The sequence below is a fragment of the Castanea sativa genome, chromosome 6, assembly GCF_040712315.1.
Source record: "Castanea sativa cultivar Marrone di Chiusa Pesio chromosome 6, ASM4071231v1".
In the NCBI taxonomy this organism is placed as follows: domain Eukaryota; kingdom Viridiplantae; phylum Streptophyta; class Magnoliopsida; order Fagales; family Fagaceae; genus Castanea; species Castanea sativa.
In genome coordinates, this window is record NC_134018.1 from 56,888,549 (window position 1) to 56,997,089 (window position 108,541).

The 108,541-nt window shown below is 35.4% G+C and overlaps 4 protein-coding genes, 1 long non-coding RNA gene and 1 pseudogene across 8 annotated transcripts; 2 read left to right on the forward strand and 4 right to left on the reverse strand.

The window, feature by feature from the left end:
* Nucleotides 1–4,603: 4,603 nt before the first annotated feature.
* Nucleotides 4,604–20,606, reverse strand: LOC142641648 (mediator of RNA polymerase II transcription subunit 12). 2 transcript variants are annotated; one of them, XM_075816125.1, is made up of 13 exons: nt 20,469–20,606; nt 18,604–18,798; nt 17,346–17,405; nt 16,941–17,046; nt 16,142–16,210; nt 15,923–15,976; nt 15,637–15,744; nt 14,630–14,779; nt 14,186–14,533; nt 11,686–14,036; nt 7,952–10,543; nt 6,710–7,043; nt 4,604–5,442 (listed from the first exon to the last, which is right to left on the reverse strand). In XM_075816125.1, exons 2-13 carry the CDS (start codon nt 18,729–18,731, stop codon nt 4,987–4,989), a joined length of 6,756 nt encoding a protein of 2,251 aa, XP_075672240.1. In that variant the 5' UTR covers nt 18,732–18,798; nt 20,469–20,606; the 3' UTR covers nt 4,604–4,986. The 2 variants fall into 2 exon arrangements, with proteins under 2 accessions (XP_075672240.1, XP_075672239.1); XM_075816124.1 differs by lacking the exon at nt 20,469–20,606 and adding an exon at nt 20,194–20,426.
* A 19,691-nt stretch (nt 20,607–40,297) lies between these two features.
* LOC142640239 (uncharacterized) lies at nt 40,298–43,422 on the reverse strand (annotated as a pseudogene).
* Nucleotides 43,423–51,311: 7,889 nt separating this feature from the next.
* LOC142638837 (uncharacterized) lies at nt 51,312–55,420 on the forward strand. Of its 2 annotated transcripts, none has more exons than XM_075812897.1 (4): nt 51,312–51,657; nt 52,173–52,288; nt 54,808–54,887; nt 54,985–55,420. In XM_075812897.1, the coding sequence occupies exons 2-4, from the start codon at nt 52,217–52,219 to the stop codon at nt 55,250–55,252; spliced, it is 420 nt and encodes a 139-aa protein (XP_075669012.1). In that variant the 5' UTR covers nt 51,312–51,657; nt 52,173–52,216; the 3' UTR covers nt 55,253–55,420. The 2 variants fall into 2 exon arrangements, with proteins under 2 accessions (XP_075669012.1, XP_075669013.1); XM_075812898.1 differs by having other exon boundaries at nt 51,312–51,653; nt 52,170–52,288.
* A 2,451-nt stretch (nt 55,421–57,871) lies between these two features.
* LOC142639087 (uncharacterized) lies at nt 57,872–65,655 on the reverse strand. The gene is made up of 7 exons (XM_075813188.1): nt 64,316–65,655; nt 63,812–64,037; nt 63,365–63,432; nt 61,577–63,239; nt 61,308–61,477; nt 59,314–59,503; nt 57,872–59,222 (listed from the first exon to the last, which is right to left on the reverse strand). Exons 2-7 carry the CDS (start codon nt 63,960–63,962, stop codon nt 58,576–58,578), a joined length of 2,889 nt encoding a protein of 962 aa, XP_075669303.1. The 5' UTR covers nt 63,963–64,037; nt 64,316–65,655; the 3' UTR covers nt 57,872–58,575.
* A 14,896-nt stretch (nt 65,656–80,551) lies between these two features.
* On the reverse strand, nt 80,552–87,006 carry LOC142641529 (putative recombination initiation defects 3). 2 transcript variants are annotated; one of them, XM_075815966.1, is made up of 12 exons: nt 86,813–87,006; nt 86,101–86,257; nt 85,155–85,308; nt 84,851–84,985; nt 84,382–84,434; nt 84,091–84,285; nt 83,755–83,820; nt 83,604–83,653; nt 82,656–82,809; nt 82,336–82,414; nt 81,630–81,738; nt 80,552–80,931 (listed from the first exon to the last, which is right to left on the reverse strand). In XM_075815966.1, exons 1-11 carry the CDS (start codon nt 86,875–86,877, stop codon nt 81,632–81,634), a joined length of 1,215 nt encoding a protein of 404 aa, XP_075672081.1. In that variant the 5' UTR covers nt 86,878–87,006; the 3' UTR covers nt 80,552–80,931; nt 81,630–81,631. The 2 variants fall into 2 exon arrangements, with proteins under 2 accessions (XP_075672081.1, XP_075672080.1); XM_075815965.1 differs by having other exon boundaries at nt 85,155–85,317.
* Nucleotides 87,007–90,075: 3,069 nt separating this feature from the next.
* LOC142638157 (uncharacterized) lies at nt 90,076–90,492 on the forward strand. Its single transcript, XR_012844983.1, has 2 exons — nt 90,076–90,148; nt 90,235–90,492. It is a non-coding gene; the product is annotated as an uncharacterized LOC142638157 (long non-coding RNA).
* The last annotated feature ends 18,049 nt before the right edge of the window (nt 90,493–108,541 follow it).

The window sequence follows — 108,541 nt, forward strand, 5'->3', positions numbered from 1 at the left end:
ATAATGAAAACTCAAGTATTTTTTTAGAGAGTATCAACTTATGATATCAGCTTTTGGTGTAAGCAGAGATTAAAACCCAAAATGAAAACTCAAGTAAATTGTTCATTTGAAACCTATTTTATAACCCTTCAAGAGAACACCAAGTGGTATTTTAGCATTAAAATTATATATATTATGGATTTTTGGTGCCCGAATAGGTGGAAGTACAATTTACAGGAATTTTTATCATTATTGGTTAACAAAGACTCAACAAGGGTTCAGATTTTAACAATATTAAAAATATGAGATTGAAATTGACGCAATTAAAACTCCAGGACTTAATATAAGGACAGAAATCTGGGTTTTATTACGTAATTACCTCTTCTTCTTTTCTTTTTCTTTTTTTTTTAATTTTCATTTTTTTTCAACCTTATTTTCACATCAGGTTCATCTACATCCAAAGCAAACATATCTAAATCCTGATGCTCTAAAGGGAGCTCAGAAATTTTGTAAAAAATCTAATCGTGAAATGATAAGATATCTCCGAACTTCACTGAAAATTGCATGATAGATTGATTTATTCCCAAGCTTCTCAAGTAGGACATTACATTGAAATATCCTGCTAATCCAGAGTATATGATAACCAGAAGCATATAATAAAATAGAAATATTGAAAATTCTCTGCTAATCCACCTGTTGTCAAAACAAAGGCAAACAGCACCAATTAAGTTTAAGCACTTTGTATATTAGCAATCCATGACAACTAATTAAGGCTTCTCAACTCTTCCACGTTCACTCATTTTTTTGGAGAGATCTTCACGATCAAATTTGACATTTCTAAAGGAAAAACAGTAACTGGAAGTCAACTTTTGCAATATAGTATCTTGTAATAGCTAATAGAATATTACACCTTATCTTCACATTACACACAGCAATATGGAAGTGTGTTACCACTACTTTTCTCAAACATCAATCAATGAATCACTACAGAGTCCAGAGCTTACGGACGCCGAACCCATCTTTTGAAGTCTCACTAAGAAAGTTCAAGGACATCATACGATGCGTACTTAAATAAATGTTACATTTAGGATTATGCAGACTGGATGTAATTAGAATGAACACAATACCATCATTTAGAAAATCTGCCAATGGATTCAATAATTGAAGTATTGAACATTTGATTTTTATGGAATCACGAGTGAATAATTCACATCAAGTAGAGAATTCTGTCCTCCGGCCTTGTCTCACCCAACCTGGTTGGGAAAATGGTATTGAAAAAAAATACCATACTATTTCTATCACTCGTATTTAGCTTACCCTGCTAAAATAACCAAGTATAAAAATTATGGGGCGAGCATTCACATCTTACATATTTTACGATAAATGAATCATGTAGTACAAGGCTCTTGTTATACTTCAGTTCCTACTGATCAGATCACTACAGATAAAACTCTGCCTAGTTACCAATTTGAAATACTTTCTGCTTGCTTGCACTAGAAAGCACCTTATATAGTTTGCATCCAAATGAACTGTGATCATCAGATTTTACTCCACATCCAGTTGAAGGCATATTACATACGAAAGATACAATGCTACCAATGTAAAGAATACCTTTTGCGAAATGCAAGTCAATCCAAAGGACTTTTAAGAGTACTAGACTAGAGTGAGAAGTGACTCTTCTACATGGACGTATCAAGAAGAATTGGATAGGTCTTACCCCTCTCTATAACTCACACGTAGGTTAATCTTAAGATACATATGAGACAAAGGGCTGCACATGCCCACAGAGAGGGAGAGGGGAAGAAGGATATATATCTCACATAATTGGTTGTATCCTGCAAAGCTATTTTCCAATTCTTTTCACAATTCTAATTTTCGACTATGCAACGTTAAAAAGAATTAAGTGCCTCAACAGGATTGAATGCCTCAACACTGGAGCACAGCGCACACATTTGTGATCAGGCAAGCAAATATTCTCATCGTCATATGACAAATCAAACAAACAAACAAACCATAAGTAGTCTAAGGAGCAAAAAGACTGCTGAAAAAAATAGGAGTATGGAAAGCTTGCTTAAGTAATTTACTCTACATACAAAATTTTTACAATGTTCTCAGTTCTTTCTGATAAGATTACTTATTCAACAAGGCATGCAAAACTTTCAAAATCATACACACTATTCATTTGCCAGTGTCAACCAACTGCAATGACAGTGAACAATGGTCACAAGAACATTCTTTAAAAAAAGGCTAAAAAATTTCAAATGCAATACAATCTATTGCTCTTTCCTGTACAATCAACAATGCATAGCATCCTGATCAAAAAAAAAAAAAAACCAAAAAAAAAAAAACAATGCATAGCATCATACTACAATAATAAAAATGAAACTACCACAGCATATTTCCACCTTTAAACCCAGAAGAAATCAACCCACCCGATTACATATGTCTTAAGCACTTCAATTGGACTCAAATATAGTTTTTTTCCCTATTAAGTGAAGCATTTTCCTATAAAAAGAAAGGCAACAGATTCTTCGCTGTGGATTCATGTGCAAGAATAGAAATCCATAAAAAAAACACTAAAATACCCAACAACAATCTCGAAGCAAAAACACTGGTTTAATTATGTACTCCACTACAGAATTATAGACTAGATAACTGCACGTAACATCAGAACCTGGTCAGACTGAAGTTCAGAGAAGAAACAGCTCCCAAGTTTCAGGGAAGAAAGTTTAGAGCAGTATGGCTGTGGAGCCATGAGTTCTATCATTCTATGCACTACATTAACATAGATATATTGCTCCAAAAACAAACAAAATCAAATAGACAAGACATTACATACCAAAGATGAGGAATAAAGAGAATTTCACCTCAGGAACTTTATTACAAAAGAATTTCTTGGTAAGTATTGCCAAAAAATTGAATCCAAAATAAATGACAACTAATACCTTGCCAGTAGCATTTCAAGATTATTCACTTCAGACGACTGGAGAAGTTCAACATACCTGGAATCTCTAAAATAATTATATAATGCAGCATTTTGAGCTCTTTATTTAAATTAAAGCCTAAAACTGACTTCCAGCCCAACCCAACCCTCCACAGACCCTTATAGTTGAGAAGCAGAAATTGAACAAGTCTATAGATGCCTGATAATACTGGACAGTAAATAACAATGATATTGTCTTACCACAAGTCATTCTTACAGAAGAAATTGACAGCACACAGTGCATTCCTCTACAAAGTGATTCATTGCTTCATCAGAAACTATACATACACAGTAACAACATGCGCATCATTTACCAAAGTTGATACTCTGTAGATTCAATTATGAATTTGAACTATAGCTAGTTCAAAAACACATCACAGCACTCAAGTTCTAGGATATGTTAAATACACCTAACCCACAGGCACACACCACTTTCCCCTCCAACCACCACCACCACCACCACCACCGAGGAGAAATAATGCTAAAAAAAATAAATAAAAGTTATTTTACATGATTGTTTTATGAAGGCCAAAAGAAATATAAAGCTCAGCCCAACCCTGCACAGACCCTTATAGTTGAAAAGCAGAATTGAACAACTCTACAGATACCTGATAATACCGGACAGTAAATGACAATGATATTGTCTTACCACAAGTCATTCTTAATGAAGAAATTTACTACAGTGATTCCTCTACAAAGTGATTCATTACTTCCATCAAAACTATCCATACACAGTCACAACATGTGCATCATCCACCAAAGTTGATACTCCGTAGATTCAATTATGAATTCGAAGTTTCAAACTATAGCCAGTTCAAAAGAACATCACAGCACACAAGTTCTAGGATATGATAAATACAACTAACCCACAGGCACACACCACTTTCCCCTCCAACCACCACCACCAAGGAGAAATAATGCTTAAAACAAATAATAAAAGTAATTTTACATGATTGCTTTAGGAAGGCCAAAATAAATGTAAAGCCCAGACAATAGCCTGAGACAACAGCAATAACGAGGTCACATCAAGAACTACTGGAACAATGAAATCAAGTTCAAATCCTGATGTCAGAAACAGCAATACATGTCCCTAAAAAGAAAATTCAGCAAGTTCATCCTTAGTGTTTTCCATTCTCCTAGATGCATCCACAGATTGGCATTTCACTTCTTTGAATACTCCATCAAGATTTGTTTTGAACAAAAGCAAGCATATGAAGAATTTGTCCCATAAATATTATCCACTTTGAAAAAGCCCAAATATTAAGAAACAAGCATCTACTTTTTTTTGTTAACATATATTCGATGCTTTCATTACCTCAACATAATTAATGTGAAGTTGGGGCACTTTGAGGGAGTAAACAAATTAACTTCAATTTCGACAATAGGAAAAACATTTTGGGGTGTCCATAGAAAGAAAGGGGGGACCATCCTTTTGGGAAGGAAAGAAAATGCAAACCCAAGCATATGCACACCAGCATGCATGCATTCACACAATATTTGTTTATAATAGGTTTGCATGGTTCATGTGTGTGAATATGTAATAAGCATATGTACGTACATATACATAACATGTGTGGCTGTACATGACCATGTACATACATATATTTTAGAGAGAGAGAGAGAGAGAGCGGCAACCAGAAATTGATAAGCATGGAACAGCTACAAATCATTCTTGCGATATTTTACTCAGATCAATTGGTAATGTGAACAATTATCTCTATATATACAACAACCCTCCGAACTGCATCCGGAAGTGCACAGTCCAGATAGGGGTGACAAAAGGGTTAGTAGTCAAGCGAGCCCGAGACTCGGTCGGATGGGCCGCATGAGAACATTATCTTCACATTTCTGTAACAAGGACCCCACCAACCCCAAAAAAATATCCCTCTCAACAGCTCCCTTCACCATTAAGGCAAGAAGGGCAACAGTAATCTTGATGCCCATTATGAATAATAAATGAGAACCTCAAATTACCTGCGGAGGGGTCCACTCAGGAGCCAAATCAAGAATGAAGTTAACTTATATCAGCTATCCTCATCCACTGCACCAATGTAGGTGAGGTCGGTCCGCCTCACTCTTACAGCACCCTTAAGCCAGCTGGATGCTCGAAGATTAGCATGGTCACCGCTGCCTATCACAGCAGTATTACTTGAAGATGGCCCAGATCCTGCGCCATCTTCCAGGAGAGTCCATGGGTCAATTTCCATATCATGATCCAGCTGTGATGGCAATAACTTGGACTTCGCTGATGCATTAGTTGCAGTTCGTGTCAAAGGAACCGTATTCCTCTGAGGTGGGCTTAAATGTCCCGAGTAAACCCCAGGAATGGAGATGCTGGGTTGAAGAGAAGCAAGAGCAGCAACTGGAACAGATGGTAGCTGACAAGAAACAAAGCATCGGACAGAAGGAAGAAGTATGGGCATCGCAGTTTGGATTCGCAACCGAATTGTGTCAGGCAGTTGCATCCGACATAAGTCATTCTGCATAAGTTGATAATAATTACACAGTAAGGCAACCATTTCTCCATTAACAATTTCATCATTATAATATATGAGCATTAAGGTCTGAGAAATTAAGTGTAAGAAATTTGAAGATAAGGAGAGAAAGAAAAGGAAAAAAGGAAAGAAAGAAAGAATTGAACTTCTAAACATATTTACCCACAATTTCTAGCTCGACCTCCCAATTAGGCATTAAGGATTCCTTTTTGAGTAAATTAGAGATTTTATTAATAGGTGCAATATATAATATTCATTATCATGTTAAAGTGTGACAGATGATCCATGGGCTTTTAGAGCTTTAATTTTTTGTAACAATGAATTTGTAACTTACACAGGATTACAAGTACTTAAGTATATATAAAAATATTTATTAATACATTTTGGCATTTTATTACTTTTCTTTTACATTTTATTCATTTTACGTTTATATATTTAATTTGGAGGGATCAATCTTTAGATGTTACTAGGTTAGCATCGAGATAGATTTCAAACCCCGGCTGCTAGTACTGCAAGCAGAACCAGGAATTTTCACTCTTTTGTGTGTGTGTGTGTTTGGGGGGCTGGGGGGGGTATTTTAATATGAAAAATACAATTACATATGCACACACACACACGCATTGATGTACACATATAGGCATGCTTAAATGTAAGTGAAAAAAATATCAATACATAAATGTGTAAATATATATTGAACTTCTTTATTGTACATTCTCCTTTTGGTAAAATGCACTAAAAGATAGAACTTTTATGTTGTTGCAATAAGACACCCTTAACCTTTTTTCCCCCCTCCAATTTGGCACAAAGATTTGATACTGTAACAGATAGAACCCCTTCTGTTGAAAATCAGTCAATTTGCTAACAATGAATTGTGGTGTTATTGCAATGGTAAATTATGGTGTTAAAAATCCTTCAATTTACTAACAGTAAATTATGGTTTTAGAAGTATGTCAATTTGCTTCATATAAGATTGTATGAAGTTCAATAGGAAATTGTCATAAAAATTATAACTTAAAAGGAATCGCAAGTGAGTTTCCTATTACTATACGCATGCATCAAGGATCAGCATTAAGTCCATATCTCTTTGCACTAGTGATGGATGAGCTCACAAAATTGAACCAAAAGCTCCTTTGGTGTATGATTTTTGCAAATGATATAGTTTTAGTGGATGAAACTAGAAGTAGGGTTAATGCAAAGTTATACATTAAGGCAAGCACATTAAAATTGAATAGTGAGCAGATAGAGATCAAACCTGCAGACTCTCTGCTACTTCTCGATCAAATCCAGAAGATTCTTTGGTAAATTCGCTGCTTGACTTGGAAGCAGGCTTTGACCTAAGCCAAGTCGGCCGGCAACTACTCAACAACCCATGCAAAACCAGCAATAAACGATCAAAGAGACTTTCGCCTGACAAATCAGCAAAGGCAGAAAAAGAAGCTTCTGCAGGAGACTCCATCTCTCTCATAGATGGATAACCCTGAAGGGGATATAGCGAAAGGTCGGCATCTTCATACACAACCCGATTTCCAAGGAGACGAAGTATTATGGAGGCAAGCAACTGCCTATTACCCCGCCCAGAAGGTTCCCTGAGAAGTCCAATATATGAAACTTAGCTTAAATTATGTATGTGCTCTTTCATTCTCTTATGATACTATACAGATTGGATCATGCAACCTCATCATTTTAGCAAGCAGTGTACTAAACTAAAATAAAATAAGTATCAGAAACTCTACTCTTGAAGACAAACACATCTTTCCTTCTTTCTTCTGGGTTATGAAATTTGAAAGGGTGGCATTTGTTTGACAACAAACACACAACATTAAGAAAAGAAGAGTTTCAAAAACACACATAATTGCCCACTGCTTTTTCTTCTATTGGTGAAAGTTACACAAAGCCCAATGGGTCTTAATCCCACAACCTCATCCTCCACCCCATTCTTTATGGAGGAAGGAAGTGCCTACTTGAGCTAGGCCTCATTGGCATAATTTCCAACATCACAAAAATGAAACTCACTTGGAAATCAGGACATAATGAAACTATAACCATCAACATTTACAATAGGTCCTATATTAGAAATGAGGGAACATAATAATTACTCCTGCAATTTAAAGGAAAAAATCAACCTCATTGGATCACTAAATGAATGAGAATAGGAACATGAAGAAGGAGGTTAGATGTACATAAGGAAAAACAGAATTGTTTGAAGGAATACAAGGATAACAAAGAAAAATGGCCATTTGGTAGAGATCAATAAATGGGATTGGCTAGATTCTCTTTCTAAGTGAGACAAAATACATGGGTAAATAGAAAATTAACTTAAAAGTACCTAGCCAAATGGAATAATCCGAACACAACTGATGAGAGAAGAATGATAAAAAACAAGTGAGGTTTATGTGAACAAGTTATACTAAAAAAGATTAGGGGTAGCAACAAACTACACAGGCAATGCAATAAGTTTCTATAAAAAAAGATTAAGAAGTCCTTGTATAATTACCCATCTCCACAAATTATAGGAAGAAATCTGAGGAGTAACTGCAAGCGCAACGTCATAGAAGCTCGCAGAGCTGCAGGAGAGGGCGGAGCAGAATCAGCTGTGCTTGTAGAACGTCTAGCTAATCCAGGACTGCCACCTCTCACAGCTTTGCGATTATTTCCTTTGTTTGATGGTCCTTCAATTCCTGAAGTTGTTCCTGCCTGCTTACTTGCCCCACGAGTAACTGCATTTATCTGTTGTTCAATAGTATTCAACTGCTTGATCATCTCACTTGCAAAGGAATTCCGTGATTCATCAGAGCTTCGATCTATGCAAGGAAGAAGCAATTCGATGAGAGCCCTCTCAGTAACTTGTTGCTGACTGAGATTGGAACTTTCAGTGTCCAATGTTTGAGTTGACCCTTTCACATACTTTTTCGAGTCCATCCCCTCTTCAACAACTTCCCCTTCTTCAAGAGAGGTGACATCAGATTTCTTCTTATCCCCTCCCCTCTTTGGTACTGGATCAGAACCAAAATTACACCAGCCCCAAGGCTTCCAAAACTGGGCCTTTGTTGAAAGACCTTTACTCTCAGCAAAATTAAAAAGCCTTTGTCTGATTGTTTTGCGACCAAAAAGAACATCCGAGCCTTTCAGGAACCATTTAGCCTGTAGCAACATTGAATCATCCAGTGATTGTCCAAAAAGATGAACAACCTCTGAATAAAGGGGCGCAGCATCAGGTCTGACCAGTAATCTTGTGAGGATGATTTGAATAAAATTGTTCTCATTATCAGAAGCATTAGCTTTTTCAGAAGTAGGCCAGGACAACCGTATAGCATCCACTAAGGACTTATCATGGTTCTCAAGATTTTCAATGAGGGCCTGTTCTTTCAAGAGAAGCCTGAGCTCCACCCATTGCCAATGAAATTTTGCTGGTTGCAGGGTATCTAAAACATGTACAAGCTTATCCATAAGCTTTTCATTCTCCAGATATTGGACCCTAGCTTCACCCTGCCCAGAAATTCGACTCCCATCATCCACTGTAAATAAAGATTGTGGCATTTTACAGTCAATAATGGCATTTAGAAAAAGCCTTGCACGGAGAGGAACAAAGGCCATTGATTTCAAATGCATATCTGAACCATTCAACTCCAGCATGGCTGCAAATTCAGCATCACAAACATCCGCAGCTACAAGATCATAGAAACCCTGACTATCTCTGAAACATATATCTCGAAAAGGCAAGTGTTTTACGGCATCACCTATGGCCATTGTTAAAGATTGATATAATTGGTTAATTTCTTCACGGGCTGCAAGGTTTGTGTTCAGAATGAATGGTCGCCACAAAACAAAGGCGAATATTGAATAGGCAGGTGGAAAGACCAAACTAAGAGGGAGCATTCGCTGCATCCTTGAAAGTGCCACTATGGATGGTTCACCCAAGAGTTCCACAATCAATCCGTCAGAAACAGTTCTACAGTTTCCGACAAGCAGCCTAAACCAATGCACATAAACTTCAACCAAGTTATCCACCTTCAAAGCGCCCATTGAACGGGCATTTCCATTTGAATTGGATCTTGTATTCCTTACAAATTGAATTACATCCAATCCTTCCTTTAAACGGAACACAGTAACCATTCTCTCCAGGCTAGTAACCCCATGAATAACCGCCCCAACCACAAGTGCAGAAACAGCAGCTGCAATTTTTGTTGCTCTTCCAATAACGACCTTTGCAGAATTGTTCAAACTGTCATTAGACATATTTGTATTTGATTCAGGAGCTTCAGAAGATAATAACTGAGTGCGAGATGCCTTTCCAGGAACAAAAACTGGAGCAAGAGCAGAAGAAGCTTCTGTTGCAAGAGCAATCTCAAATACACGGCTTTGTCGCTCTCCAAGAGCTTCCTTAAGCAGGCATAGGCAAGTTATATGGATGCGTAAAATGTGTCTAGCAAAATTTGATGAAAATGTTGCAGATGAAAAATTTGTATAATTACTGCCTGTAAAATCTGGCATTTTCGCAATAGTTGGCCCAATATTACCAACAATGGCAGAAACCGCAGAAGAGACCAATGAGGGGTCTCCTTCTTGAGCAGCACCTCCAGTCTGCCTAATGCATTCCATTATTCCCATAATTATTTGTTGAGCCACCTGATTTCCATCATCCCATTTTTCAACAGCAGGAACTTTTCCAGTATTAAAAAGTTTTCTCTCTTTACCAAAAAAATAGTTTAAAGTTTCATCAATATGTCGTTGCACTATATCTCTCATGTTCATACCCACTCGTGAAAATCGGCCACCACCTATCTTCTGACGGAAAAAATCATCAAGATCTTCAACTCCTGCCGGTACACCAAGTGGAAACCCTATATCTCCATCCGCTGATCGTTCAAGTTCAGATATAAGTCTCTTATCATATGTCGTTTTGAAATTTTTATCCCATTCTATGACACTACCCACATTGCAATATTTCTTCAACAGATATCGAGCATACGCCAGGGCTGCTGAACCTGAAACTCTTCCATTTGAGGCCATTACTGCTGCAGCACGATGCATCGCAGCTGACAAGGCTTCAGGAATAAGATCCATTGCAATAAGCACATTCTCATACCTGAACCAAATCTAAGTGTTAGGCATTTAAGACAAGCTAAATTAGAATTGAATCAGCACAGTACCAAGATACTATAGAGAAGCCATGCACAGATGAAAAGGAAAATAATATGCATAGGAGAACCGCATGTTTCTAGAAGAAATGCACAAGTGGCTCAATAAGATCTGGATCATTAATCTCTCTAGGTGTGCCATGTACAACTATAAACTAGAATAGAAGAATTTTTTTTAGATAAATTCATGGAAGACAAACTTTGGAAAACAAGTTCCTCATAAAGCTAAGAACAAAAAAATAGTTTTCTGGATCATGAGAGATGTTTTCCCTGGCAATTTTTTATTATTATTATTGGTAAGCTACATATGCACCTAGTGGGTCTTAAACCCATGACCTCACCCCCAACCAATTATTATGAGAGAAGTACCAGCTTTCCCTGGAAAATAAATAAGTTATTTGAGCCAAATGAGTTGTAGCTGAAGTTTCAAATGCTTTATAACTAATAAAAGAGAGAGTTTGAAAAGCATGACCTGCAGATTGGTGACATATATAACAGGTACATAAACTTTGTCAAAAATGGCACCAAAAATGTCTTCCCAGTGCTGTAAGTTGTAAAATTCAGATGGTTGCAAATAAAAACAAACGGCATCCAATGAGAGGAGGGATTTAAGATATAGTTTAACAGTGACACAAATTGGTAAATTACACAAGCACCAGATTGGTGTTGAACCAACCTTGATCTTACTGCCCTAGAGGAGGGGGGTGAGGTGTCATTTAATCTAGAGTTAGTTGCCCACAAAAAGTTGAGTGCAGACAGACTGGCATATGTAACATTCTGTTTCATCTAGCAGATCTAAAGGGAGGAAAAGGTAACCAAAGACATTGGACATTGATAAGTGTGAAACCAGGAGGCAATGACTGGTACGAAGAAAAGAAAGACAGGAAAAGGCTAACGATACATGACAAATAAATGCTCAGCAGATTGCAGATTTAATCAAATTCACAACAGAAAAGAAACAAAATAGCAACGTAACAATGCTATATAATTTATTAGATAAAAGAATAAATAAATAAATAAAAGAGGAAAAGAAATAAAAATTCCAGAAATGAAAAAGCTATTAGATTTAACTAAAAAATTGAGATTGCACCTTCTGAGGGACGATAACAAAAATGACTCCCCTACTTCACACACTTGGTTGTCCACATTCCTTGTCAGCATCACAACATTCCTCCCAGAACTGATGGTAGAATTGGAGCTACTGAGCACCTTTGGAAACAACCAAAGGAGAAATTTGACTGCCAAAACTAAATCATTAGTAGCATCCATCAAATACAGTAAAGCAGACAGCTCATCCTCGCCAAGCTTCCACCTTATAGAGCTCCTATCATCAACAGGAGTGAAAGGCCTACCAAACTGGCCAGCCTTGCCTACAGTCTTTTCAGTTTCTTCAACAAGCTGCCTCACAACAGTCATCAACCAAACTGTAATGGTCCTCTTCTCTCCAAAACGCAGCTTCTTTAATGTTTTTCCAATAGCAACAATATCCCTGCAATAGTTTGATCTGATTCCATCAATTGACTTAGGAGTCTCTCCTTCCATTCCAGATTTATGGTGAGGGCAATTTACCCTATTATCACATACATGACTTGTAGATGCTCCCTGGCTACCCTCAATCCTAGCAGTTGCTAATTGAGCAAGACTCTGAGTTTTGCGAACAGTCTTCTGCCGGGTCCTGGAGACTGATTTGCTTGACTTAAGTGGAGGTTCAACTTTAAAGGACTCCAAGGATTTAGGCCCCTTCCTCATCCACCAAGTATCTTCATCATCTGAAAGAATCGGTGAATGTACTTGAAGGTAAGAGCTCCTTTCCTCATTTAATTTTTGCCTCTTTGCCCTTCTACATTCTTCACACCCAGGTGTATCTTCCACCAGATCCACTTTGTTGCTAAGCAACCCAAAAGGCCTCTTGACACTCCCTTGAGATTCATCAAGTCCGGTATCTTTGGATGAAGATGAACTGTTTGGGAGCTGCAACAGTACCATGATTGCCATCTTCAGTTCCTCAACATCAAAATCATTTTTGGCATTCTTGACAGGCAATACATAGGACGATGACTGAGCAGTTTTCCACTGATCAATGGAAGCTTGGGAAGCGACATCTTTCCCAGGGATTGGCTTTTGAGTTGATATATTTGCAGCATTTGAATTTTTCTGTTGATCACAGAACAGCCCTCGAAGTACAAGGCGACGTTCGTTTGAATAGACTTGAATGGCCTCCAAGAGATTTGGCCCTTCAGCAATCCTTGCTTCATCCAAAGCATCACGCAAAAAGAGCCCAGGCAACTGCTTCAAGATTTTATAATGTCTCTTCCGTCTCTCAAGCTCAACCACGGGTCCATTCATATCCACAACTCCACTTACAATCAGCTGCCTCACATATGCCAGGGGGTAAAATATGCCAGCACGTATGAGTTCCACTATGAGTAGCTGAAGGCGCTTGCTACCTTCTCCATAGCGTACATCATGCTGATCAATCCAACACACTAAGATATCATGTAATGGACCGGGGCTCTCAAATAGATCTGAATTTACACTTCTTCCATCCAAACTTTTTAAATTATTTTTAGTTTCAAAGCTACCAACTCCAAGGGAGCTCTCACTCTTGCCTCGAGCTGAACTTTGCAAATCTCTTATCTTCAGCTTTAAAATTCGAATTGCAATATATAATTGACAAAAATCTTTTCTGCCTGTGAACTTCAGGTTATGAGGCGGAGCAGTCCGAAAATCCCTGAAATCACATGTTGCCCACTCACAAAGGAAAAATACAGAACAAACAAATGATAAACTCAAATTCCCAATCCACTTCAACGATGATCTCAAGCATGGGCTTACTTCTGCAATCCAACCTTCAGCAATAGCACTGTCAAAATGATCTTCAAACAGAAACTTACAAGCCCCTCTGACATCTCCATGCACAAGAGATTTATCCAGGATCTGTACAGCTTTTGCTAGACTATGAACTGGATAGCCAGGACTTGCAGCTTTTGCAAGAGCATCAGCACGTTTCTGAATTGAGGAAACAACATGATCAAAGGCCAAGGATTGATATTGAGTATCAAGAAATTTACTTTTGAACATAGAAGCAGCTTCTGCAGAACAATTTTTAATCTTTTCTACATCCCCACATATCTTTGATATGAGATTCCCATCATTTACTGCATGAGATTCCACACAGGGTGGCAAGGGAAAGCAGTCCAATGCAACAAATGTATCAGGTACAGCCAGTATTAAATACCGAAGCATCTCAACCAGTGCAGAGGTTGTATATGCCTTCCGCGAATTATCCACTAGATCTGATCCACCAGGAGAAGGCTCATGAATGAAACGAAGAGCTACTCCAGCAAGACTTCGTACATACGTTTGAGATAAAATAACAGTTTCTAAAGCGCCATATATAATAGGCAGCAGCAACTGCAAAATCTCAAGGGTTTCTTTTTCCTGAAGAGCAAAAATATGAAATTAAAACCATAGAGAATGGAACCTCATGTACTTAAAAAGGAAACCAAAAGGTTTTATCAATATTTTTAAGAGCACATTAGTTCTGTTTTAATCTGAAGAAAAAAAAAAGGTAAGAGCAAAAACAGTACCTGTAGTTGATTTAGAACCCAATCAATGATAAGAGAGGGAAGAAGTATCCCTTCTGCATGGTGCCATTGCAATAGACGTGATACATACCACCATTTAAAATGTAGGGAAGGCTCCTCACCATCAAGGACTGCTGATGCTGGATCACTCCTATGCTGTAGAGACCCAGCATAAGACACTTGTGGTGATCGATCTCTGCTGTGCGGATTAGAATGAGATTTATTTCTTGACAAAAAATCATCCAAGAGGTATTGCAAATAATCAATAACATCTTTTGTCCAGAGCTCAGTGCGGGTAAACTGAGCTTTGTCAGGCACCCCAGAAGAGATACCTGTAGGACCAGGCCGAACCTGCAAAATACAACCATAATCTGCTACCTTCCAATATTAAAAATAGCCAAAAAACGATTGATTAACTTGTGGGTACAAGTGTGCACACATTCATACCTGATTAAGATATGTCACTTTAATAAACCAAGTTGCTCTCAGTAACGGAACATTATTTCTAATTAAAATTTCAAAGAGGGATCTCCTCCCATATCCATGAGGGACATGATCAGCCAAAGAACGTAATCGTTTGTGTGGTTGTGATAGACCCTGCAATATATATATTTTTGGAAGGAAAATGAAAAGGAAGTCAGTGTCAAATAATTATTAAGTTAAGATTCTGATATGTGCATTTTTTGTCAATAAAAAATCTAAGCACATTCAGAAATGCTCAACAGAGACAATAAAGTTGAGATGCTTTATCATAGGTAGCCAACTTCACTGATAGTCGCTTTTTTAAGTATATAAATTACCTTCAAGAAAAAAAATTTAAAAAAAAAAAAAAACTACAGCAAATGTCGAATCCTAGCAATCAAGTGAGAAGACTGGGCATCTAAACTTTATGATGCAACCAATTTCCTTAACGTGCCACACACAGATGTCATCTCAACATTTCTGATAGCATTCAACATCCCATATAAGAACTTATAATTCCCATAAAGGCAAGAGTTTCTTAACCATATCACTTATCCAAAAAAAAAAGTTTCTTAACCATATCAAATCAAGAAACATAGCACTACAGTATTTATATTTGTTAGTAATGTCCAAGAGTACTAACATAACAGAGACTACCCTGAATCACCATAAAGCCAAAAACTGACAAGTGCCATATGGTAGCCTTTTCTGCTCCCCTAAAAGCATATCTTATTTACCAAAAAGTTGGCAACTGGGAAAACACATAGGCTTCTAGGCTAGTAAATACAACAAAGGACTATTAGCGTTTCTCTTGGCTATTGGAGTAAAAATTTTACATACATTTTCCAAGTAATGGTAATAAATGTTTCTTTTTTTGGGTAGGTAACTAATGGTAATAAATGTAATTAATCAACCAGGAAAAAAAGAATAAAAAATGTCATCAATCATTATGGTACAGGCACAATGGTATTGAAGAAAAATAGAAGACATACCTCAATCCATTTCTTCTTGAAGTCTTCACCGCATGGTCTTTGTTCAGGAAAGATGCCGGGTTTAGTTAATTGTGAACCAGAAAGAGGCACGTCATAAACCTGACCAGCCTGTCATAGTAAGAAAAAACATACAGCATCAAATTTCATTTCAAAACCTGAAAACCCCTAATAGGCAAGACTGAAGCCACTAAAAAATGCACATGGGTTTAAATGCGCACAAACAGCTAAAAGGTTTAAATCTATTCTTCGCTAATTGCCAATAATAGTTGAGAAAATAGTTCATCACCTTCCGCTTTTGAGCACGAGATTCATTGATAGCCCTAAGGCGTTTCCTGATTGCCTGCAAAGAAAAGTAAACAATCACAAATCATTTAGCATCATGATCATTTTTCCAGAAAGGAATCTCTATTTTTTTCCACTTCTGGGAAAGAATGAGAAAGGAATCAAACATGAAGAGAGTGAAGTTTGAGATAATTTGAAGAATAGTAACAAAACAGACTACTACCTCTTTGCACTTGATGATAATAGGCTTAGTGAAAGTTTGAACCTGAGTCAATGAGATCTCTCTAGATTCCTAACACACTCAACAAGTTAAACCAAGTTAGATAATAACCACCAAAGGAGAATATAGAAGAGTTGAGTTTGTTGCACTGATATCCTTCAATGCAAACTTCTTAAAGGAAGTTTATTCAACACTCAATACCTGCCTATCAATATCAATACTATTCCAAGGCTTTTAACCATACAAAAAATTTTCAAATTTTTTTTTTATAAGTAAAAAAATCTCTATATTCTTTTTTTTTATATATATATAATTCAATAGTTGGGAATCTATACACTTTTTTATTTTTATTTTTTAATAATTCAATAGTTGGAAGTGGAGGGGATCCCAGGATGTCTCCATAGGAAAGTATCTCAAAAACCTTACATCATTATATGTCAACTGACTACTGCATTGATAATGTAACCAAAATTCAAAAATATAAATGCTGGTTGGTTTTCTAAGGGAATGTTTGTTTTAGCTTAAAATCCCAGATTTTTTTTCACTGCCAGCTTATGTACAGCTTTTTAAAGCCTCACTTTCACCAAGTAAAACTATAATATTACACAGCTTATAAAAATAAACTCATAGTGAAATAGGGAAATGAAAATAAACTCATCCAAATACACTCTAAATTCATAATGACCTAATTATTGAAACTTACGTAATGCATTCACAATTCAACATATAGAAATAACCTCCACATGCATACATACTCCCTCTTGGAGAATTAATTGAATGTATTAATCAGATAATAATGTACCTCAATTCCCTCGATGGTCTCCCTGTAACCATGTATCACATTATCTCTGGTGAGAGTCTCCTCAGTACAATTTGGAGTTTGAGGGTGATAGTCAGGAGGCCCAAGTCTGAGATTAAAAGAGTGACAAAATTATAAAACGAGATAAGAACTATAGCACCATTAGAATAGCTCTAGATGCAAAACATCAGAACAACCAGCAGGTTCTACACTTTTTAGTTCACTGTTTCATTTTTTTGATAGGTAATAGTTCACTATTTCAATGAAATGCAAACAAAGGAGACCAAAATGCATAAGAAATTGAAATACAACATTACTCTGTGTACTTTCCAATCCAAAACAGTTTACGAAAAGGGAAAAACAGGTAAAAACAACAAAACGAAGATGCAATTCTGTTGCAAAGATTACCGAGAATTTAAAGGCTCTTTATCACACTTCAACTTGTATGCAGTCAGTTGAGAGGACCGCCTACACAAAATGTCAAATGATAATATCATAACTATTTGTTAAAAGCATAATCTGATAAATACATTACAAAAAATAAAAATAAAAAACCTCTACTTGAACAATTTAGTCTGTGTTAGATCAGGAATTAAAGATATTCTACAAAAGTGTAAAGAATGATTAAAACAATTGGGAGAGGTTTTCCTGATGAGAAAAAAAAGGGCCCTGCATTGTGTCAGACATTAAAGACCTCTTGGGTTAGTCTTTTACTTGTTTGGCTAGTCAGGAAGGAAGGTTTGAAAAGCATAAAGTTTATAGGATATGATGTGCAGAGTCATCATACCTAATGGAGAACCCATGGCGGAGCAGGAATAGTCAAACTTTTGATGGTGTCAAGTTTCTCTTAATAGGATTAAACCCTCTATTCTTGAACCCGCTAGTTGATATGATGGCTACATCTAAGGCTCTTGATTCCTTTCTCTTGTCTTTTTTTCTTTTTTTGGGATAAATAAGGCTCTTGATTCCTTTCTTCATCTATTTTTTTTCCTCTTTTTCTGGTTTTTTCCTATAGGTTCCTCTTGTTTACTTCCAGTCCATTAGAGTTTTTCCCATTTCCACTTTTCAATTAATTTTCTCACTTACAAAAGGAACAGTAGGATACCAAGTGCACAAAATTTGCCAAACAGCTAGTGCATCACCATCAACAAACAAAGCTCTAACTTGCAGAATCTAGGCTCACAAAGATTTCTAAAAAAATAGTCATACAAAGTATTGATAGCATAGAAAGACAAAGATTAGAGAACTAGTTCCTGATTCAAAGTATTCCACTAATTTCCATACTTCATCACTTATGGTGCAGTAAGAAACAAAGGAAATGCATACATGCAATTACCACTACCATATGATATTGCAAAAATGGAAATGAACAACAATAAAGAATGCCATAATTTCTAGAAAAATCAATTGGTAAATTGCATCAAAAGACAATTAATTATGATAACAAAGTGAACAGGCATGGGACACTCAATAACCTACTCTCTGAATCCAACCGGCAGCTATTAATTGGAATCTAATCATAGCATAAACCAGAAAGGGTATGGTCATAATAATGCTAAATCGAAAACTAAATATAAACAATGTGTGGGGTGGAAGTAGACAGTACAGTTGTTCATTATCTGCAAAAAAGAGCATGAGAAGACTGATATTTATGGAACCCATTTACCTAGAATTCAGTGAAAAATTAGATGACAGTGAAGATGAATCAGCTCGGGCAGTCTCCCTAGCTGATGGCCCACCTATTGCACTGTTATTAACTGCACTAGTGCAGCTGGCAGCATGATACCTTTGCATTTCTCCCAACTATCACCGGCATACTGCCCCCAGCATCAAGCCGCTATTAGAAGTTGTGAAAGCTAAACTGCATTCCAAAAACAAGTTCACTAGAATATGTCTAACCAAAGGAATTTACCACATAATTCATATAGTCGAATAATATACCAAAATCATTAACAATTTAGGGAAGAAAGTTAGATGCTAAACAAAGGGGTCCTAACATATGACCTTAAACATATAGTCAATGAATAATGAACTTTATCAACTGCTTCAGAATACAAGTCTAACCACAAAAACTGCATTGATCTTAAGCACTGAATCTATGAAACCCAGTCTGTGTAACACAAATGTGTTAAATTGAATGTGTACCGCCAGACCTACTAGCATTAGTGCTAGAATATGTACGTAAAACATCACACAGCTGGGAGAAAGAATGTATGGGAAAACATTGAGCTAAAACTAGATAGTTGCATAACCAAGATATCCATATATGCAGGAACTTTCTTGTTTGCTATATGTTACTTCAGTTTATTGTTAAAGTTGCCTAAATTTAAGATAGCATGTCAAATGGTGTTTTTGGAGGGAAACTTACAATTTTGAACTCTAAATTGCCGGTGGTTTAATTACCAGGAAAGACATATAAATGAAGCGTTGCACTCTCTTATAAGCATGAACCAGAAATTTTGACTTTGGAGATGCAACACTTAAAAAAATTTATCCATAAACAACAAAGATAATGAACTCCTGGCTTAACCAGTCAAAGTTGCTAACTTCTAGCCTTACCCCCCATCTGGAAAACAAATAAATAAGAAACATAAAAACATAACCCGATATTTGGAGCAGACAAAACTTAAGATTTCAAACATGTAAACGAACGAACATTTTTGAAACCCAAGCAAATCATAAAGAGTAACATTCTCAAAACTAATCACTCCTGCCCAAATGTAAAATCCTTCATCACCCAACAATTTCAAGAAGCTAACTTATAGTAGTTTGGAGTTGCTAATAATAAAATGATAAAACATATAAAACTAAGTAAAATATTCAGTCCTAGTAGTTGCCAATGTCAATAATCATAATTTTATGGTTCAAAACTTTGCACTAAAAATTAAGCACAGCCCTAGAGTTTGGAGCTTCTGTGAATCAAATTTCAAGCTCAATACCAACACAGCAATAGAATTGCGTTAACAGATCAAATCTAAGCACCCATCCACAAAATTACTTTGAATTTTGAACTTTTCTAGCTAAACCTAATCGCCCAAGTAGCTCAAAACAAGTTCAAAATCCCTCCTCCAAAAAAAAAGAAGCAACTCATAACCGTTACAAGAAACCAAAAAATAAAAAATAAAAACCAAAAACCCAACAATCTACTTAAATACCCTAAAATTTTTCAAATTCAATCTAAATTTCTTAATCGAAATTAACCATTAAGAAAATAAAGTTCGCAGCACAAAATATTCAAATCTAATAGAAAACACACCATGATTTTGAAGCAGAGAAACCAGAGCTAGGGTTTTGATAGAATTCCAATTCCTATTCTGGGGAAACACGAAGCGTAGTGAACTACAAGGGGGGGAGAGATTGGGCTTTGTAGAGAGAGAGAAAAAAAAAATGAAAATATAGCAGAGCTAGGGTTTGATGGCAATATCGTAAAAAGAGGGAAAATGTTTGGGACAGAATGGGAATAAAGAAAAACCCAAAAAAATTACACACACACACACGAAAACAAAAATATCGCGATTCGGATAGGCGTACCTCTGAGAGATTTGGGAATCGAAAGAAGAGAGAGAGAATTCGAAGAAAGAAAAAAATTAAACTTTGTAGAGAGAGAAAGAAAGATATAGATTTAGAGAGAGAAACACAGAAAAAGAAGAAGCAGCAGAAGAAGAAGAAGAAGAGTCTCGGGGTTTGAGGGGCTTTGACTCGCTTAAAGCTTTTTTTGTTGGGTTGCTGATGGTGATGACGATGATACGTACGCCTCTGTTTATTGTTGTTGTTGTTGCTTCCTTTGAAGTTTATTAGAATAAATTTTTAGACCCAAGATCGTTGCAATTTTTTCTTTTTTTTTCCTGTTTTGCCCTCGTTAATTATCTAAAAACTTAGGTGTGGACATGATTTTTTTAGGGACTGAATTGTCATTTTGGGTTGGTGCTACGATTGATGATCCTAGTCATTAGTATGGTATGGTGTGTGTATGTGTTTGATGAGCATTAATTGCGATTACGATTTTTTTTTTTTGCTTTATGGACAGGAAAATTTTTAAGAATTGACAGGGATTTTACAATTTTAGTAAGTGAGGTTTTTGATAGATCTAAAGTACACAACGTTAATGGGATCATGGATTCATGCACTTTCTTTCATCCACATGTTGACATGTTGTTGTCTACTTGGTGAGAGAATGCCATTTCTAAACAAAGGAAAAACTTTATCCCACAGTAACCTAAATTGGAAATGCACTATTCCTGATTTTTTTTTTTGGATGGGCTTTTTATTTATTTTTTATTTTTTAGGGAAAGGAAGTGCTTATTTTTATATTGGTTTGTTTTGTTTAAAATAATAATATGTGTAATCATACAATCATTTAAAAATATATATTTTTAAAAGTTGTGCATTAGCTGAAAGTAAAATAAATTACTGTGGGAATTGTTAAAAAAACGTGTTACTTGTCTTTTTCTTTTTTCTTTTTCTTTTTTTGCAAATAATGTATTTTAGCTTCTTTTTTTATATATAAACAAAATGATAAAGTTTGGTTACAAATTTAATTATAACTTAAAGCTATCACTCTACTCGATATCTTTTTATTTGATGTAAATTTTAACAAAAATTTGTTATTGTATTATATTGTCTTTTTATATCCTCGTTAATTGCAAAATTTCTAAAATATCAAAGATCAATAACTATATCATAGGGGCGGCGTTACTAATGCTTCAAGGGATTTCAAATGAACCCCTTGACTTGATAAAAAAAAAATTTATATGTATAAAATATTATTTTATTAGTTTAATTTACCTTTAAAAATATTTTTGCACACCCTAACTTAAATCTTGCACACTTTGACATAGATAAGTTCAACCCAAAACTAAATAACACAAATCAATCCATCCCAAAACCAACCAATAACATAAAATCATAGATCTATCTCTCATGAATCTCTTTTCTCTATCTGGCTATTGGTATCTCTAACTTTAAAAGTAAATAGTGAGTGTATGTGAGTTATAAGTGTATCTTTTTTATTATTATAAATTTATATATTATTTGTGTGAGTGTTTGTCAAATACTGATTGTGTGCTTTATCTTTTCTTTTTCTTTTTTTTTTGCTATAATGTTATTTGTGTAAATGTGTGTGTATAGTATAAATATAATATAACTTCATATAATTTAATAATTAGGAAATATAGAAGGCTTGTTACATGTGTGTTTATTGTTATCATGTTATAATAACATTTTTTTATAAAATTGGTGATTAAAAAATAGTAAAGTTAGTGATTTTTCAAACATTTGATTGGTTAAGTAGATACATATTGTATTATTTGTATATGTATGGATGTGTGTGGCCAAGGACGGAGGCATTAATTGACCAGGGGGGCAACAGCCCCTCCTAAATTTTTAAAAAAAAAATATTAGTCTGTATATATATATATATATATATATGCATTAATTTTAGCAATTTTGTTCTATAAAATTACATTTTGCCCCCTCTTAACAATATCATTGATTTTTTTAGAGTAACGTTACAGTTATGAACTTATTTACAGCATTTTTATAAACTGTTGAGGTACAAATTATTATTAGTTCGCATCTAAGCCTATCATTTACATCACTTTTTTACTTACCAATAATTGCTCACTATATCAGTAATATACTTCTAGCACATTCCTCATTTTAAAGGCCATTAAAAAAAATTTATAGATCTAAAATCTAAAACAACATGTACTAGCCCAAAAACATTTGTGCAACAACATAAATCACCAATAGCAAAGTTTTTAAAAAAAAATTAAGTCCAATTAACCAATTTTACTCAAACAAACAACTGGCCCTTTAAAAATTTTAAACAGAATAATTTTGTCTTTAACCAACAAACGCACACATCAAAAACTATAAAAAAAATATAAAAAAAAATATAAAAAAACTCAACAGCTAAGAAGCCGCCGAGCTAGAGGTCAGAATTGTCCCCCTTAACTCAAAGTCCTGACTTCGTCCCTGTGTGTGGCTCTTTGGGTTGATAATTAATACATTGCACGTGAGTTGAATTTTATCATTCAGTTTAAAATATTTTTATAAAACATTGACAAATAGATAATGAAAATTGCATAAAAATACAAATATTGTATACAAACTTTACAAAATAAAATGGTCACATCTACCCACATTGACAATATATAATGAAAACTCATAATGATGTCAAAATATGAAAACTTGTGGAAGAAAATAGTAAAATGTCATATATTTGTGTGATTTTTTTTTGTCGATAATTCAATATAGTCAAGTTATTTTTTTATTAAATTTTGTTTAATGTAAGTTTCTTAATGACTCCCCAAAAAAGAAATTCTAGATGAGTCACCGCTATGCCCTTAATCAAATGTTTAAATTTCAAGTTTATATGGTATAAAATTTTGCCTAAAAAATAAGTTTATGAATCAAATAGTAAATATCATCCAATTGACGCAAAATTTGATGTGTGTGTTTATTACATAAAAAACACGCAATCCAATAATTAAATTTTCAAATTTTGTAACCATGTTAATTTCTATAGTTGTAGCCTTAGACTACAACTAAATTTATAGCCAAACTTGTTCATATAAAAATTACCAAAAACTATATGTTTTGATAAACACTATGCAAATAAGTTACTAGAAATAAACAATTCATAAATACGTTTAGTCAATAATGTGACCAAGTCAAAGGCCTTGTAACTGAATTAGCACATCTCCATATATAAAGTGTTGGGGAATTTAAAAAAGAAATGGTTCAAACTGCAAACTTAACGGTATATTGTAATTATTTCTCAATGACCAATTTTAGGACTAAGCTCACTTGACATTAAAAGGTTTCGTGTTACAGTGAGTAAATATCTTTCCAAACTAATATTTTGCAAAATTGCACTCCCTGTATTTCTTGCAAGTATGAAAAGTAAAGCAACTGCAGTAAATTTTGTAGGGTCAACATCACGAAACCAACTTTCCACTTTAACTTAACATTGCAATTACTCTACCGTGTTTAGGCTATCAGACATAGCCTCATCTGTTTTTAATTTGTACTATATTCCGTTCTACGGTGAGCACCATCATGAGTTTTCCCCAGATATCATTGTTTTTAACTTAAAGTAGCTATCTTGCTTTTCATTGGCATATAAGTATTGATGTAAGCGTTTCTTAAAAAATGAAGAATTGATGTAAATGTTCCATAACAACCTTACCTATTGTTAATAATCCTCATTTTTGGGATACCAAAAGCTGGCATGCAATTGTGAAACATTACTTGAGTTTAATCCTAGTAGCATCTTCCACAACTTCAAGTGCCAGGGCCAAGTATGAAACGAAAAATTAAAATTATTTTACTATTTAACTTATTTTTGTTACTATTCATGAGTCTCACTGTAATTTTTAGTACTATTCATGAGTTCTACTATACTATTTCAACTAACTTTTACCTTTATTTACAATACTTTCAGTAATAAGTTCAATTTTAGCAAAATAAGCAGTATCCAAACACACCCCAAATAGATACGAGTGGTTTTTTTTTTTTTAATGAAAAAACCGAGAAATCAATTAAAACCAAAAGGAAGCATAGAGAAAAGTTTGTTCAATAAGACAAGAAGTCTTCCAAGAACATTAGCACTGGGCCTAGTTGTTATTTTACACACTAAACCCATAAAAAGGAGCTCCAAGCAAGTGCAAAAACTTACAAAAAAAATTGCAACCTGCTACAGTAAGTATGGGTATATACAACCTACTGTAGAATGAATGGATGAATAAAATATTAATTTTTCTTTCCTCTCTCTTCTCTTTCTTCTCAATCTCTAAGGGTCCGTTCGATTAGAGGAGTGGAAAAGTGGGAGAATAGAAAATTGTGGGAGGATGGAAAATATTTAGTTTTCCCTCTTGTGTGTTTGGTTGGAGGGGTGGAAAAGTGGGAGGGTGGAAAACTCTTTTGTTTGATTTGAGAAGAATGAAAAATGTAATTTATATAAATTGACTATTATACCCTTGTTACATAATATGTAAGAAATAGATTTATTTGTACTCATTACATAATATAAAATTTATCACATCATATATATAAATTTATATTATTATTATTATTATTATTATTATTATTATTATTATGTAAAAATTATAATAATGTACATATAAATTTAATTGGGCAAAGGATTTTGTAACCAGCAAAAAGGTGGTTACAAAATCAGGCCACGTTGAAAAAAAATAGATCAGGTCACGTTGAAAAAAAAAGGAGAAGAGAATGTTGAACAAAAATAAATCAGGTCACATTAAAAAAAAAAACGTTGAAAAAAAATAGGTGAAAAGAGGGCATTTTTGTAAAAGTGCTACTATAACACTTTTCTCCTCAGATTTTCCTCCCGATTTTGAAGGAAAAAAAATGCGGGTCCGGAGAGAAAACTTTCTCCCGAGTTTTCTCTCATTCCTATTTTCCTTCCCCAACCGAACAATGGAAAACAACATTTTCCACCCTATTTTCCATCCTCCCTATTTTTACCCCAAACGAACGGACCCTAACTCTCTCTCTCTCTCTCTCTCTTCTTTTCTTTTTTCAATCACTCTCACTCGCTGCCTCCGATTCTTATCTTTTCTTCTCTCACTCTCTAACTCTTTTCTCTTCTTTGTTCTTTCTTCATCCTTCTCTCTCAATTTGGTGTTATCTTTTTTGTTGGTTGTGGGTCAGGTGGGGTTGTGGTGGAGATGTGGGTTGAGATGGGACTGTGATGGAGACAAGATCTGTGGGTTTCTGGTGGTTGTGGCGATGTGATGGTGGTGGCATGGGGATTATGGGTCAGATGGGCTGAAGGTTGGTGTTTAGGTGGCCGAATCAATGTTGGTATGGTGATTGGGTGGGCGGATTAGTGGTGCTTGGGTGGCCGAATTGGTGGTGGTTTGGTGTTTGGGTGGTGGTTGTGATTGGTGTTTGAGTGTTAGGTTTTTTTTTTTTTTTTCCTGTTTTGCTGGTGGTTTCTACCTTGGTGGGGTGGCGATGGTTGCTGCCTTGTTGGGGTGTGTGTGGTAGTGCGATGGTGGTTGTGGTTGGTGTTTAGGTGCTGGATTTTTTTTTTTTGGTGGTCTTTGCCTTGGTAGGGTGTGTGGTGGTGGTTGCTGCCTTGCTGGGTGTGTGTGGTGGTGCGGCGGTGGTTGTGATTGGTGATTGGTGTTTGGGTGCTGGGGTTTTTTTTTTCCTGTTTTGTTGATGGTTGCTGCCTTGTTAGGGTGTGTATGGTGGTGGAGTGGTGGTGGTTGTGATTGGTTTGCTTGGGAGATAAAGACAGACCGAAGAGATAGAGACAGAGAAAAAAAGGAAAGAGAGGAATGGGAGAGGAGAAAGAAATGAGTTTTTTTATTTATTATATATATATATATATATATATATATATATATATATATATATATATATGGGTTGTGGGTGATGTTGGCGGGTAGTAGTGAGAATATTTATTGGGTAGGACACAAATATAGGAGAGAAATATAATTTTTTATATTTGTGTAGTTTATATTATTTTATATTATTTTAATGAGTTATATGGAAAAATAGAAATTGGGATATTATATGAGTTGTAAAATGGGATGGTAAAATAGATAAAGTAGGTTTTGAGAATGCAAAATATAACTTTTTTGCATCCCCAGATGTGAATGCTCTAACCAAACCCAAAAAAAAAAAAAAAAAAATCATCGATACCTAAAACATGTCTAGCTAACAAATGAATTGATTTATTCCCTTGATGACGAACATGAGATATTTTGACCCTTCTAAGTTCTAACCTCTTGCATGGACCTGCGAATACCCAAAACTATAGTAGAAATTGAAATCTGTGGATTTGAGTCATCTCCAAAAGCCTTAGTGATAGAAAGAGAATCCCCTTCAAGAATAAACTCATGATTAAAAATGGAGGAGTTTGAAAATTGTAACTAAAAGAAAAGGGTAAAGGTTAACAAAAATTGTTTTTTGAAAATGTGGGATTTGCAAATGCATTAACAAACGAGCTAGTTAAAATACACACACATACACACACACACATACACATACACACACCATGCACACCAAGCAAGAGTTACTTTATCGGGCATATTCATATCCCATGTTAGCTTCCCAAAATTTCCTATTAGTATCGAAATTCGAGCCCTCCTGGCCCTTTAGTTTTCCTTAAAAAGACTTTCATTAAGGTTGCATCTGGCAACATGTAAAATATTTTTGGGAAAGGAAAATATTTTCAAGTGTTTGGGTAGATTCTAAAAATTGTTTTGGAAAATATTTTTAGGTGTTTGGTTGCATTTTGAAAATGCTATTTTTCTACTAGTTTCTCACATTTTCTTAGCTTCCAAACAAATTTTATAATAGAAAATTTCAATACATATACTTAAAGAAACAAAAATCAAAACAAAATCATTCATTAAACTAAAAAATTTGGTCAAAGTGAGGGAGGGAGGAAGAGAGAGTGAACGAAAACTGAGGGAAATAGAGAGGTAGATCGAGAACGAGAGAGAGATCGATCATGGGTGGGTCATGGGCAACGAGATCAAGATGATGAGATTAGTCAAGTGGCGGTAGGCTTCAAGCGGCAACAAAATCAAGACTACCAGAGTTCAATCTAGAGGGCGGCGGCGGCGAGCTTCAAGTGGCGGCAGGGTTTAGATCTCAAGTTCAAGCTCTCTCTCTCTCTCTCTCTCTCTCGTAGGCTAAAAATGGATCTAATTGGTTTGAAGGTAAAATGGAAGTGTAAACTATTTTACACTTCAAGGGTTGATATTTTACAGTCAACAGAAGTCATTTTCCGTTTGATAGAATTTTTTAGCCAATCCAAACACGCCCCATGGTGTAAAATATTTTCCGTATTCCTTTTACCGCCGAAACCAACACAGCCTAAACTGAAAAAAGAGAAACATACAACTTCCAAATATCCAAAACTAAATGAATGAGGAAAGAGTTATTGCATACCAAAACAGAGTTATGGATAGTTGTACACTTGACTATGGTGTGTTTACCTCTCTTTTGTTTCTTGGCTTCTTTGGTTTGTATGTACATGTTAAAGTGGCATATTGGATACTTTCAAAGTTAAAATGCAAAGTTTTTCCTCTAAGGGTCCGTTTGGTTAGAGGAGTGGAAAAGTGGAAGGAAGGAAAATTAGTGGAGGGTAGAAAAGTGGGAGAATAGAAAAGATTTGATTTTCCCTCATGTGTGTTTGGTTGGAGGGGTGGAAAAGTTGGAGGGTGAAAAACTTTTTTGTTTGATTAGAGAGAAAAATGGAAGGATGGAAAATGTAGTTTATATAAATTGATTATTATGTCCTTATTATATAATATATAAGAAATAGTGGGAAAATGAAAGGGGTAGGTGAGTGCAATAAAGTGAGGGTATTTGTATAAATTATATCATTCAACATCTTTTCCTCCCCATTTTCCTCCCAAATTGGGAGGATAAAAAAATGTGGGTCTGGAGGGATTATTTTCCTCTCCATTTTCTATCTCTCTTGTTTTTTTTCTTGAACCAAACGGTAAAAAATGTCATTTTCCACCATATTTTCCTCTCTCTATTTTTCATCCTCCCTGTTTTCACCCCAACCAACACATACCCTAACTTTTACCATGATTTATTTCAATCATTTAACTTTGTTTTCGTTTATTCTAGTCTTATAAACTTTAAATTTATTCAATTAAAGTCTCTCCATCAACTTCTATTTAATTTTTTTTCATTAGTTCTAATAATAATAATAATAATAAAAAGTAAATAATAATTAGATAAAATAGAAAACTCTTGCCTAACTTGATAGAATTCCAAAGTAATTAATATCGAATTGGTGATGTGGGGAGTAAAATGACCCAAGTGGGCATATGGGCCTTTGGACTGTAGCATGGAGGGCCGACCTGCTCCAGAGTTAAGAATTTGTTAACTCTGCGAATTGGCCCATACGCCGAGGTTCCGAGGATACAGCCGATGGCGAGCTTCTCCTCGAACAGATCCAAGGGAACTCAGAGCTCCATTATGAAGGTCAATGCACAACTCTGGAAAGACTAATGTTCAAAGGGGGAAACCCTGAATCTTCGAGGTACACCGGTGTTAAAAAAATACCAAAAGAAAAGGCTGTCACCACCACATTAAAGACTCTGCACCTACCTCCCTGGCCGCATTAATGGAGAAGTGACCCCTGAACAGTAGAACTGAAACTTCTGATCACTATTCAAAGGTACTAAGAAAAGAAATATCTAGGGGGGAGGAGGTTGGAGCAACACGTGGATAAATCATAAGAAAAAGAAGTATTTAAGGGGGATGAACGCCAGAGAAAGAGGTCGGTCGGTAACAAAGAAAAAAATTAAGAATTGTAACTTCTAAGAGAGAAAGAGAAATAATACAGAAGTAGTCCTCGGCTTACGTCCGAAGAGGTCTATTTGCAATTATCATTTGTTATTTACAAGTGTTTGTAACTTTTAGCCTGTTATCAAGTTCTCAGTACCTCTAACCTAGATTTGAAGCCCACACTCTATAAATTTTATTGTTTAAGGCTCATTGGGCCTGAGCCCGTAATTGTCTTTGGGTCCAGGTGCAATTGTGCACTTACAATTGGCGCCGTTTGTAGGAAATCTAGTCTAGAAGGAGTTGGGATACTATGGCAGGCCTGGGTTCTCACCATGCAGAGTCACAGGGATCACAACCGGAGGATCTTTTCGAGCGTCTTAAGCGTCGAAGGGATCGTAAGGGAAGTGTCCATACAGAATACCCCAGGGCTAGCCATACTCAAGGTGGGGGTAGTACCACCCATGAGGATGGTGCTAAAGCCATGCAGAAGGAGATTAATCGTTTGAAGAGGAAGTTACGCCGCGCCAGACGTAGGTCTTCGCCGTCCTCATCTAATCCTTCCTCAGAGGAGGTCCGGGGAGGTAGCTACAGCTCAAGGTCATGCTCACCCCCCAGTGCAATGTCCTCTGCTGAGGAGGACGACTAGCTATCTCGCAGACGCAAGAAGCTTCCTTCTAGGGGCTTAGGGAACGATGCTATGAGCCGGGCGTTGCATCAACTCTCCAAATCTCCATTTTCACGGAGGATTGAGAAAGTGAGGCTTCCCAGGAGGTTTACCCAGCCCACCTTTACCATCTACAATGGCCAGACTGATCCGGTGGAGCACGTGAGTCACTTTAACCAGAGGATGGCGGTGCACTCTCACAACGAGACCCTGATGTGTAAAGTTTTCCCCTCTAGCTTGGGACCTGTTGCTATGAGGTGGTTCAACGGCCTTAAATCGGGGTCTATAGGTTCGTTTAGGGAGCTCACTAGAGCATTCGTTTCACGGTTCATTACGTGTAGCAGAGTACCTCGGCCATTGGACTCGCTGCTATCCATGACCATGAGGGAAGGGGAGACGTTGAAAGCATATTCCGACCGGTACTGGGAAATGTTTAATGAAATAGATGGTGACTTTGATGAGGTGGTGCTCAACACCTTTAAGGTAGGCCTTCCTACTGATCATGACTTGAGAAAGTCTTTGACTAAAAAGCCCGTCTGCAGCGTACGCCGCCTCATGGATAGTATTGATGACTACAAAAGGGTAGAGGAAGACCAGCAGCAAGGAAAGGGTAAGGAGAAGGTTATCCCGCAGGAGAGAAGGGATTTCAGGTCGGACAGATACCACAACAACAAGCCGAGGAAAGATTATATCGGTCAATCCGGCTCGGCAGCAACTCAGGCCGTGACACTGTGTTTCGAGAACCAGTACACCAATTACTGGAGAAAGTTCGTAAGGAGCCCTTCTTCAGGTGGCCTAGTAAGATGGCAGGAGACCTTGCGAAGAGGAATCAGAACCTCTTTTGTCAGTACCATCAGGACGTAGGCCACACTACCGAGAATTGTCGGACCCTTTGGAACCACTTGGAGCAGCTGGTTAGTGAAGGAAAACTAAAGTAGCACTTGTGTCAACCTGGTGGACAGGGCAACCAATCTGGCTCAAACAATCAGAAGAATAATCCATCTCGGCCGGCATTGGGAACAATTAACGTTATTTTCGCTGCACCTGGCAGGACTGGCTCAGGTCCCACTAGGGTGATGGCGGTTTCCCATTCTCAGGCCGAGGAGGCAGGCTGCAGGCTGAAGAGGTTGAAGGTGACTTTACCCATCTTGGGATTTTCGGAGGAGGATAAGGTTAGTACTATCCAACCCCATGACGATGCTCTTGTAGTTACTCTTAGGATAGGGAGTTATGATGTGAAGAGAGTGATGATTGATCAGGGCAGCGGTGCAGATATCATGTACCCTGATTTATTTAAGGGGCTAAGGTTGAAGCTAGAAGATCTCACTCCTTATGACTCACCACTCATAAGCTTCGAAGGAAGAACCGTTGTGCCGAAGGAACAGATTCGTTTGCCCGTTCAATCCGGCTCAGAAACAGTTGAGGTGGATTTCATTGTGGTCGACGCTTACTCCCCATATATAGCCATCCTCGCCAGGCCATGGCTGCACGCTTTGGGAGCCGTCTCCTCTACCTTATATGTTAAAGTTAAGTTCCCCTCTGGGGAATATGTTGAGGAAATCCTCGGCAGCCAATCAGTGGCCAGTCAATGCATATCGGCTGTAGTGCTTCATCAGACAGAAGCCGAGTCATCAGCTTTGCCCATCCAAGAGTCATAGCAATTAACAGCTCCGGATGCACCTGGAGCGGTGACAGAAGAGGAGGCTGTTTGTGAGGAGTTAGAGAAGTTTTTGATAGCAGATGACCCAGAGAGGTTCTTCCAAGTTGGCATATGTTTGCCACACCAAGAGAAGATGGAGTTGTTGGAATTTCTGAAGGACAATATTGATGTTTTTGCATGGGACCCTTATGAGGCTCCAGGCGTAGATCCGAGCTTCATTTGTCATCGTTTAAACGTCAATCCTGCCATTGTTCCGAGAAGGCAGCCACCTCGGCGTTCTTCCAAAGAACATTCCGAGGCTGTGAAGGAAGAAGTGCTCAAACTCAAGAGGGCTGAGGCTATTAAAAAAGTTTTCTACCCCGAATGGTTGGCGCATACGGTTGTGGTTAAAAAGAAGAATGGAACGTGGAGAGTGTGTGTGGACTTCACAGATTTGAACAAGGCCTGCCCCAAGGATTCGTTCCCAATGCCGCGTATTGATCAACTGGTGGATGCCACTGTCGGACATCCTCGAATGAGTTTTTTGGATGCCTTCCAGGGTTACCATCAGATTCCATTAGCATTGAAGGATCAGGAGAAGACTGCTTTCATTACCCCAACAGGGAACTACCACTATAAGGTCATGCCATTTGGATTGAAGAATGCTAAGGCTACCTACCAAAGAATGATGACCAGAATATTTGAACAGCAACTAGGGAAGACCATTGAGGTGTATGTAGATGATATGGTGGTGAAGAGCAAAACAATACCTTCACATGTCAAAGATCTAGCCGACACCTTCCAGGTGCTAAGAAAGTACAAGTTGCGCCTTAACGCCTCAAAGTGCTCTTTTGGCGTGGGATCTGGAAAGTTCCTGGGGTATATGATTACTCACAGAGGCATAGAGGTGAACCCAGCGCAGGTCAAGGCTATTCAGGATTTGCAGCCGCCTCGGAACCCAAAAGAGATCCAGAAATTGACCGGAATGATTGCTGCATTGAATAGGTTTATCTCTCGGTCAGCTGACCGATGCCGTCCTTTCTTCCAATTGTTGAATAAGTGGTTAGGGTTTCAATGGACCGAGGACTGCGTGTTAGCTTTCCAACAGCTTAAGTAATATCTTTCTCGGCCACCCATTTTGTCTCGCCCCGAGGCGGACGAGGTCTTGTCTGCTTATCTGGCAGTGGCCGTCCACGCGGTCAGCCTGGTCCTTATGAGGAATGAAAGCGGGGTGCAAAGACCGGTCTACTACGTTAGTAAGTCTTTGAATGAGGTCGAGATGCGCTATCTACTCTTGGAGAAAGCACTTCTGGCCATAGTTCATGCGACGCGCAAGCTTCCTCATTATTTCCAGTCTCACACCGTGGTGGTTCTGACCCAATTGCCTCTCAAGGCGGTGTTACGCAGCGCCGATTACTCTGGTAGGGTGGCAAAGTGGGGAACCATTTTAGGAGCCTTTGACGTTAAATACAGGCCTCGCACCTCAGTGAAGGGGCAGGTCCTCGCTGACTTGGTGGCAGAGTTTACCGAACCATTACTAGAAGAAACTCTGAAAGAGGCGCGCATGGATGAAAAATCAGTTGGTGTGATCACAGCCGCAGTACCTCCGACTTAGAAAGTGTATGTCGATGGGGCAGCTAATCAGAGAGGGTCTGGTGTTGGACTTGTCCTAATGTCCCCTGAAGGGATTGTCTTCGAAAAATCATTGAGATAGGCATTCTCGGCTACTAATAATGAGGCCGAGTATGAAACAGTCTTGGTTGGCATGGAGATGGTACATAGGATGGGTGGAAAGGAAATCCAGATGTTCTCGGACTCTCAGTTAGTGGTCGGCCAAGTCACGGGGACCATGGAGGCTAGAGACCTAAGAATGCAGGAATATTTGGCCCAGGTCAAGCGTCAGCAAGCTGAATTTGACTCATTCGTCTTAGCTCACATCTCTAGGAGTGGAAACACCCATGCAGACTCTTTGGCCACATTGGCAACGTCTTCGGCTCAGGATTTGCCTAGGATTATCCTCGTAGAGGATTTGCTAAAGCCAACTCTTACCCCCGTCAATGCGGCTCGCATCCATCTAATAAGGCTTGGACCTAGTTGGATTGACCCGGTCATATCTTTTTTTAGGAACGATATCCTTCCTGAGGACAAGTCTGAAGCAGATAAGATACTTCGAAAGGCGCCACGTTTCTGGTTGTCCGAGGATTAGAAACTGTACAAACGATCCTTCTCAGGACCGTACTTGTTGTGTGTGCACCCTGAATCAACGGAAGCACTTCTGGAGGAACTGCATGAAGAGATTTGTGGAAGCCACACTGGGGGAAGGTCCTTAGCCCATAGAGCCCTGACTTAGGGTTATTGGTGGCCCAATATGCAGAGAGAGGCTCAGGACTATGCCAGAAAATGTGATCAATGCCAGAGGTTCGCCCCTAATATTCATCAACCTGGAGGGGTTCTTAACCCTCTCTCCAGTCCTTGGCCTTTTGCGCAGTGGTGATTGGACATAGTGGGGCCATTTTCGAGAGCTGCAGAAAACAAAAGATGGCTTCTCGTGGGGACAGACTATTTCACTAAATGGGTTGAGGCCGAGCCCTTAGCAAACATCAGAGATGTTGACTCCAAGAAGTTTGTTTGGAAGAACATCATCACTAGGTTCGGAATACCACATACGCTTATATCAGACAATGGCATTCAATTTGACAGCAAGGCTTTTAGGAAGTATTGCGGTGATATGGGCATCATAAATAGATACTCCACCCCAGCTTATCCTCAGGGAAATGGGCAAGCCGAGGCCGTGAACAAGGTCATAGTCAGTGGGCTGAAGAAAAGGTTAGACGATGCGAAAGGCAGATGGGTAGAAGAACTCCCACATGTCCTGTGGACGTATTGGACTACACCGCGCAGGTCCATGAGAGAAACACCATTCTCTATGACTTATGGAGCCGAGGCGGTGATAGCTCTGGAATCTGGCTTTCCCACCCTGAAGACGAGTTCTTTTAGCCCGAAGAATAACGATGGACTTCTGGAGAAAGGTCTTGACTTACTTGAGGAACGACGCGAGGCAACTATGGTCCAAATGGCTTACTATCAACAGAAGCTTAAACGGGGATATTATGCCCACGTAAAGCTAAGGCCACTCGCACCTGGGGATCTTGTACTAAGAAAAGTTGTGGGCACTTCTAAGAATCCAATTTGGGATAAGCTAGGACCAAACTGGGAAGACCCCTATCGCATTGTTTTAGTAGCAGGCATAGGGTCGTATCGGCTAGCTGACCTAGATGAAAGAATTGTACCACGCCCATGGAATGTAAATAACCTTTGAAGGTATTATTATTAATAAAATATGCTTTTGTTTGTTCTCAGTTCAAAGTTATAAATACCTCAGGGGCTTGAAGTTACTATTCTTAAGAATCAAACAGAAACTTGGTTAAGTGTAGTCCTCGAACCACAAATCTGGTGGAAATTGATATCTTGTCATTTGTTAAACAGAACCTTAGTTATGCCGGGTCTTCGGACCTCCTACTTTGGGGAAATTAACATTTGAAGTTACTATTCTTAAGAATCAAATAGAAACTTGGTTAAGTGTAGTCCTCGGACCACAAACCTGGTGAAAATTGATATCTTGTCATTTGTTAAACAGATCCTTAGTTATGCCGGGTCCTCGGACCTCCTACTTTGGGAAAATTAACATTTGAAGTTACTCTTCTTAAGAATCAAACAGAAACTTGGTTAAGTGTAGTCCTCGGACCACAAACCTGGTGGAAATTGATATCTTGTCATTTGTTAAACAGAACCTTAGTTATGCCGGGTCCTCGGACCTCCTACTTTGGGGAAATTAACATTTGAAGTTACTATTCTTAAGAATCAAACAGAAACTTGGTTAAGTGTAGTCCTCGGACCACAAACCTGGTGGAAATTGATATCTTGTCATTTGTTAAACAGAACCTTAGTTATGCCAAGTCCTCGGACCTCCTACTTTGGGAAAATTAACATTTGAAGTTACTATTCTTAAGAATCAAACAGAAACTTGGTTAAGTGTAGTCCTCGGACCACAAACCTGGTGGAAATTGATATCTTGTCATTTGTTAAACAGAACCTTAGTTATGCCGGGTCCTCGGACCTCCTACTTTGAGGAAATTAACATTTGAAGTTACTATTCTTAAGAATCAAACAGAAACTTGGTTAAGTGTAGTCCGAGGACCACAAACCTGGGGGAAATCGATATCTTGTCATTTGTTAAACAGAACCTTAGTTATGTCGGGTCCTCGAACCTCCTACTTTGGGGAAATTAACATTTGAAGTTACTATTCTTAATATCTTGTCACTGTTCTTATTCTTATCACCCGTTTTGTGGAAATCAGTAACTTACCATTCATTAATTTGGATCTCAAGTTCCACCTCTTTAAGTGTTAAACAAATTTTTGTAAGGAATGGTCTTCGAACCTTACATCCTACTGAAAGCAATACGTCGGATTACAAAGGTTTAACCATCATGTGAGTTGTCTAACTACGACATTGTTTAATATCTAAACTAAGTTATGTGGCTGTTTTGAAGTCATAGTTGTTTGTATGGTGGAGTTAGACTTATTTATTCTGTTTTCCCTTTAACTATTTGTTAATTAAAACTTTCATGGCAAGCACAGAAAGAATAAGGTAAAACAAAGACAACATGAACGAAAGTTGAATAAAAATGTTCTTCATTAATTATATACAAAAAAGGGGAGTATAGAAAGTTCCTATACTAGGCCCTAAACTAGGGAAGGGGGTCTTGGAGGGAGCTGTTGCCAGCCTCAGTGCTCTTCAGTTCCAGCTCAAAGGTGGACAAGGCTTGTTTCCCTTTGTCTGTTGAAGGAATGAGGGGCTCCACGTTTTGAATTTGCTCCTTCTCGGCACCACCACACTCGTCCTTCTCTTTATGGGAACCTTCAGGTTCTGGAGGATCAGGAACAAGTTCTTGCACCACAGGAGGAAGTTCTTGCACCACAGGAGGAAGTTCTTGCAGGAGAGGCAGCAACAGGAGGGTCTTCAATTTCCTGTATGTCTAGGGGAAGCCAAATGTTCTCGGGCTTCCTCAGCTCGGAAGCTTGAGGAACCCCTACTGCATTTATGGCCTCTCCCCAGACCTGCTGACAATACTCTCGGCACAAGGCCGCAAAAGCTTCTGTCAGCTGTTCTTGCGTTCTAGTCACCCCCTCCTGATAGCTGGCCTTCTTCGCGGCCTCCAATGCGTGCTTGTGGGCGCGAGCCTCCTCCTTCGCCCGCGTAAGCTCCTTTTCCAAGTCAGAGTGTGCCTATTGGACTTGGGCAAGCTCGTCATCCTTTTGGCGGAGAAGCTTACGCTGCCCCTCCACTTGGCTCTCCATCGTCTTCAAGCTGGCTTCAGCACCATCCCTCTCTCTTTTTAGATCGGCCAGCCTTGATGTGATCTTCCCATTCTCTGCTAGGGCCTGGCTTAGGGACCTTTCTGCCTCTTGCCTTAGCTTTTGCTCCATCCCAGCGCGCTTCCGAGAATCCTCCACGAACTTCTCGGCCGCGAAAACTTCTTGGATGGACTGCAAAAATGTCAGGAGGTTAAAGATGGTAAAGTGGTTAGAATAAATATAAAGTACGAGTACGAGGTGAAACTTACCAGAGCTAAACCCCTTTTTAATGAAAGGAACAGCTGAGGCTGACCCATCTTCTCCAAGGTTTCCATATCCTTGGGCAGCAGAAAAGGACGCTCCAACACCTCGGCCAGATGGTGGGCGTGGCCTTGTTGGACTGCCCTAATGCTGGAGTGGCAGGGAATTGGTGCGCCGTCCAGTCTCAAGTCAGGAGACCAGGTAGTTGGTGCTCGACGCACCTCGGCCATGTCTCTGATCTCCCCACTTTCAACTGAGCGGGCGCGCCCTTTGCCCTTGTCCAGCTTCTGCTGCTGGGCCGGCGGTGGCTGCTGTTTCAGCTTCTTTGGCTTCTCGCCACCAGCCCCCTCGGTATCCACCTTTCTTTTCTTCTTAAGATCGTCGGTGGGAGGTTTGGGCTCGGCTAGAGGAGGGGGTGGTGGCAAGGCAGAGGGAACTGGGGACCCCTTAGTTCCCTTTTTTGCCACTCTTGCGCCTCTTGCGGTCATGAGGCCCTTAAGCTCGTCCATGTCTTCCTCAATGGAATTGTCGTCTGGACGCGCTATCACTAGACCTTCGATCCCAGAGGCCTCGGCTGCTTCTTCTTCCTCGTCGGAAAGAACAACGAACGGGTTTCCGCGAGGTCGTGGGGAGTCCTTGAACTGAAACTGTTCTATCTCCTCGCCCAACGTATTCGAAGAAGACAGTCGCTCCTCTGGGACAACAATTGCCTGAGAGTGCACAACGAGGGGGACTGCCGCTATGGGCTATGTGTACAATACAGTGTAAGGGGCGTCAGGGATGTTGTGGTCGGCCAAAAAGTGCAGCCTGGCTACGTGAATCCTTCTTCGCCTCCGGTCACCCGCAATTATTGCGTTCTCGATCTCTTGGAAGTCCGAGGAGATAGGGTTGTACCCTAGAATCAGATGAGCCGCCCTCACTTGTAAGTCCTCGCTGACGAACACCTCAGAGCGTAGCACTCGATTCAAATCGGCAACGTTGCAATGGCTTAAACGTGGGCGTACGAGTTGCTTATCTGCAAAGAAAGACATCCAAATAAACAAACATGGTCAGATTCGTAGAACGTGTAATAAATTAAAGTTAGATGCTCAAGTAAATGCAAATGCACATTCCTAGATGATAGAGGGAGTTATAGGGTAGGAAGTTAAATCCTAAGGTGTCACACCTAGATCTCCCCACTCAACTGGGCAGTGGGGGCCGTCATGCCAGTTGCTTGAGACGATGAGGTAGTCATCCTTCATGCCTTTATTAGATTTGGGTAAACAGGAGATTAACCTAACTACGCTAGAACGAGATTTGATGTAATAACCTATATTTTTAAGTTTATGGCATTCGTACATGAAAACAACGTCGTGCCAGGTAAGGTTGAGACCCATCTGCTCGTTTAGAGCGTCGACACTACCTAAGACTCCAAAAACATTGGGAGCGCACTGATTGGGACATAACTGGTGGTTGCAGAGGTACTCCCTGGTTACGGGTTTCATTGGGAGGGTCATTCCACCTTCTACGAAGGCGATCATTGGGATAATGACCTCTCTGGTTTTCCTAGAACCGGCCACGGATTCTGCCGGGCAGTATTTTAAAACTACGTCGCTGGGAATGTTATACTTAGCTCTAAAACCTTCCATCCCAGCGGCGGTATCAACTAGACACATAAACTTTTCCATCAAAAAGGAACGAAAGACTAAATCCTAAGAGGGAAAATGCTTAGAAGGGGAGCCGAGGACAGGATCTGAGGAGAATGGGTTAAGGAAAAGGAATAATCACTTACAAATTTGAAGTTGTGCGAATTTTCACGGATTTGTGCAGACAAAAGGTGATTACTGATGTTTTGATGGGATTAGCCTCTGAAGAAATAAATGAAGGCGCAGGTTCCCAAAGCGTCACGACGTGCGGGAAGCGGCCTTGAAATTACATTTGTCCCGCCCAAATTTTCATGGAGTAATAAGGGCCGTTGTATGCTCATCTCACCGTTGAACGTAGGGGACAAGGCATAACTTGCGGTAATAAATGCGTGCGTTTTTTAAAATAAAACCGCCAAGTGGCATCTTTTGGAACGCAAAACGGTCTCCACACGTGCAATTATTTACAAAACGTGTGGGGTAAGTCCTCGTTGGATCAAAACCCTATTTTTCTCCTCGGATAATGAAAAATAGAGTTTTTAGGGGCTATTGTGGGCAGTAAAAGAACCCAAGTGGGCATATGGGCCTTTGGACTATAGCATGGAGGGCCGACCTGCTCCAGAGTTAAGAATTTGTTAACTCTACGAATTGGCCCATACACCGAGGTTCCGAGGATACAGCCGAGGGCGAGCTTCTCCTCGGACAGATCCAAGGGAACTCAGAGCTCCATTATGAAGGTCAAGGCACAACTTTGGAAAGACTAATGGTTAAAGGGGGAAACCCTGAATCTTCGAGGTACACCGGTGTTAGAAAAATACCAAAAGAAAAGGATGCCACCACCACATTAAAGACTCTGCACCTACCTCCTTGGTCGCATTAATGGGGAAGTGACCCCTGAACAGTAGAACTGAAATTTCTGGTCACTATTCAAAGGTACTAAGAAAAGAAATATCTAGGGGGAGGAAGTTGGAGCAACACGTGGATAAAGTATCAGAAAAAGAAGTATTTAAGTTGGATGAACGCCAGAGAAAGAGGTCGGTCGGTAACAAAGAAAGAAATTAAGAATTGTAACTTCTAAGAGAGAAAGAGAAATAATATAGAAGTAGTCCTCGGTTTACGTCCGAGGAGGTCTATTTGCAATTATCATTTGTTATTTACAAGTGTTTGTAACTTTTAGCCTGTTATCAAGTTCTCAGTACCTCTAACCTAGATTTGAAGCCCACACTCTACAAATTTTATTGTTTAAGGCTCATTGGGCCTGAGCCCAATGGCGACTCTAGGAATTTTTCCTAGGGTGTTCCTTAATAAGTATAAATTACACGATCTAATAAAAAGAAAATTTTATATATTGACAACAACAATCAAAAAACATGTAAATACATAAAATTTACAATTGCCTTCTACGATTTTTCATATTTTGAAATCGTTGCATGATAGTCTCGTTATCAATGCTACAAGCTATATCTTTTTCAATATATACAACCAAGCAATCATTCATCCACTGATCTCCCATTCGATTGTGCAGTTCATTCTTTATATATTTCATTGCTGAAAAACTTCTTTCTACTGTTGCAGTAGCAACAGGAAGGGTCAAAGTTAACTTCACAAGCAAATAGACTAATGGATAAGTCTCATGCTTCCTCGTGCTCACTAACTTTTTAGCAAGTTCACTAACTCCTTGAAGCTCTAAAAACAAGTCATTGTTGCGCATATCAAAAATGAAATTCTGAAGCTGAGAGTCAAGTGCCAAGATATCTGTCCCAGGAAAATCATATGGATAGAACTTTGCTAGATGTATTAACTTTTCCATATCAAAAGCCACAAATGAATTACTTGGATTCAAGCAAGCCATACAAATTAGCAAATCGGTATTCACCTTTGAAAAACGATTGTTTAGCTCTTGAAGTTGCATATCTATGACAGTGTAGAATAGCTCAACACGATAATGATGTAAATTTGTATTTTGTTGGGTATTGCGTCGTGGCCTCCCACTAACTACAAATATTTCATCCATGTTCAAGATAGGAATTTCATGTGTAGCACAAAATGAAGACACTTCAGTCAATAAAGATGTCCATTCATCATCTCTCATCACTTGCAATCGTTGCTTAGACACTTTAACAAGATCCATATCATTTACTATATCTTGATTTTTTTTTTGCAATGCTATTGACAACTCATTTGTGATCCCTAAAATGTTTTTCATCAAGTGTAGAGCAAAAACAAATTCAAAAGATAGAATTGACCTCATAATAGATCGAGCTTCAACTTTTTGGTCGGAGACCCCATCCTCTTCAATAATCTCAAGTACATCAGCAACAGCAGAGAACATCAAAATCAAGTTGAGAATAGTCCCATAATATGATCCCCAACGTGTATCACCAGGACGTTTAAGATTTGTCTCTTGATTCAAACCTTGTCCACTTCTTCGTACACCATTCTCTAAATCTTCTTTAATTTTGGCAAATTGAGCATCTCGAAGAGCATCTCGTCTCTTACAAGAGCCTCCAACAACAGTTACTAAATTACTAACCACATAAAAAAAATCAGCAATGTTAATGTGATTTTTAGCAACGGCAACAAGTGTCAATTGAAGTTGATGAGCAAAATAATGGACATAAAATGCTGATTTATTCTCTTTCAAAATTAAAGTTTTGAGACCATTGATATCACCTTGCATATTACTAGCTCCGTCATAACCTTGCCCACGTAGTCTCGATAAACTCAAATTATGTTCACAAAGTAAACCTTCAATAGCACATTTGAGTGACAAAGCGGTGGTACTTGCTACATGTACAATACCAAGGAACCGCTCTATAATAATTCCTTGTTTGTTCACATAACGAAGAACGAGTGCCATTTGTTCTTTCACTGAGATATCACGTGACTCATCAACTAATATTGAAAAGAACCCATTGCCAAGATCCTCGATGATGGCTTTGGATGTTTCATGTGCAATTGCATTCACCATGTCTTTTTGAATATCAGGATGGGTAAGCTTGCAATTTTTCCAAGTATTTTGCATCACTTCATTGATAGATTCATTGTGATCCCCCAAAAATTATAGAAGCTCAAGGAAATTTCCTTTATCACTTGAATCTTGAGATTCATCGTGACCACGAAAAGCTAATCCTCGGAATAAAAGGAATCTTACGCAATCAACTATTGTGTTTAATTGAATCCGATATTTAGCTTTATCTTGATCTGATTGCTTAACCAACACACTTTGAATGTGTTGCTTTTCCTTCTGTAAATCTTCACTCTTCTTGACAGCTTGGTTATGAGCATTATTAACTCCTTCAACATGGGAATCTAACTTCCCAACCTGATTCCAAAGTCTGAATCCCTTCGTTACAAAAGTGTCACCTCCTCCTTGCTTACCAACATCTTTCCCAAATAGGTAGCAATAAAAAAAAAATGCTGCATCTTTGGCTATACTATATTCCAACCAATTTCTATTTTCATACCATTCGACTCTAAATCGACGGGGCTTTCCAGAAAAATATGATACCGGGTAATCATGAGGAGGTCGACAAGGCCCTTTTCCTAAATAATATCTTCTTATTTTATGATGATTATTAGGATGATAAGATGATATCTTTTGTCGTAGCCCAGGATCTGAAGGAAGATTTTCTAAGTTAAAGTCAACACGACTTCACTTAGAAGATGGAGATGAATCTTGCACAGGAGATGAATCTTGGGTACGTGGTTTTTTTATCAAGTATTTGTCCATAATTCTAGCAAAAGAATAAACAATAAATTATAAGTTTATTTGAAATATCAATAAATTATTAATTATTATTATTTAGTTGTTTTATTAATTTGTTTGTCTTTTATAAATTATAATTTGTTATATTATTGTTTCATTAATTATAAGATTATTAATTGTTGTTTAGTCTAACATAATTTATTTATTTTTGTCTTTTATAATGTATTGATTAATTAAATTATTAACGCTAAAAGACAATCAGAAAATTTCACAAAATCTAGCTACCAATCAGAAAATTTCACAATCACAATTTTACAAATCACAATAACGCTAAAAGACAATTAATGTCTTTGAGTTGAGTCCAATATCAATACACACCAATAGTCCAACACGGCAACACCAACACCAACACATTTCAATTTACACACCAATCAACGGATAAGATTCAATCATAAGATAAAGCCAAAAGCAAAATGTCAAATTAAAAAAGTAAAAAAAAAAAAAAGTTAAAGTGTTACTGTGTTACTGAGTGCTTGTTTCTTTAAAAGCAAACAAACAAAACTGAGTGCTGCTGGAATCAGCAGCCAATCACGGATCACCAGTTGGTCCAGTTCAACAATGAGACAAACAGACAAAGTCATAAATTTAATAATGACTAAAGAGTAAAGAGAGAGAGAGAGAAAGTCATAAATAAAGATTAAAGGCAGGCACACATTTCATTTTCATTCATTTATTCCTATTTCATTTCAGATTTGAGAGAGTATAGAGAGAGTGAGAGACCGAGAGGTGAGAGAGAGACAGAGAGTCAGAGAGAAAAAGAGAGAGAAATACCTGGGATGGTGACGGCGTCGACGATGGCGATGGCGATGGCGACGGCGTGGATGAGCGCGGCGACGATGAGCGCTGCGACTGGATGTTGCGGAGTTGCGGACCGATCTCCATCTCCGATGCGACGAGGGCGACGAGGCCGATCTCCGATGAGCGGCTGGAACCGTGGACGGTGGATCGATCTAGCTTCGAAGGGGAGCGTCGTTGCTCTGTTTCTCCTTTTTAGGTTTGTTTAGCTTTACTAATTTTTTTTTAATTTTTTTGAGAAGAGCTTTAGTGATGATGTACTGAACTCTGATAATTGATTTGAGGTTTCTGATGGGTCTGTAATTTTTTGTTTTTTTTTTTTTGGTTGAGAAACCGTGGGTTTGCTTCCTCTGTCTTTGTTGGGCTTGCCGTGGGCAGTGGGCTTGATGTTGGGCTTGCTGTGATCCGTTTGCTCTTACATTTTGCTATGATCTGTCTCTGTTGGGCTTGTTGTGATCCGTTTGCAGTTTGCTCTTACATTTTTTTTTTCTCTGTTACAAATTTTTTTTTTTTTTTTTTCAAATTTTAGTTGAAATTTTTTTTTGGGTTTTTATTTTTTTGGCTTGAAAGTAGAACAAATATATATTTTTTTAATGTGAGGGTGTTCCTAATTTTAACTGAGGGTGTTCCTATTTTATTTTTTAAGGGTAAAAAAAAAAAAAATTTATATATATAAATTTCAAGTCAGGGTGTTCCTAGGAACACCCTGACCATAACGTGGCGCTGCCACTGCCTGAGCCCGTAATTGTCTTTAGGTCCAGGTGCAATTGTGCACTTACAGGTGATATGCACTATATCAGCCATTAAATTGGTACCAATACTCCTTTAAAATGTAGTGAATAAAATATTGAGGATTTTTCAAGTTTTGGTTGGTATAACAAAAAACATTGAAAATTTTGAAAATATATAATATGTTGTTTAAGCTAATACATTAAGTTATTGAACTTAGACTAATATTCAAACTTTTCAAATATGTGGATTTTAAATTATATGTTTTTAAACATATCTATCTATCTATCTATACTATACATAAGAGGATTATTCTCTTTCAATTGGATTTTTATGAAATTTAAAAAATACACTCGTCAAATAATAAATTTCATTTTGAATTAAAAAAAGGAGCTCATAAAATTTAAGATTTTTTCCCTTCACGTTCAAAAAAAGAAATTACAGTTACTGTTTATTTCTAAAGTTTATCATTTTTATTTGTTTGAAAAATAAATTTTTTTTTATAAATATAATAGATGCAAATTATTAACCTTTACCCAAAATAGATAGAAGAGTCTTCATGCGCATGCTCAGAGGCTAATATATATATATATATAAAGTGAATACATACATTGGAGCATTATCTAGTGGAAACTCTTTTAATATTCGAAATTAGCATGACGTGAATCAAAATGAATATATAGTCATAGGGATGACAATTTTGCCTCGTCCTGCTTGACCCGCCCTTCTCCGGTTCGCCCCACGCGAGTTTTCCTCACCCTGCAAAGATGATGGGGTAGGGATGGGGCGAGATTTTAGCTCCGCACCACAAGGCGGGGCGGGTTGGGTTTAAAAAGTCTAAACCCATCCCTGCTTCACCCCGTGGTGCGGGGATGGATTTTTAAACCCAACCTACCCCATCCCCGCCCTGTACCACCCCGCAATGATAATGGTTAGATTGTAAATTTTTCATACTCTAAAACCCTACTATTTAAACAAACATATTATCAGCTTATTTTGTTATACCCAACAAAACTTTCTGCCTCTTTTTTTTTTTTTTTTCTCTCTCTCTCTAGCAAGGTTGGAAATAAGGTACCAATTTAAAAATTTTATTGTCTTTATTATAAACAAATTTATATACTATTGAATCATTGATTTTGTATTATGAGATTTTTGTTTTTGTTGTTATATTGTCTAATAATATTATTCAATTTTTGCTAAAAATTAGTTCGATTTGATGGGATAAAATTATTTGTAATTTCAAGTATACTTTTATTAACAAAACATATTTTCTTAAAAACAATTATAAAAGTTGTGGGTAAATTAACAAGAACTAGAGTTTTACAGGGTTGGATGGGGCTTTGGAGGATCCCAAGGGGGCGGGGATGGGGCAAGAAAATTTTCTCCATCATGTAGAGCGGGGCGGGGTGGGGGCGAAGACCCCATCCTTCAGACATAACGAAAAAGATTTTATTAAAAACAATTGTAATAGTTACGGGTAAATTAACAAGAAGTAGAGTTTTAGGGGGTGGGGTGGGGCTTCCCAAGATCCCAAGGGGGCAGGGATGGGGCAAAAAAAATTTCTCCATCATGCATGGCAGGCGAGGATGGGGTAAGACAAAATCATGCAGGGTAGGGGCGAAAACCTCATCCTTTGGACCCACCCCATTGCCATCCCTACATATAGATATAGGCTAGAAAGCTAAGCCAAATAGATACGATTTGAAGGCTCACATTTATCTTTCAAATCTATTGAAATTTCACAAACTCCAATTGAAGGAACTACTATTTCACAATAGATTTTTGGAGGTGAAAGCAAGGGCATAAGAATCTTAGAAGTAGGAGAGAAGGCAATTGCAATTGCATTTCTCAAGTTTGGGATTGTTGAGTGAAGTTCTCATGAAGGTCATTCTAAGGCTTATGTGAACGAGTCAAATCTATTACATGAGCCAAAATTTATTGGACTTGAGGATTTGAGTGCAGATGTAAGAGGAGGTTGAGTTTATCCAACAAACGAGTAGATGAGTTTTTGCAGAGCCACTCTTCATATGTAGGATTTGGCTTTGAAACCTTGACACGTCCATTGGCCTACTTTTGACTAGAAATCGAAGTCGTTCTCTAGGATCATGACCTGAGAAACAAACATACAGACAAACATATATAAAACTGATTGTACATATATATATATATATATATATATATATATATTGAATTTCTAAAATTGTACACTAATATTCACCAGTATTGAAATATTTTGTTCTCATATCCCAACCAAAACAACCTCTAATGTGGTCATTGATTCTTAAAACTTAAACTAACAAATCTTCTTTTCATCATTTTGTTCTCTCATCGACCAAATCAAACAATACTCTCATGTACAAATTTCCTAAATGAAACAAGTTTATATGTGGACTGGTTGGAGTTAGCAACCATTTATCACACCTTATTTTTACAATTGTACATTTGTATATTCTCCATTTGGTTCACTTTTGGAAATTATTTGCATTTAAGTGTTAGAATAATAGGGTGTTTTTTTTAATAAATGCTATACTTTATCATGAAATAAAATAATGGAATCCTATAGAAGTGTAAACCATAAATCTTACTCACCCCCTATTTAAAATTAAAGAGTTGCACATGTTGGGCATTACCTAATGGGGGAGAATGTTGAAATATTGGTTAATGATTGAAATTCAATATTTTCTACTAGTTTAAGCTTCAAATCCGCACATAAGATAATTGCATGATGCTTCATGAAAAGAATAACTAGTCTTCCTTCCCCCCCCCCCCCCCCCTTTTTTCTTTTTTAAAACCTTTCATAATTTTTTAAAGAAAAATATATCTCATCTAACCTTCATGGAATATGCAAAAAGGAAAATATTATATCTCCTTGGAAGCATTATGGAGTCATGAATGAATATTGTGCATGAGAGTCTCAAATTTGTTTTGTTACAAGAGCCAACTTAAATGCTTGAATATCATAAAGTCCATGGCACCTTGCAATTTTGACACGCACAGTAGATCCCAACTTTTTTTTTTTTGAAGGCACAGTGGATCCCAACTTAACCAAAGGATTCTTCATCATTTTTCCATTGTCCTTACTATAATTTGCTTATCATAACAGAGTTATTATACCAACCAAAAAAAAAAAGCTCCAAGAAGTTTAGAACAACTTATTACTTGGAATTACTTGAGCCACAACTTTGATAGGAATCTTTCTTGTTGTTGGATATCAATTTCTTTTTCCACTCTTGTAATTTTTATGTTCCAAGATTACCCATTTATTACTATTGTCCCTCCCCCATCCCCCCTTCTTTTCCCTCTATATCTATATATATATATATATATATATATATATATATATATATATATATATATATATATATATATATATATTAATAGGTAAAGTTTAGACTTTAGAGAAAATCCAATTATAATTTTAAATTAGAGTCCAATTTTGCGCAATGTGTCCTAAATTATTTAATTTGAAAAAGAGTTTTATTTCCTAATTTTATAATCAAATGTGAGATCACATCATAAATATTCATCCAAATGAATTATTGAATACAAAAACTAAAAAGTCTAGAATAAATGAATCGTAAAAAAAAAGAGTGCTTCACAATAACAAAATTAAGAAGTAATAAAAAAAACATGGACGGTATATATTTTATACATAATAATATTCTTACAAGACTTTTTAAAGAGTTACAAAATATAAGAATGACTATTAATATTATTTAAATTATATATATAGAAATTATACTTTGCATCTTTTTGTATATTTTTAAATGTATTCATGTATATGCATAGAATTACAAGCTAGTTTGATATAATAGAAAGTCCTGGGTCATTTAACAAGTGTACAAGAAGGGGCTGTTGATTTGATTTGATTTGATTTTTCCAAAGCTAAATGAAAACCTTGGCCAAATGGAGCACTTTCTCCAATCCTCAGGCCTTTAAGTCACTTCCAAACAAACCCCACTCGTCAATTCACAAATCTTTTTTTAATATCAAAACTTTAGAAAGCTAAAGAGATAAGAGCCTAGGTGAGTGAGAGATGATTAGATCTAATTCAGTTTTCTATAGGGATGGCAATGGGGCAAGGCGGGTCCAAAGGATGGGGTCTTCGCCCCCACCCCGCAAGATTTTGTCTTGCCCCATCCCCGCCTCGCCCTGCCTCGCATGATGGGAAAAATCTTCTTACCTCGTCCCCATCCCTTGGGGCCCCGCAAAGCCCTGCCCCACCTCGTAAAACTCTACTACTTTTGTTAATTTGCCCAACAACTAGTACAATTTTTTTTAATGAAACCTATTTCATTAATAAAAATATACTTGAAATTACAACTAAATTTATCCCATAAAATTAAATCAATGTTTAGCAATAATTGAATAATATATTCAAGTGTTTAACAAGACAATCATAAAAAATTAAAAAAAAAAACTCATATTATAACACATGACAAAATAAAGGTAAAGAACTACATTGGGGGAAATAAAATAAGCTAACATTGATATGTTTGTTTAAATAGTAGGATTTTAGAGTATGAAAAATTTATAACTATAACCCTTAACAATGTGAGGCGTGACAGGGACGGGAAGGGGCGGGTAGGGGTGTGCAAAATATTCACTTAACCCGCCAACCTGCTCGACCCGCACCCGACTCGCCAGCCCCGTGCGGGTCATTACGTTAGGCGTTTTGAGTTGGGCGGGTTAGACTCCCCAAAATTGCGGATTAGATTGGGTTATGGATTGAAAAATTGCCAACCCGCTACAACCCGACCCGCCCGCTTAATTATACATACATAAAAAAAATATTAGTTTAGATTGTTAAGTATTTAAAGTTAATCAATTCACCTAATAAATTTTTACAACTAATCAATAATCAATTCCCTAAACATAACTAGCCTTCAAAAAATTCCTTAAACAAAATCTTAAAAGTCAAACATTGAAACCCTAAACACCCCTACCTACCACCCATCCCATTTACTTCAGCCGTATATACAATATACACTTTGTGGCTTTAGGTCTCACTTATTTTTTTCTTACCTTTCACTTTTGGCTTTCACCTTCAGCCACTGTCTTTCCCTTTCTCTTTCTTCTTTAACCTTTTTGTAGGCTATTTCTTATCATTTAAATTCTTCACCGACAATCACAAAGGTATGTAATTGTGTAATTGTCTTCTATTGTTTAAATATTTTTTGTATTTTTTATTTCAGTTTATGTCATTTGATCTGTTTATATATTATAAAATGTGTTATAATATTACAAGTAAAGCCATTTTGGTAAGCAAGTTCATTGTATATTAAAGTAGTTCATTATATATCAAAGTTAAATATGTTATATATTACATAAGAATACAGTTCATCTAATTCTTTGTCTTTGTCTATTTTTTTTTTTTAATCCTTGATGTGACTTTGGAAATGTTAAAACTTTGAGTTTGTTGATTTAATTTTCCTAAGTTGTAAGGTAGAGCCTACTTTTGCTAGAGATGATATATCTCTTTTTCATTGATCCTATGTTTATGTTAGAATTGAGATTATTCAATAAAATCTACCTTTAATTTTATTTTTGTGCATTAGTTATATTTTGAGACTATTCAATAAAAAATTGTAGTTTGTGATAATTTTTTTAAAAAAATGTTGTTAATACCAACCCGCCCAACCCGCCGAGTTGAAACCACCAAAATTTGTAACCAATCTGCCGAATTTAAACTTTGGTGGGTTGGTAGCGGATTTGAATTTTTTCAACTCGTTATTGATGGATTGGATAGAAATATTAGTCTTTATCCGCCCAATCTGACCTGCGCACACCCCTAAGGGTGGGGCGGGGCAGGTGGGTCTAAAAAGTCTAAACCCATCTCCGCCCCGTCCTGTGGTACGTGGCTAAAATCTTGCTCCATCTTCGCCTCACCACCTTTGCGGGGCGGGAAAAACCCGTGCGGGACGAAGCAGGGAGGGGAAAAATTATCATCCCTAGTTTTCTATTATTTTCTAGTTATTTTATTATTTATTTTTAATTTATATAATTTTAAATATTTTTTTAAGCTATTTAAATGATGTGGCATAACTAAAATGATATATTCATTAGATCCTTAGCTCACCTAAGTCTCAAGTGACACTTAACAAATAGCTGCGCACAATACATGGATGAAAGAGAACAAATATAAATGATATCTAACGTTTGGAGTGCGAATTAAAATTTTGAAACTTTAATGGGCAAAATCAAACTACGCTAAACTTTGAGAGAGTAATCTGTAATTTAATCTAATAAATAAAAACCAAATTAGAGAATTCGTAGAAAACTAATAAAAAGAACATTCTTAATTTAAATATAATTTATTTAGATAATATCAAATCTAAATTAATCAAACTTTCGTTTAAAGTTAGATTACTTTACTTTATCCAAAAAGGCAATGAATTCTTAATTAGTGTAATCCAATATTGTTTAGCATTATTTTCAATTATATAAATCTATACTATTAAATGTTTAATTCCTACATGTAATTGTTATCTATTTGAATTCAAATACTTCAATTATTTTCTCCGGTGTTCGTTAAAATACTTAGTATTATAAAAAAAAAAATTTCAATTATCTTTATAAAAAACAAAATTACTCCTCATCCCGAAATTTCTATGATTTTTTTAAATTTTTTAAAACATTTCAATATTTTTTTTTATCCAAATTATGTACAGTTATCACAATTTTCCATCCATTCGCACATTGAGTTTCAACTTTTTATAGTTCTCTATCTCATTTCTAAATATTATTCCACACCTTACCTCATTTACAGTTTTTTATCTCATTATTAAATATTATTTCACGTTACCTTACTTCTTTTTTAAATAAATAAAAAATACACACAGTTATTTATATATCACTTTTAAACATTATAATACTAAAAAAAAATAGTATTATTGCACACGCAAAGCGCGAGTAATTGACCTACTATTTGCATATTAGAATGATGATGTTAAGAAAAATGTGTAAAATGCAAAAAACAACCCAAAAGGTTTTGGCCGATACTCGCATAATTTTTTATAGGCAAAAACTCAAAACTGATGCTCTAACTTTCAACTTTTTTTATTTCAATCCTTTAATTTTCAGTTTTGTTATTTTAATCTTTTAATTTTTAATTGTTGTCAATTTGGTACTCCGTTAAACTCTAATTATATCATACCTTAATTTAGCTAAAACAACGTCGTTTCGGTTTTTTTTTTTGTTTTATAATAAATTTCGGAATTAAAAGAAAAAAAAAACATTTAGGGAACCCACACTGTTCCTAGAATCACTCACCATCAGTATCACCAACACCTCTGCGCAGTCATAGGCGACATCTCCCAAAGACCAATCCCTCCCTTCCACTCCCGCCTCCTACCTCGCAGCCGCTGTTCTCAACAAGGAGCGGCCGCAGTTCTTGTCTCAGCTCTTGTTCCGGCTGCTAAGGTCTTCGCCCCAAGGTACGGTGTTCTAGGCAACCAATGCTAAATAAATAGCAAACACTTTCGAAAGTTTATGACCAAACAGAGTCTGGACAAGCAGCACCACAAAAAAATAGGGAGAGGGGGACACAAGACAAGTACAACGCCCAAACTGTGATTTGATAACAAAAAACAGGTTCTTTTCTTTCCTACGCCTTGACACAATTCAAATATGTAAATTGTGTGTTTATATGTATGTGCATACGTTGTTTTTGTGTTTACGCGCACACCAAGTGTTTGAGAAATTGGCTAGCAGAAAGTTCTGCTGTAATAATGCTTCACTATAAGATATAGTTATTGGGAATAGCATCTTCGTTGATAAATCAATTTAAAGGGGTCTTCTGTACATTTGAAGAAAACTTTGATTCCATAAACCTATATGTAGTGTATGAACAAAGACCCAACTTTGGATTTCACATTTGTTGGAGAAACATCTTGCTTTATTGCACACCCAGGTCAATGTTTCATTCATTTCAGGCGAATTGAATATTGTACTCATTCAGTTAGAATAAGACCCTTGTAACTCAACTGGTTGACAATCCTAGTATTTTCAAAGGAGACATTGAGGGTTCAAATCCCCCCTACCCCAACTATCAAATTATCATTGCTTATGTTTTCGCTACAAGTTGTATAATAGATGACTCTTTGCAGGTGACTTTGAACATTAATTTTGGAGGCTGGCTAAGAAGTTGCCAATGGGCACTAAAGAGACACCACAAAAAACTGGCCTTCCACAAATTGTTAAGCGGGATATGGGATTGAAATTGGTAACTATTCCTTTATTTTTAATTATTTATCCTAACAATGTACAAGTGATGTTATTGATTACATAGTTGATTAATGGATTTGCTTCTTTAAATTGCATACTGTGGTGAATATTCTAATGTGACTGATGCACATTCCAAGTGACTACTGAAGGATACTGGCAATTTGTCTTCCTTCCCTCCTCTCTAGTATAAATCTTAGAGTAGGAATGTGTTTAATTAGCTCATGCAAAATATTTGAAGAAATTTAAAGTAGTTATAGTAAGCACTAAGGAAAGCGCAAAAACCACTACGTGACAACTAAAATGATTATCTATGTGTATTATTAATTACCATACGGTCCATACCTATGTGAAAAATCCTAAACGGATTAATGTTCAGATCTCTTGGTGATTAACAATAATAAGTGATTTAATAGTTAATCACAAAAAATAATAATCTATAACTCAACGAGATATGTATATATATATATTCACAATATACTAAATCAGCAGATTATACATATACACCACAGATAAATAAATACCACATCAATAAGAAATTGGTGACATGCCAATGACCCAATAGGTCTGATGGCGTCTCCCTAGGTAATACCTAGGGGTTGAGGGTGAGGGTAGGGGTTCCAGTAGAAGAGTAGAGATTTCTAACCATTTCAAAAAAAAGAAATTGTTGACACATAGAATGGTCATGAAGTGGAAAACCAAAGGAAAAACTTTCCAATGGAAAAATCACTACGTGGACAAAGACAGTCGCATCGAAAATCACCATAAAAGAATAGTTACATGGCCAATGACTTACGAAACCTTTGCCTAGCCTAGACCTACACAACCTCTGCAAGCTCCCTGCTTGCCTTCCTACTGCAGTACTCCCAAATTCTCCGGAATCCTTGTGTAATTGTCTCTTCTTTAGTTACCAGAACCTCTGTCACTCTAAGAACCTTTTGAAGGTTTTCCTTTGTGAACCCCACTGGATTATAGCTCTGTGGTTTCAACCTCACTTTGCTCACAATGAGATTGAAATATAGGTGGGGTAAATAAATGAGTTCTGTGATATTTGCTTAATTTATTGAGCCTAAAAGAATGCTCAAGATCAAGAATACAATGAGATGAGGGAGAGAAAAATATTTTTTGTTTAGCTCTCAAAAGCTCACTCTCTTTCTTTCTCTCAGCTGGAAAAATGAAATGGCTGAAGCTCTAAAGATTTGGTTTTGCTCTCTTGGTGCTTTCTCCAAATGGCAGCACTCAGCTTGAAGAATCTCCTCTTAGTTTTTCTGCCATCCAACCTCTAGCCCTTTTTCTTTTGTTTTCATGCTAGCCCACAGCACTCAACTACCCCACTGCATGCATTTAATGAACTTCAAATTACTCACTTTGGATCGCTTAAAACAAAAGGCTTCCAGCGGCTTCCTTTGCACACTTCGTGGAATTCAAAAACTTAAGGGCTTGCTTGAGCAAGGGGCCTCAATTGCTTTTAAGCAGGCCAAAAACAGGGTTTTGAGTTGACTCCTAGAGTCCTAGCTAAGGCATTTCGTGGTTTACCAGATGCCTACTTAGTGGGGGTGTGTAGGCATTCGGGGTTTGCCCCTTAGGGTTGGTTCCACTGGACCAATACCTTGAGGGGAGCTTTGATCGAGAAACTTTTGAGGATAAACAAGTTTTACTTTAAGCTGCTTCAGACTTTATTTTATTGAACCAAAAGTAGCAACACTTATTCTAAATACACTCATGGATATTAGCCAACTAAAATTCTAACATTATGTAATGGTCATACTCACTTATTTAAGCTTAATGGGTCATGTGATAAAATAAATGCGGACGGTTGTTTTATCACCACATATATATTTTTTGGATAATTTTTTTGGTCCTAAGGGGAAGGGGTAGGGAAGACTCAAATTAGTGACCTTCACTTCATGAGGTGAGGTCTCCAGCCAATTTTTCTATTCTTGGAATCTATTTATTCATCATGTAACGAGTTGGAGGAGGTTCCTTCAAACTGATTTGGAGGGAATTTTGTGCCAAAGTAGGAATTACTACATTTTCGAAGTCCTAAAATGTTGGGCTTGCAGAACTTTTCTATGCTTTCTGCCTGATCAGGTGGTTTCTTATCGGGTCTTCATTTTTTATTTATTTTTTATAACTTGTGCTTTCTCCCAATGGGTAACCAGAGGGTATCAAATGCACGAGAGACACTAACACAGAGTTAATCAAAGTAATTAGTATCGTTATATCTTATATTTAGAGTTCAGCATGCATTGGGTATCAATAAAGCCATTAGGTTTATGTGGGCTAATATACTGCATATTTTTCTTATCTAGAGAGCCAAGGGTCATATGGAGTATTTGGGTTATTTTTCACGTCCATAGAATAAACATAGAAGTATGGACACAATAGGGCGGGTAATTATGTACACAGGACAGGTCCTAAGTACAATACATTCTCCACTTTGCTGTTATTGTCAATTCTCCAACCTATGTTCAAGATGACTTTTTTTGAGCTTGACAAATACAATCTACTAATATGCAGGCTGAACAATGGGTTAATAATATGAGCAAAGCTGCAGAGAATGAACCGCCAGAAGTAGAATCAGAGGGTCAACCTTATAGGTCAGTATAAGTGTATAACCATCTTTGCTGTCTGTTATAGCTATTAATGTTGATGGGAAATTGTAAGTTCACCACAACCCTTCACATTTTCCTGTAGGCTTGGATTGGGTGCAAAGGTCTCACGCCAGGCCAAATTTAGACCTTCAAACGACCCACTTGAAAAGAAACTACGTGCTAAGTTAAACACTGGAAAAAGAAAAGCTGCTATTATTGCCAAGGAATATACTCCATCTGCTAGAGATGGAGGTGATAATGAGGATGACGACGATGATGATGATTTAGACAGCAGAACAAGTGCATTTGACAAGAAGCGAGCAAGAGCTCCTATGACTGTATGTTCACAGGCAAATAAAAAACATAAGTAACTATTTTTCTGTGTCTATGGAGTCCTTGAGGGTTCTCTCTCTTTTGTTATCTGTCACATATACCTTTTTTTTGGGAATGTCACATATACTCTTCCTGTAAAGATTTGATTCTATTAAATTAATTTTATATAAAATATTCATTAGAGGTGTTAACTTTTGCTTTGCACATGCCTAGTAACATGATTGTGGGAGCTTAAGTTGTACTCCACATTCATCTTCTTAACAATGCTTTGAAATCACGCTGATGGATATGTAGCTTAAAGATTTTGCAGAGCCTTGATGGGTTCCAAGGAGTTTAAGGCCCTGTTTGGAAGATGAGTTCTAACAATCTTTTTCACATTTTAAATAACATTACACACATTTCAACACACTTTTTCACCCACATATATATCAAAAACACCCAAACAACATAACTTAAACTATTTTTCCAAATACCTCCTAAATATTTCTAGGGTAAACTCTATTCTTTAGGAGACTTTCTAGGCTAAACTTGGTCACTCGAAAACATTGTGTAAAAGTTTACATGCTTTCTATAAAATTCTGAAAAAAAAAAAAATTGTCTTTATACTCTGGAGTCTCCACTAGCTGTATATGTCTTAATAGGTTCCTTTTGTAAACATGACATGGTGTTTAAAATCCATTTCTCTGCCTCCAAGCGGTCCAAAAAGCCTAATGGGTTCCCGGAAGTTGCGGCCTTCCAATGTGTTGAAAAATTTTAAACAATGCTAAAGAAGAAACTCACCTCAGTTAACCTTAATCCCAATCAAATTAGGCGTGGATATGGTTTAATAACTAATTGAATGGATCCCATGTATTTTTCTGTCATTTTATCACCATATAAATTATAAAATCATATTATGTGTCCGTTTGACATAGATTATTTTGTCAATTCATTTTATTATTCAGCTTAGTTTTGCTACTATTTATGAGTTCCACTGTACTTTTTGGTACTATTCATGGGTTTCACTGTACTATTCTAGTTAACTTTTACCTTTATTTACAGTACTTTCAGCAAAAAGTTTTCAGTTTCAACAAAATAAGCGGATTTCAAACAGACTTTATATAGCCGAGAGTCTTATAATTCAATTGAAATCTCCTAGCGTTTCTAATGGAGATATTCATGGTTCAAATCCTTCCTCCCCCAACTATCAAAAAAAAAATTAAAAAAAAAAAATCATACTATTTATTCCTTCCCTAATCATACTAGTATTTTAGGCTTTTATTGATCTCTTTTTAATTTAATCAAAATTAATTAATTTACTCTTTCTCAACATTGCATTGATTACTTTCAATTGCATACGCTAAATCATCATAAGTGATTCTTCTCCATCTTTTCCTTAAGAGGAACCACCTTCACCTTGAACTTAGGTTTTCACTCTTGATCTCTTCTTTCCTAGAATACCCATTCATCCATCATAATGTTCTCATTTTGGTTGTGCTTGTTTCAAGAACATGTAGCTTCTTAATAGATCAACAATTTGTACCGTATCATAATAGGTCTTATACAATTTTATAGATTTTTTATGATTACACCATAATCCTGATTAAGTGTGTGCATAGAACTTGATAACTCAGACCCAATCCAATCTTAAGACAATAAATTTGTTTTACTTGAGTTGGCTGGGTTTATATTGAGTTGGTTTTTTGTTAAAACTATTAGTTTAATTTTTATTTATTTCAATATAAGAAAGTAGTATCTTAGCTTTTGGATAGATTATTTCGTTTCCTATTTATGAGATACCTCACAAATTTGATGGATCAATAGTGTGGTGGATAAAATTTGAGACCTTCAGATTTACGACACATCCATTAAATCCATTGAACACACCTCTTGGATGTCCCCAAATGACATGTCAGAGTAATTTAGTTGAGATCCATTAAACTTGAACCAAATCAATGTAATGCTTACATATATATATATATATATATCAAGTTTTAATTGGTGCATTTCATTTCATTCTGTAATCCATATGCCACTTCCCTCCCACAATATTATTTGGTATCTCACATTCTCAAAATCTTGAGCCTTCAGACGTTTTAGTCAAAATAATAGTTCAAAATGTAAGCTGACAAACCCAATCACCTTGGGGTTGATTTGGATAGATTAGTTTAGAACATGTAAATTGGTTTGTGCTGGTGGTTTCTTACTCTGATGGGGTCATGTTAGGTTGTAAAATCCCTTAAAACCAACCCAAGTGCAGCCCTTCTTATGAGTTAATGATCTAAGATTTTTAAGGTAATCACATTTTGATACCTCTTGACAATCAACTTTTACCATCCCTTCACATTCCTATTTCTAGTGTATTATTATTATTATTATTTACCCTATTTCTATGTTTATTGAACTTGCTATCCGTAAACTCAATTTTAGTCCTGCTTAAAGCCCCTTATTCTAAAATATCCATCCAGTCCTACAACTTGGGGTTAACTCTGGTCATAGTCTCATCGAGTAACACAATAACATTAGATTAAGGACTACATTTGTAGTTGTTGCATTTACTTATATATTAAAGACAGTAGTGCATAATAATCTCAAATTACTTCTAGCGAAAAGATCATCTCAAATTACAGATGAGTGACCAGAAATTTTGCTGGTCTTTCAGAACTACCAATAACAGCTGGTACAAGTATATCGTATTTTTCTTGTATTGAAATCAGTAATCCATCGCATAACACTCACTTTGTATAGCAAATCACTCCTATTGTGAAGTTACTTTATTTTCCTTCTATGCTACAGAATTAGTAACAAATCACACCACCTTGGAAAATACAGCAACGAAACAAATAAAATAAAGAAACACGCCCTCAAAACAAAGAAAAGTGAACACAGAGAAGAATAAATGGAATCAAACACACTGAAGAACACACCCTAGACTAAATTATCACATCATATTCTACAAAATATACAACAAAAACACCTCTATCATTATTGGGAAAATGCACACTGACCCAGATTTCCATACTGGTACTCGCTTGAAAGTTGCCATAGAAAACAGGCATTATTTGTATTCTTGCAGGCAGCGCTTGCAAACTGGATTTTCAGATCCCCAATCCAGGAAGGATTCTTTGTTTTGATGATTTTTGCCTATGAGGGCCCAAAAGCCATGGTTCTATAATGTCGAAGAGTGTAAGATATCTACAACATTTCAATACACAAGTTAGAAGAAGCCATGTCAAACCGTCCGTCCAAGGGATGTTCAAAGTCCCTCCGAAATGGTGAATGTCACTTGTTTCCCTGATGAACAAGAAACATTGCGCTTTCCTACCGCCTTAACACTAGGTCGGTCAATGTATGGCATGAACGGAAAGAAGTCAATTTTCTTTTACAAGTTGATGCTACTTGCATTGTCCTCCAACTCAGCTGGAAGGACAGTATGCACACTATCTGGATTTTCATTTATACAGCTTAATATGGCATCTTCCATTAAGTCTTCGAGAATGGCTTCACCCATCTCAACACCAATAGCATCAGCATCAAAACGAAGATCCATCCATGTTCCCATCCTTGACATGTCTTTTCTGACAATTTGGTCCAAAGTACGAGGCAGAGGCAGAGGAAGGAGATGCCAATATATCTCTTCACAAACCTCACGAATAGCATTTTTCATGTTTGGAGCTGGCTTTACGCTAGGCTTTATGAATGACACCCAAGAGAAGAAACTACAATGGTGCCGACAAATGTCCTGGAGAACTTCATCAATACAGTCAAAGAGGAGCTTCTGGTCATAGCAGAGCTGGTTGGGAAAGAACTCACCCTCGTGAAACAATGATGGGTCAAGAAGCTGGTCTGAAGTATGATATTTCACACAGAATTCATCCCAGTTCAAGCCAGATGCTTGCAGGACTGCTTTTACATATTCAAACGTAACTTCATTTTCTTCTAGACAAGTTTTTCCACCGTTAAATTGATTAGCAGCTGAAGAGTCATGTTCTTCAAATTGAATCTGTATCGGTTGCACTGGTAGCCTGTCTGAAGGATTGTGAATAAATTGGCATTAGCCTAATACCCAAAATGAATTGTGAATGTTTCGAGTCATTAAAATTTCAAAATGACTGCCTACCAGGTTGGGATATGGACTTTGTAGGGCTGATGTCGTCCTCTGGGAATAGTGGCTCAAGAACAGATATAGGACTTGGCCGCTCTGGTACATTGACAACACAAATATCCAGATTTTCATTTTTCTTGTTGATTAAGGAGTCAGAAGGGGACTCTAGCAGAGAACATGGCACTTCCTTCTCTTCAAATGATTCCTGGGAGAAGAACAAAAATAGTTGTTAGGATAAAATTATAGATATGGAGGACAAATCCATACAAGAAAAACACAGAGGGATGACAAATTATAGAGTTTTTTTTGTTGTCTTTTGGCTCTGCTTTTGATACATTACAACAACAACAACAACAACAACAACTACAACAAGCCTTAATCCTAAATTTTTGGGGTTGGCTATGGATCCTTAGCAAATTAGTTAGGGTCGGTCACATGAATTCTTTTCTTCCATTATATTCTATTTGAAGTCATATTCTTTATTACTTCCTTAATTGATAAGTCCTTTTTTATTACTTCCACTAATGTTATTTTGGGTCTTCCCTATTACATTTTTTCGTTTCCTCAACTTAGATCAACACACTCTTTCATATCAGTGCATTAATCGCTCTCTTCTAAACATGACCAAACCATTTCAAGTGGATCTCCCTCATCCTTTCACCAATAGGAGCTACCCCTATCTTTAAGCAGATTTCTTCATTTCAGATTTTTTTGTGTATTTCTAATTATCCATCTTAACATTCTCATTTCAACTACACTCATTTTATGAATATTTTGCTTCTTAACAGCCCAATGTTCGATACCATAAAGCATAGATGGTTGTATAGCAGTCTTATAAATTTTCTCTTTAACTCATTAAATATTCTATAACTACACAATACTCCTAATGCACTTCTCCACGTCATCCACCCAATGACCACCCTACTCTTATCCTATGATTCACATCCTCTTCAATCTCTCTCTTATGAATTTTTTATCCAAGATATTAAAAGTTCTCGCTTTTTAGTATCTCTTACCATCAAGTCTTATCACCCCTTCGTTTGTATTTCTAATTACTTTGTTCTTGCAAAATGCATCATTATGTTCCTACATGCTCTTTGGAAAAAGGTCAAAAACTGCAGACAAATCAACCAGCTGCAAGTATAACATCACCCCTGGCCTTTGCCACAATGGCAAAGCACAAATGGACTTTATCATCTCTGAACACGTCTACCATTTATTTTAAAACTAGTTTAAATGTAAGGAATGGAACATGAAATATCCAAAAATATAAAAAAATTACATCACAAAAAAACAATTAAGGTCCTCTTCTTGTGTTTGGAACTCAAAATCACGAGTCACAAGTTTCAGGACTTAAAATTAAAAATAAAATCTCAATTTAAATTAATTCTCTCATTTTTGGAATTTCATGTATGAATCTCTCAATTTGATAAAAGAAATGGCGTGTACTCATCCCCCCCCCCCCCCCCCCCCAACCCAAAAAAAATGTAAAGGTGAGTTAAAGTTAGTATGTGATCAAAGTGGTTGTAACATTAATGGAAGAGGTGGCCATCTGAGGACAATGGCCACATTTTTTGTTCCTACTTTAAAGGTTAACTTGGATAGTTTTAAACTTTTAATAGTTATATATGGGCCAAATTTGATAGCTACACTTAGGATAATGAATTAAAATTTAACACATTATATCCCGAAACAGTACACTAGTATGCAACGTACTGAAATATTTCATTCCAGTGGCATAACCAAAACAGCCACAAGTATGGCATTTATGATATTGAGATGTAGAGCTGTAAACACTGGTGGCAGTGATGAGTTATAGAGCTTGGAATTATGAGTCCCAGTTTTTAATAAGGGCATGTAATCCTCTCATTTATGAAGATTTTGAGTTCTTTAGTAACTAGAGATCCAATAGTTTTAGACAAATGGGCATTGGATTTCAACAATATCATAGGAATTTAAAATCCATGCCTGCAATTCCTAGGAAAAGGATAGTACCTAAGATCTATTACCTGTTTCAAGCTTTCGCTATATCCTCTATCATCACAAATTTCAGACATATCAGCATTTTCGTCATCTCTGGTAATTGAAGAGTCACTTGAATCAGGATGAGCATCCAAGACACTAATCTCTTCCTGTACTACAATTTCAGTCACAGTCACTTCTACAGTCTTGACAACTCCTGCAGAAGTATGAATGAATAAGCACTAAAGAATCCAAAAAGCTAAAAAAATATGAAAATGCTACTCACAATAAATTGGACAGTTGAAAAAAATAATACCTTCAGGACTCATCTCATCATCAGCAGTAACAACAATTTCTTCCACTCCATTGTCATGATAAATATCATCTGATATATTTGGATTTGAGTTAACAGCTTGTACTTTATCATCAGGGCAGTCAGAAATGGACGACTCACTCTCTAAGTTTTGTGCTGCACAACCTAAAGGGCTGGCATTGTTTTCTCTTTTGGGAGACTGTGTATTTGAATTGACCTTCCTAGTTTTTCCACAGGCAGAAAACCTCATCTGTGCAGTTACATATTTATCCTCCCAGTCCCTTGCGGGACTGCCAACAGGAGTCGAGTTATACTCAGGTAGAGAGAGAATTCTCCCTAGGGTTTTAGGAGTTTGTTTGCTCGAACAATCTACACCTTCTTCCCCTATGCTCAGCATCTCAGAGAGATGTTTCTTGGCTTCAATGTAGATATTAGATGCCCTTTGCTTGGGATAACCATCAATTTGATGTTCTTTACTTATTTCAGCATCTTTCAGTTTTCCAGTCTTGTCTCCTTTCTTGACATCAACAGCAGGTCTGACAACTCTTTCCATATAGAAATGATCTTTACCTGGAGAATTTCTTCTTGCATTTTCCTTATCAGTCCGTGACTCACCATCTCTCAAACTTTGAAGCTTATGAGGAAAATTACCGGAAACAGCAGTAGTAGAGATTCCATGCCATTCCTTTCCCATGGCACTTTTCAGCCTTCTCTTAATTTCAGCAAGAAAAAAATGTGCACCAACTCTCTCAGTCAATCCTTTCTCTCCAACAAGTTCTGGTGAAGAGCCAAGACTATTTTCAGTTTTGGAATTTCGCAAGCCTGCTGGTCCAGGCTTCAAAATAACAATTCTATTTGGGGTTTCAGAATTTGCATTCTGTTTCAGTGGGTTTCTTTCCTGAGACTTGACCTTTCTCCTGAAAAAGTTACGCTGCTGCTTATGACTGACAAGTTCCTCAGATTTTCCTAAACCACTGAGCTCCAGTTCTGACATATTGGATCCTGGAAATGACTTGGGTTCTTTGCCTTTCCCTACCTGGGAATCCTGCAAATTTAGAACATGTTTTGCCAAAAGTGAGTTCGGGTCTTGTACTAGTTTCAGAAGCAATTCCTCATCTGAACATAAAATCTCAAGTGCACCAATGAGTTCTTTAGAGTGGAGGTTTTTCCCATTTTCTTTGAGATGTTTTGCATTTATAAACTTCTGATTTATAAATTCCTTGATTGCCTTGCTCAATTTCTCAAAATCAGAATGCTTCTGGTTTGATTGCACTTGAACTTCATCATCCTGGTCATGCTTCACAGTACTTAAACTCTTTTGATGGATCCAATGACAGAACTCTTCCATTATTTCATCTATACCAACATTATCTATTGATTGTTTCTCTGAGTTCTGATTACAAGAACATTCCGTTTCCAAGATTTTATCAGCATCCAAGTCATGCTTGTCCATATCACGGCTTTTCTTGCGACTCTTTTTTGTTTTTTTGTGCTCTGTATTTATGTGGCCTTCATGTCCTGACTTGCTCAGTTTTATTTCTACTTCAACATTGCCATTGCCCTTCTTGAGGTCTTGTTCATTGAACATCTCCTCTTCTATGAGTTTCTTCACACTCGGCTTACCAGCATCAGTTGTCACTAATACTGTTGTACTGTCTTCACCATCCTGAAACATTATAATTTAGTATTATTGAAACAATATCATGATCACTTATTTCCACAAGATAGCACCATATTAAAGTAACCAACTTCACACCAAGTTTGGCCATTGGACTAAATGGCAAGACTTACAAGAGTGCCTTGATTATCTTCATCTAAATCAGCCAACATCTCAAACTTGTTCTTTGAATATCCAGCACCTGCAGAAAGGAATAGAAATTTCAACAAATAAGGATCAATGCCTTTTTAATAAAATTCATGATTTTTTTAACAAAATAGAGTTTCTTGAAATTTACTAGCATGTTAAACTATAATCCTAATTCAGAAAGAAAACACACGTAAATCGACATCTTAAATATTGACTATTGTCTTGCAAAATACCTTAAAGAATCCAAATCCAGAAATCACACATGAATAATAAATGAGGAACAACATTAATTTTTTTTTAACATATAAAAATAGGAAATGCTTGCATGTTACAAGTAGCATTTTGTCCAAACCAGAAACATTCCATATAAAATACATGTTTGCATCTATGTTTTTATTATTGAAAGTCTGAATAACAAACTGAATTCTTACCTACAGCTTGCCTGCTCCCACGCTTCCTATCTGAAAGCAGCCTCCGAGTAGTGCGACCCTGGCGGAAGTCAAAGATACTGATCAAGCCCCACATACAGCCTGACTGGTCTTTTTCATACCGCACAAGGCGTCTCTGGGATCTCTTCCCCATGTTGAATGAGTGACTCTTGAATTTAATTTGGCTTTGTTCAATCAAAATTCCACACCAGTAATACCCACATCAAACCTGATGAACAGAAAAAAAGAGATAATATAGAAGCAGCATAAGTCTATTAACCAGAAGTATCAACGATCTCCTTCTCTCAACACTAGGGTCACAGTTGCTGCAATGTTAACAAAACAGCGGATTTAAATAGGAGTACTATATTGGTCATGCAAATCATGGTAGAACTACAAAAATTTTGGTTTCCACATATGAAATGCAAAAAGACCATACTAATTAGTAGCAAGTTGTTAATTTGATATAATAAAAGCAAACAATTGTGATCATAAAGAAATAAGTACCTCAAATGTAAAGCCCTTAGATGAACAGAAATCTAGCTGGACTAACAGAGAAAAGAAAGATGAACAAATTCCAATTCCAACCCCTCAAGCTTTCAACAGTGTAAAGCTCAAGCTAATGAAGCTTTCTTTGGATGGCAAGGTATCAGAGCCTTCTTTTTTAATCTACAAGCCTTAAACAGCATCTCACATACTTCACAAAGCTCACAATTCCGGTATTCTGGCCTTCCCTTCAAAGAAAAGACCATTTAAGATAACTAATCCTCTCAACTTTAACTGATGCCAAATAGGTCAAACCTCAATAATTCAGCCTCAACTTTCAATGAACAACTCAATTACCAACTCTGTGAAAAAAGGTGATCAAAAGCTTGAGGATCACAAACCCAAATCCCACAACCACTACAGTTGAATCCAACTTTGATGATTTTTCTATACAACTGGATTGATGATTCTGGAAATTGCACAGTCAATCTTTGCCAAAACCAATTGAAAAAATCTTCATCCGATGCAAATGCTTCAGCTACCAAAACAACAACAAATATTTTTGGAAGTCAAACCTGCAAGTCTCTCCAATGTACCATCAAAGGCCCCCCAAAAATAGAACCCACTTGAAACACTCAAAATCACTCACTTCCAAAAATTCCAAACTCTCTGAATCCTCCACCAAGTGTCAAAGCTTGAAGCACCAAGAGAGAAGCCAAGAAAACCAAAGCTTTCTAAAAGTACCCATATGAAAATTCAACAAAATTATACCAAAAACAAAGACTTTTTTCCCTTATGGGTATCTTTGGGACTGCCAAAAAAGAGAGGTTGAAATGCTTATCTAACACCGACCCATCATTTTTATTACGTAAGAATTTTGTTCTGAAATGGGGCAGCCATTAAAGACTGAGAAAAGTGGAGGTGTGGTGAGGTGGTGAAAGAGAAAGGAGACACCTTTACAATGTTGTTGGGTGACAGTGGAGGAATACGTGACAGTTGGGGTAGAGATTGCTAGTGTGGGACCCATTAAGAAAGAGAGCTCTTCTGAGCACTTTGGTGGTGACCTTTGTGTGTAAGAAAAGTTTGGTCTGTCTCCATTTTCTCTGCTTCTTCAGTTTCATCTTCAACCATCGTCAAAGTCACCACCCCACCGTCACCGCCACCCCTTTGGATTCTCTCTCTCTCTCTCTGTGCGTGTGTGAACTGTAAAATCCTGGTATTTATCTGTTTGCACTTTGTTTGTGTTGCATTGCTGCAGGTAGGTACAAACAATTGTACAAAAGGAACTGGTCCAAGAGTTGACGTGTGCTGTTCCTTTCTTTATCAAAGTTTTTGAGCGTTGAGAAAATTGGAAATGAGATAGAGACTTGGGAGGGCTAACTATGTTTTTTTATAACTTATTTTAAATGTGTTTTTTTTTTTAGTTATCATTTATCATAAATTTTTAAAGGGGTTTACTAATGTGTGCTATTAGGTATATACTAATAAACTATTTTAATTTTTTTTTATGAAAAATTACAAAATTTTAAAACAGTTTTTTCAATCCCACATAAAATATTTTCATAAATAAATGATTAATGTGAACTCTAAAAACATGCGTTAACCGAATTCATTTTTAAAATCTAAGTAGAAATAATACACAAAACCAAATATCTAAAATACAAAATTACAAGCTAGTTTTTTTATTATTATTGAAATATATATACACACACAAAGTTACAAACTAGTTAATTCTAACTTTTATAAAAAATACAAACTAGTTGCATTGTCAAAAAAGAAAACCATTAATTTTTTCATTTTTTTTTAAATCTAGAAAAAACCATTATTTTGTTTTCTTTCTATATAATTTAATTTTAAAAAGACTTCAGATTTGTCCAAACGAGGTAACTGTTAATCTATAATTATGTTGACCTTTTATAAACATAAAGGACATGAGAGTATGATGTTAATCCTAATCGGGGGACATTGGTAAATACCTTTAATTTTGAAACTATGCAGCAAAGTACTCATTTTTTTTTAAGTATATAGCAAAATGCACTTGTTTTGAAACTTAGTTTTAACAAAATTGAGTTCTGTGTGATATCGAGTTTTATGTGTATATTTAAGTAGAATTCGACATTAACAAAAGATGCACAAAACTTGACATTGTTAATATTGAGTTTCACCTTAAACTCAATTTTGTTAAAATTGAGTACCAAAAACAAAGACATGTTACTAAATGCTTTAGAAAGGGAGGTAATTTGCTACATAGTTTTAAAATTAAGGGTATTTACCCATTTTGCCCTAATACAAAATATTGATTTGTTAAAATACTCAAGTTAGCATTTGCATTTGGGTATGCAAAAAAATACATATATTACATACTTAAAAGCTTATCTATTTTAATATCTTATTTTATAACTCACTTAACATCTCAGTTCTTATTTTTTAACCCTATTAATTTCTCTCTCTTCCTCCCCAATTCTTTCTCTCTCTCTCCCACTCATTATCTTTCTCTTCCTATGAAACAAACCAAATAAAATAATATATTTTTGTTTGTATATATACAAAATTGTTCATAGTTGCTATAGTTTTTTAGCAATAGCAACCTAGATAAAGCATGTTTTGGGCCTCTGAGAATGTAAAATAGCAATTTGGAGGGTTTTACACCTCTCAATGCTAATGCTCATAATAAGAGATGTAATATGGAAAAAAAAACTGCATTAAGTATAGCTTAAACTTAACATGCCCCATATGTTAAGTTTAAAATGGTTGAAACTTGGTGCAATAACAAGTGCAATAACAAGTGCCCTCCACTCAAGTGATGTGTCCTGTTTTCAAGTTTAAGATTAACCTTCATAGAAATAACAAGTAATGTTGCTTACCAATAATTTCTCTTAAATCTTGTAAAAGTATTAGGATATTTAATGTTGACCAAATTCTGCATGAAAAATTGTAGTTGTAATTGAACGATGTTATTGAGGATCAAGTTTAGATAAAAGCCCTCCAAAGTGCATCACCACAAAATTTGAGCAAGTGAATTGGTACTTCCTGATTGACTTTTTGAGCAAATTGATTATTTTCAAAAAAGTAGTTACATAGAGATTTGTTTAAAACTCGATAAACATTAGGTTGAGCAAGTTTGTTAAGGAAATTCATGTACTATCCTTTTTAGATTATTTTTATAGCCAATCAAGCCTTAATTGTGACACCTATACATATGAATGAAATTAAAAGCCTAAAATCAGCATGAAGGCTAAGACTATATATTTCCCTTGAGAAATCCTTGGTAGCCTCTTTACGTTTACCCTCTCCAAATTGACCATTCTTTGAGAGGAAATTTCACCCAAACACTAAGTTCATCATTGAGTGTTATTGACTTATTGCTGGAAATCACAAAGACAATCACAGATCTTCAAGTGGCCTTGGAATAACAAAGAGATTGCTTTGCAGTTGGTGATTGGTTTGCGACATTGGTTCATTATGAAGAGAGAGTAACTAGTTCAACTTTTTGCAGCAGTAGTGGGGGGCTCATATACAAGTTCAATTACATATATTGGAGGCTTTGTAAGTTGTATTATATTGCAACTATCTTCATAATAGATTGGTGAATTGAACTAGGCCCTAGAGTGATTTTATCATTTGGGTTTTCACTTTGTGAACAATTCATCATGTATTTGTGCGTAAATTGTCGAGAAATGGTTGCTTTATAATTTTATTCACATTGTGCATTGAAACAGTTAATTAACCACTTGGATCTTTAATTATAAATTAGTAGTACGCCGTCTTTAACAGTTTAAACACATAACTTTAAGTTTAAGTTACACATAATATAACTATGTATTGCTAATACTCTTGTACTAAATTGGTTAGCACCTTGTTCTCGTGTTTTCAAATGAGACATTTAGAATTCAAATTCTCATTTTCTATTATAACTATTAAATAAAAAAAAAACTCTTTATTAATAGACAAAACTCTTTTTTTTTGTATTTAGCACTTTTGTAAAATTTCACATTACACGCATGAAGCATAGAAAGAACAATATTACCGAATGGTAAGATTATCATAGTACTTTTTCCAACAAAATAATATTAGAAATATAATACTTATAACAAAAAGTTACGTCATGATTAATTTGAACATAACCTCCTTCCAATATTCAAACAATAAATATCATGTTTTTTTCTTTCATGACATATGGTATGACACACTTCATATATATTTTTTTCGTTGAGAATTGACAAACTTCATTAATTTTTCATTGTTGACCTCTGTATTTTTCGCATGCCATATCATATGTCAACAATTTCATGCCGTATCAGATGTCAACAATGAAAAACATGACATGTCATTTTTGCACTTACTTTCAATGATCTATTATGAAATTATTTCCAGCTCTCTTACAAATCACTTATGCTTTAATTAAATTTTAAGCACAACGGCCAATTTAATTACTTTGGCATAAACTAATTGACACTTTCCATTAAAAAAGTTTGCTAGATAAAAAAAATTTAGATAATTTGTATAAGAATGAAAAGTAGCAATTTGAGAACTTTTACCTAGCATATCCAACAGAGATAAACATATATCATTGATAAATTAAAATTCCCCGATTGTAATCAAATTTTGGGCCATTGAATCTATTCGTTGAAGACTTTTAGCCGACATGATGAACTGACGCAAGGGCTTTAAATGCTTATGGAGTACCATAAAATGTAAATTATAAGGTTCATTTGCAACACACTTTGCTTTTACTCTTTGACCCATGCCATTATGATGCTAATGATGGTTGAGTTTTGAATTCAAATTTTGCCTCCTCTTGATTCTTGATAGGCTCTAAGAGAAGATTTAACTTATGAGGTTTTCTTTTTAAAAGATTGAATCATACTATATAATAAAAAGTTTAGAGAAATGAGATACTAATATATGATTATTTTCCAAACACACACACCCACAAACCTTAGTCCAACGAGGACAGGGTCTAAAATATTATTGCTGGTGATTGACCATTGATCTCATATCCTGTAGTTGTACCAAAAGAATTCTTTGTTGGATTCATTGCATGTGTGATTGACATGTTTGTTAATAAGCTTTATATTATCATATTTTGGATTTGGTGCTGAATTAGATATCAGCGGAATGAATTAGTTATAACCATCAACCTTTAGAAGAATTTTATTTGTTAAGAACATAGATTAAATAATTTAAAGGTAAGAATGAAGTTAAACCAGTTTATTCTTACTTAAAACTTTTTAAATTTCACTTTTTTCTTAACTATAATTTTTATCTTTTAAAGTTTCACTTCTTCTTAACTATAATTTTTAGTCAAACCCCAACTTATTTTATCATTTATGCACATTAAAACAAGCTATACCAAACAGATACTGAACTTGTTTTCTTTTACTGAACCTTAAAACAATTTTATTAATAAGATGGTAACGTGGTTAAACTTTTTTTTTTACTAACATGGCTCGACCTTTGATAAACTGGACCAAAATGCAAAACCTTCCGGGCAGTTGCTGTCGGTACGATTCTAACAGCCTAGCATTTCTTTATTATGTTTTCTTTTATACAAAACTTTTTTTTTTTTAATGAAAAGTAAGACCCTGAATTGGAATTATTTCGAGGCATGAACCACAACCACCCCAATTTTCTCATTTCTTTATTAAGCTTTACATAAAATTATAGTTATTTTGAAGTAATGCTATAGACACCAAAAAAATTCACTATATTTTTCATAATAATTGAATTGGTAAGTTTTTATTAGTTTTTTATGAAACATATTATTGACATTACCTTTTTACTGATTACTAACAATCTGCCATATCAACTAAATATAAATTTTTTTGTTAAATTTTTGTGTCCATAGACTTTATATTTATTTTGACCGAACTTAAACTTTTTTTTTTTTCTGTTTTGTTTTTTTGTACAATGCCATTAGGTAAATAAGACCATTGTATAGTTATTTATTGTCCTAGTCTCAAAGTAGCATACTATACTAGCATTTGATAATAAAAAAATATAAAAAAATGGCTAAAATTTATTTAGTATAAAATAATATCAATTTGGGTCCCACAGTACAAGATAGAATGGGAAATATAATAGTTGGATTAATGTATGGCAGAGGAAGTGAGGCCTACAAATATTTGGATACCAAATTCAGCAAAAAAATAAAAAATAAAAAAGGATATCAATATCAATAAGTTTGTCCCTGTTGCATGTGAGGAGCAGTTGGGCCTAAAAAGTCAGTTCACTTGGAGCCCCACAAATTGAAGGGAGTTGGGTCCACACTTTTTACCAACTCTAAGAGCAACTATTTTTCGATGAGAAAAGCCCATATGAGACAATAGGTCCCCCCTAAAGCCCCCACCACCTCTTCTCTTCTCACTCTTCGGCTTCATCATGCACCATGTCTTATTTGATCCCGACAAAAAGAAGAAGAATAATAATGTCCTGTTGACAAATTAAAGATAATGGATGGGTATGAAATAAAAAAAAATACGGTGGCTAATGAATGCTAATTTATAAATTATAATTGCGTTTTGGACCAAACTGAAAAGTGTTATGCAGTAGTGTGGTAATAATAATAATAAGCTATAAGGTGAGAATAAAAAAAAAAAATTTGTAGGCCTCCTATTATGTCGTATCCAAGTTTTGGAATCCACTAGACTCATCGATATTAATTTTGTTTTAAGCGTACCTATCCTATATGTTAAAAAAAAAGTTTTAAGTGAACATAAATAATTAGGTTCTTTTTCTATGTATATATTAAAAAAAAAGCAATTAGGTTCTATGGACATTTGCTGATAAGTTCAATAGACTCTGAAGTCTTAAGTTTCATCTACTACACTATCAGTCTATGATAAATTTTAAAATGCCTTATAAGAAGAAAGTAAAATAGTGCAGTTAAAGGTTGGGACGTTACTTCCACACACACACATGCACACACACACACACACACACACATATATATGACAAATTTTAGTTACAAAATTGGTTGTAACTTAAGACCACAACCTTAATTTATATCTTTTTATTAGATATGAATTTTGATAAATTTATCGTTGGATTACTTCCTTTTATTATATCCCTCATGCTTGCGAAATTTCTAAAAAATTAAAAATTAAAAATTGTGTTATCAATAAATTATTTCAATTGCAAGTTTTTATAATTTAAAATTATGCATAAAATATAAGGATATAGATCATATAGTAAATAACATTCGATTGACACAAAAGTTGACATGTGTATTAAGAGTGTAAAAAACATGCAACTCAAAGGTGAGATTGTTATAATATGCAGTAATATTTATTTTATTGAGTAGGGTTGTAGTTTTATGCTACAACCAATTTTGGAGCTAAACGTAATTAGGTTATAAAGTTACCAAACCGGGACCACCGTTAATATAAAATGGGGCACCAAATCAATTGCTTAATTACTCACACAAGGAAGCAACTTATTCAGGATAGTGACAAATAGAGAGGTTAATATGCATCTCACACTATTATAATTTCGTTGAACAGTTTAACTAATACAAGAGAGAGAGAGAGAGTTTCTGCATGTCAATTTTGAAGCAGCTTTTTCCCTTGCTTGCACTGAAAGATATTTAAAAAATAGCTTAAAAGGGAACTTGAGAAATGGTGGAATTCGCGGTCCTCATAATAAGGACCCATATCTAATTCAATGATTATATATTATTATTATCCAGCAAATCTCTGTCAACATGCAATTGGAGAGACACACAGTAGGAAGTGGGAACTACTTGCAGTTTTCCTTATATGCAAAGCAAGAATTTTGTAATACTAAAAATTTAACCTCTTTAGAAAATGACCGGGGTTGTTTAAGCTAGGGGCTTAGAGAACAAGCTTCATAATTACACTGTTTGTTGCAACTAATTTAAGTTCACCAAAAAAGTTTTCTTAGAAACAATCAATGACTCGTTAGGGTGCAACATAAGATTTTTCACATAATAATATTTTATGGGCGCATGGTCAATTTGAGGTTAGATTATTCGATTAGGTCATAATTGGGTGGTTATGACTTGTCACAAAAATGTAAGAACAAGTGCTATCAGTCTATCACCCCTCTTACCATGATGTTTATGTTGTACTATTCCCTTGCCGTGTGGGTAATGTGATTAGTTATATATTAATATTAAATATGAGATTCTAATAATAAGAATGTGTTGTTAATATAACATGATTGAATCCGAACTTATTAGTTTAACCTTTTGGGTTAAGCGGTGTTCCTACTTTCTATATGTTATATTAACCCCTCAATTAGAGTCTCTCCAAAGGGTTAAGTGGTGCTCCTACTTTCTATATGTTATATTAACCCTTCAATTAGAGTCTCTCCCAGGTGTTCTTTCCCCAACAGTTTGTTAGATCAAGATATCAATACAGAATCAATGAACTAGTAAAACTTGTTCTATTGTTGTACTAATATGACATTTTATAACTTATTCAATATCATAGGCTTTGGGTCAAGTGGTGTTGTTATTATCGACGTAGAATAAACCCAAGTAGAACTCATATGAATTCTAATATTATATATATATATATATATATATATATAGACTCATAAAATAATCAAATTGTAACGTATATGTATTTGAAATTTCAAAGTCAACTTTAAAATAATATTAAACTTTGAAGTTTATTATGAAATCATTTTTTATTGCTTATATAGAAATTTACATAAAGAAGACTAAATTATTTTATTATTACTTTGTACTTTTTTAATTACATTTGAAAGGTGATAATAATTTTATTTTTTCCCCTTTTAATTAAAAATCTTGTTTTTTTTTTTTATTTCTTTATTTATTTCAACTTTTATTTTCATTATATAAGTTTTGAATTTTTAAAAGACATTTGTGTACATCAAATATAGTGGCCCCGGCCCAAGTTAGATGGTCTTGTACTATATCGTGGCCCAATACAATTAATTTGTAGAAGTAGGTTATCAAGCTCAACCTTTCAAGCCTAAATGATTATGTCAGATGATTAAAAGAAGAATGAACAATTAAGGAAAAACTTCATATTGTAGAAGTAGGTTATCAAGGTCAAACTTTCAAGCTTAGATATTGATGTAAGCTCTTCCTCGGGATGGTCCGCGGGGCAAGGAGCCTTAACTTGTATAATCACACTTTCTCGGTTACAAAGTTCTTGGTTACACTTTAGAATTTTCCCTTTAATTCTTTCGTCCCCCCATTCTAGAGAATTGCCTTTTCCTTATATAGCTACCTAAAGTGCATCTCAGCCCTCCACTTGGACATAGAAATGGCAACGGGCCGGATTTTTGCGTACCTGGATCTGACTCGTGGGCCTGGACACACGACCCGAACCCAGCCCGATTATTAATCGGATTTTTTCCTGGGGCCCAAACCTGCCCCGCAGGCCCTGTTTAGCCGCTTGGGCCCAAATCTGGCCCAACCAAAAAATAAAAAATTGAAGCCCAATCAAATGTTGTATGCTATTTTCGGTTAAGTCTAGGCTCTAATACATTTCCAATTTATTTATTTATTTTTTTTTTTGCGTGTGGCTATATGTGAACTTTCATAATAGCCTATCTCCTAAGACAATAACACAAAAACAAAAGGCCAATAATAATAATAAGTCAAATATGGGATGACCCCTTTTGTTCATGAGTCCAGAAATCACCATTACAAAATGTCTTATCCTCCACAATGACACATATACAGATACAGTTCTCATTTCCCAGTTGATAACTAATAAGATCCTATGGTCTTGGCCTTACTTCAAGACCAAATAAAGATTCATATGAAAATTAAACATGAAGCACAAAACTGGGTCATCCAATAAACAATCAACTGGTCTATAAAAAAAAACCCAGAAGCTGAAAAACCCTAAAAAGTAATAATATGACCAATAGATGAAGAAAGCTAGTCAACATCAACAAGATTTAAAGAGCACCATCAATGATGCACTTTGAAACTCAAAGCTTAAAGAGTTTTATATTTGCAAGACGAGTAGTATTGAAAGGAGTATGAAACTTCGAGAAATTTCGAGAGAGAAACTTCTTTTTATTGGGATCCTTAGCTAAGAAGTATGAAACACCTTGCTTTTTTGTGAGCTTGGCCGAGGAGTGGTTGCCTGCTTGAGAGTGAGTGAGTGATTGTGTGAGTGACAGTCAGAGTGAGGCCGAGGCGTGGCTGTGTGCTCTTGTGTGTGGCTAAGTGCGTGGCTGCGTGCTCTTGTGCGTGATTGCGTGAGTGACAGAGAGATTGAGGGTTAGGGTGAGGCGTGAATTGAAATGGGAATGAGACTATGAGAGGCGGCTAGGGATTGGGTTAGTGACTTAGGGTTTACAATGATATATATAAATATATATATATATATATATATATATATATATATATATATATATATATATATATATATATTTATATATATAAGGGGGGTTTTTAGTAATTTCATGGTAATCGGGTCATATTAGGGTTGGGTTTCAAGTTTTGTTGATAAAACCCAGACCTGACCCGGACCCACTTCGGTTTTTTTTTTTTTTTTTTTTTTTTGTGTAAAAACCCACACCCAACCCTATTTCTAATCGGGTCGGGTAAAATCAGGCCCATTAGGGTCTGGCCGGGTTAGGTATTCACGGGTCGGATCTAAATAGCCATCCCTACTTGGACAGCTACTAATCTTCACTTGGATGTTTGTCTCATTAGGGCCTTGCTGGAGGTGGTAGAATGTGCTGCAAGTTGTGAGGGTATTGTTCAAGGATCATTCCACCATTAATGCGGCCAGCTGAGTTGGTGCAGTATATTGAATGTCGAGGTGTTGGGTACTTTATCTAGAAACTTCCCCCTTTTTTTACTTGTATATCTCTACTTTTTTCCTCGGCCTTTAGTCTTTTGGTCTAGGTGGCTTATCTACAGTCTTTTGAGGAGTGTTTGTTCCTCAGGCTCCTCGCGCAGGCTTTTTCCTTGGTTTCAATATTTGGGTTATCATCATTGTGTTGGGCTGGAGCTGATTAGAAGTCGGGTCTACCTTCTCCTTAGGTCGGATATATTTGGTAATATTCGTTCTTCAAGCCTCCCCTTCCCACAACATTGATAATAAAATAAAAAATATTATGGTTTTCAAAAGAAGTTATATATGTGGGGGGTAAAAACTCTTGAATAAACATTTGAGCTTTGGGCCTGATAGGCTAGTACTAGTTTGTTTTGATCAGGGCCTCTAGACCCATAAATCAGTCTGCACTGTAACGGTCCGAGGAGTTGTCCGAGGAGGAATGTCTCCTCGGACAGGCCCAGTAATGACCCTGGGACTTGCTAAACGGGTTAGAGACAGAATTCTAGGAAAACTGATCGGTAAGAGGATGATCCAAGCACCCTTTAGAAGTAAGGATGTGAGAGAAATATCTAAGGAAAAGGCTGCTACCTCCACATTGAAGACCCTGCATCTACCTCCCTGGCCGCATTAATGGGGAAGTGACCTATGAACAGTAGAATTCAGCTTCCCTGCTATTGTTTGAAGACTTCAAGAAGGTTGTGGATGGGACAAGTATCCAAGGGAAAGATTTGTACGATACGTGGATAAACCGGTGAAGAAGAAGAAGTATATAAGGAGAAGAGAGAGGAAAGAGAGGGGGATCTGCACCTTCTGCTGAGAAAAAAAAAATAGGAATTAAGGATTGTAAACTTTAGCATAGAAAGAGAATATTTATACAATTCGTCCTCGGCTTACTTCCGAGGAGGTCTCTTTGTCATATTCGTTTATCATTTGCACAGATAGTGACACTCTAGCCTGTTAATCAAACTTCCAACATCCCGAACCTAGATTTCAAATTCATACTTTACAAATTTTATTGCATAAGGCTCATTGGGCCTGAGTCCAACACTTGTTTTTGGGTCCGAATACAATTGTGCGCTTACAATATATATACTAGCCTTTGAGCACATGCTCACGTGTATGCGCAGAGACTCTTTTATTTTTTTAGATAAAGGTTAATAATTTTTATTTATTATAATTTAGAAATATATATTTCTATTTTTTAAACAAATAAAACGGACAAACTTTAGAGATAAGCAATAACCGTAATTTATTTCTTGAAAGTGAAGAGAAAAAAAAATCCTAAATTTTAGGAGTTCTTTTTTCAAATTCAAAATGAAATTTGTAATTTGACATTTATGAACCTATTTTTAAATGAAGTTATCTTCGTCTTGGCTAGGTATAGTTTACACTCTATACATATACTATCATTGTCACAAAACAATTTCATATAGTAATGATGTAGCCTCTTAAAGCTTCGTTTTGTGAATGCAAATTGTCAAGTTGATCCACGTTAATCTTTTTTTTTTGGTTAACAGGGAATATCATAAAAACCAACCACCCAGCTGCCAGAGTAGCTGGGTTCGAACAAAGTCTATTTCAAGCAGACCCCGAAGAGTTTCTAATCAAAAGCTGGACAATCTCCATAGGCGGAGTTTCCAGAACAACAAAATCCTACCTACCACTAGAACCTGACTTGGCTAGCCCATTGGTGCAAGCATTTGCTTCTCTAAAGCAATGACTGATCTTCAATGCTGGGATTAACGTCATGAATTGTTTGCAATTATCAAGAATAGGGGCAAATTTAGCAGAAGAGCTATCATTGTTAGAAAGTAAATAAACAACAGCTTTAGAATCAACATCTAATTCAATAGTAAGCAGCCCATGGTCCAAGTAGAGAGCTAAACCACCCTTGATTGCCCAAAGCTTCGCATCCAAACTATTAGCTCGACCAATGGATCTAGTGAACCCTTTAACCCAAGCACTATGGTGATTCCTGATAAGGCCCCCACCTCCCGCTGGCCCTAGGCAACCTAAGGCTTCGTTTGAGAGTTCATAAGGGAATGAAACGGAATGGAATGGAATGATTATAAGGGAATGGAAATGAATGGAATGTATTTAAGTAAGTGAAAGGAATGGAAAATAATAGAATTAAGTATCCTTGATTGGATGTTTTAAAATAAAAGAATGAAAATTAATGGAATGTAAGTAATCTTGTTTGAAAGTAACATGGAGGGAATGAAATGAAATTATTTTATGATAATATTACTATTAGACCCTTATTTTAAAATAAAGAGTTGAATATATAGGGGTATTTTGAGAGTTTTAGTAAAAAATTCATTAAATCTAATTCCATTCCCTCCCATTCCTCCCAATTTTGGGGGAAATAAAAATTTGAGGTTTTAAGGGAATAGAGAGAAATGAGTGTTCCCTCCTACTTATTCCATTCTCTCCTACTCATTCCATTTCCTCCAACTTAAACTCTCAAACAAAGAAATGAACTTTCCATTCCTTCTATTAAAACTCTCAAACAAGCGAAGGGAAGAATATTCTAAAATCATTCTTTCTATTCCTTTTCATTATTTTCTCCCAAACGAGGCATAAAGTTGAGCCGTTAATGTTAAGCAGAGATCCACATTAATCTTTGCTTCCATCTCTATTTCTCTCTCTCATTTTCTCAATCCCAATAACGATTCTATTATAGCATTAGAGCCAGCCAACTACAGTAGCCACTATATTTGCCATCGTTTTTTTTTTATTTTATTGAATATTGCCATCGTATCTATTGCACATATTGCATTCCAAATTCAAGGTATCTTCAAAGTTTCACCTCAAGTTTAAGTGGAAATGTTGGAGATACCAATCTAATTTAATGTTTTTGTACAACTTGTACTCTTGCAGTACTTATAATGTTCATCATAACCCCAATAAACTTATTGTAACAAAATAATTTCATATGATAAACGTACAACCTCTTCAAGGCTTTCTGATATAGACGTATGTTGTCAACTGAATATGTAATATTTTCTTTTTCTACCTATTTCTGACTCTCTTAATCTTGTAAGCAATTCTAATATTCTACTACTACTAAAACTTTTATGGTTGAGATTCTATATAAATAGAGAAGGTTATGCAATGTTCATAGTAAGACGAGTATACATTCTTTTGTTCCTTTTTAAAGCTAATAGTTTATTAAGGTAGTAGGAAAATAATCATTAAACTTGTGATGAAATCAAATCTCATTTCTCTAATCCCAAGTGGGGCTACAAAACTTTTTGACTATGGATGGCGGTTTTAGGCTGTTTCTCCAAGCTTAGGGTATTGCGCGTTGGACATTCCCTATTCCAATCACTCTCTGTAAGCATTGGATGCCCCTTTCTTTTGAAAACTCAATACCTTTAAGAGGACTCCCAACACATACCCCGGCCCCTATCTAGAGAGAAAGAAAAGTAAAAAAGCCCTATTTCTCTCAAAAAAGTAATAAAGATTATGGCTAGTGAAATCTACTTTAATATGTATCATGTTTATGAGTTGGCTAACTAAAGAGGTAGTGAAATGATGAGTCGTCGGTCGAATAATAGGACAATCAATGTCACCTATCATATATCGACAAAATTCGATAATTTTTGCCATATGCTCTGCTTTAGTTATTTTTTCCATGATTTAAATATAAATCCTGTTTAGCTTGTAAATGATCTAGATCTTAACGGACTGCGAGTACTTTGTAGCTAGAGGTTAAAGTTGCAACTTGCAAGAGCCGAGCACTTCGAGAAGAAACTCTTTTGTTTCATCACCAAAAGTAAAATAAATCAAGTACGCTTAAATGATTTGCCTAGGTGCTAATCCATGGCTACCAACCTACCATATAATTGACAACTGAGGTTGAATTATAGCTTTGAAATTAAAGGCCTCAGTATTGTCGTAATCCCTCTAAATAAGACAAGATAGATGCCAATTTCAGAGAAAATAAACAGAGGCATCGATTGATAAGCAATAAAATTCTAGCCATCCAATCATTATAGAAATTATATATATATAAAAAGAGCTTTTGATATATATTAATTGGAGATTTGAAAAAGCAGATGAAAGCTTTTGTTAACGTCGCTTTTAAAATGATAAAAAGGACAACTGAGGAATAGGGTTGTGTTACTCTTACACCTTGGTGGTGCTTTGAGGGTCCAATTCTTTGTTACTGTTACTGGCGGTAGCCGGTAGTAGTTTCTTGGAGAGAAACTCAGATCATATAATTCACAAAAAAGAACATAATGAATTGACGTTACAATGGCGTGCGTTTGGGTTTTACAGATGGAAGGAGTCAAATTGAAGTTTGCAACGATTAATTTTTTTCAGCTCAGAACTTTAAATTCGGCCTCTTGTAAGGGTATCTAGAGTCAAGACCATCCTCATTCTAGACAACTTTGAAAGCGACCGAGTGAATAACGACTACGAATTTTTTTTTTTGTCATCATCGTCATATATTGTTTTTGTTAAGAGCGTTCTGTTTTGTTTGTTTTTATAGAAAATATCTTTTTAGAAAATTATTCGTTTTTCTTAATATCATTTTTTAGAAAACTCTCGTTTCTCAAAAAAAAAGAAAAAAAAACAGAAAAAAAGGAAAAGAAAACTCTCGTTTTAATTGTGACCCTAAGGAAAAAAAGAAGAAGATATTTTGTTGTTTGGCTCAAACCGTTAATTATTAATTAAATATTTATTGTAATTCCAAATATTTGTAGTGACAAAAAATTTCATCCACAAAAAAAATTATTTAAATAGGAAATAGTTTTGAATCTCTCTTATCAAAGGGGAAGTTCAGATGGTTTTCTCTTGTAAAATACATATGAATGATATGATAAACAATAGCATTAAGCACGTTGACAGATTTGAACTATTGAGCCCATGATATATGAACTAACGTGGGCTTTGAATTTTTCTCACGCTTAGAGCATCAGTTATTGGACTACTGTCTAGTGTCTACAGATATTAGTTTGTGGGTTTCGTTTGGCATTGATATTTAGTCTATGGGCTAAAAAAAGCAATAACGAAAAAAAAGTAAAAACCCAAACTGGGTTCAAATTGAATTTCGAGTATTCAAAGTATATGGCAGAAAACACCTGGGAGGCTGAGATATAACCTCATTATTATAGTAATTATACTAACAAAGAAAGAAAGGAAAAAAAAAAACTTTTGTATGTAAATGACCAATAAAACCACTAAATTAATTCATTTTATCATTGAAACGGAAAATTTTTGTATGTAAATGACCAATAAAAATCTTCATTGCCACGCCTCTTTTTTCCTTATAAAGTAGCTTATGTTTAAAATTAGAAAAAAAAAAAAAATTCAAATGCGTGGCATACTTAAAAAATTGATGAACACCACATACTTCAATTGCTAGAGTATAAAGTGGAAAATTTAAGTAGAATAGAGAATTTGTATTAGTAAATGATCATCTTGTTTGGATGGTAGACTACGAAGACCAGTTCTGTTCTCATGTCTTATTTTCTGGTTGGGGTGGGGGGTTGAATAAATTCATACTCATGATTTTTTTATATAAAGATGGTTATCAGAATTATGGATTCATGGGGACGACCATAAATTTTGGGAAAGAATTTTTTTTGGCTGTGCGCCTCATCTAGCAGTGGGCACTTACTCCTCTGTCGCACCCACATTTTTGCCACTAATTTGCTACATCACAATACAAAGTCCTCTAGAAATCTTCACTGAGAAGTCAGTTTATTGATAGAAAATGATCAAGCGGTGCAGAAAGGAAGAAAAAAAATTCCAAGATTACACTGTGCACTGGGGGTTCTTTGAGATATAATTTCTCAAAACATCATTTGTCATTTCATCAAATGTATCTTGCACCTGTCATAAATGATATCAGTACCAAGGGAACTTCTAACATCTTTAGTAGATCTGTAAATGCATTGAATATTTCTAGTCCCAAACTAATAAATTTAATGAGAATTTGATTGTCTAACTATAGTACTAGAATGTGATTATAAAAGCACAAGCACACCAACCCAATAGACTCACTTTTGTTCTAAGCTTTTTAATACCATGGTTGTTCCGAAAAAAGAAGAATGTTATAAAGTAGTTAGTGAACTAATTCACACAGCAAAAGAAAACCTATCTCAAGATGTCATCCCCATTCCCTTAGTCCCACACTCCCACTAGAGCATGGGGCCTAGATTCGGCATGTGAGACCGAAAGTTCTAAAGTGATTATTGGCAAAGTAACCGTGCCAGAAAGATGTTTCCTTTCCCACTTTTGAAACACATCTTTCCAGAAATTTTCATAATATTTATAATCTCATCAACACTACAATCAAAACCTTAAAGGGCATAACCCCCTACCCCATGCCTCCAAACAGTGCATATTAAGGAAGCAACCTATCTCAAATGATATGATCAATCAATTGCACTATCAATTTAAATTTAAATTCAGTGATTCAGTCTAAGGAATTTATCTACAGTTAGTGCCAGAAAAAAAGTTTGGAAATCGATAAAATTCTGCACAGTATGAAGTTTCACAATTTGCAAATATAATAGTAAAAATTTTACCTTCAATTAATAATTATTGGATTACAGCATTTTCTCTTTCGCCTCCTTGCTTTCCTCAGAATCCGATCAGTCTCTTCTTTTACCTCCTTAGTAAAAAACTTTCCCATGCCTTCACCAAGGAAACAATCAGGATGAGAGCAAAGATTGTGAAGTAATTAATGTTTACTGGAAAAATAACAAGGCAAACTAGTGACAATTTCAAAAGTTGACATCTATGTGTACCATGAAAAGAAGAAGAAAAATAGAAATCATACATTTCCTCTACCTCTGCAACTAAACTGTCATCACGTTACTTTTCAATGAAGTAAAACACTTACGTACATTATTCCTAAGTTTAATAAAAAAAAGTATACCGTCAGATTAGTGAATGATTTTTGACACCCGCGAACATGTTTATCTGTATCTGAATAGCAGTCAATAGCTGTCTTAAAATAGCCCTTCGGCACAGCTATAATATCTACGACAATTCCTAGTTCCTAAAATTACAGTGCAATCTTATCTCTCTCCATAATCAGAAAGCTGGCATCTCAAAGATGAAAGATGTCCAGTAAATCACTAGGGGTTTAATGTTTACCTCAAATGGAAAATAAAATCAACGAGAGAGAGACATTAACAATAATATTCAAAGAAATAAATGCTTCCACTAGAAATTTTAGTCAACGAGAGCCACGAAAAATAATAGTCAAGAATAAATGTCATTAACTACCTGTTTCCTCTTCAAGCAAGCAGGAAAAATCTCTATCAATCTCCTCATCTGATTCAATGATAACTCTACAAATCTTTTCCTGCATGATGTATTGCCATCTCAATTGGGCCACAAAAACAGACTTATATTGTTCAAACAAGTAAGTGACAAAATTTTCATACACTACTTGGGGTAAAAGGTCACTTTTTGCTTTCAAGTACATGTTAAGGAACGTGACTCAGTACAATTCACATGATCATGCTAATCACCTTAGCAGATGCTGGATTAAACTAACAAAGAGATGGAAAAAAAAGAAAAGAAAAGAAAACCCAATGAATTACCTGTTCTAGGGGGGAAACTCTGTTTTGTTTCTGCACCTTGTTGGATGCCCTATTAGTGGAAATTGCCTTATCCACTTTTACTGATTTCCAGCCTCCTGTTTCTACCTTCGGAACGATAGTTGCTTTCTTATAGACCTTTGGAGACACTGCCAAACTGGAATCAAGCAAACAATTTTAATCTCTTGAAAGGCTAAAAAAAAAAAAGATTGTTACAAAATCTAAGGACTAAAGGACCAGCTTATATGTCCAAGAAGATGGCATCGAACCAAAAATCATGCACCTTTCTCTCCCAAGAAAAATAATACAAAAAACTTATAAAAAAAAAGGAAAAATAATACAAAAAAGAAGAAATATATATATATATATATATATATATATATATATATTTTATGAAAAAATATTCTTAATTCCTAATCACATTGATGGAAGAAGACTCTAGTTTCAAACTAGGAACACTACAACCAAGCACCAGAAAATTTAAAGCTCTACAAAAACAATAACAGGAGTTATTGATTTGAACACCATCTTTATGCACGTGCTTATAAAATCTATCTTTCTTCCCTTTTGGAAATGATCAAGAGATTTCTTTACCCTCCATTTCAGTCAATGGATGACTTCAAATGAATCTATTTTTAGTCTATCCTTTCTAGACTTCTTTCAATGAGCTCTAGCTCAAATGACACTTCCTTATTTTATAAGAAAGATGAAGAATGAGATCGTGGGTTCAACATTGAGTGTGTGTATGTAGCTTACCAATAAAAAAGAAATCCTTTCTAGTCTTCTCCCTTTACTCAAATTAGATTATATCCTAGAAGCTAGACTTTGAATTTCAGTTGAGACTTGAAACATTTAGGGAGATCACGTTATTTATGAGGATCAGACAGGGGATGTAACTTGTCCAATTAAAGAGGACTATATCCAACAGAAAAAAAAAAGAGTTTTACATACTCCCTAGGAGGCTTTGCATATCTCTGTGAAGTAGCACGTTGGTCAGTACCCTGCAGATTGACAAATGTAAGAGGTTTTCTGAGATCACACCTTCACTATACATGAGTACTTAAAGAAGGTAATGGGTCATTATCCAAGAAGAATAAAGCACCTCTGGGAGGAGGATAGAGGGTGCTATATATTTCTGGTTAGAAGTCTTCAGGCTGCAAGCCATTGCCTGAGAATAATTGATGAAGAAAAAGGCATTCAATATGCTGAAAGGCTTGGTATTATTTAATATTTATAGTAGAAATATTGAGTTGAGAAAATTGAAAAGAAAGAGATTAGGGAAGATTTGAGCATTGTTTGTGTCGGGCAAAGAAATAAAATTCAATAAAACATTTGCTATAGTCAAGGACCACAAAATGAATTATCTTAAAGCCTTGAATCACACACACACACACACACACATATATATCAGCAGTATCGATTAAGACATCGTACATACTTGCACTTCTTTGGAGAGGGTGTTGCCGATCTTATCTTGTAATCTCAATATAGATGCTTCCACCTGCTGCGGTAAGGCTGAGACCACCTTGAAAATCTCCTGTAACTTGTCTTGATATATATCTTTGCTAAGCCGATCAGATGTCAACTTGAATCCCCCAGCAACGCTAGCTTTCAAATCTTCTTGTCCCTTGTTCTAGTTTACCATATCTCAAACGTGTTAGAAGAAACCATATCTCAAACAACACATCACTTGATATTTTAAAACCTAAGCAGGTCAACAAGGCTTTACCATTGACTGCAGAAAGTTATCTTGAACAATCAGTTTCTGCCGTATGCTGTCCACTGAATCAAATTTGAGAAAACATAAGAAAATTATTTTGTTAATTATGTTTCCCAACAATTTACATTGCATACTATATAGATTTGGAAGCACAGTTGTTTGCACTGAACAATTTATTGTGTTCACTGTTCATCAAATCTAACTAAGTCCTACCTAATAGATGAAGATCTTTATATTATTCAAAAATCAAGCAAATTCATCATCAAATACGACCAAACCGTAAGGTAAGCTACACATCAACATCAAATAAGTGAACTTAATTCATCTGAAACTTTATGAAAGTAGTATATATTTCCTGGTTTTTATGTCACAAGTCTCTTATATAAAAAATGACAGTATTACTTTTAAAGATTGAGTTATATAGTTTCTCTTCAGATCCTACTTTTTAATGTATTGACTATTGGAATAGAATACTCACTCTCCAGTGAAACTTCTTTTGTTCCTTTGTTTACTTGCATGACGTCACTCTGAACAGAATCCAGGATCATTCCAAACCTGCTTAATGAAGTTTCCATCAATCCAATTCGATGTTCAAGTTCTTCACTAATCTGACCTGCTCAGGCAAATAAAAATTTCAATATCTGTGGAAATACATACTTATGCATGCAAGAACAAAATCTTATTTGACATGCCTACTTTTGCATAACCGTAAAGAAAGGAAACCACATTTTTACAAAGATACTTAAACAATTTCAAGAAAAAAGACTAAATTTTGAACTTACATCTATGATCTGTAACAGAAGCAGAATTCCATTTCCGCATTAGATTGGCTGAAGATCTTGAGATTTGCATTTGACTCTCTTCTCGTGAACAACTAGGAGGAGGCAAGCAAGAAATCTTCTTTACAGAGTTTTCTCGTTCTTGAGAACCAAATCTCTGCAAGGACTGAAAAACTAAACTATGACGAGTGTACATACTAGTTCATAGAGTTCATTTTCAAGCCACAAAAAAGGAAACAGAATAGGCGACTTAAAATTTCTGTTTTATTTCAGCACAACTTAAGCATTTGCCTCTCAAAATCATTACATGTGAAAACCATTCTATATATTAGGTTTGGTGAAAAGGAATTTTACAAAGAGATCATACCATAGAAAAGAACCAAAAAAGTGTTCTAGAGTTAAAAACTCAATCAAGCTAGTGTCTCCATTCAACAATGAGAACACCACATCTCTATGTATTTATATGCAAACAAGTAGGAAATGTAAATATATACGAAACTACGTGGGAAGTCAACATCTAGAGCCCACAGTTTATATAAATCCTAAGTTGGTGACCTCAGCAATGATCGTAGATAAATATTATGAATCATGATAGCTTCTACCATTTGGAAATTACAAAAAGCCATGCACAAATACTCAAATAGTGGCCATTCTTAAATATAGCTATACTCTTCACAATGAAAATTTTAATCCCTATGCATATGATTATTGCACTCTAAAAAAAAAAGTTTCAGCTATTTAAGAGGTTTAAACTAGCAGCAAGTTCAAGATGACTAACAGAATTTCAAAATAGCAAGATTGTTTGATTATATTTGGTTTCGCTTAAGACTTATCTTTCAACAATTTCCTGCAAGACTAAAGATCCATAAGACTCAATAATTCTTCTCTTGTTCCTGTTCTCAATTTCTTCAGCAAATCAAACAAATTCTCAGTACCAGAAAATTCAAACCTGATCATTAGTCAGAGCCTCATTGAGAGAGTTCTGAGAGAGCTGAGAAAACATGCCATGCTGAGATGAAAGTCCCTGCGAAAATGATTGCTGCGACTGTTGCGATTGGAGTTGTGATGCTTGAGCATTAGGTCCAGTTGGTACCGCACTTGATCTCCTAATTCAGATCGTTTCCAAAATATAAGTTAATGCACAAATAGTGAAGAGTAAATGAAAGCAAAGAACAATCTCATTTGTTGAATATTAAATCAAACTGAGGCAAATAGCTGATTTAGCTTTAGTTGAGCGAAATCTTACTTTTGAAATTCTATAGTATATGATAATTTAAGATTCAAACATTGTGAATTTGTTATTTTCCTATATTCTCGCAGTAACTATAAAAGTCAGATATGGAAACAGATTTGCAGGCAGTTACAAATACTCTTTTGCTCTCTTTGGTTTCTGAGAGAAACGGACGAAAGAAAAAGAATTTGAGATTGAATTTTGATTTTATTCCAGCATTTTCTCAGCAACCAAACGGATCCTTTGTAATGAAATAGAAAAAGCACTTGATCTCATCCAAAGTTTTAAGAATCAAAGTAAACAATCAAAACTGAAACAGAATATGAAGAATCTGTTCATTAGTTTAAACATTTCAAAATTTTGATGCTTAAAATTTTCCTGCATATTCTCTGAAACCAAACAGAACGAGTTTGTGAAGGAAAATTCAAACCTGGCGTGAGGAGGAAAGACGGAGATGGAGCTGATATCGCAAGCTTTGTTGATCTTTAACTTCATTTGCTCGATTCAGAGATTTGAACAAGTCCTTTGAGAGGCCAATTGTGCTGTGACTATTTGGTTGAAACCCTAGGTGATCAGCGAAGAGGTCGATCTGTGAATTGAGGTAATCGGTTTCTGAGTGTTTGAATTTCTTCGAATTCCGGAGAGAGAGAGAGATAGAGAAAGTGAATTTCGAGGGTTATATAATGCTATGTGCAAAGCGTGGGCGGGAAAAGGCTGGTCTTTTTGGATTCGGTTTCTATTATGGGCTGGATCGTGGATCAAAATAGGCCCAATAATTATTTTTGGGTCTGAAACAAGGTCTGTAGAGTAACAGGCCAAATCGGCCCAATACCATCATTTCTAAAAAAATTTAGGCAGAAACCACTGTTTCGGAACTAATTGGGGATGTAGCACTTTTTCCAGTACTCGAGTTTGGAGAACTCGAGTACTGGATGTTTCATCTCCACCGTGGCACGCCAGCGTGGAATATCTATTTTAAAAAAAAATTGACCAAGTACTCGAGTTTGAAAAACTCGAGTACTGGCAAATCTGGTACCCGAGTTTTTCAAACGCGAGTACTAATCTGGATTCCCATCCCTTCTTACCAGACAATCCAGACTGGTACAAAATTGCATATCCAGATTGGTACTCGAGTTTTTAGAACTCGGGTACTTTTCATGGTACTCAATTATTTGAGGCTCGAGTATAAATCTGGATATGGAATTTTGTATATATGCCCATTACTCGAGTTTCATGGGCTCGGGTATTATTTAAGGTACTCGCTTATGTCAAACTCGAGTATGGCGAACTAAAACCAGTCATCTCTCATCTCTCATTTCTCACTCAGTTGCACACTCTCACTCTCCAAACCGAAAACCCATTTCATCGCCGGTGAAACTCGGACTCCCAAACCCGTTTCATCAACACGGCGCCGCCGTAGAAACCCCAAACCCCTTTCATCGCCGGCAACTTCGAACTCCCAAACCCGTTTCTTTGCCGGCGTTCGTTCAAACCCCAAACCCATTTCATCGCCGGCGTTTTCGCAAGATATCCACCCATTTTATCGCCGGCGACGTCGCACTCAAAGGTTAGCAATGTTTGGGGTTTTTTTTTGTTGTTCTTTCCATGAGTTTTTAACTAATTGTGGTAATTTTTGTCTTGTCAGGATCGAGTTTCTTTGCTTCTTACCGGTACATAGTTTGATTGGGATAACACCTAGAACATGTTAAAAGTGAGTTAGATATTTATTGGCCATTCAATTGGTGCTTCCTTGAAAATTGTATGCATTGGTGGACCGTACGGTTTAACCGTTTCAATTGGTAGGTGCTACAAGTACTTTCATGCTATTGATTTTGTGGATATGAGTAATAAAATGTTTGTGTTGCATTTCCACTATTGTGTAGAACATAAAGTTCACACCGGGAAAAATAAAAAAGAACGATAATATATTGTTCAGTTGCATGCTTAGCCTATGCTGCCTATCGTGTTTCCTTAATTGTAATTACCAATACCTTGGTTTTGTGTAGAAATTCTTAATTATTTATAGGTGCACCTATCTTGAGCCGACTATGAGGAATAACACAGGGTCAAAGATCTATTCAGTCCTTTATATTATTTTTTGAAGAAAGTCATAGATGTGTGAAGAGGGAAAGTTATTTGACTATTCTTTGTGAAATCAAGTTGATACACTGGTTAATTGAGAACTAGAAGTATATTGGTAGTATTGCCATAACTGGATTTTCTTATGGATATGAACTGGAGAAATTCATATCATGTTTAAATTCCAACTCCAAAATGTTACATTGCCCACATAGGAAAGAAGCGTCTTGAGGAATTCTTTTGAGTATTATCAAAATAAGACTTATATACTATTATACAGCACAGATTTGAGTTGTTACCGTGTAAACGTTCTTAAATAGCTGTCCTTGCAAGTGAATGACCAAAGCTGCCATGATATGTCATTAAAACAAATCTTAATTTGGTAAGAAAATAAGCATAGTTTTTTTTTTTTTTTTTTGGGTTATGATGTGAAGAGAGAGGACACAATGATGGCAAAGGACTAGAAGGTTTTAGGATGAAGTCAATTGTGGTTATTTTGAATAGTTCCTAATTTGCTCCCTGAACTTGGGTCATGTCACTGTTTCTTACCGGTGCATTAATCGCTCTCCTTTGAAAATGACCAAACCATCTCAAGTGACTCTCTCTTATCTTTTCACAAATAGGGGTTACCCCTACCCATATCTTTGAGCGGATTTCCTTAGATGTAGTTAAAATCTTGAGGAAATATCTTGGAATAATACTAAAGTTGAATCTAAATGGAGTTTAGTTGAATTTTGACTAGATTACCAGTTTTTATCCTCCATAACCAAAGGTCAATTCTTCAATTTTCACCAACTAATATGCTTCCATTAGTGTTTGATTAAGTTATTTGCTGGTTGCTTCTTTTACTTTATGCTTCCAGTTTTTTCATGGCTTAAATAACTCAAAATGATGTAGAATCTTTATTGGGCTACGGTTTATCCTAGTGAGTGTAGGTGGTTGAACTTGATTCAACCATTATCTACTTTTGTTGGTTATCAATGTTGACTGAATCCATTAAGTTGTGGTTTGTGAAAATCCACCATCTTATACATTTAGAGTGTGAGGTGTACATTTCATGTGTTAGGCCTTAGAATCTAGCTTAAACATTTCTGCCTGTGGAACATAAACTTAAAAGTTGAAATGTCTCATCTTTCTTTTTCTTTTGCTTTCTTAATAAAAGCATGATCTTTTTATGTATATCTAATTGTACAAGTTCTTATAATTATTCCAAAACATATATAGTTCTTATAAAAGCTTGATTCGTTGCCCTTTGCATGTTTCATTTGCAGGCAGCCTTTTGTTGATGCTGTTGTAACCAAGTGCAAGCACTATTTCTGTGAGCATTGTGCATTAAAGGTAGGCCATTTCACTTTGCAAGCACTATTTTTGTTATAGCAACTTGAATGTTTGCACTTACAAAATGATTTTTTTTTTGCTTGCTGTAGTTTGAATTTGGTGTCTCTCCTTATTGTTGCTCTTTGGTTGAACCATAATTGGCTCCAAGAACCTCTATGTTTTTACCCTAAGAAATTGAATTTTTCCCTATGTACTGTTGCTATAATATTGCTTGAATTATGGATTATTATGTTAAATGCCGGACTCCGGCCTCGTGATGAATATATATGTTTTTCATATTTAGATGAGCATTGGGAGGAAGTGGAAGGAGATCATTGACATCACCGATAAAATCACTTACAGCTTCCATGTAAGTTTTTTGTTATATGCAAATATGAATGCATTTATGTCCATTGTGTGCGTGTTGGTATCTCTAACCTGCCTTGGTCATTACAGGATGATTCCAAAAGGGAAAGATCAGCCAAATCTCGATATAGCGTGTGATCATGCAATTATTTACTGTGCGGTTTTCCTTCTTTTGGTTGTGAAATTGGGATGAAGACCGTTATCTTTGTTATGATCACCGAATGACACTGCACCACAGAAAATTTTCATTTTCTTTCAGTGAGTAGACTTAAGGGATGTAATGCTATAACGTTCTTCATGTTTTGTTTTTTTGGAAAATTTCCATTTATATAACTGGCTGTTTTGCTCTGCCCTGTACCTGTAACTGAATGTTAAATAGATATTGCATGTTGCTTCGTTCTTACTACTATGGAAACTTGAGAAAAGCTAACCGCGCATTGTTGATTTTGATCTGCATTTATGATACTCTTGCTTATGGTTGTAAATGAATCAAGTTGTTTACGCTCTTCTTGAAAAAAATCTGTTATGTTCATTTATTTAGCAAATGAGAGCTCATGTTTAAGTTTAGACTCAAATATTAAACAAGTTAAGCTCAAACATAATAATGTGCCCGTGATCATTACGCTTATTTGAAGTATATACTTTATTAGATATTGATATTTATAAATGTATATTGTAGGGATTGGACATTTGATTGTGATAGTATTAATTAAGTTCATAAGATTGGATTATTATTTGTACTTTGTAGTTTATTGATAATATTAATAGTTCATTTTTAAGTAAAATTAGATACAAGTAAAATTAGGTACAAAGTTGTTGAATCTACTTTTCAAAAGTTTATACACAAAAATCATTAGGCATTCTAATTTTTTTTTTTTCACGTGAAAAAAAGTTAAAAAAGAATATTTTATAGATTTTTTATGTGATAATTTTTTTAAAAAAAATATTTTTTTTGCTAATGTTTTTGATACACTGGAAAAAGGATTATTTTTTGTTTGCATTTAGGGGAGGTGCTAATGTTCTAATCTCATGAAAGCTGAGCAACAAGAAGGACCAGAGGAAAACCTTACCAAATTTGTAATTAGTGCAATTTTTTTTACTAGAGATTAATATGCATGCATGCCCAGTTAAAATCCATCTATACCCTTGAGGCCTTGACCATTATATGAGCAATTCCAATGACATTAGCCACTCGGGGGAAAAAAATAGTGACACTGGCACGACATGACAGGATAACTCATGGCACATGCATGGCTTCCTCACCAGATCAACATTGCACACAAAACTCGAATGGTTCGGGTACCATTCAAAGTACTCGAGTCTCTTGAGCTCGAGTATCAGTCTGGATTATCCCATCCCATGGTATTGGCCACAATCCAGATTGGTACCCGAGTTCTCTAAACTCGGGTAACATATCGTACAGTACTCGAGTTTCTTGAACTCGAGTACTGGGTGAATTTTTTTTTTTTTAAAATAGATATTCCACGCTGGCATGCCACGGTGGAGGTGTAACATCCAGTACTCGAGTTCTCTAAACAAGTACTTCCTTAAATTTTCTTCTCTTGTTGTATATATTACCATACTTTTTCTAATTCTCTTAAAGAAGTATTACATGTGACTTGTACTTCCGGGAAACATTGGCATGGGGCTTCTATATTTACTACATCTGGTGTCTGCAAGGAAATTTCAAACCGAAATTGAAGTCACAGTAAGAGTCACTTCATCAATTTTTATGTCTTAGAGCTTCGTACAAATTAGTTTTCATGTGGATTCATATGGATTCATATGCATGGCTAAGAGAAGTAATGATATAAGTATCCTCTTTCATGTGGATTCATATGCATGGCTAAGAGAAGCCAAACTTGCAAATCAGTAATTTCCATTCCTTCTTTCATTGTCAGTCCAATATAACAATTTAATCTATCATTTATTTTTATTTTTTTTACTCTAGTGTTTCGCATCAACCAAGCTGATGGTTTGTGGTATTCACAGGGCTCTTACACTCTCAAGATGACACCTGAGGATGGTAACAATCAACCGTTGACCTGCATTAGCTTCAAATTCAGGATCCGCCTTTGGATCTTTCGTCTAATAGTTGAATACCTTGCTCATGTTTGCGGTGTTGCAACGTGGTGTTGATTAGAAAATGACTTGTGGCCATGAAGCTACAAGGTATCCAGCTTTTCTCATCCTCATAACCCTTGTCGAGTCAGAATCATATTGTTCCTCGCTCCCACAATGGATGTCAAAATATATTGGTCCAAGATACAAAGTGAACTCTCTTATTTGTATGCTTAATAGGGACATTTCCTGCATGCAGAGGTCAGATAGTGAAGATGTCAGTGGATTGGTCGAAGAATGGCCTTCTAAGAAAGACATAGGCCATATGTTTGAGTTTATAGCATGTTATGTTGCATGTGAAAGAGCTAATGTCTCAAAAAGTGTCCTGAGTCAGATTTTAGAATACTTGACATCACAAAATAATTTTCCAACTACTGTTTCCTCTCATCACATAACTTCAACAAGAAGGGAGAAGCAGGGGCTTGCCCTTCTAGATTTTATATGGTTTGTGGTTTGATATTTTGTTCAATTGTTGATCTCACTTTTTTTTTAGTTTGCTTAAAACAAGTGAGGGAAAGGGGGATTCAAATCTAGGTTCTCCTCATAAAAGAGACCGAGCATATTCATTGAGCCACAAAGCTCTTGGTTGATAATCTCACATTTGGTTAAATTTCCATGATGACATCAATGAGTTATCTGCGGGGTGTTTGGGTTATAGAGACTAGTTACAAAGATTTTATTTTTTACTTTTATAATTTGTAAACTCCTTATATAGTATAAATTGCCTTAACTGGCCTGCAATGGTTATTCTTTTGGAGATGTTTTTTCTACTTTATCATTTGGTGCATTGCCAATTTGTGGTTAATAATCACAATCTTGCGGAAGACAAAATTGAGATAAATTGATAATTAATCAATAATTTCGGTGGATTTTCAACTAAAGGATCTAAAAAGATTTCAACCATGAATTTAAAATATGGGATAAATATTGCCACCAATCATTTCAAATCAATTGTTGTCAAATAGGGAAGTTTATTGATATGCTAAGGTTAAAATTTGTATCTTATTTAAAATTTACAAGAAAAAGAAAAAGAAAAAAAAGAAACAAAAGCAGAGAGTTAAGGCGTGACGTGTAGGAAATTATTTGATTTGAGAAAAAAAGCTCGGCGGTTTAGTTGTTTCAAATGTTAGATCTGTTTAGTGGGGCTCATGGAACCTTTGGAAGTGGAATGCCAAAGGATGATCAGAGTCTTTGATGACAATGGAGATGGACGAATTGATTTCAAAGAATTTGTCAAAGAATTTAAATAATGACATTCAGTATTACGTTAGAAAAGCGAGTGTTACTCACGGAATATTGAGTTTAGACCATAATTTTCACCAAGCACTTATAATTCTCACCAAAAACTAATACAAGTACATCTTTTCGTAACATACCAACAACGAACAACAGGGAAAAAATGAGCAAGTGATTTCCTATAAACTTAGCCAAAAGTAATGAACAATTCATCTTTAGATTTGCAAAAGGTGCACGTACAATAGGATCATTTGCCCTCATGATCAACAACATTTTGTATTGCACAAAACGTGTAGACATCAACAACAACGTTGAATGTTCGTAGGTAGAAATTTTTGGAAGTCATCATTGCTTGAATCTGAGAAGTCTGAAATGTCACTTTCATCATCTAACGCAGTAATTTCATTAATAGACTTCATGGCTCGCTCTTGCGCCTTCCCTTTTAGATGCTTCCTAGCTTTTTGGACTGCATGAAAACGGTCTAACCGCCTTTGCATTTGATTGTTCTCTTGTTCAAGGCGAGCAAGTATGTAGGCAGGCTCATCTCTAGGTAACTCAGCTGAGCGTGCCTTAGGAACTCGTAACCCGTGCCATCGACAATACACCTCCAACTCACACCTCTTCTCGTATAGGGTTGACCATGGTGGTTCTGCTACGGTGAACTCCATTGCGGTGGTATCTGTACTTAGTTTTGTAGGTTTGCCGACCATGATGTGGCCAACGCTTCCAAGACTCTCGTACGTGTATATTGGCATGTTAACGAAATCTCTCTTCTTTCCAACCCATTTCCCTCCATAGTGGTCCGTGTATGTTTGTAGTTGTTAATTCCTGGAACTTGTGATAATTCATTTGTTGAAGTAGATTGAAACTTGTTTCTACGTGTACGAGATGATGTTGAGGCGTTGCGACTTCATAGCTTACTCAACCTACAAAGTTAGTGGTGTAGGAATAAGAAAATTGTGGTACATTTATAACCTCATTCCACTGTGTATTCAATAATAAAATTTAACATATTCAGGCTTGTCATGTCAATACAGCCGGAAAACCACGATACGAATTTTTTGTTCAAATGTTCCCAATGTCATAGTGAGATTCTCTTATTAGGGCAGATGCAAATACCGCCATGACTATTCAAAACGTGCATTCATGTGAAGAGTATTTAGCATGCTTGTGTTTCATCTCGACATGAACTCGACAAGACAATACCGAGTTGTGTTAAATGCATCATAAACTTTTCTGTGGGTCTTACTGCATCCTTGAAAACGGTGCATTGCAAAATGATGCAGACCGTGTATTGACGTGAGTGTGAATGATATGACTAGATAGGGTTCAATAGTCCGAGCTATTGAGCACATGTAGCACTCGAATATCGTGTAGCAATGGTGGACGCTGACCCCAAACTCGAGAATTTGTTTTAATAAATTTAGATTTTGAATAAGGGCTCTCAACCTAAACTTGTTGTCTCCAATTATATATGTAAGTACACAAAGATGGATCGAAACCGACCAAAATGGAACAAAGGATGAATGGACCAAATTAGACCAAATCGGACCAAATCGACCAATCCAGATTAGTACTCGCGTATCAAAAACTCTACTGTTCAGCAAAGTACTCAGTACATGAAGCTCGAGTCTTACTCGGCATAACCCACAACAGTGTCCAAGATGTCAATCCAGATTGGTAACCGAGTTTCCTAAACTCGGTAATTTTCCAATTACTCGAGTTTTTCACACTCGAGTACTTGGTGAATTTTTTTTTAAAATAGATATTCCACGCTGGCGTGCCACGGTGGAGATGTAACATCCAGTACTCGAGTTCTCCAAACTCGAGTACTGGAAAAAGTGGTACTTCCCCAATTAGTTCCGAAACAGTGGTTTCTGCCTAAATTTTTTTAGAAATGGTGGTATTGGGCCGATTTGGCCAGAGTAACAAGATTTAACAGTTGTTTATACTTTATATGCTGAGACCGTTAGACCAGGGATGGCATTTTGTTGCCAAATCTTATTCGTGTTGACTCCAATACGACATATTTAACAATTGCACACTTGCACTGGTACACTTATTATAAAATGTCCTGGTAGTGGTCGGCCGTTTTTGATGATATTTTTTTATTACTAGATTAAGATTTTGATGTAGATGAAGATTGAATCTCAAATCTCTTATTCAATCATCGGAGATTTTACCAATTGAGCTAACTGGAACTCATAGAAGAAGTTTATTATATGTATTGATGTTGTTATATTTACCTACTAATAAAAAAATGAATAATCAGCAAACATAGTACGTATTAATATACAATATTAAATTAACCTAATCACACGTGCTTTGTACGTGCAATGAGGTATTTTATTTAATTTTTAGATTTAGTTTCATAATTTTACAAGTAGTTGAAATTGGTTTTTGCTTAGATTTTTTTTTTTTTTTGATATGAAAATGGGGTAGTTTTTATTTTTTTAGAACGTGGGATGGTTTTATATTTTATAGGAACGTGTGGGATTTTTTTTTTTTGGATAGAAGGTGGGGGTAGTTTTGGTTGTGTGTGCGGGAAGAAACTTTTTGTGATTAACGTTTGGAAGGAGCAGGAACGTGCGGTAGTTTTTTCAAGATAGGAATGTGGGTATTTTTTTTAATAAACTTTTTATTTTTTGGCAGTTGGAAATGTAATTTTACTGAAATTTTCTCCAGTTTTGTTCAGGATTTAGGGTTATTTTTCAACCAAAAAATTGAGGATTCCAAATGGAGAAAGCCCCTTAAGTAGTAGAATAAAAGTATCTATACTACTATTTAAGGGGTTTTCCCTGTTTGGATTCCACATTTTGGATGCCAAAGTGCTCTCATCATATCCACTTACAAGTTTTCCACTTACAAGTTTTCAACTAACGAGGATAAATATGTAAATTAAAACTCCTACACTTCAAAACCCACAAACTCACGTACACTTTTCAGTTTCTATCTCACTTTCTATCTCTCATTCTTCTTCAAATTAAAGACATTTATTGTCAGAGGCTCCAACAAATTTCCAGGTTCTATCTTTTGCAAGTTCCTATTTGTTTTCTTTTCTTTGGTTTATGAATGACTTTCTTTGAGCTCTACTTTTTTTTTTTATATGTATCACGTTAACTCTTTTTTTTTTTTTAAATGCAATTTTGAAATGAATGGTTCCTTCATATACTCTACCACTGTACTTCTTAATGAATTGTCATTTCATGTTGTAGGTATTGTGATTCAAAGATAGGGTTGCCTTATGCTACAATAGAAGCATTCAACCAACAAATTTTCAGGTTCTATCTTTTGCAAGTTCCTCTTTGTTTTCTTTTCTTTGGTTTATGAATGACTTTCTTTGAGTTCTACTTTTTTATTTTTTTTTTAATGTATCACGTTAACTCTTTTTTTTTTGTTAAAAAAAAAAAGTAATTTTGAAAATTTGATTAATGATCAAAATATAAATGATCAATTACTATTTCCTTCTATTTCCTCACTTCTTCTTTTTTTCCTTCTTCGTATTTTTTTTTCTTTTTAAGAATTTTTTTTACCATCATTGTATATGTTTTTGGCGATAAATTTTTTTTATTTAGTTATTTATTTAAATAGTTGATGATGTGGTGATTAGATTTTAAAGAGCCCATGATAGAGTTAAATTCTAAAAATATCTTTATCTTCTATTTCCTCACTTTTTTTTTTTTTTTCCTTCTTCGTACTTTTTTTTCTTTTTAAGAATTTTTTTTTACCATCATTGTATATGTTTTTGGCATTAAAGTTTTTTAGTTCTTTTTTTTACCATCATTGTATATGCTTTTGGCGTTAAATTTTATTTTATTTATTTAGTTATTTATTTAAATAGATGATGATGTGGTGATTAGATTTTAAAGAGTCCATGATAGAATTGAATTCTAAAAAATCTTTATCTTCTATTTCCTCACTTTTTTTTTCCTTCTATGTATTTTTTTTTTCTTTTTAAGAAATTTTTTTTTACCATCATTATATATGTTTTTGGCGTTAAAGTTTTTTAGTTTTTTTTTTTTTTTTTTTTTTTTACCATCATTGTATATGTTTTAGGCATTAAATTTTTTTTTTTTTTATTTAGTTATTTATTTAAATAGTTGATGATGTGGTGATTAGATTTTAAAGAGTCCATGATAGAGTTAAATTCTAACTTTGGTTTGTTGATTAATTTTTTTTAAATACTTGGTTTAACCCTAATTCTTTTATCTCTCCCAGGTTCACGTACGCACAAATTTTTTGGATTGCATTGAGGAGTCATTGTAATGGAATATTAGATAAGTTCAGGTGAGAGACTTTACAAGAATTATTATCAACTAACAGGATAAATATGTAAAAACAAAAAAAAGAAAAACAGCCAGTTGAATTCCACTTTCCATGTTTTACTCCTAAAAAAGTGCTTTTAGTTTTAATATGCCAATAACATTTCCCACTTTTTCAATTACCAAATTCTTTTTTTTTTTTTCCTTCACAACCGATTATATTTAAATTTCACTTCCCATGTTTTACTCCTAAAAAAATGCTTTTAATTCGTTTAGTTTTTTCATGTGAGCCTTTTACCTCAACAAAAATATATAAAACTATTAAACTTTTAGAAAAAAAAAAAAAACTATTTATAATTATCCTCATCCACGATTTCACCCATGTACAAACCCAGTACAAATTTAAAGATTAAACTCCCCATTATCATCAACCAGTTAGCAATTAGCAATCTTGCAGTTACAATTTTATCTTAAGGCAGGCCATCCTTATCCTCACGTCCAATCTTTAATGCTAATTCAAAAAAAAAAAAAAAAACCAACCTTGCTATGTTAAGAGCTAGAGAGGACTATGATCAAAGAAAAAAATTAGAAAAAAGGCAGAGACGAAGTGCAAAAAAAAAAAAAAATGCCACCGCTCAAAATAGAATTTAAAAAGTAGGTACTCTAATCTCTCTCTATATTTTGTTATTGACATTTGAGTTTTTGTAGGTGGGAATTTGGTGCTGTGTAGGTGGGAATTTATTGACAAAGATCTGATACAATATTTTAACTATATGTTAAGCATCCCTATCTCTTTTTCATGTTCTTTTTAAGTTTTTTGTTTTTTGTTTACTGGCTTCTGTTTGCCAAAATATTCGAAGACCATGATAGCATTTCTTCTGCATGCCTAGAACTTTATTACGCCCAAATCTTTTAATTTTATTTTTCCTTTTTCTTTTTAGATTTTAGAATTTCTTATATAATTCTATCAGCAAATTATAGCATATTAATTTTGTCGGTTGGTTTTCTTTATACTCAATTAAGTGAGGAGAATTGATGTTCATGACCATGTCTAACTTATTCTTTGAAATTCTTTTTTTTTTTCCTTTACTTTTTAGATTTTAGAATTTCTTATACAATTTCTTTAGCAAATTATGGCTCCAAAAAACCGTGAATGGGAATATGTCTAAGATCTTACAAATCAAAGTGGATTTCAAATTCATGTATAGTACGAGTGGTATATTAAAAGTTATGCTTTGATCTCCCACTCACAAAAAAAAAAAAAAAACTTATTGATGTTGAAATCATTAATGAAAAATTTTACAAAAATAAAAAAGTTTCTACATGCATGCATTCAAAACTTTTAAAAATATCATAGCTTTGCAAGATATACAAATCATTTACCTTTCAAGGCCTTTTCCTCCATTTTTTTCTCATTTGAATTTGGATTCTATAAAAATTGCAAAGTTCTACGTAATGATTTTTATTCTCTCCTCCAAGAATGTAAAAAAAAAAAATTTAAAAAAAATTTTAAGAATATTTTAGTTTAAGTTTTTTTTTTGGATAAATATTTTAGTTGAAGTTGAGTCTTAATTTTGTATCATATTAATCATGACACTAATACGAAGTATTGTTACTTGAATAGCAAATGCTTTGTTGACTTTAAAGTGGTCAAAAAATTATGAATATTTTAATAGTCAATTCTAGATGTTTACATAATTCTTTTAAGATGTTGGAATCAATTATACACTAATTTTTGGTAATTTTTTCTTTATAAATCAAGTAAAGGTAGGAAGAGATGAATCCATTGACAAAAGTTTGTTCTTTTTGTATCTTATCATTATAATTACAATTTGTATATTAATGGAAAAAAAATTAAGATAAAGAAAGTATTGACGTTTAAAAAATAGAAAAGTCTCTAAACATGCATAAAAGGCTATTATGTACATTGTAGCACATTTATGTTATTGGCCAATAAGCATTAGTTTGAGGAGCATTCAAATTGGGTAATGTTTCTAAAACTAATTTTCTAATGATATAAACAATTTGACAATCACATTAGAAGAAACTAGCATTTTTGCACGTTCTTGAAGACTCTTCTTTTTATTTTTACTTTTCTCTAAAGGGACTACTTTTCATCTATACTAGCCTCTGAGCACGCATGCGCGTGCTCAGAGGCTCTTCTATTTTTTGGGTAAGAGTTAATTTAGAGTATTTATTATAATTTGGGATTACTACATTTTCCGATCACAAAAAAAACTTTAAGGGTGTGATGAATATTATGCGTTAGCAGGTGAAATAATTTTTCATTACACCCCTAGGTTTTTTTTTTTGTGATTGGAAAATGTAGTAATCCCAAATTATAATAAATACTCTAAATTAACCTTTACCCAAAAAATAGAAGAGTCTCTGAGCATGCGCTCACGTATAGATAATGTATTTAATATTTATCAACAAAAGGAATCTGCTATTGCAAATTTATTTGTGCAATACTATCAAAAGTTGTTCACGTTAGCCAACCCGATGCAAACAGATTTGGTTCTTCAAGCTACTGCCTGCTCTGTCACTGATGAGATGAATGTAATGCTGACTAAAAATTATACTAGACAAGAAGTTATGCTGGCACTGAAGTAGATGTTGTAGAGAGGGAAAATTCCCGACCTATCACAAGCTGACACATCATACTACCAAGTCCACAAAATACAACCAATTACAAAGCGCTACGTACTGCTGCTAGGTTTTGCCATCACTATTCAGAAAACCAATAGAAATTTGCCAAGTGTCATTGAAATAAAGGCATGAAACGCATCAACATGTGTAAGCGATGACACAAGCAGCCTTGCATGTGTAAGCGATGACATAAGCAGACCAATCAGACTGTGACATGTGTCACCAATCAGACTCCGCCACGTGTCGCTCACCCACCCCTAAACTCCTATAAATAGAAGCCTTCCTAAGACATTTGGCCAGACAGGGGGAAAAAGAGATTTTGAGTTCAAAAATCCAGAAGCTCTGCCGGAATCAAACCTCGAAGCCTCCAAGAACTTCAACCTCGAATACAGATAACATTCGAAGCAAAGTCATCCAAACTACTTGTCTAGATCTAAAAGGTCACTGGAATCAAGCTCAAAAGTCTCCAGAAACCTCAATAAACCACAAATTGGTGAAGCTCAACGGATTCAAGCCTCCAAAGTCTCGAAGAACTTCCATCACAAACCTTCATATACGAAGAAAAATCGAAGAGGAATCATCCAAATCATATTCCTAAATCTCAAAGTTCACTAGAATCAAGCTCAAAAGCCTCCAGGAACCTCAACACACCATAAATCAACGAAACTCTACGGAATCAAGCCTCTAAAGCACCGAAGAACTTCCACCACAAACCTTCAAAGAACAAAGAATTTCTAACAAGCTTATAGCCAGAGATTCATTGTAATTCCGTTTTAGAGATCTTCGATCCATTCTTCAGCTAAATTGAAGTACATTCTGTGTTCGAATCAAAATCACATTACCACAATTCCAATCAACAAATATTTCAAGGAAATCGAATTAGAGGATCACTCTTTTGTAATTACAGAGAATTGTACCACATATTCATCAATACAAATTCGCATTTGTGTAACTATTTTACTTGTTTGATTTATTTCGAACTAAGAATTTAGTCGTCTACAGATGTCACCTTTAAAGGCCCCAGGGACTGACGAATTACCACCAATATTGACTCTAGAGTTCCTAGGGTACTCTACCAAATAGATTTCTTTTAATCTTGACTCTTCATTTTATAATGAATGTCTCAGATGATACTACATCATTAATTTAATTAAAAATATCCTTAAAATACAAGTGATACATCAGCTATTAAAAACTAAAATTGACATGTAAGATTTTAAGTTAGAAACTCTATTACCTTCTCTTTCATTTCACCTCCCTGTTCACTGCCGGTTCTGCCAACACTGATGGCACAGCTTGTCTCCAGTAAGATCTCGACACCAACGATGATAGACAATTTGATCAAGATGAAGTCCCACGCAGCCCAATCTCTGACTAAACCCACACAACACTCCCTCTCTCTCTGAATATATCTCAAAGAGTGCAATTTATATAGTTCAACTCGTTCCAATGAAATTATATCCTTATTATGTGCTTTTTTTTTTTTTTACTTAATAGAATGTAAACCTTCATTGGTATAATGCGTTCCAATTTGTATTTGAATGAGGCCGCATCTATATCATATATTTATGCAAAATCAATTTCAAGCCGTAAAGAAAAAGAGAAAGGTAATTAATAAAAGAACAAAGAAAGAAAAAAGAAGAAAGCCAATGATGGCACCAAAAGTTGAAACGTAACCATGAGATTAAGGAACTACTATGATCATGAAATTGGTGGACACTGATGGCACAATCTACCTCCGGCGAGAGTCATGATTGTGAGATTGGGTTTTAGATCGTGTTTTTAAACCTCCGGCTGTGAGATTGGGTTTTAGATCTGTGTTTTTTAAAGTTTATGAAAGTTAAAAAATATTAAATATCTGACATTTCAAATATTTTTTTCAATTAGGTGACATGGCATCATTATTTTAAGGTTTTGTTATTAAATTAATGATGTGGCATCATCTAAGACATTCATTATAAAATGAAGAGTCAAGATTAAAAGAAATCTATTTTTCTAGAAGATCTGAATCCTATTTTTCTAGCTCTACTGGAATGTCATCGGTGACGATGTATCTGATACTGTCCTCTCCTTTTGAACACAAGTCAGATTCCACCAGGTATAAATTATACATTTATTAATCTTATTCCAAAAGTTAAAAATCTGGATAGAGTTACTGAGTATCGACCTATTACTTTATACAACACTAGTCGCTAATTTGTGCAATGCACGGAAAAACCATTAAGTTTGAGACTTTAAAGAATACATACATACATACATACATATATATATATATATATATATATATATATAAAATTTATTTATTTACGTTGTTTACTACATGTAGCAATTATTCACGATACTATTCAATCATAAAAAATAGCAATAAAATGAATAACAATGTACTATACTATCCAATAGACATTGCAACTTTAAATGAAGAATATGTATCTGTTTGGATACAAATTATAATAGTTGCGTTTTGCAATATTTTTTTTTTTTTTTTTTTTTTTGCGTTTTGAACAATGTACTATACTATCCAATATATATATATATTTTTCGTTTATGCTGCGGGGGACAAAACGCGCAGTGTGCACTGTGCGCGCATTGTTCACGCACTTTTTTCAGCAATTTTTTTTATTAAAAATGGGTCCTACAGTACTATTCACACATATAAAAATTAATTTACTACAATATTTTCAGTTTTTAGCAATAAGTTCTATCCAAACGGACCCTATGTAATAAATTGACAATAATAAACCTTCAGTCCTGATGTGGCGTAAATGAGTTAATTTATGCCACCAATAAAACACTGCCACATCAATCCTGTATTGAAAGAGTAATTGCTTTAAGTTGCAAGCTTTAAAGCAATCTTCTAAACAAAAAGTGCTTGTGCCAAAAGCACAAGATCCTGTGGCACTTATTCATGAACTGATAAAGGTTATTAACCTTTATACCAATAGTAGAGCTAAAATTAGGGTAAATTCAAATAAAAATCCCAACTCCAAGTTTGCGTCTAAAAAGATTTGGATGCAAAAGACTCAACCTCAGTGAGTTTGTTTGACATGGTGCTTGTATTAATTCTTTCTATCTCTTGTGACCAAAATTGTTTTCTTTAGGATTGCATTTGCATAACATTCATATATAGCATTCTAGGTTCGTTTATGTTGTTTTTCAGTTTTTTTTTTATAAAGAAAATCAGAAAATAAAAAATTTGTATTATACATCATCAAGATGTGTAATTGAGGTTGGCTTATGAAATTTTCATTTCATGATTGTGTACCTTGTTTAGATTTGTTGAGCTTTATTTTTATGCATTTTGCTAAGTTTGTGCTATGTAGTGCTTATATTGTGTGAGTTGTTTTTAGTTTTTAAACACATGCTCTTGATTTTGAAGTCACATACTTTTGATTGTAAGGACTAAAAAATCTCTGAAGAAAGGTATAAATAACCATTTCACCATTGTTACTCGTCAATCATGAACACCTATGTGGAAATCATAAAAACCGTGCTTGGTAAGGTGTAGCATTTGCATAGCAAAATACTTAAGGTGTTATTGTACATTAGTTAAAAGAAGAATAAAGCAAAAAAAGAAAAAGCAAAATAAAAAAATTACATGGGTTCAAGCATGTTTTCTAGGAGGTGTGGGAGTTATATGATGTAACTTTTTAGGTGATAGTTACTTTCAAACTTATGTGATAAATAATTTAGAAAGTGTGTTTATTCTTTGTTTAAATATCACATTGTAAGTATCTCATGCAGTTGCTAGTTGCACACACCACAAGCAAAACTTTATTAAATTTGGTACATGAGATTGTGTGTTAAGTTTTGTGGCCTTCCGAAAAATTAAACTTCTTGATGTGTTTAATGCATTTTTGGGGAGTGAGAAAAGGAAAGATTGAGGAAATTTGATAAAGTTGAATTTTTCAAATCTTTGAAAAATTTGGTTTTGAAAATCATTTGAAGTCATGAACATATATGTCATATCATAAAAATAGTTTTTCAAATGATTCTGCGAAAATTTTTTCTAAGATTTTTCAAAATTTCTGTTTCTTTGTAATTCGACCAATTGAGTATATTTTTCGAACGATCGAAATGTAAAGGAGAAAAATAGGTTTTTTAATCAAAAGTCTTGGGTCCCTTCTATTCCTGTTCAAATCCTTTCGATCAGTCAAGCTTGTTTTCATGTGAAATTCAATTCCTGCTCAATTCCTCTCGACCGATTAGATTCCGAATTTTAAAAGCAAATAGGAATCAGATCTGACTTTTTCAAAGAAGCTTTTTGTCTATCTCTTCAATTCCTCTCTCGATCCCTTCTCTCAATTTTTTTTGTCGTTTTCTTGGTCAAAGTTTCAAAGGTTTCTTCATACACTTAAGGTAAGACTCTTTTGACCTTTATTTTTCATTTTTTAACATGTTTTCATGCATTTTTCATGCCTTTCTTAGGGATTTTTGAATTTTTCAAAATGTTGGGTTTTTGATGTTTATAGGGTTTTTGCTTAAATTTGAACCATTAGTTTTGTTCATGCATCATATAAACATGTTTCATATGCTCTAATTTCAAAATTTTTGTGATTAATTGAAAATTTCAAAATTTGGGTTCTAAGTTCTTGAGAAATTGGAGATTTTTTGATATTGGGTGAAATTGAGTGAAATTGACTTCTGTTGTTGATGGATTGAGTGATTATAACTTGTTTTATACTTGTTATGTTGTTCAATTGATCCTTAAAAAGTTTTTTTTTTTTTTTTAAGAATTAGGTTTTTCAAAATTGGGGATTTCTAAAATTCTTAAATTTTCTTTTGTCAATTTTCAAAATTATGATGAAATTAGACTGTTTAAATGCATTAGATCATGCTTCATATGAGTTTAACTGTTATGCATCATATAGTTTTCAAATTGCTTGTTATCTTGTCTTTAACCCATTTTAATGTAGTCTACCCTTGGTTTTTGCTGTTTTCCTTATTTCTGTTCTTAGTCATGGCTCCTAAGGTTGGTAGGAAGTTCAAAACTAGAGCCAATAAGAACCCTGGGTCTTCCTCTTCAGGTTCAACCTTAGGTGATAGAGAGTGTTTTCTGTTTGCCAAGTGTGAGGAAACGTATGAGACTTTAACTAAGTATAGGTCTATCTGGGGTGAAAGGGAAATAGTTTTGAGTGATCTAGATCCTTCTATTCATAGGAACTTTGTGTTTAGGAACTGGGTTTCCTTGTGTGAGGTGTTTGATCCTCCTCCTGCAGTTTTGATTAGAGAGTTTTACTCAAACATCTCTGTGTATTCTGAGGTCACAAGTGGTCATTACTTGACTTCCTGGATTAGAGGTCAAGAGTTTATAATCTATAAACAAACTGTCTCTAAAGCTTTAGGTGTACCTTTAGTTTGTAAACCCCCTTACCCATACACTGAGTTTCCTGTTGTTGATGACATGATGTCCCTTCTTTGTGGTCGTCCTATTACTTGGGGTACTAATCAAGAATTAACTCTTGTGAATTCACTGAGTTTAATTCTTTGTATTTACGGATTACTTGTCATAACATCTATCCCATTTCCCATGTTCATACTGTTCCCATAGATAGATGTGCTACCTTTATGCTTTTATTACTGATGGTTCTAAGTGTCTTCCTCCCATGTTTATACAAATCATTATTGATATCTATAGGAGTAAGAGTAAGGGTCAGAAGTTGTTCTTTCCTATTTTTATTTTTAGGACTTTGAGGTTCTTAGGTTTGTCTGAGTTTCCTCCCTTAGAGTTAATGCATATCACTACCCCTATAAGAGCCACCTATCTTAGACAGCGACAGACATAGATAAGAGTGCTGAGCTAAGCACTGGATCATCTAAGAGATCACGAGGAGAAGCTACCACTACAGCTCCTACTTCTGGTACTATGCTTGCTACTGATGAGACGTTTGTGGATCCGATTGTTGCTGTGGATCCTTCTGGTGGTGCTGATGATGTTAACCCTATCGTTGCCTCTCCTCTCTCACTTCGTGCCATGATGGAGTCCTTCATGACTACACAGGCTGGTCATGGATAGCTTCTTGATGAGTTGTTGATGGAGGTTGCTTCTTTGAGAGTTGACTTTGCAGAGTATATGAGTGCTTTTCCACCTCCTCCACCCTTTGAGGACTAATTTTTCCTTTGACAATTCGTAACAAAAAAGGGGGAGTAGAGTTTAGGAGTTTTGGTATGTAGGGGGAGTAATTTTATTGTATTTAGGGGGAGTTTGATGTATTTTGATTTTTTTTTTGGTTTAGTGTTTATATTTCTATGTTTATATCTGTTTATGTCTTTGATTCACAAACATTGATGTTATGTGGTTATTGATTATGATAGTTGATGATGAGATTATTCATATTGATGTGTTCATTGTTGGTTTGTGAATTCAAAGTTTAGATTTTGAATTAGATTGTTATACTGCATTTTCCACACATGCATTTATGGTTTGTTTTCAGTGTTTTAGGAATTTACAGGTTAATTTTTTCTATAGTTGCTTTCTATACTAGCAACTAATAGTTAGTAGTTGTGTAAGAATTGTATTAGTGCAATAATGTGTTTTGTCATGGATTGCCAAAGGAGAAGATTGTTAGGTTTTAAAGATTTAGATTTAAATATTTAGAATCAGTTTTGTATTGTGTTGGCAAACCAAGAACAAAACATGTCAAGTCTAGGTTTTTAGGCAATGCTTAAAAGTGGTTGTTGCAAGGTTCAAGTCCAATTGAATGCAGAAAAGGGAGTATGGTTCTGCCTTTCTCGATTGATCAAGAATTAGGCTCGATTGATCGAAAATCGTAGACACAGTTTTTTCTGCAGAATTTTAAATAGGCCAAAGCTCGCGAAAATGTTTAGGGTTTCTTCTAAAATTCTCTACATATAAAAAGATAAACCCTAGCCACTTTTTGAAGACTTGTGTGTTACTCTTTGTGAGATTTGAGAGGTTTTGTACCTTCTAACTACACAAGATTCTACCGAAGCCAAAACTACAATCAAGCATAGGTAGAACATAGTTGCTGCTACAAGATCAACAAGTGAATGTGATTTGAAACCTTTGAGTGGGATCTTAAAGTCACAAGCAAGACGGCTCGTGTTGGTGTTAATCCAAGAAGAGAAAGAGTCCGTGGATTTGGAACTTGTACGTGGTTGTGCCAGTAAATCTGATTGTAAAAACTTCAATTATCTTATAGTGGATTTACTTTACATTGAAGATAGCTAGGTCAAATCCTCTCCAAATTTTTACCTTGAAACGGTTCGTTTCATTGGTTTTCCTCGGCCATCATATCGTGGTGTTATTTACTTTTTCACATCTTTACATGATATGATTTATTTGTGTTTAACCTAGAACTGAAAATTAATCTAGGTAATCACTTGGTTAATAAATTAGGTTAAACAATCTAGTTTAAGGGGTTTAAACGAACAAACATTTTGGGTCAATGTATGGTCATTTGATTAAGGATATTCTTTCCTATGTAAACTTTTTTTAGAGTTTGTCTTTCTCTCACACTTATAGGCAAGGTAATGTAGTTCCAAATGCTTTAGCTAAGAGAGCTAGAGTTTCGTTTCTGCTTTTAGTTTGGATGGGACATGTCCCTTCTGATGTATTTAAATTTGTGCTAGCTGATTTTCCAACTACTTGATCAATAAAGTTTCTTGGTTTTTTCTCTCAAAAAAAAAGAAAAAAGAAAAAGAAAGAAAGAATCTAATCATACCAATACTAATGTACCGGATTTCATCAGAACAAAAGAATAACTCAAGGATGGAATTCATTGTTTCAACATATATAAGCCAATCTTACCTGATGAAATATTTTAGTATTTAGAATGTGTTTGGATCCACGTTGCGTTTTAAGGTTGCTTTTTTTTTTTTTTTTTTTTTTTTTTTCCAGTGCGTGAACAGTAATCGGTACTGTTCATGCACATGGATTCACTGTGTGGGAGACAAAGTTACTGTTCACGCACTGTGGGACCCACAAGCACTTTATTCAGAAAAAAATATTAAAAATGTGTCCCACAATACTATTCACACATTTAAAAATTATTTTGCTACAGTGTTTTCAGTTTTCAACAATAAATTCTATCCAAACAGACCCTTAGTAAGCAGGTCATATTAAAAAAAATCGTTGTGATAGCCAATATTCGTGGCATTATATATTTGTT

Excerpts from the sequence above, each read along its gene's own strand:
- LOC142641648 (XM_075816125.1), bottom strand. The coding sequence starts at position 18,731 with ATGCAAAGGTATCATGCTGCCAGCTGCACTAGTGCAGTTAATAACAGT. Across the intron at positions 16,211-16,940 it reads AGACCATCGAGGGAATTGAG|GAATCTAGAGAGATCTCATT; the intron begins GTACATTATTAT and ends TGAGTGTGTTAG. Across the intron at positions 15,977-16,141 it reads TTATCATCAAGTGCAAAGAG|GCAATCAGGAAACGCCTTAG; the intron begins GTAGTAGTCTGT and ends TTTTCTTTGCAG.
- LOC142638837 (XM_075812897.1), top strand. The coding sequence starts at position 52,217 with ATGGGCACTAAAGAGACACCACAAAAAACTGGCCTTCCACAAATTGTT. Across the intron at positions 52,289-54,807 it reads GGGATATGGGATTGAAATTG|GCTGAACAATGGGTTAATAA; the intron begins GTAACTATTCCT and ends ACTAATATGCAG. Across the intron at positions 54,888-54,984 it reads TCAGAGGGTCAACCTTATAG|GCTTGGATTGGGTGCAAAGG; the intron begins GTCAGTATAAGT and ends ATTTTCCTGTAG.
- LOC142639087 (XM_075813188.1), bottom strand. The coding sequence starts at position 63,962 with ATGGGGAAGAGATCCCAGAGACGCCTTGTGCGGTATGAAAAAGACCAG. Across the intron at positions 63,240-63,364 it reads AAGATAATCAAGGCACTCTT|GATGGTGAAGACAGTACAAC; the intron begins GTAAGTCTTGCC and ends ATAATGTTTCAG. Across the intron at positions 59,223-59,313 it reads AAAGTCCATATCCCAACCTG|ACAGGCTACCAGTGCAACCG; the intron begins GTAGGCAGTCAT and ends ACAATCCTTCAG.
- LOC142641529 (XM_075815965.1), bottom strand. The coding sequence starts at position 86,877 with ATGAAGTTAAAGATCAACAAAGCTTGCGATATCAGCTCCATCTCCGTC. Across the intron at positions 84,286-84,381 it reads ATAACTTTCTGCAGTCAATG|AACAAGGGACAAGAAGATTT; the intron begins GTAAAGCCTTGT and ends ATGGTAAACTAG. Across the intron at positions 83,821-84,090 it reads CCCTCTCCAAAGAAGTGCAA|GCAATGGCTTGCAGCCTGAA; the intron begins GTATGTACGATG and ends AATTATTCTCAG.